The following is a 144,179-nucleotide window of genomic DNA, read 5'->3' on the forward strand; positions in this document are numbered from 1 at the left end:
TCAATGCAAATAGATTAACCTATTTCACATGTTCTCAGCTGGACGTAAGTTTATCCTTAGGATAGTACCTTGAGTCTCACCCCTATTTGACATAGATAAGGTATAAGTAGGATTTTATAGTTATGGTTGATCTAGAAGGGGTTAAGATTCTGGACATGTTGGGATGAAGTGTATGCATTGTAAATGTTTGAAGGCCATTGAGCATTTGCAGGCAAGTAGTGTTATGGGTTTAACACTGCCTGTCCTGGTCTTAGTCCATTTTTATGATGCTACCATGTATTACCCTGTAATGGGTATTTTATAAGGAAAGGAATTTATTTCTCATACTCCTGGGACCTGGGGATTCAAGATGAAAGGCACCATCAACTTGAGAGAGTCTTCTTGCTGTGTCACACCACAGCAGAAATTAGAAGGGCAAATAGGGGGACAGAGAAAGGACATGAAATCTGCATTTTAGAAAGACATACTTCCTCAGACTCACTTGCTAGCATTGTGGCATTAGGATTCAAGTTTTCAGCACATGACTGTTGAAGTACACATTCAAACAAAAGAACCTTTAAAATACAGAATTGATAACAAGTGTTTGGTGCAGCAGTTTGAAATGGCTGTTGGGATGACTATATCCCATATTGAAATGCCAAGCTTTGAGTACTGACTCTGCTCTTGATTCCAAGATTCTGACACTGAGTCTCCTCTTGTTCTCTTGATGCACACCTGCCGGTGTGCATCCTGAGAAGCAACAGGTGATGGCTCAAGTAGTTGGACTTCTGTCACTCACATGGGGGACCTGGGTTGAGTTCCTGGCTCTTGAGCGCTGAGGAATGAACCTATGTTAATATTTCTCTCTCTCTCTCTCTCTCTCTCTCTCTTGCTTTTGGTCTCTCAAATAAAATAAATAAAATGTTTTAAAATTCAACATTCATATGTTAAAGTCCTAAACCCATTCTTTAAAAATATAACCTTATTTAGAAATATTCATGTCATGCATAACTAGCTCTGTTACAATGAGGTTATTCGGGTCAGCATTAAACCATCATGATTCATATTGTAAAAAGGGGATATTTGGACACAGACCCACATAAACAGAGAAAAGACAAATTGAGTATACAGAGACAGCCATCTACAAAGATAAATGAAAGTCCAGGAAGAGACCCTTTCCTCACAGCTCTTCAAAGTATTCAACACTACTAACACCTTGGTTTTAAACTCCAAGGATCTAGAACTGTGAAAAAAACAACCTTACACTACTTAAGTTATTCACTTTGTGGTAAATTGTTATGACAGTCTTAGCAAGCTAATATGAGAATGGTAAGTAACAACTTTATTCTTATTATAGAAATTTAAAAATTCTGTTGTTTTTTTTCATATACTGTATCATTTTATCTGTACACTTTATTTAAAAATAAGTAAATATATCATAACAATTTTTAAAAGCTCACATTCTGGAGGAGTACAATAAACAATATTCTAAAATATTCTAGATATTTGTAGCTTTTTCATTATTGTGCAATGACAAATTATTAGAAACAAGAAAAATATTATTTTCCTGAATATATATCATCATGTTGTTTTCTAAAGAATTTTACTGATTAATTCTAGCAATATGACAATATCACTTTTCTTTTCTCATTTCATTTTAAATACATCTTTGTGGGTCAAGAAATCTTGTGCAATGATTTAAGCTGCTGCTTGAGTATTACTTTGATTATAGCTACTCTACTTCTTGTCCGGGTCTCTATTAATGTACCTAGCAAGGGTGGAATGTGGCTCAGGGACAGCGTCCTCTGCTATCCATGGAGAAGACCAGGATAGAATTTCTGGCTACGGTCTTCAGCCTGGCCCAGACTCGACTGTTGGGTACATTTGGGAAGTAACCGAGCTGATGTAAGATGTTTCTCTCCGTCTCTCCTATTGTCTGTGTCACTCTGTCTTCTAAATAAATAAATGAATATTCCTTTAAGTGTCCAAAGTATCATTATCTGAAGTAGCTTGCAGTTCATTACTAAAATCCAGAAAATGGTCAGGTCAATAGCATGTGATACATCATGACCAAGCTTAAACTCTACACAATGTTATTGGCAGCAATAAAGCATAATATATGACATTTTAGGCCACATGAATATGTGATGACAGTGTCTGATAAGGATTAAATAAAATTTCACTAAAGGAAAAAAATACACATAAAAGAAATAACTGAAAAGTGATTCATGCAAAATCAGGGGATCTGAGCATGTGTTTATTAACTTGTTAAAATTTTGTTGGCAAATTCAAAGCATTGATTGTGGACTAGAAGGGGAAACTTTGGTAGCAGCAGTTATTTTAAGCAAGACCACGATGTTTTGGATTCCTCTAAATCCACAGTGGTTCACGAAAGCATCATAATATTACATGAACCTTTTTAAGCATGGTCATTTGGAACACTCTGCAAATGTAAATTTAATGTCAGCCTTCCCTTCCTTCTGGCTCACTGCCTGTAATGGTTATCTTTCTACTCAAACTTGTAAAACACAGGAAATTCTGCTAGAGATTTTGTTTCTTAGAAATTTTTTAAAAGAGAAATTTCCATAGAAAGCTTATAAAATATAGATATATATGCACACATATATATTTGTAAAAAGTGTATGTTAAATTATATAAGTAAATAATTACAGCTATATACATAGTTTATAATTTACATATTGATGGAATTGGCTATTTGATTGAGGAATCTGGGAACTCCCATAATATACCTTCAGCAAGCTGGAGAACTGGCAATGCTGGTAGGATGACACTCAAGTCTAAAGGCCTCAGACCAAGGTAAGTTCAAGCCTGAAGGTCCAAGGTCCTAGCAGCCTGCTAACACGAGACCCAGAGTACAGAGGCTAGACAACCTGGGGCTCTGATGTCCAGAGGAAGGGGAACAACATAACCCTGACTCTGAAAGAGAAAAATGAGCTATTCTATATTTTTCTCATTTCCATCCAACCCTGAACCAATTGCATGAAGACTTTGTATGTTGAGGGCAGATCTTCTCTACCCAGTCTCCTTGGTAAACATCCTACAGACTCCCTCACAGGCAGCCTAATTATTCTAACCAGAAGCAAATCCACCTGTTTCCATTTCAATTAAAGAGGAATGAGCTTGGTGCCTACCAAAATAGTGAGAATAAAAAACATTTTATCAGCTCACTGTATATCCATTAATTCAGTCACTTTGACACCCAAAATCAACCATTCCAACTATGAAGAGTAATCTATGTAAACTTCCTATTAAATATTTCATATCTAAGCAACTCACATAAGAGGACTAAATCAAATCACATGCTGCAAAAATACACTCTCTAAATCATTGAATTCCGTATAGTTATAATCAAAATATATCTTATAATTCATGTTTTATTAAAAATTATTGACAAAACTAGTCTCTAGAGGAATTAAACTGTCAGAAGTATTTGCCACATTTTTAGAAGCAACACTCATATGCCATTTTTAGTACTTATCAAGTCGAGTTTGGGGACTATGAAATTTATCATCACATATAAATAATTCTGTTTCTGTTTGATTTTCTCACAATACTGCATACTGTCTGATGTCAATTAAATATTATTTATCTCTGCTATCCCATAATCAAATATAATATCTGTTACGTGGTAAAAACTTAAGCCATCTAATTTTTCATTAATTAAGGTTTTATAAGTTTTCAATGTACAATGAAATGCAAATATTGGTTTCTGGTTGTTTATATCACTGTAACATTTGTAGATTATTTCATTTAGAATAAAAGTTAGGAGGCCAGTGATATGTCACCCGAGGTTAAGCTATAGCCTGCATTATCAACATTCCATCTGAACACAGGTTTGATTTCTGTTCCTTGATAATGCGCCTGGGAAGCGAGTAGAAAATGGCCTGGATCCTTGGGCCTCTGATACCCATGTAGGATACCCAGATGGATATCCTGACTCCTTTTTTGATCTGGCCTAGTTCCTGCTTTTGAAGTTATGTTGGGAGTGAACTGGCAGATGGAAGATATCTCTCTCCCTCTCTCTCTCTCTCTCTCTCTCTCTGTCTCTCTCAAGTCTCAGTTTCAAATAAATAAATAAATCTTGAAAAAAATTCTTAAAAACTCTTGAAACTAAATGCCCTCTGGATTGTTCTAACTTTTGAGTAAAACAAAGATTTTCATTTGTTTAAATTATTGAATCCATAGGACTCCACAGACACCTATAATATACTCAATAGGTCTTTGCTATATTTATCATCAAATACATTCAAGATAGAGTAAAAGTATGTTCAAACACAGAAATGAAGAATATATTTCACCTTGAGGAATTCAACAATATAGTAGAAGAATCAATATATCAATATTTAAATAAAGCATATAACATGATGATAGAGGAAGAATGTTTTCTAAAACAGGTATGAAGAATAGGTCATTAATATTTTCTAATGAAGTGAAGGAGAATGTAAAGCAGAGACACTGAGATAGAAAACCAAGACTTTTCTGATGGAAGCAGAAAATAAAAAAGAGCCTTACCAAAAGAAAACCAAAAGATCAATGACTAAATATAAAGATATGTAACATAATGGCCGCCATGGCTGACCTGTGCGCTGTGCCGATCCGAAGGCAGGAGCCAGGTGCATCCTCCTGGTCTCCAACGTGGGTGCAGGGTCCAAGCACTTGGGCCATCCTCCACTGCCTTGCTGGGCCACAGCAGAGAGCTGGACTGGAAGAGGAGCAACTGGGACTAGAACCCCATATGGGATGCCGGCACCACAGGCTGGGTATTAACCAAGTGAGCCACGGCACTGGCCCCATAACATAATTCTTTATAACACAATACCGTGAACAAAATTCAGATCAATCAACGTAGAAAAGTTATGTTCTAAAATATTGCAGGTATTTGTAATTGGGAAAAATTATGCAAACTGTAATAGCACAGATATTTTTTAAATTAACCACACTATCAATTTAGATTCTGACATAGAATTTACCTTGATTCAAATCAAATAGTGGCTATATCCACTCAAATAGTATTTCTTGATGATTTTTGAAGGTACTGATTAATATAATAACACAATTTTTTAAAAAGTATATACATTTTAGAAAATAAAAATGATAAGATAAAGGCAAAAACCAAGAAACTTAGTTATAATAAAAGTATACCAAAAGTTTTAAATAGTTTTATGAGGAAGTTGAATTTAGAAAGTTCACATATGGATACATACATATAGGTATAATAACACAATTTTTGTCTATTGTATCATTAGATAGTAAAATGGAAATATAATATCATCCATCATGTTGTCAAAATTATAATGTCATATCTGTGCATCCTTAAATCTGATTCTGCAGTTGTAGTGCTCTTGGTGTTCAACAAGAATGAATACAAAATCCTTTGTCAGAAAGACAGATTCATACTTTCAAACTAGTTTTTGAGAAATTGCTAGGAGATACTGACATGACAATAAGTGGAACACAAAATATGTATGCATAAGGAAGAAAAGCCATCCAAACAAAACATGTAAATATATATACAAACAATAAAATAGATATCAAAATGGTGTTCAATATTTCCACTTATAAATCTTTCTGGTGTAGTCTTTGAACAACTATGTTCATTAGTCTAAAGAAATTTTCTTAAAACATTGAAGTTACCTGTAGATAGTATAGTATTCAAAAGGAGGTATAGCGGCCGGTTCCGCGGCTCAATAGGATAATCCTCCGCCTGCGGCGCCGGCACACATGGTTTTAATCCCAGTCGAGGTGCCGGATTCTGTCCCGGTTGCCCCTCTTCCAGGCCAGCTCTCTGCTGTGGCCCGGGAGTGCAGTGGAGGATGGCCCAAGTGCTTGGGCCCTGCACCCCATGGGAGACCAGGAGAAGCACCTGGCTCCTGCCTTTCGATCAGTGAGGTGCACAGGTTGCAGCGCGCCGGTCGCGGCGGCCATTGGAGGGTGAACCAACGGCAAAAGGAAGACCTTTCTCTCTGTCTCTCTCTCTCACTGTCCACTCTGCCTGTCAAATAAAAAAAATAATAAAAAAGGAGATATAGCAAACGTAAAAACCAAGAGTCAAGTAGAATTTATAAAATAAAGAAGTTAATGTTTTTATCAACGGTTTGAATACAATTGACATGGAAATTAAACCACCAACACGTAGATCATAAGAAATTATGCTGAACTCAGCAATGGGAAACAAATAATATTAAACATGTGAAAAAGAAATTTAGAGAGAATAGAGAAAGAGATGTAAGTTTTAATCAATGTATTCTGGAGTCTTGGGAGATTAAGAAGGATAGAGGTGCAGAAAGACAGGAAGACACAGCAGTAAGCAGAGACAGTGATACAGAACATAGAACATGCGATACCACAAAGTATACTGTTAATTCTCCTTCACCCTGTCCTACCCTGGGGTGCAGTAATGCATAGGTTCATGTGAGCAAACATTAGAATTTACAAAACTTACAGAGATTTTTGTGTGCTTACAATTACAGATGCATAGATATACACAAGTATTTGTGTATAGAATATAAATGAAATTACCTTTTCAAAAATGGATAAAAGTGCCTGATGTTATCTCTAAAGTAATTATTAAAAATAATAATAATAATAACATGGTCAGGCTAATCGGATATTGCTCTATCAGTTAGTGAGTTAAAATATTAATTAGTATTTTTTTGTATAATCTCTGTATATTAGCAATTGGAGTTGCACAATTAGGCCATCCTCAGATCTGTTCATGACACAACAATATAATGTCTGGCATTGGAGAGATATTGAAGGTTTCTATAGTCTCTTCTCTGGGATTTGTGACAAGGAGCAACAAAGGAATGAAGCATAGGAGGCTTTCAGGAATCTCCATCTAGTGTATATTCTTATGATCAGTCAATACCAAAGGTTTAGAGGAACCCAATGTTCAGGGCTTTTAAAGCATGTGTTCTGAGAGCAAACGCTTTGTACTTTATATCAACTTACATTTCTTCCAACATAGCCATGTGTTAAATAATTTCTCAGTGTAAGAATGCTGCAATATCTGAAGTTTTCCTGTGGTGGATCTTGGTTTTTAGTATGTTGAAATACTTAAAAAATGGAAATGGCATGGGATCTTTGCAATGTCTGAAAGGCCAAAATTAATGTGACTTTGTGACTATTAAGGTGACACCAGACCAAAAAATGTACTTGAAATGCACAGACATTTATAAGAATATTCCTCAGAACAAAGTTTTGCAAAAGCCTTAGCATAGACTCAATGCAATTATATGAGCATGGAAAATAAACTGGCATATTCTTTTTTTTTTTAATTTTATTTATTTATTTTTGACAGGCAGAGTGGACAGTGAGAGAGAATGACAGAAAGGTCTTCCTTTTGCCATTGGCTCACTCCCCAGTGGCTGCTGCGGCTGGCGCACTGCGCTTCCAAAGCCAGGAGCCAGGTGCTTCTCCTGGTCTCCCATGCGGGTGCAGGGCCCAAGGACCTGGGCCATCCTCCACGGCCTTCCCAGACCACAGCAGAGAGCTGGACTGGAAGAGGAGCAACTGGGACAGAATCCAGCGCCCCGACTGGGACTACAACCTGGTGTGCCAGCGCCACAGGTGGAGGATTAGCCTATTGAGCCGTGGTGCTGGCCAACTGGTGTATTCTTATAACGGAATGCAACACAATATTGAGAATGAATGCGTTACACATGCAACTACACAGATAACTATCCCCATATATGGCCTCACAACAGAAAGCAAATAACCAGAGTACAAAAGGGATAGTGAGTAACTCCAGTCCCATAAGGTAAGACACAGATTAAACATATTGTTTACTAATGCATATATTTGTTGTATTACAAAGGAAGGCAAAGACATCATTATCATTGCCAAGAATGTTGTCATCAGTTAGGAGTAGAGAGAGTTTTTAGTGATACATGATAAAATGGTTCTTTTTAAAATTTATTTTATTTTATTTATTTTTATTTTTATTAATATAAAGAAAACAGATTTTATGCATTCCGTAAGTAAATTTCCAAGAAAATAGCCACACTTCCCTCAATCCTCTGCCCCCTGCCCCCAACCCCCCTTTCTCCCTCCCCTCTCTGTAGCAATTTTTATAAAGCCATAATTTTAATAATCTATATCCACAGGCTTAATTTGCCACAAATCATAACATTCATGTAATATTAAAATAAAAAATGGATGGACCACCACAGTTCTATGAGAGTATAGACAAAAGCTAAAAATGAAAATCAAAATGACTACTTTGTTTCTACATATTACTGGGAAATAATTGTCTAAACATTAAGATTCTCCCAAATTAGACTTTAGGCTCCTTGTTGACTGACAAGGCATACTAAGCATTTGAATGTTAATTGTATTTCCTATAATATTTTAGTTAGCTCTGATGCTCCACATTTCAGAAAGTAACATGTAAATTTTGATGTTTAAAATTTTCAGCTCTTTTTAAATAATTTAGTTAGGTATTCCAACACACTTTGTTTTATCTCTGTAATGCACAAAGTGAAGGACTCTGCTACATAGCTTAACAGTTGATAATTTTGTATGCACATATAAGATGATACTAGCAGTTCATAGTAACAGCATACTATGAAAAACTATGCATGAATTTCAAATTTTGTTTGCAGCAAAATAAAATTATTTTTCAATTCCATTTCTGAGAAAGCTTTTGAAGCACCCTATATATGTATTGTGTTGATATGATTGGTAAGTGAAAAAATATTGTCACTAGTAAATATTTAAGCATTTTTCAACTTCAACAGTTTTGTTCTATGGTTTTCCATTAAAAAAAACCTCTTTCTCCTTCCCCCCAAAATATATTTTTATCTTTTTTGAATTCAGATCTTTTCTTGTGCCCCATATGATCCTCTTGTTTCTGTGCCAAATCACCACTCAACTATTTGTCTTTCATCCCAGATCCATGAATTTCAATTTTTATTTTATAAATATTTGTTTATTTATTTATTTGGAAGGCTGAAAGACAGAGAGATGGTTCACTGTGCAAATACACACAACAGGTGGAAGTCAAGCAGGCTGGAGCCTGGGACCTGGAAGTCAAATTAGGTCTCCAACTTTGGCATCATAGAGTAAACCACATTAACCATCATCTGCTGCCTCCCAGTGTGTCCATCAGCAGGCACCTGGAATCATAAACAGACTCAAACCCAGTCAATCTGATATGGTACACAGGTACCCCAAAAGTCATCTTTCTGTTGCACAAAATGATCAGCCCTTAAAAATTTCATTTATTATAGTATTTTTCAAAAATAGATTTGAGTTCCCCTTCTCCATGTACATATGTAGTACATTTTTTCTTATTTTGTTTTTACTTCATAATTCTTGCATAGTGGGGTTTATATTAGAGGGTTAAATAATCATATTGAAAAATAAAGAGATTTGTAAACTGTAGTCGTTAACATTAAAGGTTTGTAAAATCTGTGTCTAAAAGGCTTAAAGTACTTCATACTGTTCTCGGTTGTCCAGTACAGGCATGTTTTCCTATTAAAATATAATAGTATGAAAGTGTAAGTAAAGTGGTTCAATACAGCATTAGATGTTTAAATACTTTTTAATTGCTTGATAACTCATAGAGAATGTGATTAGGTATCATGGTACTATGGAGGCATTTTAAGTCACTGTAATACAGTCTCTTCAGTGGATTTGTTGAAAAATTTTGAATCAGAGTGTGGTTATGCATATATAGATGGGAACAAACAGATTAATTTTATTGGGAGAACCTCACTGTTATTTGATGGTCAATAAATACCATTTCCAATAGTCTTCATTCATCATTCATGTCCTTGACTTTTGGATTTCTTTTCATATTCTGAGGTACTTTTCCTCTAAACACATCTCTCTCTCTCTCTCTCTCTATCTCTCTCTCTGTACATATATGTGTATTTTAAATTGTTGAATTTTGTATCTCCATCCATTTTGTCTCTTCCACAATTTATTCCAACCTCAGATCAAGAAAAGAGCTAAGGTTCATAATTGATCTACATACATATAATTTCAAAAGCAACTGTAAGAAGACAGAATCAAAAGGAAGTGAGGAAACAGCCATCTTTATATTGCTTTAAATATTTTCAGAGGGGATATATCTCATTGTTACATAGGAAAGAAAATAGGAAAGGAAATTTTACAGGCTAAAGCTACATGAGACCGATTAGATTATGCAATGTGCCTGGGAACTTCCATAGAGACTTTGAGATTTGAGATTAAATCATGCATGGAGCCAATGGCTCTTTAGGAATAAGCCAATTACATTATTCACTGAGTGTGTTGATGACTTAAGAATTTTTTATGCTCTTACACTAATGAAGTTGCAGCACTATGTTATATTCTGAAAGGATATTAACTTCAATTAAAAATATCTATAATTTCATTTTAGAGGTGGAAAATAAATCAAATAAACTATTAAGTCATTTTAAAATAGATCTCATTTTATTTCTTAATATCAATTTAACTTTTATAAATTATTTGGGAATTATATGTACAGAAAATTTAAAAATGAGACTAACACTATTCATGGATTACAGAAACATTACCACAGTCTGTTCAATAATTAGAAAGCTAAATTACCCTAAACCAAAAAGGGCATTTACTTGCTAAAACTAAACAAAGAAGCATCTTGGTTAAAACTAAATAGCATCACTGAACAATGCTTGGCTGTTTAAGTAGAATTAATCAAGTGAACTGGTTTATTGAGTACAGAATATAAAATTTTTTGAAGTGGCTGATATATTTGTTGAAAGTTCAGTGACTAGCATCCACATTTTTATGACAATTAGGTAATGTCTTTCCTTTGAACTATAATTACTTTAATCACAACACCTAATGGTCCATACACTAATAAAAGTGATTATTTCAGGCATATTTCCTTTTGTTGTCATTTTTTTCATCCTTTACCTATTTTCTCTTCTAGAGTTATGAGCTCAATTTGAGGAATGAAACCAACATATATTTTCACATTTCCCCACATCTATCTGGTTTGTCTATAATAATAAGTATAATAATAATATAATAAGTATTGAAAATATATTTTACACTTATAGATGAATGAATGAGTGAATAATAGTTTGATAGCCAAAATACTATTAATATTTTTTCAGCACAAAATGAAAGAAAAATGTCATATCACACACAATTCACTTCAAAGTTTCTCACTTTCACATGTGTTTATCAAGGGCCACTATATTCTTCTAGATAAAACTATTGTAGTTTTATCAGTAACATTTAACACCATAAGACAGGTAAGGATATAATAACAAACATTTTTATGTAACATACATAGCAATAATATGAACTATTAGTGAAAGACTTTTGATATTATAACTCTCCAAATAATATATAGGAAAATTCTGAAGACATTATGGACAACTTTGTAAAATCTTATCACACAGTATAAGTTCTGCATCATATACCTAGTACTTTTTATCTAAGTTGATAGTTAATATATTATCTAAAATGACTTCTGAACCAAGAATTTAGGCTATTAAGGCAACACAATTCTGTAATCATATCTTTGTGTATATATTTTTTCTTTTCTTTTTTTTTTTTTTGACAGGCAGAGTGAACAGTGAGAGAGAGAGAGAGAGAGAGAAAGGTCTTCCTTTGCCATTGGTTCACCCTCCAATGGCCGGCACACCGCGCTGATCCGAAGCCAGGAACCAGGTGCTTCTCCTGATCTCCCATGCAAGTGCAGGGCCCAAGGACTTAGGCCATCCTCCAGTGCACTCCCAGGCCACAGCAGAGAGTTGGACTGGAAGAGGAGCAACAGGGACAGAATCCGGCGCCTCAACCGGGACTACAATCCTGTGTGCCAGCGCGGAGGATTAGCCTATTGAGCAGCGGTGCCGGCTTGTGTATATATTTTTTAAAAATATTTTATTTATTTGAGAGGTAGTTACAGAGAGAGGGAGAAACAGAGAGAGAGAGAGAGAGATCTTCCATCCACTGGTTCACTCCTCAAATGCTACAATGGCGAGAGATGATGGATCTGACCTCAGGAGCCAGGAGCTTCTTCTGGGTCTGCAATGGGGATGCAGGGGCCCATGCACTTAGGCCATCTTCTACTGCTTTCCCAGGCTATAACAGAGAACTGGATGGGAAGAGGAGCAGCCTGGACTCGAACTAGTGCCTAAACGGGATGCCAGTGCTGCAGGTGCCTATTGTGCCTATTATGCCACAGTGCTGATCCCTTTATGTATATTTTTCTTGAAATGTAACCATTGGTGCATTTTTCCCAGATCAGCAGTATCTATTTGCATTTGAAGTGAAAATTTAACAAATTATAGTCAATGAGGGATTTGACAAAGCACAATAACTGGAAATTGCCAATAATCTGTTACTAATTTGTATTAGAAAAGAAAAATGAGCTAAGTCATTGAATGTATTTAAAAATGAATTGCAGTCAGTATATATTGTAGTTAACAGAATTACAGGCAAGGAATCATAAAAAGGTTAATAATACAAAATTCAAAGCAGACAAAATTCTTCATGGAATTTATAAGAAGATTTTCAAATAGTTATAAGGAAGTTCATTGCTTTAGGAAATTTATTGTATTTATTGAATCTGGATTAAATTCAGATTATGTAAAGATTTTTTTTGTGAAAGTAAAGGATAAGGTCATTTACCTGAGTTTTCATATCCTATCTCAAACACTACTAAAGCATTCTTGTAATAATTGTAAAGGTATAGCAAGCCAATTTCTCATATTTTTATAAAACACCATATAAAAAAGGAAAAATTAAGCTTATAGAACAGAGGAAATATTTACCAATTGTTTCCTTCAACTGTTCAGTACTTAGGAATAGCTGATTTGTTCAATTATAGGTTGAATTGGCAAGTTTTGTTCAATCTATGCTTCATGACAAATAATAACTTTATAACATTTCTTCTCCCTAAGTGATATTAGAATCTCACTTTAAAAAATATTTACTTGAAAGGCTGAGTGAAAGAGATAAAAAAGGAAAGACAGAAAGAACAGAGAGGGTGGGGACAGAGGTAGAGATAGCTTCTATCTGCTGGTTTTCTACCCAGTTGCTAAAGTTGGGGAAAACTGAAGCCAGGAACCTGAAACTTCATTTGGGTCTCCCATTTGGATGGCAAAGGGCCCAAGCACTAACGTCATAATCCACAGTGTTTTCTGGCCCATAGTACAGAGCTAGCTCACAAATGACTCATCTGGAACTCAATTGGTGTTCCGTATTGGGATGCTGACATTATACGCAGTGGCTTAAACCACTGTAACACAGCGCCACCCCTAGAATACCACTTCATAGTCCCAGAAAACCACAATCAGCTCCCCAAATATAAACTGATACCAAACAGTTTCACAGGAATGATTTCTACCCTTCTCAATTACAGTGATACTTTTCTAAAGTGCAATTTTCTTCTCTGTAATATTTAATATTAAATTAGAAAGTCAAAAGTCAAATTTCAAAAAGATGTTGGAGGCATTTCACGAACATCCAAGTTGTATAAGCTTTCTGCAGATTCCCTATTCAATTTGAATTGTGAATTGACATTATGCAACAGCAGGGTAAGTCACTGCTGCAACACCAGCATCCCATACCTGAGTGCCAATTCTTGTCTGCGCTACTACCTGCTTTCAATCCAGCTTCCTGCTAATGAACCTGCAAAGCCAGAAGAAAATAGCTCAACTAGTGGGGGCCTTACCACGTAATTGATAGCACTGGATGGAGTTCTAGACTTTTGGCTTCAACATGTCCCAGCCCCAATTATTGAGGGCATTTGAAAAATGAACCAATGGATGAAAGATTCTCTCTCTCTCTCTCTCTCTCTCTCTCTCTCTCTTGCTCTTTCTTTCAAATAAATAAACCTTTTTTAAATACTTTAATGGTATTTGAGTAGTCACTCAGTGCAAAGTATATATTTACATAAATTATTAACTATTAGTATATTCAAGAAAAAGTCTTTTATAATTGAATAGCAAATTGTTTAGACAAACAGAAAGTGTTGACTACTTTCCACCTGGACAACAACCAGAGATCTTTATTTGTGACTATCAGAGTATTGTGATGGGGATATGAAGATGTATAGCATAATAAACCAGGAGTACCTTAAAGGAAATTGAAACAAGTGGAGGATTTATTAACAAAAAAGGAGCAATCCGCATAAGCTCCATGGACACAAGGGTAATTGATGTTAGAGACCAGAGGCAGGAGGTAGCATGGGCTCATTGGCAAAGGTACCATTTTGGGGCAAAGGTTCTGCCTAGGACATCACATCTTGTTTGAATTGTAATCTTAAGGAATGCTGAAGATCAGCTGATAGATCTCTGTGTGATTGGGAAGGCAAGCACAGCAGGGGGTGCTTGTAGAACGGAAAGGAACCTCTTGTGGTGTATTAGAGCGCACTTTTCCCAGACAGGCAGGCATGAGTTCTCAACATGCATAACTTCACACTTTCAGTAATTTTGTCAGAAAATGACAGGAATGATTTTATCTTGATATCATCAACATTCACAATATCAACTACACATAGCGATCCCTCATGGCTCCTAATTCCAAGCTCTGAATTTGAAGTACAGTTTAAACGAGCAACAACATTTTCACAGCTTTCAATTGCATCTAAATGCATTCATTCAGCACATGGGCATATGTATGCTTTGATTTTTTTTTTGTCAATGCAAAAAAAAAAAAAAACAGGCTCTGAAAAATAGTTAATGCAATTTTATTTAGGGAAAAAATGAGTGACCTAGATCCAAGAGACTCTTGTCTAAGAAAGTTTTACAAAATCCTTTATTTACTTTTTTATTTGTTTGAAAATGAGAGAGATACAGACACAGACAGAGAGAGGTAGGCAGATTTCCCATCAATTAGTTCACTCTTCAAATGCCCATAAAATGCAGGGCTGGGCCCAACTGAAGCCAGGAAGAGAGAACTCAATTTGGGTCTCCCACATGGATGGCAGGGGTCCAAATACAGGAGCATCATCTGCTTGCAACCAAGTATTGCCTGCTTGCAGAAAGCTGGAATCAGTCTCACAGTTGAGACTCCAACCCTGGCACTCTAATACTGTCCCAAGCGGTGAGTCCTAGGAAGTACTTCAGGGTGGTCAAATTTTAGGCAGAATGTCTATTTCCATGACAAGGAATTTTAATTATACAGCGAGCATATGTTGATTGGGACCAAAAAGGCAGGCGTTAGGTAAGCAGAGGTGAATTTCTCACAGGTTGGAAATAACTGTGTTCAGGACACGGTTGGTTACCAACATCTTCAGAGACAGGGTAAGCTGAAGTTAAGAATATTTCAGGGAATAGAGAAAAATATATACATGAAGACATAAGTTTGTTCCAGGTGTGAAGGATGAAGAAACTCCATGTGCGCATCACCAAAGTCAGTTTGATGTGATAAGATTTTTTTTGAGGTTTATTTATTTATTTGAAAGTCAGAGTTACATAGAGAGAGAGAAGGAGAGGAAGGGAGAGAAAGAGAGAGGGGGGAGAGAGAGAAAAATAGGTCTTCCATCCATGGGTTCACTCCCTAACTGACCGCAACAGGAGGAGCTGTGCAGATCCGAAGCTGGGAGCCAGGAGACAGGCGCTTCTTCCAGGTCTCCCACGCGGGTGCAGGGGCCCAAGGACTTGGGTCATCTTCTACTGCTATCCTAGCCACAGCAGAGAGCTGGATCTGAAGTGGAGCAGCCAGGACTGGAACCAGCACTCATATGGGATGCTCACACTGCAGGTGTCAGCTTTACCCCCTAAGCGCTGGGCCCTGAGGTGAAAAGATTAGCAGCTCTGATTGGACACTACTCAAACAGGACTCAACAGATGATTCTCCTGAAGATTTTGTAAGCTTTTTAGAGGAACTTTGTTCTCATTATGAATAATAAAATATTAATAAGATAATAACTAGCAAGGCAGGTTTCACTGAATGAGAAAAACTAACCTCAAATAAAAAAGAAAAAGTGAAATATAATCTTTATTTTTTTAATTTATTTATTTCTTTGAAAGACAGAATAAAAAAGAGAGAGAGAGAAAGAGAGAGATAGGGAGAGAGAAAGAATCTCCCATCTAGTAGTTCATTCCCCAAACAGCTGTAATAGCCTCAGTTGCGCCAGACTGAAGCTAAAGCTTGGAATTCCTTTTTTGTCTCCCATGTTGATGGTGGGATGCAAATACATGAACCATCTTCCACTGCCTTCCAGGAAACAGCAGCAGGGACTCAGAACACTGTAGTGATTTAGGATGTTGGTGTTACATGCAGTAGCTTAATTTGCTGTGCCATGACTCCAGACCCAATAATTCTGATTTCCATTTTACCAATGCGTATGTCACCAGGTTCACCCCACACTTCACTTACACTAACAGCTCTCTCTTCATATGCCTTCCCATTTTCACCCCTCTCTTCTCCAAATATACAATCACACACACAAATATATTTAATCTATACAGTCCCTTATCAATCTATATCAAAGAATATAAATCTCTCCACTATAGTCTCCGAATGTGAGAAATTTTCTTCCATCATTTTCTAGTTGCCCCTTCAATCAAATAATACATTTTAAGTTAAACAAGTTAAATAATATGGTTAAGCTAAATAAACTTTCATGTAAATAGTTGGATCTCTCAATCAGCATATATAGTTATGTGTTTTATGAATTTTAAACTAATAATATAAGTAATCTGTATGTTCATTTATTCAATAGTGATATATGTATGGTGATATTATGTGTGTGTGTGTGTGTGTGCTCTATATAACCAGCTCTAACCACCAATTCTAGCAGCAATTTTAATCACATTTGACTGCTTAGATTCATACCTTCATCAGAGAAGGTGCTCAGTAAATAACGACTGGATAAGTGGATGTGTGTATAAAGGCAAGTCAGCTCCTCTACCTACCAGCTGAACTACTTGGAAGTGGTTACTCACTTGTTTACTCATTGTAAAAAGAGAACATGGGAGTAACAACAGACGAGGTTTTTAGAAGTTTTATGTAAGATTACATAATTACACAAACCTAGAGGTGTTGTTCATACATATCAGTGAAAATGGCACCCCCTAAAATTATATTTTTTTATTTTATTTTTTTAACTTTTATTTAATGAATATAAATTTCCAAATACAGCTTATGGATTACAATGGCTGTCCCCCCATAACGTCCCTCCCACCCACAACTATCCCCTTTCCCACTCCCTCTCCCCTTCCATTCACATCAAGATTCATTTTCAATTCTCTTTATATACAGAACATCAGTTTAGCATACATTAAGTAAAGATTTCTACAGTTTGCTCCCACACAGAAACATAAAGTGAAAAACACTGTTTGAGTACTAGTTATAGCATTAAATCTCAATGTACAGCACACTAAGGACAGAGACCCTACATGAGGAGTAAGTGCACAGTGACTCCTGTTGTTGACTTAACAACTTGACACTCTTGTTTATGGCATCAGTAATCACCCTAGGCTCTTGTCATGAGCTGCCAAGGCTATGGAAGCCCCTGAGTTCATTGACTCTGATCATATTTAGACAAGGCCATGGTCAAAGTGGAAGTTCTCTCCTCCCTTCAGAGAAAGGTACCTCCTTCTTTGATGATCCGTTCTTTCCACTGGCATCTCACTCGTGGAGATCTTTCATTTAGGTTTTCTTTTTTTCCCCAGAGTGTCTTGGCTTTCCATGCCTGAAATACTCTCATGGGCTTTTCAGCCAGATCCGCATGCCTTAAGGGCTGATTCTGAGGCCAGAGTGCTGTTTGGGACATCTGGCATTCTATGGGTCTGCTGTGTATCTCCCTTCCCATGTTGGATCATTCTCTCCCTTTTTGATTCTATCAGCTAGTATTTGCAGACACTATTCTTGTTTATGTGATCCCTTTGGTTCTTAGTCCTATCATTATGATCAATTGTGAACAGAAATTGATCACTGGGACTGGTGAGATGGCATTGGTACATGCCACCTTGATGGGATTGAATTGGAATCCCCTGGTAGGTTTCTAACTCTACCGTTTGAGGTAAGTCAGCTTGAGCATGTCCCGAATTGCACCTCTCTTCCCTCTCTTATTCCCACTCTTATATTTAACAGTGATCACTTTTCAGTTAAGTTTCAGCACTTAAGAAGAATTGTGTATTGATTACAGTATTCAACCAAAAGTATTAAGTAGAATAAACAAAAAAAATACTAAGAGGGATAAAATATTAAGTTGTTCATCAACAGTCAGGGCGAGGGCTGATCAAGTCACCGTTTCTCCTAGTGTTCATTTCACTTTAACAGGTTTCCTTTTTGGTGCTCAGTTAGTTGTCACCTATCAGGGAGAACAAGTGGTATTTGTCCCTTTGGGATTGGCTTATTTCACTCAGCATAATGTTTTCCAAATTCCTAACAGGGATCACTTTTCAGCTAAAATTTAAACACCTAAGAATAATTGTGTGTTAATTAGAGTTCAACCAATGGTACTAGAACAAAAAAATATACTAAAACCCCCTATAATTTTAAAATATGTTTGTTAGATTAAATAAGTTGGAAGTAATATATTTAAAAGAACATTCAGTACACAATAGACTTGTTATTATTTACTTATTAAGCTGTTTCATTTTCATTGAAAGATACAGTGTCTTAATTTATGATTAATATAATGAACTATCATGTTATTTATTCTATTATTTTGCTTCCATTTTGTAATTTCAGTATAACTATTATCCAACATAATAATATTTGTTAGGAGAGTATCAGAATTGGGACATATATTAAGGATAGTATATTCCATCTCTAGCAACTACAGAGTTCTACATGAACCATGTTGTGCCTAAAGAATTTTGGCCTTGGGGCTGGCATTCTAGAGTAGTGCATTAAGCTGCCACCTGTGATGCTGTTATCCCACATGCGCACAGTTTGTGTTCCAGCTGTTCCATTTCCAATCCAGCTCCCTGATAATGTGCCAGGGAAAGCAGCTGAAGGTGGCCCAAGTGCTTGGGCCCCTGAACCCACGTGGGAGATTCAGAAATAGCCCCCGGCTTTGGTCTTGCCTAGCTCTGGCAGTTACAGCTTTGTAGGTGGGGGTGGGGTGAACCAGATGATGGAAGGTATCTTTCTCCCTCTTTCGCTCTCTTTATCTCTCTCTATCTCTTTCTCTCTCTCTCTCTCTCCCCATCTCCAGTCTCCTTCTTTGTAACTCTGCTTTTCAAATAAAAAAAAATCTTTTTTAAAGAATTTTGCTCTTATTCTTTTTTATTTTTATTTATTTGAAAGACAGAGTTACAGAGAGAGGTAGAGACAGAGAGCGAGAGAGAGAGAGGTCTGCCATTCACTGGTTCACTCCCCAGATGGCTGCAATGGCCTGAGCTGCATGGATCTGAGTCAGGAGCCAGGAACTTCTTCCAGGTCTCCCAGGTGGGTACAGAGGCCCAAGGACTTGGGCTGTCTTCTACTGCTTTCCCAGACCATAGCAGAGAGCTGGATCAGAAGAGGAGCAGCCAGAACTAGAACCGGTGCCCATATGGGATGTCAGTGCTTCAGGCCAGGGCTTTAACCCACTGAGCCACAGCGCTGGCCCCTTGCTCTTAATTTTTCAAGACTGTTGGAATTTACTGGAAATGATGCTGACTTGGATTATTTTTATTTTTTTCTCATCAGCTTGTTTTATTCTATCATGATTCATAAAGATGAAGAAAGAGGAAATAGCAAGTATAAAAGGTAAGTTTCTTTTTTCTGGGAGTTTATTTAAATGTAAATTTGTTGTCAGACAGACAACTCCTACTTCTGCACACCTGTTCTTAATATATGCTGTGTTGTTGTTAGATTTGGTAGCAAAATATGCCATTTCCAATAGCTGAGTTAATTACAAACATGATAAATACAGAATGGACAAGCATATCAGTTTTTTTATGAATATTTTGAGTTTATGCCTATTTTCAAATACAAAGTGCCAACAGCATTCCCAATTATTTTCACAAATGTATAATTTTGATGATAAGTTATACGGTTATCTTAATTACCAAAGGACTTTCATATTTTGTATAACCACTTAACTTAGAAGCATATTGGTTGAAAATCAAATAAACTCAATTTGAATTATCTTAGAAGATTTTTAACTCTTAAATCTGAATGACAGGAAACTTTGGAGTTCAGTTTTTGCCAAAACTGACTCATATTACACTATCATATATACATATATTAGGTATTCCAAGCAGAAACTTAAACTTTCTTTAATTGTCAGTTTTTTAGAACTTTTGTGATATCTTATGAATCATGATTATGGTATTTCTTTACTTAATGAATAATTTAGTCAAGTATTTTCTTTTTTAAAAGTTTGTATTTATTTACTTGATAGGTAGAGTTACAGACAGTGAGAGAGAGAGACAGAGAGAAAGGTTTTCCCTCCGTTTGTTCACTCCCCAAATGGCCGCAATGACTGGAGCTGCACCAATCTGAAGCCAGGAGCCAGGTGCTTCTTCCAGGTCTCTCATGCAGGTGCAGGAGCCCAAACACTTGGGCCATTTCTACTGATTTCCCAGGCCATAGTAGAGAGCTGGACTGGAAGAGGAGCAAATGGGATTAGAACCCGGTGCCCACATGGGATGCTGGTGCCACTGGAGGAGGATTAACCTAGTGTGCCACTGTGCCTGCCCCATTAGTCAAGTATTTTCAAAGAGCAGCTTGGCACTTTAATCCACTCGTTGACAAGAATTCTAACTTTGTTATCCACAAAGTAAATACTATTCAAGAAAGTAAGCATTCGCAAAAAAATTTTACTTGATTTTGGCTTATAATAACAATCTCTTCATCTACCTCTCTCTTTTTCTCTCCTTGTATATTTACTTGTGCATATATGTACACACCAGCGCAGAATGATTAGGCACACACAAAGCAATTATAAAATTTAGATACATCCTGATAAAAAGACAGTCTCAACCAATATAAGAGGACTGAAATACAGAGTGGAATTACAGTAGAAATTATGTATACATGTATGTATATAGCTAAATGTATTTCAGAAATACATACAACAGTTAATAACCATAGTCCCCCTGTTTTATAATAGATCACTGACTTTTTTCTTTCAAAGAAACTGAAGTTTTGTATCCTTTTACAAGCATCTTCTCCCTTATCCCAAAGTATAGTAACCACTATTCTACTCTTCACTTCCATCCTTTCATTCTTAATATTCCAGATATAAATTTAATTCAGCCATTCTACAGTGTATACATATGTCAAAATGTCATGTGGTACATGATGTGTATATATATATATCATATATATAATACATCATATATCATATATATGTATAGCATCTATTTGTGGACTAAAATGCATAAATGTGGAGGTTTTGTACATATTTTAAATAAGATAAAAATGTAAAATATATTTATAAATATAGACATGTACACCATATATATATTTTACAAATACACACACATATAATTGTCACACATAGTGATTTACAAAAACAAGAAAAGTAAAATTTTGAAGAGGAAATGTGCCACTTGTAAAAAGCATGATAATTACTTAACTAAAATCTTTGAGTGCAAATATGTTTCAGAATAAAATCATTTCCACCCATCAAAGATAAATTCAAAGATAGATTTCATACTGTATAACACTTCCAGTGGTTCTTTTGGTAGCATATTCTAATAAAATAATCAGTATGAATATTCACTGTGAGGGTGACAGACTAAATACCACAATGTCGCCCCATCATTCACATCAGAACTGACTGCCAGTAAAGCTGCAGCAAACTTGATGCTGTATGGATCAGGATTTTGGACCTGTAGTCCAGCAAGCACAGAATTGGAATCAATTCTCTTCTGACTGACCCTCTGCATGCAACAGGCTTTCTCTACAGTGTTGGGGAATTTATCAGTTGTCTTGACATCCCATTTGAACAAGAGACGGATTACAACTTTACAACATCAGAAGTATGGTCATCCATCATTCCATGCATCAGAGACTTTTGCATTTGAAAGGCTCTGTAGTATTATAGCGTCTAAAATGTGTAGCGTCCTTTGGTTTAGAAGACAATATTGGGTTAGAAATTTATTCCTTTCTTGTTCAATCACTATCTTTTTAAAATCTGCTTCCACATGTTCAAAAATTGAAAACCAATATGACCTAGAATATATTAAAAATATGTCTTTCAACAGTCATACACTAAGAAATTCATATAAAATATTTTCAATTAGGCTCAATTCTTTGCCTATAAATGCTCATTAATGGTAATAGGACCTGACAACTGATGGGCACATATTTTTGTGGTTGAAAGAATAAAACATTTTTCCAAATAATACTTTTTAAGGAATATAAATTTTTAATTTAACAAAAGTTTGTCAATTCATCTGTTACACAAGCACCTTATGTAAATACAGTTAGTTTATAGCAATGTCTAATGAATTTATACTAATTCAGGCAGTGTGTCGATAACTGTGTATAATTATATCAAATTGACAATAACAGAAACAGCAGATGTAGAGGTGACTTTAATATTCCTGTTTTACATATGAGAAATGGAGGTTTTAATAGGTGAAACAATTTGCACAAAAATCGCAGAGATGACACGAGGTAGAGGTAGGATTCTGACTCCAGCAACAGGTGTTCTCAACCACTGAAACAATAACCATGCTTGAAAAAAGTCTCCTTTAGGAATTTTTTCTGCTACTGTGGAGACACAAGGTGCCGATATGCTTGACACTCACCATAAGGGATTTGATTCCGATACAGCAAGACTTTCAAACAGAGAGTGCTGCGAGAGAACCCCTGCGGTCACATTTTCTGAGCTGTCTTGAGAAGATCCTCAGTAGCAAACAGGCACAGTGTCCTTTCACAGTTTTTTTATGTACTCTGGCAAAAGAAATCTTGAGAAAAAAGGATAGCAAAACACACTGAAATAGGTTATAATCACACAGAGTTTTACAAGATAATGCAGCTTTGTAAATCTTACTTTCTCTTTCCTAGCATTTACTAGAGCTACTGTTCTAGTCTCTAGAAATAAAAAAAAAAAAAACTTTTATTTTACATTTTGATTACTGTCACTAAAATAACATGGTTTCCTTCAACTTTTAATTATAAAATCCTCTATCTCTTTATATAAGAGACATAATTCACGATTGGAGTAATTTGAAATAAATCAAACTTTCGAGGATCAGATTTTAAAGGCAATTGTAAAGCACGTGAGGTAAAAAATGTTAAAAGCATGCCAAATAAAATGAGTGACTACAGTGATGTTAGAACAAACTGAAAAGGAAAACTTGATTTTGTCACTCAACCTACTGCTGCATTATGTAATACTTCATTCTATCTACAGCAATTCAAAAGTCAGAGAGATAACACTCATTTCAATTCATGCCCTAAAGGTGGACACATGTTTTCATTTTGCATATTATTAAAAAATACAACAAATCTGTCAGAGACTCCTGCATCACTTAGATTATTTGGTTATTATGAAGGAAAAAAAAGTTAACTCCTATTAACTGAAGCAAAAGGGAAATTTATTGAAAGCTGCTTGCTGTGCTGTTAGTAATGATGACGTTGATTCTAGGAAAGGCTCACGGGAGTAAATGGAAGACTGAAACCTAGATTTTATGAGACAGGAACCAGGCCATTCCATATATTCCAGAAAATTGAGTTGGATGCCAACTCTACAATGAATAATATCTAACCATTTTTCATGTGCCACTACTTCATTCTATTGACGATTGAAAGGAAAGAAACAGAACCACACACATACAAATAAATAAATCCACTCATGGTGGACAGGTGTTTAAAGGAATTAGTCTATAAATATAGAAGCCATACTGACCCCAAAATATCTATGTATATGCACGGTGCCATTTCAACATGTCAGTTCTTGAAAAACACAAAGTATGTGCCTATGATATTAAATATAACACTTTTATAAAAATATATATATTGAGATTTGACTTTTAAGTAGTTTTGGAATCTTACTTCTAAAAAAAAAAATACTCATTTAGTTATATTGTGCCAAATTCCTTTTCCCTCTATCCTGTCATTCTATGACAGAATTTACCCTAACATTCAAAGAAAAATGGCACAATGTATAATAACCTACTTCATCCTCCCTCTTTAAAAGCAAACTCTGTACTTTGCTCAGAAAACTTTGACCCATCAACTATGTAATTTCTAGGTATCAATTCTATGCAATGACTGAATAAATGAATTGGAATACAGTGGGCGGTTTTCCTTCAGGGCTATTAAGGATGGCCTGCAGACACATTATCCACTTTCAAACTCAAAAAAATATGTCTTATATGGAGAGCAGCTTTTATGGCTAAAATATCCAAACTGAAGAGATGTCTATCTACAACAGGGAAATTTTCAGGGGGAACTGGCTCATTGGTATTCTAATTACAGGCCAGCTAAATGACCCATCTCTAATAATTACCCCTGGAATTTAGGATCATGTAAATGAGATCTGCCTTCTCCAAAGCCCACATCAGTGTGTTAATTTTTTTTTCAGCCTAGTCAAAGTTAAAAAAAAAAAAACTAACATGTTATGGAACATGGCCATTTTTAAAAGTGTTATGAGTGCCTCTGTGACTTCTGATTTCTCTCCTTAGGATTATGGCTAAACTAAACATTCTAGGTGAAATGAAAGTTGTGATGTCAACTATGTATGTAACGAAAATGACAATACCCATATTAAAGGTGTTACAATATGACAGATATTTGATAACATCCATAAAGACATTATTATTAAGTCTGGTTTATGGAAGAATCATGTTCTGGTTTTTCATTTTAAACTTTACTATGTGTTAAATTTGCATATTAGAAAGAGTATGATGTGAACTTAAAAATCATAGTTTTCTTTCAATAGAGTAATAGTATTATTAGAAATAGAATATTATATACAATACTGTTGTATATATATCAAGGAATGATATTTTATAAAATGATATTTTATATAATTAGGCCAACGATGCATACAAGAAAACTGAACTGAAACCTGTAATTCATTGACTAAGACTACATACTTGATATGATTAAAAAAGATTTAACCCCAATGTTTTGATTCTTGTAAAATGGTTGGAACTGGAGGACATCGTGTTGACTGAAATGAGCCAGTGTAGAAAGCAAATATCATAAGTTTTCCCTTGTGTGCACAAGCAACAACAACAACAAAGCAATGCTCAGCTGTATCAGTTCTACTTACAAATGCAGAGTGCTGTTTAATTTTCTTTTAAAACTTTATCAAACAATTAATAGGAATTGTATGCTGCTGTAGTGGTAATGATTTTGAGACAATTTAAAATAATTATTTTACTTGAATGACATTGCATATCTCTTCAGCCAATTATTGTTTATAGCCTTTGCTTGTTTTCTTGCTGGACCGTTGACTTTTGATTTTTCATTTGGAGAACTCTTTATGTAGTAGTGCCAATAAGCCTTTGACTATAATTTAAATTAAAAATATAATATCTCAAAAAAGATAAATAAAACATTAAGTTATAAAGAGAATTTAGTGATTGGTAAAGTTAGGATTCAGATTTTTAATGTTACAAATGCTGTTACTTTATTTTTTGCTACATTTTCTTTAAACATGGATATATAGCATATTTTTCTTCCATATTAATATTGGATTTCATGTATTAACCAAAATATTACATATTTAAAAAATATATTACATGAGGCTGGCGTTGTGGTAGGTAAATCCACAGCCTGCATGCCAGCATCCCCTATGGGCACCAGTTTGAGTCCTGGCTGCTCTTCAGCTGATCCAACTCTCTGCTATGGCCTGGGAAAGCAGTAGAAGATGACCCAGTCCTTGGGCCCCTGAACCTACCTGGGAGACCCAGAAGAAGCTCCTGGCTCCTAGCTTCAGATCAGTGCAGCTCCGGGTGTTGCAGCCATCTGGGGAGTGAACCAGCAGATGGAAGACCTCCCTCTCTGCTTCTTCTTCTTTCGCTTTCAAATAAATAAATCTTTAAAAATATACATTACAGTTACCTACGTTTGTAACTCTAGTCACAGTCTTGCTCCCAGTCCACAACAGGGGCAACCTCAACTGTTTGGGAGTTTGTCCTCCCAGGCCACTATACCCTAAAGATAACACCAAGGGTTGGCTTTGTGGTTTAGGGGGGGAGGCTGCTGCCTGTCTGACATCTCATATCAGAGCAACAGCTCGGGTTCTGTTGCTTTGCTTCAGATCCAGCTCCCTGCTCATGTTCCTGAGAAGGTGGAAGAAAGAACAAGTACTTGGGCTCCTGCAAGCCATGTGGGAGATATGGAAGGCATTTCTGGCTGTGCTACAGCCCGGTCCAGTCCTGGCATTTGCAGCCATTTGAGGAGTGAACCAGTGGCTGGTAGATTGTTTTTTCTCTCTGTCTTTCCATCTCTCTTTCTCACTCTGCCTTTCAAGCAGATAATAAACTTCAAAAAGGTATACCAATTGGCTCCACAATATAACTTCATTCATTAATCCCGGACAAATCCTACACCTTCAATTACAAATTTTTACCTGTAAATACAGAAATTTGCCTCCAATTACAGATTTCTCAAAAAGACTAATAATTTCTTATTTCCTGTAGTCCATGACTTTGTATTTGTATATGTGAGGGTATCTAAAAGGATGATGGGAAATATGCACAGATTTAAAGAGCTTTTACACTAAAGATAATTAACTTTGAATTTCATTTCCACAGACATTTTGAAATACTTTCATGTTTTCCTCTCCTCCTATGATGTATAGGAACCACCCGCATTTCTTTGTAAAACTACGCTACTTATTTCTGCAGTGCACAGCATTGCCATTCACACACTCATAATAGAGATTGTGGTGTTGTGTTCCCCTTTACTCCATCTCCATTTTCCTCTCTTCTTCATAATGTGGTGTATCGCAGATTTCAACTGTGATTTGTCAGGTAAGTGTGATGCAGTTGGGGAGGTTAGGAGTTTCGATGATGGATGAGTATTTTGTGGAATGATGATAATCTAACCTATGTAAGGAAAAAGAAAAAAAAAACTGTATAGAGAGGAGATCAAAATGGAAAACATTAGTGTCAAGAAACTGGAGCCATGGGAGATCAAAAATTGTTTTAATCAGCAAAGAATAAAATAACAGCAGATTATCAGAACAGGACAATATAATTGCCAGTATGGAGAAAGCACAACACTTAATAATAGCAAAGTGTGAAGCTGAAAAACAATGAAGTGTAGGGATGAAGAATGTTAAATGGCAGAACATTGTGGTTGAACAGTAATGAGTAACTATGATATGAAGAAATGTTCTTCAAAAGTGAAAAATAAATGAAGATTTCTCAAACAACAATCAAGGAAATTCATGGACAGTGTTAAATAAATTTCTTCAGACAGAAACTGAAAGATTAAGTCGGGAAAATTACACCTACATAAAGAAAGGAAAAGCATTGCAGAAAGAATAAATCATATTAAAGTATCTTGTGTTTTTTTATTTGTAAATTGTATAAAATATTTTAGATTGGTGAGAGTAATAATATCAATGTTATATTGAGTAATGAAAATTAATAGTAGCACCACAAGGAATAGGACCGAGAAATTAGGAACACTCATTTATAAAAGGCTTTGCGCTGCAAATGAAAAGAAATGCTGTAATTTGGTGGCAGACTTATACTAGTTAAAATGTGTATTGCAAAATGTAGGGAAGCCTTCTCCAGATATTAAAAATAAATATAATTTTTTAAACTTTTATTTAATAAATATAAATTTCCAAAGTACAACTTATGGATTATAGTGGCTTCCTCCCCATAACTTCCCTCCCACCTGTAACCCTCCCCTCTCCCGCTCCCTCTTCTATCCCATTCACATCAAGATACATTTTCAATTATCTTTATATACAGAAGATCAATTTACTATATATTAAGTAAAGATTTCATCAGTTTGCACCCACACAGAAACACAAAGTATAAAGTAGTGTTTGAGTACTAGCTATACTGTTAATTCAAATAATACAACACATTAAGAACAGAGATCCTACATGGAGAGTAAGTGCACAGTGACTCCTGTTGTTGACTTAACAATTGACACTCTTATTTATGGTGTCAGTAATCACCCGAGGCTCTTGTCATGAGTTGCCAAGGCTATGGAAGCCTCTTGAGTTCGCCAACTCTGATCTTATTTAGACAAGGTCATACTCAAATTGGAAGTTCTCTCCTCACTTTAGAGAAAGGTACCTCCTTATTTGATGGCCCATTCTTTCCACTGAGATCTCACTCACAGAGATCTTGCATTTAGGTCATTTTTTTTTCCAGAATGTCTTGACTTTCCATGCCTGAAATTCTGTCATGGGCTTTTTAGCAGGAACCAAATTCCTTAATGGCTGATTCTGAGGCCAGAGTGCTGTTTAGGACATGAGACATGGAATCAACCTAAATGCCCATCAACAGAAGACTGGATAAAGAAATTATGAGATATGTACTCTATAGAGTACTATACAGCAGTAAAAAAACAATGAAATCTGGTCATTTGCAACAAAATGGAGGAATCTGGAACATATCATGCTGAGTGAAATAAGCCAGTCCCAAAGGGACAAATATCATATGTTCTCCCTGATTGGTGACAACTAACTGACCACCAAAAAGGAAACCTGTTGAAGTGAAATGGACACTATGAGAAACAATCACTTGATCAGCCCTTGTCCTGAGTGTTTAGGAACAACTCACTACTTTATTCCTTTTAGTATTTGTTTGTTCTACTTAATACCATTGGTTGAACTCTTTAATTAACACACAATTATTCTTAGGTGTTTAAGTTTAACTGAAAAGTGATCCCTGTTAAATATAAGAGTGGGAATAAGAGAGGGAGGAGATATACAGTTCGGCACATGCTCAATCAGACTTACCCCTAATGGTAAAGTTAGAAACGTGCCAGGGGATTCCAATTCAATCCCATCAAGGTGGCATGTACCAATGCCATCTCACTAGTCAAAGTGATCAGTTTCAGATCATAATTGATCATAATTATAGGACTATGAGTCAAAGGGTTCACATAAATAAGACTAGTGTCTGCTAATACTAACTGATATAATTAAAAAGGAGAGAATGATCCAACATGGGAAGCGGGAAACACAGAAAACTCACAGAAAAATAAATATAATTGATATTCTGAGAGGAGATAAAGTGAGATTACAAAATATTCACTTAAGCCAGTGAAGGAAGAAAATGTGGAAAAATGAAATATTCCATAAATAAAAATAGTTATAAAAGTGATAATTATTCAACTATAACAGTAGCCACCTTAAGTATTAATTGCCAGGGTGGAGAGAACAAGGCAAATTTTGCAATTATTTTAAGAAGAACTCTACCTCAGATATAAAGACCTAGGTGATTAACTGCTAAGCAATAGAGACAGACTTGGACAGCACCTTATTGAGAATTGGAGTTGTAATAGTTTCATAGAATACTTCAGAAAAAGTTGATCAGCATGGATAAAGGGACATTAAATAGTGATAGAAAAGTCAGTTTTCCAATATTTCATAATAATCTTAAACACAGATGCACATAACAACTAAGCAAAAAAATAAAATACACAATTAATAATAACTACGTGGATTGACAAGTATAATTGCATGCTTTATTCAACAATCTGCTCTCAATATGAAAAGTAAGAAAAATAGTTAATAAAAAGTAAATCACGTCTTCACATATGATATCATCGTCTATGTACACAGGACAAAGTTAGAAAATACACTCCGAAACTAAGAACTAATATAAGAATTGATATAGAAATGTGATAGAATATCAGATTTTGTGTAAATAATGAATAATTAAAAGAAGAAATTAATAAATTATTATCATTTACAATAGAATCAGATATGTAGGTCTAAATCTAACAAAATATGGATAAATTTCTATGAAACATATACAAAAACTAGTAATAGAAATATTAAAATAAGATCTCTACACGTATTTGAAGATATAGTCCATGTTGATGGATAAGAAAATTCAGTATGGTTAACATATCAGTTCTTCCCAACGCAATTCAATCCAATCCTAGGTAAATCAAACATATTTCTTCTGGCAAAAGGATAACCCTAGAATTTATATGGAAAGACAAAGGACAAGAATGCCCAGCATGATATAGAAGAAAACTGTACTGAATCATCTATAACATTGGTAGAAGAACGGCCACACAGGATATTGAAACAAAGCAGAACTCAAAATAGATTTCACAAATATGGCCAACTGGTTTTTTTCAATTGATCGTTTTTTCAGACAAATGTGCAAAGACAATTCATTTGAATGATCACAGTATTTTCAGCAATAGTCTTGAAAGATATGGCTGCATAAATTTAGAAAAATAAAAATATGTGGACACACGGATCTTACATATTTCAAAAATAATCAACAGTATTAAACATAACTATTCCACTGAAAACAGAGAAGGCATCTTTACAGCCTTCATTGTATTTCATGTAGTAGCCATGACACCAGAAAAGAAAACTGACCTGGGAAAAAACTGAATGATCAAACTCTATTAAAATTAAAACTTACCCTGTTAACAAGACACTAAGGCAATGGAAAGAGAAGAGAGACTTTGGGAAAAAATAGGTATGTGCTATAATACATATCTAACAAAGGAATTATATGCAAAATATATAAAGACCACTTAAAAATCAGTGATAAGAAAACAACCTAATGAAAAACTAAGCAAATTGTCTGAACAGACAGCTTATCAAAAGAGATACAGAGACGACAGTTAAGAAAAGCTGTAAAAAGATATTCCATGCCAACAGAAATGAAAAAAGAGCATGTGTAGCCATCTTAACATCAGACAAAATAAACTTGAACACAAAAACTGTTAAGAGAGACAAAGAGGGACACTACATAATGATTAAGGGATCAATTCAACAGGAAGATATAACGATTATCAACGTATATGTACCTAATTACAGGGTACTGGTTTATTTAAAAGATTTGTTAAGGGACTTAAAGGGAGACGTAGATTCCAAAACAATAGTACTGGGGGACTTCAATACTCCACTCTCAGACATAGACAGATCAACTGGACAGAAGATCAACAAAGAGACAGTAGATTTAAACAACACTATAGCCCAAAAGGATCTAACAGATATCTACAGAACTTTTCATCCTACACATGAAGAATTTACATTCTTCTCAACAGTACATGGAACCTTCTCTAAGACTGCCCACATACTAGGCCATAAAGCAAGTCTCAGCAAATTCAAAAGAATTAGAATCATACCATGCAGCTTCTCAGACCACAGTGGAATGAAGGTGGAAATTCGCAACTCAGGAATCCCTAGAGCATATGCAAACACCTAGAGATTGAACAACATGCTCCTGAATGAACACTGGGTCATAGAAGAAATTAAAAGAGAAGTCAAAAACTTTCTGGAAGTAAATGAAGACAACAACACAACTTATCAAAACTTCTGGGATACAGCAAAAGCAGTGTTAAGAGGAAAGTTTATATCAATAGGTGCCTACATCAAGAAATTGAAAAGGCACCAAATAAATGAGCTTTCAATTCATCTCAAGGATCTAGAAAAACCGCAGCAAACCAAACCCAAAACTAGTAGGAGAGGAGAAATAATTAAAATAAGAGAAGAAATCAACATGATTGAATCAAAAAATTGCAAAAAATCAGCCAAGCGAAGAGCTGGTTTTTTGAAAAAATAAACCAAATTGACACCCCATTGGCCCAACTAACTAAAAAAAGAAGAGAAAAGACCCAAATCAATAAAATCAGAGATGAAAAAGGAAACATAACAACAGACACCACAGAAATAAAAAGAATCTTTAGAAATTACTACAAGGACTTGTATGCCAGCAAACAAGGAAACCTATCAGAAATGAATAGATTCCTGGACACATGCAACCTACCTAAATTGAACCAGGAAGACATAGAAAACCTAAAGAGACCCATCACTGAGACAGAAATTGAAACAGTAATATAATGGCAAAAATTCTTATGCATTAAAACTATATCAAACATTCTTGATGAAAGGTGTGTGAGAAAAAATGTGGCATGATGAATAACATACCACATGCAATGCCAGCATCCAAAATTCATGCTGGTTCATGCCCTAGCTGTTCCACTTCCAGTCTAGATTCTTGTGAATGGCCTTGGAAAAAGAATGAAAGATGGACCAAGTCTCTAGGCCCCTGCCATACACATGGGAGATCTGAATGAAGCCTCTGGCTTCTGGCTTCAGCCTCTTTCTTAGATGGAAGATTTCTTTCTCTCTCTCTCTCCCTCTCTCTTTGCCATTCTCTCTCTCTGTAACTCTTTGAAATAAATACATCCTTTTTTAGAAAAAAAAAAAGCAAGAAAACTCTGGAATGAAACAAAAATGTCTTACAAAGCACTGTATTCTAGTTCATAAAGTGTGTCCTACAGGGTAAAGAGTCAGAATATTAAAGCCACTAAACCTGGATACTAGAATTCAGCAATTAAGTAAAGGAGCTATGGAAGCCTCGAACCAGTGGGACGAAAGCTACGGATAAGCAAGGGAAGCTGGCTACAGTGATCCACATCTTTAGCTTAACATAAATACAAATATTTTCATGTAGAAGTACTTTAAATATGTATGTGCAGGGATTAGTATGCATACATATATATTTTTTAAAAATTTTATTCAGAGCACTCCTATCCAATGGCTAACTACCAAATGCTTGCTTGCAATGCTTACGGTTTGGCTGAAGACAGAATTGGGAACTAGAGAAACCCTGGTCTTACACATGGGTGGCAGGAGCCCAATTACTTGAAAGATCACCATGCTTCACTGAGTCTACATTACAAGGTAGATAACTGGAGTCAGAACTCAGAGGCAGGTATCAAATCCAGGCACTTCAATATGAGACATGGGTGTCTTAACCCCTAGGACAAATGGCTATCCCAGTACGCACATACATCTCTATTTTCTGACCGCTTAGAATGCACAGGTTTCTTACGCTATTCTCCCATTAAATGAACAAGCTTCCCTTGGGGCAACAAATATACAGAGAAGCAATGAGCTTTTTATAGTGCCAGAATGTAAGGAAGTACTCAAAGAGAGAAGGGTGGTAGAGCAAAAAGATAAAGAAACAAAATAAAGTGACATTGCTTCCATGACGAAAAAAAAAAAAAAAAAAGAATGATTTGAGCAAAGAATAAAACAAATCTTTAAAGTAATATTGAATTTTAACCAAAAGCATACGATGAATATTCATAAATCCATATTATTAGATATAAATAAACCAACGCATAAATAAATGAGATAGAAAACTACATATACCATTACAAGAAACTTAGCTTCTCCCTCTTTGAAGGCATCAGTGCTAACCACTGTACCAACAATGCCTGTGGCTTCTTTGAATGTGTTTTATGCTTAGTGTCTTGTTTCTAAAATACAGTGTTTGAAATGAGGAAAAAGTAGAATAAGTGGGGAAAACTAATGGCTATTTTCTCATCTTGATCAAATTTAACAACAGGGACAGTGCTTGTAGATATGTACTTTTGATAAGATGTCATGAGAAAGACATTTTACCTCTGTGAATTTCTTCACAAAAGCAATCCTCATCTAACTCCGAAAACAATATAAGACAAATCCTAGTCAAGGGACGTTCTGTGAAATACCTGAACACTGCTCTTTAAAACTGGTAAAAATATCAAACCGACAATACCATGAAAAATTGTCACAGTCAAAAGAAATCTAAGGAGACAATAAAACTAAATGGAATTTTTCATCTTGTGTGGGATGTTAGAACAAAAACAATGGTAAGTAAGAACCAAGGAAACTTAAATAAAATAAACTTGTAACGATAGGAAAAATCTGTAATATCTGCATAAATACTTGTTGTATAAATTTATAAATGCGTGTGTGAGGAGTCCTCAAGGAACTATTACTTAATTTTTTTTCTGGTTTTCTGAGTTTTTGCACTGATACCTTTATTTTTTTAATTCCAATTTTGCACATGTTTATAGTTATAAAGATATATTCTTTGGCCTGAAGATAAGATAGTTGTCATTTCTGCTTGTTCACGTAATCTCTTATGAGTTCCAGATAGTAAGTAATGATGCAATATAATAAAGTTAGCACTTTTTTTTTCAAACACATATAGTACAGTTTTGTCATATATACAATATTACAATTAGAATGCTATTAGTTGTTAAAGTGTAAAAAATTGGATTCAGAAAAATATCATAATTTTCAAAACTAGAGAGACTGCATCAGTCCCATGAAACTCCCTCAAATCCCTACATACGTTACACTCTGGAAAACAGAATGACAAGCCTTCCATTTAATCCTAATTCTGCCTATAATGCATTATGTCTACCTAAAATATTAACTGAGTAAATTTAATAAATTAATTTTAAAGTGGAGATATCCAAAGTTTCTTATTTATAGGATGAAGTTAAGAATTTAAAATACAATTTGTGTACATTGAAAAATAATTGGAAACCTAAGCATTCTAACAAAACAGAATGATTCTTATTAATATTACTTGTAGGCTTGCGCTGCTGCTCAACAGGCTAATCCTCCACCTGTGACGCCGGCACCCCGGGTTCTAGTCCTGGTCGGGGCGCCGGATTCTATCCCAGTTGCTCCTCTTCCAGTCCAGCTCTCTGCTGTGGCCCAGGAGTGCAGTGGAGGATGGCCCAAGTGCTTGGGCCCTGCACCTGCATGGGAGACCAGGAGAAGCACCGGCTCCTGGCTTTGGATCAGTGCGGTGCGCCGGCCGCAGCAGCCATTGAGGGGTGAACCAATGGAAAAGGAAGAACTTTCTCTCTGTCTCTCTCTCACTGTCCACTCTGCCTGTCAAAAAATTTTTATTTGTATTTCATAATTCTTCTAATAGATGATCTCCTATGAAATGCTTTATTATCATGGATTATAAATGCCAAATATAGTATTACTCTATATTCATATCTTTAAATATATCAGTATAAATTTCAAACACTCTCTCAAGTAGCTTAAACAGAATTGTTTAATTAAATAGATTTTCCATTAAAGTGGTGGCTATTTGTTGTAACTGAGACAACTATCTTTTCTGTCTGTTACAAATTGAACGTGATTTGTTTGGCAAAATTTTTTGGGAATGTTTAAATTCCAAAGTTTTATTGTAAGAGTTGATGGATTAAGAGTAATGACCAAGGTATTATGACGTCTGAGAGGGGGCCTTGGTGGGAGGAGTTTAGGTCCATGGGAATTCGCCCTCATAGGGGTGATATCGTGAGAAGATTGGTTATTTAAGTCTAGTTGTGCCTAGCTTCTCTGCTTTCTGACTCTCTTGTGATCACTCCACCTGTTCCACCATTGATGGGATGCCACCCATCATGATGATGCCAAAGTAATGGGATCACTAGATGCTGAACTATTCACCTCCAATATGTAAGCAGAAATAAACCTTTCCTTTTTCAATATGTTTCTAAGATACATTATTATAGTTATAAAATTGTTGGCACAATCTCAGTTTTCATGTTAATAGTATATGTATATATTCATTCTCTATTTTTGAATGATATTTAATATAGTTTTTTTTATTTTTCTTCAAAAGTACAACTTTTGAATTATAGCAGCTTTTCCACCCATAACCTCCCTCCCACCTGCAACCATCCCATCTCCCACTCCCTTTCCCATCATATTCTTCATCAAGATTGATTTTCAATTATCTTTATATAAAGATCAATGTAGTATATACTACTGAAAGATTTCAACAGACTGCACCCACAAAGACACACAAAATATAGAGTACTGTTTGAGTAGAAGTTTTTATTTTGCATAGTACAACACATTAAGGACCCAGGTCCTACAGGGGAGCAGGTGCACAGTGACTCCCACTGCTGATTTCACAATTGACACTCTTATTATGATGTCAGTAATCACCCCAGGCTCTTGTCATGAGCTGCCAAGGCTATGGGAGTCTCTTAAGTTCACCAACTTCTATCTTATTTAGACAAGGCCATATTCAAAGTGGACGTTCTCTCCTCCCTTCAGAGAAAGGTACTGCCTTCTTTGATGGCCCATATTTTCTGCTGGGATCTCATTCACAGAGATTTTTTTTTTTTTTTTTTTTTTTTTTTTTTGCCACAGTGTCTTGGCTTTCCATGTCTGCGAAACTCTCATGGGTTTTTTAGCAGGAACCAAATTCCTTAATAGCTGATTCTGAGGCCAGAGTGCTGTTTATGGCATTTGCCATTCTATGAGTCTGCTGTGTATCCTGCTTCCCACATAGGATCATTCTCTGATTTTTAATTCTATCAATTATTATTTGCAGACACTAGTCTTATTTATGTAATGTAATCCCTTTGACACTTAATCCTATCTTTTAATCAATTATGAACTTAAACTTATCCCCTTGACTAGTGAGATGGCATTGGTACATGACACCTTGATAGGATTGGATTGGAATCTCCTGGCACGTTTCTAGCTCTACCATTAGAGGTAAGTCTGAGTGAGAATGTTCTGAACTGTACATCTCTTCCCTCTCTTATTCCCACTCATATTTAACAGGGATCACTTTTCGGTTCAATTTAAAAGACTAAGAATAACTGTGTGTTAAAGAGTTTAACCAATGGTATTAAGTCGATCAAATTAGTATAGTTTTTTAAGATAAAGACAAAATCTTGGACACATAAACCTTAACCAAATTGAATCAACATGAAATAGAACACCTATCAGTAAAGAACTACAAAGTTGAATCAGTAGTAATAATAATAAAACTCACATCAAACAAAAGTCCAGATTACTTCACTGAGCAATCATAGTAAAAAAGTTAAAGAAGAATCCAGAACAATCCTTCCTAAATTACTTCAAAAATCAAGAAAGGGATAATTTTTCCAAATTCATTCTGTTAGTCATGCATTATCTTGAGCCCAAAACCAGAGAAGGACACAATATAAAAGAAAGCTACCAGCCAATATCTTTTATGAACATAAATGTAAAAATCTTCAATAAAATGCTAGTACATTAAAAATATCATTCATCATGACAAAGTGGAACTCATCACAGGGATGCAAGGATGGTTCAAAATTTGTAAATCAATAATGTAACACTGTATCAACAGAATGAAAGGCAAAAATACTTTTGTCAATAGATGCAGAAATGGCATTTAGCAGATTTCAACATCGCTTCATAAAAACTCTGTCCAAATTGGGTATCAGAAGTATATATTTCACCATAATAAAGGCTATACATAACAAGACAAAGGCTAACATGATATTGAAACGGGAAAGGTGAGGCTTTGTTTCTGAATTGTAGTAGAAGACAAGGTAATCCACTTTCACTACTTTTATTCAACAAAGTTCAGACATCCCAACAAGAGCAAATACACACGAAAGAAATAAGGGACATTCAGATTAGAAAGGAGAAATTCAGCTGTCATTGTTTGAGGAAAACATGATCTTATATATGGAAAACCCCCAAAGTTGTACCAAAAGCTGTTTAAACTAATGAATTATGCAATTTTACAGAATTCAAAGGTCAATGTACAAAATCAGTAGCATTATTATACACCAATAGTAAATCATCTAAAAAAGAAATCAAGAAAGCAATCCCATTTTCTTTTTTCAATTTATTATTCAACTTTTATTTAATAAATATAAATTTCCAAAGTACAACGTGTGAATTATAGCAGCTTTTCCCCCCATAACCTCCCTCCCACCCACAACCATCCCATCTCCCACTTCCTCTGCCATCCCATTAACATCAAGATTCATTTTTCAATTATCTTTATATACAGAAGATCAACTTAGTATATATTAAGTAAAGATGTAAGCAATTTGCACCCACACAGACACACAAAGTATAGAGTACTGTTTGAGTAGTAGTTTTACCATTAATTCGCATAGTACAACACATTAAGGACAGAGATCCTACTAACTACCAAAATATCAATAAATAACATACTTGAGGTGAATGTCTCTACAATGAAAACTCTAAGAGTGATGAAAGAAATTGAAGATCATACAAAGAAATATCAAAATAATTTATTCAAAGATGGGGATAATCAATGTCATTAAAACGTGCATGTCCCTCAAAGCAATTTACAGATTCAATGCAATTTCTACCAAAATCTTCATAAAACTAGAAAGACAACTACTAAATTTGCATGTAACCACAAAAAACATTAAGTAGCCTAAGCAATCTTGAGCACAAAGATCAAAGCAGGAGGCATTGCACTGCCTGACTTTAAAATATATTACAGTTGGTGCTGGGGCCATGATGCGCTAGGTTAATCCTTCGCCAGCAGTGCCAGCATCACATATGGGAGCCCAGTTCTAATCCCAGTTGCTCCTCTTTCAGTCCAGCTCTCTGCTGTGGATCGGGGAAGTCAGTGGAGGATGGCCCAAGTGCTTGTGCCCCTGCACCTGCATGGGAGACCAGGAGGAGGCACCTGGCTCCTGGCTTTGGATCAGCACAGCTCCGGCCTTTGCAGCCATATGGGGGTGTGGGCCAAAGGAAGGAAGATCTCTCTCTTTGTCTCTCCCTCTCATGGTGTGTAACTCTACCTTTCAAGTAAATAAATAAATAAATCTTTTAAAATTTTATATATATATATATATATATATATATATATTACAGTTGAGGCTTTGTTCCATAGTGGATTAAGCCCCCATTTGCAATGATGCCGGCATCCAAAATAGGCATGCATTCAAGATTTGCCTACCCAATTTCTGATCCAGCTCCCTGCTAATGTGCTTGGGAAAGCAGCAGAAGATGGCCCAAGTACTCAGGTTTCTACAACCACATAGAAGACCTGGATAAAGCTCCTGCCTCCTGTCTTTGGTACTGCCCAGCCCTGACTGTTGTGGCCATTTGGGGAGTGAACAAGTGAATGAAAGGTCTCTCTCTCTCTCTCTCTCTCTCTCTCCCTGTCATCGTGTGTGTGTTTCTCCTCCTCCTATATCTATAACTCTGCCTTTCAAATTAATAAATCCTTAAAAAATAAATAACAACATTACAAAGAATACAGAAATTAAAACAGAAAATAGCATGATATTGGCATAAAAAACATATCTTTAAACCAAAGGAACAGAATGGCGATCCTAAAAGTATGTCCACATATTGTAACCTACTGATTTTTGATGAAGATACTAAGGCATGCATTGGAAAAAGAATAGTCTTTTTATATATGATGCTGAGAAATTCATATACATACATGCCAAAGGGTGAAACTAGACTCTTAACCCCTGACCATTTATAAAAATAAACTCAGAATGGATTAAAGAACTAAATGTTAAGCCTGAAATTTTAGACTATTAGTAGAAAACATAAGCAAAAAATTTAGGTTTTGGGGATAGACAAAGATTTTCTAGATAAGATCCCAAAAGCACAGAGAATAAAATCAAATATAGACAAATGCAATTTTATCAAATTAGATGTTAGCATAGCAATCAAAACAATCAGTAAGAGAAAGGGCATAATATATAGATTGGGAGAAAATATTTGCAGGCTATTCATCTAGCAAGAGGTTAATATCCAAAATATATAAATAACTCAAACAACTAAATAGCAAAAAGTCCAAACCATCTGGCTAAAAATGGACAATAGATCTAAATAGACATTTCTCAAAGGAAGATACACAAATGGTAAATAGGCACATGAAAATAAAAAGCTCAGTATCACTAATCATCAGAGAAATGCAAATCGAAACCACAATGAAATATCATCTCACTCTAATAAGATTGATTAGTATCAAAAAGAGAAAAGATAACTAGCATTGGAATAGGTAAGGAGAAGAGAGAACCCTTGCATCTTGCTATTGGGTATGAAAATTAGTACAACCATTGTGGGGGAAAAAATGGAGATTCCTCACAAATGGAACTACCAGATGATCCGGCAACTCCACTTCAACATATATATTCAAAGGAAATGAAGTTAACCTGTGTAAGAGCCATCCACACTCCCATGTTTATTTTATCACTAAACACAATAACCAGGTAATAGAAACAATTGATAAACGGACAAATAAAATGAGATACATACTCACAACAGGATATTATTCAACCATATAAAGTATAAAATCTTGCCATTTGAAGCAATGTGGATGGAACTGGAGGTCATTATGCTAAGAGAAATCAGCTAAGATAAATATTACATGATTGTATTGATATATAGAGTAGTAAAATAATAAATGTTCTCAGAGAAATTAAAAAAAAACATCAATTGGTGGTTATCAGAGCATGAAGAAAGAAGTTGGAAGGGAGAGATTGGGAAAATTTGGCTGAATAAAGAGTAAGAATGTCTTGGGTTCTATTACACAGTAGGGTAAATACAGATAATTTTAATTTGTTGTATTTTTATTTAAAAACATAGAATTTTTATATATTTTCACTATACATAATTGGGAAATGATCAAAAGGGTAAATAAATTTACCCTGATTGGACATTACACAATGTACACATGTAATGCCACATCACATAGTGCCCCCATTAACATGTATAATTTTATAAATGTTATTTTTAAATGAAAAAGAAAATAAAAATCAAAGTTCTGCAGGTTTTCCTCAGTATGCTATTTTCACACAGCTGTTCTAAATCTAGTTTTGTAATTTTTGACTCTGCAGGTTCTCAGAAATGCTGAATGACTATTTTTGACTACCTGGACATAGAGTAAAAAATAAAAGCACCAAATAGTCTTGAATGTAGTAGTTTGATCCACTACTTGTCTATTCTTTCAAAAGAACTTCCTATGGCTTCATATTGAACCATTGCAAACAAGGTCTTTTGTTCATTTGTTTTGTTTTGGTTTGTTTTCAGTGAATTCAATTTATTGCTAACCAGATGTAGTTTTGAAGCATTAAACCCACCTGTTCCTAGACATGCTATCAAGGCAAGCAGCCACTATCATGCCAGAGTTCCTGAATGAATACAAAAGTATTGACAAGCTTTCCACACCCACAGAGAAATTCAGAGTTTTATCTGATAATGTTGAATGATAATCCTTTCTTTTTCTCACATTTCTTTGATGCAATATTTTCAATTTTCTGACATTTGCTACTCACAATCTACTGAATTAAGCTATTTTACTATTAAGGAAAATACACAGAAGAGGTACAAAGACTCTTGGATATGCATTCAGAATACCTAGCCAGCAAATAATGCCTTAAATTAACATGAATGGTAATTGGCTCATAGATTTCGTATTACTTTGGCTATTTACAGTGGTTAAAAGAATACACAAGATAGATAATGCTAATTTTTATTTGTCTTGTGATGTTCTTATTATGAATAGCATCTTTCTATGTGCTTTATAAATATTAGTTAAATATAAACTAAAATACATAAACTAATGAGGTGTGTCGATTACTGTTATGCACATTTTACATATAAGGAAATTGGAGCATAGAGTAACTTGTCCATTGACCAACTGCTAATAATTTGTATAGCCATGTTTTAAAATCAGGTATTCTACCCCAGAGAACATCTTGTAACTAGTACATTACACTACTCTTCCACAATGAATAAGCCATTCATTGATTTCACAATGAAAAATAGATGAAGCTACTATTTGCATATTGATGTTGCGGTTAAGTAGTGTAAATTCTTTCTTGTAAATATTCCACTTAGAATATTACTCCAACCTGACATTTATATAAAGAAATCAACCAAAATTTATATGGATTTTGCAGCAGATGTCAATTTACTGTGAACATTTACTAGATTTTTTTATGTTAAGGTAGAATTAAAGAAGTTGAGATTGGACTACTGGCTTGGCATCAAAACCATGTGCAAATCAATTTATGACCTTGACAAAATTATAGCTTTTCTATCTTCACTTTGTTCTTAGGAATAAACCCATTAAAATCAAATAAAAAGCATTAAACCCAGCTGTCAACATTATTTGCATGGTTTTAATTATGAGGAGAGGGATTGTTGTAGTAGACATAACCCTTTTTTTATGATACAGATTGTAACCAAAAAATGTCATCCAATTCTACTGTAAAAAATACATGTGTATAATATAATTAAAATGCCTTGGAGTAGTGGACATAGTTGTAAAACATTTTAAAGTACTGAACACAATTTGACTAAGTGGAAACAAAGACATAGGTAATAATTCTAGGACACTAGATAATTTCTGCATCGTTAAATGACACAAACTCAATTATATTCCTCCTTCTTTTTGTGGTGCTTGTTTCAGCTTGGACACTCACTTAAGATAATGCTTTGTAATTCTTGGGCATAGGTAGATTTATAGTATCATGCATAAATTTTTACTAGTGAAACAGATTTGCATTTTCCTGTTTGAGTACTACTTCTTTTTATTCCTCATTCTTTTGTTTTAAATTGGTATGATGGATATGTAAGTACTAAGCATATTCTCTAAATCTGAACAAGCACAAATATCAGAAACATTATCTGATTTCAAGTAAGTGTATCTTAACAAACATTCCTGTGTAAATGTTTAGAAAAAGAATATTTCTGAAGGCAAAGGAAACCATGTGTAGTTACAATAAAATTCTGGTTTAATTATAAAGTGACCCACTGTAAAATACGATATTAATGTGTCAACTCAATTTCATGCTCCCCTCTTCTTGGGCTATCTAGCACAACAAATTTCATGCTAATCACTTCGAGCATTTTAAGTCAAAGATGTAAATTTGTCATTTATGCATATCATTAAATATGCATATTTAAATATGTATGTTTATAGTAAATATGGTAATATAATACAGGTTAAATTTGTACTGATAGTTTAGCATAATTTGATTTTGTTATAATTTATGTAAAAATAAAAATAGGAAATTATTATTTTAAATGATATGATAATCAAAACAAATGTGATCTAATCCATAGGAAAAAGCAGTAGGGAAAAGTTTTATATCTATTGTTAAAAAGTTTTAATGGCTCCCTTTTCCTTTCATTTATAGACATAATATGTTCTGTGAATGATTATTTTTATGAATACATTATTGGTTAATTTGTACATATTTATAACATGTGAGTGGACAAAATATAATAAAAGGAATAGGTTATGTTAAAAAGCAAAATAGTACTAATAATTCTTCCTGCAGAGGACAATTACTACTTCTATTACTCAAAAATAAATAGAGAAAACAACTGCCAAGGAGAGCAATGAAGTCAACAGATTGGGAAAGGTGCACAAACTGGCTTGAAGAAGACACCTGGAGCCATACAAAACAAATTCCTGACTTTCTGGCTTTATTCTCGGACCATGTACAGAGCTCTCATCATACATGGTTCCATATGAGCACATCTTTCAGTCAAAAGCTCAGAATTTTTCAATATGGGGAACTAGTGAAGAAAAAAAGAAAATGTAAAACTGTGTAGGTGAATTCTTTAAAAAAAGGAAAAAAAAAAGAAATTGAGACAAAAAGAAGCAAAAACAGAGCAGATCTAAAGCTCTCAAATCCCATTTATGAGGACTCATGAATCAGTTACGTTTCAAGCATATCCAAAGCAGTCCAAATAAAGACAAAAGTAGAAATGATAACGAATAAAAATTAAAGTACATAATTCAAAAACAGTCAACAAAATTATATGGTAAAATAATAAAAGTTCACTAGATATTATCAGTAAAATATCTAAAAAATCAGAAGAAGAACTGATGGTCACTGATGATGTTCAAGACGACATCCAGTGTTAATTAGTCTTGCTTTTGTTGCCTGTGCTTTGGTGGCTTTGTCTGAGTAGTCATCTGCCACACCAATGTCTTGGTGTGTTTCCCCTATGTCTTCTTCCAGCAAATTCAGTCTTAGGTCTTAAATTTAGGTGATGCACCTTTAGGTGATTTTTGTATATGGTGAGACATAGGAATCTAATTTCATTCTTCTACATACATATATTCAGTTTGCCAACACCATTTATTTAAGAGATTATCCTTGCTCCACTATATGTTCTAGGTACTTCTGAAAAAAATCAGTTGGCTCATTGTATGTGGGTTAATTTCAGCTCTCTATTCTGTTCTATTGATCCATGAATCAGTTTTTATGGCAGTGTCAAGCTGTTTTGTTTACTCTAGCTTTGTAGTATTCTTTGAAGTCAGGTATTATATGATGCTGCCAGCTTAACTTTTCTTGTTCAAGATGGCTTTAGCTATTCAGAGTCTTGTGATTTTATAGAAATTTTAAGATTACTTTTTCTAATTCTGTAAAGAATGTCATTGATATCCTGATAGAAATTGCTTTGAATCTAAAGGTTACTTTAGGTAAAATAGTCATTATAATGGCATTGATGCTTCTGATCCATGAGCAAGGATTGGAAGGTCCTTTCCATTTATTTGTGTGCCTGATGAATTCTTTCTGCAATGTTTAATAATTTTTATTGTAGCGATCTTTCACTTTTTGGCTAAATTTATTCCAACTCTTTTATATTTTTTTGTGGCTATTGTGAATGGCAATTCTTTCTTGATTTCTCTTTCTGAGTTCATCATTAGCATACAAAAAGCAACTAGTTTCTGTATGTTTATTTTGTAACCTACTACCTCACTGAATTGGTTTACCAATTCTAACTGCTTTTTGATGGGATGTTTAGGCTTTTCCATGTACAACATCTGCAAACATGGATAATTTGATTTCCTATTTCCAATTTTTATACCTTTTATTTCTTTCTCCTCCCTAATTCTTCTTGCTAAAACTTCCATACTATAATTGAATAAGAGTGATGCATTTGGCCATCTTTATCTTGTTCCAGATCTGAGGATAAATGTTTTCATTTTTTCCCCATTCAGTATGATATTGGCTGTTGGTTTGTGTTTTTGAAACTTTATAATTTAGGGGAAATACACTGCTCTTACTAAAACTTCCAGTACTATATTGAATAAGTGTGGTGATAATGGGCAACCTTGTCTTAATCCGGAAGTGAGGGGAAATTCTTTCAGTCCTTCTCCATTCAGCATAATATTGGCTGTTGATTTGTGATGTAGCCTTTATAATTTGAGGAATTTTCCTTCTATATCTACTTTGTGGAGGCTTTTTTTTTTTAATCATGACGGGGCACTGAATCTTACAAAATGCTTTCTCTGCATCTATCGAGATTTTTTATGGTTTTTGTTTTTCATTCTATTGATGTGATCCATGATGTTTATTGATTTGCAAATGTTGAACCATCCTTGGATTTCCAGGATAAATCCAAATTGATCATGATGTATTATTATTTTGATGTGGTTTTGGATTTGATTTGCCTCTATTTTGTTAAGAATCTATGCATATATGATCATTAGATATGTGGTTTTGCAGTTTCTTTTTGATGCATGCCTTTCTCTGGTTTTAGTATCAAAGCAATACTAGAGATTGGTGGAGCTCCATCCTTTTCAGTATTTTGGAATAGTATGAAGAGTATTTAAAGTTTCTTCCTCTCAATATTTTTTATCATTCAATAATAAAGCCAACAAGTTCAAGACTTTTCCTTTATGGAAGAATTTCAATTATTGCTTCAACTTCATTGTTTGCTATGATACTGTTTAGGCTGTCTATATCTTCTTAATTTAATCTTGTTAGGTTTTATGAGTCCAGAAATTTATCCATTTCTTTTAGGTTTTTCATATTATTTGCATTTATTTGTATTCTCTTGCATCTCATTGAGTTTCCTTACAATCATTATATATATATATGTATGTATACATATATATATATACATACATACATACATATCTTCACAGATTTATTTCAGTTTTGGATCTAAATATGGAGGGGTATTGTGTTCTTTTGGAAGTGTCATGCTACCCTACTTCGTCATGTCTCCTATGTCTCTACATTGATGTTTTAGTCACTTCCTTATGAAATATGCTTTACTTTAAAACTGTTTGTGGTTTAGCTGGAATACCAAATGTCACCTGGCTTATTGCTTTGGCTTTGGTGCTAAGTTAGCTCATGAATGTAGTCTCTGAATGATTTCTTTTATCTTAATCAATGTCAGCTGTGTCTATAAGTGCCACAGTGGAATGATCTGCTACAGTTTGTAGGGACATATCAAATTCAGAAATATTTGCACAGCAAAGGAAATGATCAATAGAATATAGAGACATCCAACAAAATGGGAAAAAAATATTTGCAAATCACCTACCTGACAAAGGATTAATATCTCAAATACATCAGCAATTTAAAACCTCAACAACAAAACCAACCAAACCAGTTGAGAAATTAATTGAGGACTTTAATAGTTAGTTCTCAAAAGAAGACATACAGAAGGCCAACAAAGATATGGAAAATGCTCAACATCACTAGCCATCAAAGAAATGTGAATCAAAATCATAATGAGATGACAATTCACCTCTGTCAGAATGACTAAAATCCAAAATGCGTAAGAGAACAAATGTTGGTGAGATTGCAAAGTGGAACACTTATACACTCTTGATGGGAATATAAATCAGTGCAACCAATGTCACAGCAATGTGGACATTTCTTAAAAAACTAGAAATAGACTTGCCAGATGATCCAGCAAAACCACTACTGGGTGTATACCTCCCAAAACTGAGCCCAGTATATCAAAAAGATATCTGCACCACCAAGTAAGTGTACAGCAGCACTGCTCACAATAGCCAAAATTTAGAACCAATGAAGGTGTCCATCATCAGATGAACAAACAATGAAAATGTGGTATGTACACACATTGGAAAATTATTCAGGTGTAAAAAAGAATAAAATTCTATCATTTGCAGAAAAACTGGAAGTAACTGCAAGACATCATCTTGAATGAAAAGAGCTGAACTTAGAAAGACAACTACCACATGTTCTCCCTTATATGTGAGAGCTAACATTTAAAAATCAAACAAAAAATAAGACAGAAAAAAGAGAGATATGTCTGTGTATATCACTATCGCTGCAAATATGATATTCTAAAACCTTGTTTTATACCTTTTTGAAACCAATGGTTAAGAATGTTTTGCTACTATAGATTTAATGATCTGTGATTACTTTAAAATTGTCTGTATATTGGTGTAATGATCATTTTTTCATTCAAGTATTGTTTATATCGTTGTACATATTCCCACTAAACCAAAGTCTTTTTTCCTTTTTACTTGTTAAATTTCTTATTTGGTAAAGTATCAAGACTTTCTACTGTAATGTAATTTTAAAATATTTTATCTCAAAAACTAAAAGAAGAGAAAGGGAGAAGGAAGGAGGGTCATAGGGAGAGAGAGTGAATTAGGGAGAGGGAGGAAGGGGATATCATTATGTTTTTAGATTCGCATCTATAAAGCACATTGTATCCATTAAAAACTAATTAAAACTTAAAATTAAATAAAATTTTAATTTATAAAGAACAAAGAATATGGACAACGTGTTAAGATAAAAATAAAAGCAATCAAGACTATAAATGAGAAGAACCAGCATTTAGAGTCAAGAGACAAAAGTTTCAGTAGATGATATAACTAATTTCAATTAATTGAAAAGTGTCTTTGTAGGACACAAACCTAAGCTGCTGCTTAGGACTGGCATCCCATATTCTAGTACCAGTTTAATTCTTGGCTTTTCTGCTTCCAATCTAGCATCCTGTTGATGTGTTTGAGAAAGTATTAGATAGCCCAAGTGCTTGGGCCTCTGACCAAGATGAGACCCAGATGGAGCTTCCGGTTTCTGTTTTGGGCCTGGCTCAATCCTGTCTGTTGTGACCATATGAAGAAGGGGCCAGCCTTTTCTCTGTGTGTGTGTGTTTCTCCCTCTGTCTTGGTCACACTGTCTTTCAAATACATAAATAAATATTTTAAAATATTTTAAGTGTGAAATCTCAGTTGTAAAGCATCCATCCTCAAAAAAATATAAAAACAAAAGAATTACTTCAAGTAGAAATTCTAAAACTTTAAATTGAAAAATATATTTACGGGACAGTTTAGTGAATTGGACACGACAAAGAAAAGCATAAATTTAACTCATTCAATAGATATAATCCAAGATAAAGAACACTGAAAAAATAATTTAGGACATAGCAGATATCATGATATCTAATAGGATCAGGTATAATTGTCATTGAAATAGCAAACACGAGAAGGCCACAATTGGGTAAAATATATTTAGAAAAAAGTAGTAATAATTTTTTTTAAAAGATTTTTTTTATTTGATTGAAAGAGAGTTACACAGAGAGAAGAGAGGCAAAGGGAGAGAGAGGTCTTTTATCTGATGGTTTACTCCCTAATTGGCCGCAACAGCCGGAGCTGAACTGATCCGAATCCAGGAGCCATGAGCTTCTTCCAAGTCTCCCACATGGGTGCAGGGGCCCAAGCTCTAGGGCCATCTTCTACTGCTATCCCAGGCCACAGCAGAGAGCTGGATTGGAAGAGGAGCAGCTGGGACTAGAACCGGTGCCCATATGGGATGCCGGCGTTTCAGGCCAGGGCTTTAACCCACAGCGCCACAGCACCCTACCCAAATTTTATAAATTAGTTAAAAAAAAATTGGGACACCAAAAGAACACTGAATAGATTCAGAATAGAATCAGAGCAGTCTAAGGCATACGCTATTCAAATTCTTTAAACCCAAATAATAAAGTTTGAAAAAAGCAAGAGAAAAATAGCATATCAATATAACAATGATTTATCAGACACAGTAAAGAATAGAAGATATTGAAATAAATACTTAAATAAAAACGACAAAAACAAACAGGAAATTCTTTTACCTGGTAGTCTACATTCAGAAAAAAAAATTGCTTTAAGAATGAATTTTTAATAAAGAAAACTAAGAAACTCTCTCAAGAGCAGACTTGAAGGGAAAGTAGTATAACAGGACTGATGTTGCTGTGAAGTTCATGACATTGGCATTCCATACACAAATGTGGCTTGTAATCCTGTCATCCTATATCCAAGTGTGGTCTTAGTCCTGGCTACTCCTCTCACTCTCCAAATCCCTGCCAATGCATTTGGGAAAGCAGTGTAAGATGACCTCAGTACATGGGACCCTATACTCATGTGAGAAACCAAAATGAAGTTCTACGATGGAACTGATATAGTATTTTGTTGAGATTTTTGCATCTGTGTTCATCAAGGATATAGGTCTGTACTTTTCTTTTCATGCTGTGTCTCTGTTCAGTTTTTGTATTTGAAAGACGCTGGTCTCATAAAAGATCTTGACAGAGTTCCGCCCATTTCAATATGTTTCAATATGTTTAGTAGAAAATCCATAAAGTCTTTGACATTTCCTTGATGAGAGACTGTTTTAAAAGAGTTTTTTTTTTCTTTTTTTTAAAACTTTTATTTAGTAAATATAAATTTCCAAAGTACAGTTTCTGGATTACAATGGCTTCTCCCCCATAATTTCCCTCCCACTTACACCCCTCCCATCTCCCACTCCCTCTCCCATTCCATTCACATCAAGATTTTTTTTTTAATTAGTAAACATAAATTTCCAAAGTACAGTTTATGGATTACAATGGCTTTCCCCCCATAATTTCCCTCCCACTTGCACCCCTCCCATCTCCCACTCCCTCTCCCATTCCATTCACATCAAGATTCATTTTCAATTAATTTATATACAGAAGATCGATTTAGTATATATTAAGTAAAGATTTCATCAGTTTGCACCCACACAGAAACACAAAGTGTAAAATACTGTTACAGTACTAGTTATAGCATTACTTCACATTGGACAACACATTAAGGACAGATCCCACATGAGAAGTAAGTACACAGTGACTCCTGTTGTTGACTTAACAATTTGACACTCTTGTTTATGGCGTCAGTAATCACCCTAGGCTGTAGTCATGAGTTGCCAAGGCTATGGAAGCCTTTTGAGTTCGCCGACTTCGATCTTATTTCAACAGGGTCATAGTCAAAGTGGAAGTTCTCTCCTCCCTTCAGAGAAAGGTACCTCCTTCTTTGATGGCCCCATTATTTCCACTGGGAACTCACTCTCAGAGATCTTTCATTTAGGGTTTTTTTTTTTTTTTTCCAGAGTGTCTTGGCTTTCCATGCCTAAAATACTCACATGGGCTCCCCAGCCAGATCCGAATGCCTTAAGGGCTGATTCTGAGGCCAGAGTGCTGTTTAGGGCATCTGCCATTCTATGAGTCTGCTGTGTATCCTGATTCCCATGATGGATCGTTCTTTCCCTTTTTGATTCTATCAGTTAGTATTAGCAGACACTAGTCTTGTTTGTGTGATCCCTTTGACTCTTAGACCTATCAGTGTGATCAATTGTGAACTGAAATTGATCACTTGCACTAGTGAGATGGCATTGGTACATGTCACCTTGATGGGATTGTACTGGAATCCCCTGGCACGATTCTAACTCCAACATTTGGGGAAAGTCCGATTGAGCATGTCACAAATTGTACATCTCCTCCCTCTCTTATTCCCATTCTTATATTTAATAGGGATCACTTAAAACCGGACAACATAAACTTTAACACAAAAACTGTTAAGAGAGACAAAGAGGAGCACTATATAATGATTAAAGGATCAATCCAACAGGAAATATAACGATTATCTATGTATATGCACCTAATTACAGGGCACCGGTTTATTTAAAAGATTTGTTAAGGGACTTAAATGGAGACTTAGACTCCAATACAACAGTACTGGAGGACTTCAATACCCCACTCTCAGAAATAGACAGATCAACTGGACAGAAGATCAACAAAGAGACAGTAGATTTAAACAACACTATAGCCCAAAAGGATCTAACAGATATCTACAAAACTTTTCATCCTACACATGAAGAATTTACATTCTTCTCAACAGTATATGGAACATTCTCTAGGACTGCCCACATCCTAGGCCATAAAGCAAGTCTCAGCAAATTCAAAAGAATTAGAATCATACCATGCAGCTTCTCATACCACAGTGGAAGGAAGTTGGAAATTCGCAACTCAGGAATCCCTAGAGCATATGCAAACACATTGAGACTGAACAACATGCTCCTGAATGAACACTGGGTCACAGAAGAAATCAAAAGAGAAATCAAAAACTTTCTAGAAGTGAATGAGGGTAACAGCACAACATACCAAAACTTATGGGACGCAGCAAAAGCAGTGTTAAGAGGAAAGTTTATATCAATAGGTGCCTACATCAAGAAATTGAAAAGGCACCAAATAAATGAGCTTTCAATTCATCTCAAGAATGCAGAAAAACTGCAGCAAATCAGACCCAAAACTAGTAGGAGAAGAGAAATAATTAAAATCAGAGAAGAAATCAACATGATTGAATCAAAAAAAAATTGCAGAAAATCAGCCAAACGAAGAGCTGGTTTTTGAAAAAATAAACCAAATTTACATCCCATTGGCCCAACTAACTAAAAAAAAGAAAAGACCCAAATCAATAAAATCAGAGATGAAAAAGGAAACATAACAACAGACACCACAGAAATAAAAAGATTCATCAGAACATAAAAGAGTTTTTATTAATTTGTTATGCAGACCAAGTTGCAGATAGAGAGGGAGAGGAAGAGCTAGATAATTTCTACCCACTTGGTCACATCACAGAATGGAGCAATGGTCAGGGCAGGGCGAGGCAGAAGCCGGGAGCCTGAAACTCCATCTGTGTCTCCCACATAGCTTCAGGGTCCCAAACACTTGGATCATTGTCTATTGCTTTCCTAGGCACATTAGCAGAGAGCTGGATCTGAAGTGGAGCAGCCAGAATTTGAACTGCTTCCCAGATGGGATACCTGCATTGTAGGCAGCCATTTAACTTGCTACAACAAAGTGTGGTTCCTGATAAGGGACTGGTTTTAATTAATTAATTTATTTTTTAGAACATTTTTTAAAAGAGAGAAGACAAATGTGCAGACATTCAGAAGCTCGCAGAACAATTTAGAAAGCAATATAACATTAAAATGTTTGCAGAAACTGAATTAATAAACAAATTCATGGAGTCGGTGGTGTGGCATAGTGGGTTAAGCTGCCACCTCTTCCAGTATCCCATATGGACTCTTGTTTGTGCCTCATCTGCTCCTCCTCTGATCAAGTCGCTAATGTGCCTGGAAAACCAGAGGAATAAGCCCAAAGTGCTTGGGGTTCTGCCATCCATGTGGGGAAATCCATTTGAAGCAACAGGCTCCTGGCTTCAGCCTGGCCTACCTCTAGACATCACCACCATTTGTGAGTAAACAAGTTGATGCAGGGTCTCTCTCTCTCTCTCTCTCTCTCTCTCTCTCTATATATATATATATATATACACACACACATATAACTCAAACACACTTTCCTTCCTTCCTTCCTCCTTCCTCCCTCCCTCCCTCCCTCCCTCCCTCCCTCCCTCCCTCCCTCTCTCTTTCTTTCACATAAAGTGAACAAATATTACTGCTTTGATGCCATTGCTTCATATGGGTTGTTTAGATATTCTATTTTTGATTTACTGATAGGCTACATTTATTTATCCATTTCTTAAATATTTTGCAATTTATTAGCCTATAATTGTTCATCATAGTTCCTTATAATAATTTGCATTTTAGTTGTATCAGTAGTAATTTCTCCTTTTTAGCTCTAATTTTGAGTTTTTCCCTTTGTTGTTTGTGATCCTGGATAAAAGCATGTTCTTTACATTTTTTTCTCAAAAAAGCAGCTTTTTTGTTTTGTTAATCTTTTGTGAGTTTTTGTTTCATTTTCACTTATTTATGATCTCAATTTTACTATTTTTTTGACAGGCAGAGTTAGTGAAAGAGAGACACAGAGAGAAAGGTCTTCCTTCCATTGGGTCACCCCCCAAATGGCCGCTATGGCCTGCCAGGAGCCAGCTGCTTCCTCCAGATCTCCCATGTGGGTGCAGGGTCCAAGCACTTGGGCCATCCTCCACTGCCTTCTCGGGCCACAGCAGAGAGCTGGACTGGAATAGGGGCAACCGGGACAGAATCCGGCACCTCACCAGGACTAGAACCCTGAGTGCTGGCACCGCAGGTGGGCGATTAGCCAAGTGAGCTACAGCGCCACCTCCTACAGGTTTTGATATGCTCAATTTTCATTTTCATTTGTTTTAAGAAAAAATTTATTTTCTATTTTGATTTCTTCAGTAACCTATTGATAATTCAACAACATGTATTTTAATTTCCATATATTTTTGTAAATGTTCTCATGTCTTAGTTTTTGATTATTAGCTTTAATCCTTTGTGGTCTGACATGTCACATGGTATTTCAATCTTTTAAAGTTACTGAGATATACGGATGCTGGTGCTGTGGCTCAGCAGGTTAACATCCTGGCCTGAAGTGCCAGTATCCCATATGGGTGCCGGTTTGAGACCTGGCTGCTCCACTTCCGATCCAGCTCTCTGCTATGGCCTGGGATAGCAATAGAAGATGGCCCACTTCTAAAGGATAGCATTGCTGGAAATAATATTCTTGGTTAGATGTTTTATTTTGTATTCTTTTAAGACCTGAATATATCATCCCACCCTCTTCTGGACTGCAGAATTGCTGTTGAGTGGTCTGCTGTTAGTTTAATTAGTTTTCTTTTATAAGTAGCTTGATGTTTCTCACTTGCTGTCTTTAAGATTTGTGTTTTGTCCTTAACTTTTGAGGATTTGACCACAATATCTTGGAAAAAGTCTTTTGATTGGGGGCTTGGGGTCCTATAACTCTCCTTTATCTGGATTCCCAGGTGTCTTTTAAGGCTTGGAAAAGTTTTAATTATTATTTCACTTAGTAGGTTCTTAATGCCTTTTTTGTTCTCTTATCCTTTAGTGACCCTGTAATTTGATTATTTGGTCATTTTATATATAGTATCCTGTATTTCATGGGTGATAGTTTCTTCAGTGTTTTTAATTATTTTCTCTATTTTTGTCTGACTTGGATATTTCAAAAATCTTGTCCACCAGATCAGAAATTCTTTTCTCCACTTCATCTTCTACTGTTCAAGTTCTCAACTGAATTTTTTATTCCACGAAATTTTCAGCTTCAAAATTTCTGTTTGTATCTTTTTAATGATTTGTTGATCTTTACTGAATGCATATCACCTATTATTTTCCACATTTCATTAAAATATCTGTACTGTCTTGCATTGCACTAAGTTTCCTTATAATTATTATTTTTGAATTCCATTTCTGGCAGTTCATAGATCTCATCAGATGTATTTCTGAAGAACTATTGTGATTTTTGGAGGTGTCATGCTACTTTGTCTCTTCATGTTTGCTGTGTGTTTACATTGGTATCTGCGCAACTGGTGTAACTAACCCTTCCTCTTAGGGAAGAGGGTCTATTGGAAAAGAATTTATTATTTATATGGAATTTCAGGTTATCACTTGGCTTGTTGCTATGTGATTCCAGAAGTACAGTCACTGAGTGATTTCTTTCACTTTAATCAATGTCTGAAGTTTCTGTAAGTAACATGGTGTTATAGAGTACAGTAGTTTGTGTGGGTAGAAGTGTGACTTCTCCACAGATGTGGGCTTCCTAAGGTGTATACCTTCAGTTGGTGCCAGTGAGTTGGGTGCCAGTCACACTAGGCTTTGTGATAGCCAGAGCCTTGCCTTGTTCTAGGGGCTGAACAGACATGTCTGTCTCACTGGCAAGCCTTAGTAGTGGTAGAGTTGCTTTTTTTTTTTTTTTTTTACAGGCAGAGTGGACAGTGAGAGAGAGAGAGAGAGAGAGAGAGAGAGAAAGGCCATTGGTTCACCCTCCAATGGCCGCCGTGGCCGGCACACTGCGGCTGGCGCACCGCGCTGATCCGATGGCAGGAGCCAGGTAGTTATCCTGGTCTCCCATGGGGTGCAGGGCCCAAGTACTTGGGCCATCCTCCACTGCACTCCCTGGCCACAGCAAAGAGCTGGCCTGGAAGAGGGGCAACCGGGACAGAATCCGGTGCCCCGACCGGGACTAGAACCCGGTGTGTCGGCACTGCAAGGCGGAGGATTAGCATAGTGAGCCATGGCGCCAGCCATGGTAGAGCTTTTGATACCAACAGCTATGTCTCTAAGGCTGTGAGATATGGGTCAGACTCTCCCAGTTCCTCCTGGGAGAGTGTGGCTGGTGCTGGGGCTTAGCACTAAAATCCCTAGTGTTAGAACTGGGGAATGTAGAGGTTACCCTGTTCTACAGAGGTATTGCACTGGCAGGTATGGGTAAGGAGAGGTGGGATGCTGGCCGATTCTTCCCTAGATCCCACCAAGTAGATCCTAGCAGATTCAACAAAATTAATAGTAACTGTCCCAATCCTGAGGGTATGGGGTGTCATTACCTAGGTCCCCCAGGGTGAGAGCCAGTTGTACTTGGGGGGGGGGTGTTAGCCTCCTACCTAAAATAGAATGATGAAGATAGAAGTCCCCAGATACCACAAGTGAGTATGAGTTACTCCAGGGATTTTAACACTAACACCAACAGTTCCAGCTCTGCAAGGCACAGATCAACCTTCCTCCATTCCCACACAGCACATAGGAGTCATGGAAGTGTTGTATCTGGGATTCCCAGCACTGAAAGCCAAGAAAGTAGAGAGGTAACTGCCCCAGTTTGGGTTCTCTTAGATTTTGTATGGGCTGTTGCTGGTGCTAGACCCAGGAAGTGAAGAGGGACACTCTCAAATCACACAGATTAAGTGAGCACAGTTCAGGGGCTTACACAGTAGCAAAGTGCAGGGCATCTGCTCTCAACCGTGAAAAGTGCCCTGCCTCTGGTAGCTTCTGGTTGTAGTGGGATTGCTTGCTGTACCTTGAGTCAGAACAGAGTTCAGCAATGACTCTACCACAGCAAACTGAGTCTGGTCTTTTGAGTGTGTGGTGGGGGAGGCAATGTGGTTTCCCTTTCTCAAAGCAAAGTAATTACTCACACCCAGTCAGCTCCCTAGGCTGGACTTGAAGTCTATAGGGACTGTGTAGTTCTCCTGGCATTAGGGCTGCCAGTGGTGGGAGCCATGACACCTATTTTCTTAACTTACCTGAATAAGATGGTGATATCTAGCCAGGAGTCAGAGTCAGTGGTGGAAACAGCTGGTGGCTGTCCTCTCTCCTCACTGCCCTGTGGAGTCTCTGTCCTGTTTCATCACTTCTCCACTGAGAATTTCTCTCAATCTGTCCCCTAGGAACATGGTCCTTTCTTTGTTTCTCTGGTATCTGTCTGACTGAGGTCACTGTAGCTTCTGACTGTTCATTCACCTTGGTTCTCAGAAGGGAAATGCTTAACCTGATTGAGACCTCTATTAAAAGCCTAAAGCTATAATCAGATCAGGGGTGAAAGCTCGATGCTTGCTATTTAGGGCCAAGATGCGGCAATGGGGGCGTGAATTGTGGTGCAGTAATTTAAGTTGTTGCTTGTGGAGCTGGCATCCCATATGCAGTGCTAGCTGGAATTCTGGACCTGGGAAGCAGTGGAGGATATCTCAGATACTTAATTAAGTACCTACTACCCATGGGGAGATCAGGGCCCTAGCTTTGTCCCAGTCCAGAACTGGCTATTATTGTGGTCATTTGGCAAATGAACCAACAGATTAAAATCTCTCTCTCTTTTTCTCCCAACTTTCTCCTTCCCCTCTCCTCTTCCTCTCCATTTGTCACTCAAACAAATAAATTACTATTTTTTTTTTTTTAAGATGAGATCACCATTGTGACTCAGCAGGTTAAGCCAATGCCTATGGCACCAGCATACCGTATTCGAGTTTGATTTAAGTCCTATTTGCTCTGCTTCTGATCAAGCTTTCTGCTAATGAATGTGGGAAAGCAGCAGCAGATGGCCCAAATACTTGAATCCTTGTTACCCATGCAAGACACAGTTGCAGTTTCGGACTTGTGGATTCAGCCTGGCCCATCCTTGGTAACTGTGGACACTTAGAGAGTAAACCAGCAGATAGAAGATCTCTCTCTCTCTCTCTCTTTCTCTCTCTGTCACTCTGCTTTTAAATAAATAAATAAAATAAAATAAATAAATAAAATAAATCTTTAAAAAAGAGTGAGGCAAAATTGTATTCTCATAATTTTAATTTGTCTTTCAGTGGAGGTCCTAGTCCGTGCAATAAAGCATGGAAAATAAATGAAATGTATACAGTTAAAATTGTTCATATTTCTGATATTGTACTGTAATTCAAAGAAAATCACAAAAATTAAAGATATAAATCTAATGTAAAAAATTAGCAATTTTATGAGTTTCAGTGGAAATATACAGAATGCTCAATTTAAATAATAAATAGGAAAATTAGAAAATAAAATTGAAGACAAATTTATGAGAGTACTATAAAAGTAAAACTTTTAGGATCAATTTAATGAAAGAAATGTATGGATCATTTATTGAAATTATGAAACATTACAAGATAAATTCAATGAAACAAAAATAAACTAAGAAGTGTATATTCATGAATTAGAAGACTTACTAACTTTTTTGAGAACCATACACATCATTTTCTTAATTGATAATCTGCTTCTGATCCAGGTTCCTGCTAATGTAAGGGAGACAGCAACAGTGGAGGGTAAGGTACCTCAGGCTCTGTCGCTAATGCGGGAGACCAACATGAATGTCCTTGTTCCTGACTTCAATCCTGTGGGTTTCAGGGACTCAATTATAGGAGTCATCACCTGCTGGCTCCCAGCAAAAAGCCAGAATTGGAAGCAGAAGTGTGATTTGAAGCCAGGCACTCCAACCCAGAGTGTATATTCCTGATGTCATCAGTGTCCACATTTATTTCTAGTGCATTTTATATAAAACAATAAAATGTCTTATGAGTTTTGCTTTTTGGTTTTATAAAATTATATACAGTGGCTTGAAGTGTGGGGAAAAAGAGTTACTAAGAATGGGATATGAAGCATTTGTGTGTGATAATTATTTAATTAAAAATGTAAAAAAAAATTATTGCCTGCAGGGGTCTCACAGATTTCTGCATGTTTATTCCTATTTTAGAGGAAAATGAAGTAGACATTTCTTTATTTTTCCTTAATTAAGCAAAAATGACTGGGTCAAGCTACAAATAGTGAATCTACATTCAAAAGAGTGTCCTTTCTCTGAAACTGAAAATGTGTCTAACAAATGTATACTTTTTAGACAAAAGTAAGCACTTAAGACATACATGTACTTTCTGTCCTGATTCTCTCTTCATTTGATTTTCATGTATGATTGTGAATTTTAAAATGAAATGTTATTTTGAGCAATTTACCAATCATGATGTATACTTATGGATAATCACTAACAAGAACAACAAAAGTTTTAATAGGCTATCAACAAATAGCTAGTTACTTAAAACCAAAATTCAGGATATCCATGCTTTATCAAAAGTATATTACTGGTCGGCTCCACGGCTCAGTAGGCTAATCCTTCACTTGTGGTGCCGGCACCCTGGGTTCTAGTCCTGGTCAGGGCACCGGATTCTGTCCCGGTTGCCCCTCTTCCAGGCCAGCTCTCTGCTGTGGCCCGGGAGTGCAGTGGAGGATGGCCCAGGTCCTTGGGCCCTGCACCTGCATGGGTGCCAGCCGCAGTGCGCCAGCCCAGACAGCCATTGTGGGGGTGAACCAACGGAAAAAAAAAAAAAAAAAAAAAAAAAAAAAAAGAAGAAGACCTTTCTCTCTGTCTCTCTCTCTCTCTCTCTCTCTCTCACTGTCCACTCTGCCCACTCTGCCTTTCAAAAAAAAAAAAAAAAAAGAAAGAAAAGAAAAGTACATTACCCCATGTACCATATATGCACCAGTTCGAGACCTGGCCGCTCCACTTCTGATCCTGCTCTCTGCTATGGCCTGGGAAAGCAGTAGAAGATAGCCCAAGTCCTGTGCCCCCACAACCACATGGGAGACCTGGAAGAAGCTTCTGGCTCCTGGCTTCAGATCAGCGCAGTTCCAGCCGTTGCAACCAATTGGGAATGAACCAGCGGATGGAAGACCTCTGTCTGTCTCTCTCTCTCTCTCTCTCTCTCTCTCTGCCTCTCCTTCTCTCCCTGTGTAACTCTGACTTTCAAATAAAAAAATAAAATAACTCTTTAAAGAGTACATTGCTCCAAAAAGTGTGGGATAAAGCTATTTGCCTTTGTAGTGTGCCTAGTAAAATTAATTGGAAATGAAAAGTTTATAAGCATTTCCACAATCCTGCTGATCCATGTGTCTTCTAAAAGTAGCTAATGGTTTCACTGAATTAACTCTATAATATCTTATAAGATTTTTAACAAATAAAGATTTCATAGGATATTATTAACTGTTGTAAATTTCACAGAACAAAATAAGGATGAATATGTTCAATATTGCTTTGAAAACCTTGTGGCCGGTGCCATGGCTCAATAGGCTAATCCTCCACCTGCGGCTCTGGCACCCCAGGTTCTAGTCCCTGTCAGGGTGCCGGATTCTGTCCTGGTTGCCCCTCTTCCAGGCCAGCTCTCTGCTGTGGCCCGGGAGTGCAGTGGAGGATGGCCCAGGTCCTTGGGCCCTGCACCTGCATGGGAGACCAGGATAAGCACCTGATTCCTGGCTTCGGATCAGCGTGGTGTGTCGGCCACAGCGGCCACTGGAGGGTGAACCAATGGAAAAAGGAAGACCTTTCTCTCTGTCTCTCTCTCTCTCACTGTCCACTCTGTCTGTCCAAAAAAAAAGTTTCTCAGATATTTGTGAAAGTCAGTAAACATTTTGGGAGTGGGTGTTTTATGCAGCATTTGCATAATAAAATATATTTTAAAAAATATTAAAATTCTTGCAGCCAAAGTAATTTTCCATTGCAAATGGAAAACAGAACCTTTGTAAATTAAACACACAGTATTTATTTCTTCCTACGTTTTTAAATGTAAAGGGCACCATTTCTACTTTGGTTAAATTTTTAAACTTCTAAATATTTTTTGAAAGGCAGAGTTACAGAAAGAAAGGGAGAAAGAGAGAGAGAGAGAGAGAGAGAGATGTTCCATCCACTGGTTCACTCCTCAGATGGCCACAATGACCAAAGTAGGGCCGAAAGGAAGCCAGGAGTCAGGAAATTTATCTGGGTGCCCCACCTAAGTGCAGGGGACCAAGCACTCGGGTCATCTTCCACTGCTTTCCCAGCCACATCAGCAGAGAGTTGAATCAGAAGTGGAGCAGCCAGGACTCAAACCAGTGTCCATATGGGATGTCAGCATTGCAGGTGGCAGCTTCACCCATTAAACCACAGTACCAGCCCCATGAGTATCGTTCTTCAAAAGTATCTGTTATACCAATGAGGATTAAAATAGTATTATATTCATTGTTACTAGTTCCAATAATTTTTTCAGTGTGTTCTAAAGAAATTTCTCATTGTTCTAGGTATCATGGAAGAAATTACTCTCTATACACTTACTAGAATTATGACAGTGAATATAAACTAGGGTAACAAATAACACTCTTTTATTTAATAATGGGAAAAATTGTACTTTAACATTGCAATTTCTAGCATGCATTACAATTTTGGTAAAAATAAATTACATATTAATCTATCAGTAAAAGCTCATTTTAACATTTTTGAAATACAAAGTTTTTCAGGTCTGGGCACTTCAAAATGCATGAATATATCTTAATCACTATATTACAGACCTAAAAGTTAAGAAATGTACACCACTTTATATATGGGAAATTGAATTAATTTGTAAGAATCAGCCTGAAAGTAAAAAGATGGTGGAGTCAGATCCCAAATTCTGCTTATTAAACTACATTAGAAAAGAACCTCCCTAAATGCAAATGGAAAATTAATTGAAGGTTCATTTCATTTATATTGTTGCTAAACATGAATAATGCTGTTGTGGTTAATAAGTATCTAGTTGTGCTGAATAGTTTTCACCAATAATCTGCTTAAAACAAATTTGACAGAGGCTGAGAAGGAGAGAGGAAAGGGAAGAAATGAGGGAGGGAGGAAGGAAGGAAGGAAAAAATATCATTATGTTCTCAGAATTGTATCTACAAATAACATTGAATCTGTAAAAACTAACTAAATTAAAAACTTATAAAAAGAAATGTAACAGACAAATAAAATCTTACGTATAGAGGACCCTGTCAAGTTTCAACATGAATACATTGTATAGCATTCGATCAGAGTACATGTATCAATCTTCTCTATGTATATACATTTTAATCATGACATAGTAAATGAAATTCCTATCCAGAATGTCCTTAAACACCACAGAAATTAATATGTAACCCAAAATTATTACCTAAAAATTTCAGGCAAGACAAATGCTGAAAACAACTAGTTCAGAGCTGTAAATTATTGCAGTTATATGACAATTTAGTCATTTCAGGGAGACTGTTAGAATACGCATCTAAAAGTCTTTGGAAAGAGAATATAGAGTCTACATTCAGGCTGTTTCCTAAAGCCCTTGCCCACGGGTGCCTTCATCTTTCATCACATTTACAATCCTACAAATATCCTCCCAAACCCAAAGGGAACCGCAGGCTAGACTTTCATATAAGCAGCTCTGTTAACATTTAAAAATTTCTTGATGAAAATAACATTATTACAAGTAGCCATGCTAGATTCATGCTAGATTCATGATTTTGACAAATTACTAAGACTTGTTGTTGTCATTACTTACCAAATTTATTGTAGACATCAATAAATAGTAAGCATGGGGCATATTCACAAGCTGTGACTTATACTTTAATTCTTTAATATACAATTAATGTCCCTCAGAATATAAAGGAAAGTATTTAAGGCACCAGAATCAATTCATTCGCATGTAGTTGCAGGGCAGGTAAAACCAAAGCACCTTCTAAGTCAAGTTATTGAACAACATGGGATACTCAGCATATAGGGAGCGATTTCAGAACTATTTGAAAGCACAATCTCATCACAGCTATTTCTTCTAAACTCTTACTGTGTTTGCTTAATGCATTTTTCCACTTAGCGACATTTTCTAAAAACACTTTCCATTTAGCAAGGAATTACTATGTACATAACAGGAACATTAACACACTGCTGTGTCATAAACTAAGCAGAAAGGTACCCTTCCCATTGAGATGTGTAGCAATAGAAGTAAAATTTATCTTTTGTATGCAAATATATTTATTTATTCATTTTCTTTATATAATATAACAAGTAGCCATTTTAGTAATGCCATAATTTTAATATGAGTAACATGTACTTCACTAAAAGCAATACATAAATGAGAAGGATTATAGAAGATATTTTCATGTCTAGAATTTTACCATTCAGACGTTAGTGTTTTATCATCAGAGAAACATTTCTGCCTTTTCATATATAGTTTCTTTTTATGGTTGAATGGATATACATCTGGAAGGATGGGTGAAAAAAGGAAGACATGTTCAGAAAACAGACATTCATAGATACGTGGATATAGATAGACAGATGACAGGACAAACATGATTCTATATCAAGGGAAATCATGCAAATAAGCATATACATACAAGCACATTCCCAGGTTACATAAAAATAAATGTATTTTAATTTAAATTGACAAAAATAAGTTACATTTGATTATTTTGAAGATTCAAAAATATTATTTCTCAAAATATTCAGAAATTATTTAACATTTGAAAGTAATTTTGAAAATATTGGTCCGCACCACGGCTCCATAGGCTAATCCTCCGCCTGTGGTGCCGGCACACCGGGTTCTAGTCCCGGTCAGGGTGCCGGATTCTGTCCCGGTTGCCCCTCTTCCAGGCCAGCTCTCTGCTGTGGCCCGGGAGTGCAGTGGAGGATGGCCCAAGTCGTTGGGCCCTGCACCTGCATGGGAGATCAGGGGAAGCACCTGGCTCCTGCCTTCGGATCAGCGCGGTGCGCCTGCCGCAGCGTGCCGGCTGTGGCGGCCATTGGAGGGTGAACCAACGGCAAAGGAAGACCTTTCTCTCTGTCTCTCTCTCTCTCACTGTCCACTCTGCCTGACAAAAAATAATAATAATAATAATAATAAATATTATAGAGTATTTCATATTATACTTTCAAAATGTAAACTACAAACTTAATGTATCAATCTCTATAACCAAAAATTACCACTTATGTGTGTATAGATAGATAGATAGATATTATTTCACTACTTGCTTTCCTCTAAATTCTATCTGCCAATGTTTGTTAATCATATATATTTATCACTGTTTTTCTCCTTTATTTAAAATTTAGTCATTTCTGGACTGCATTATTTCTTATAAGAAATCTGCTTTTAACCTTTCATTTCTTTCATATTATATGTACTCACCTTACTATTCTGTGTGGGTCAGTTTTTCTTTTTTTCCCATAATTTTATGATTTCAACTCTTGATTTCATTCTGATTATTTTAATTTTGCTTTAGCTTCATTGAGCTTCGGGGATCCGTGTATTCCTCATTTGTATGGGAGCCTAAAAACATTTTCCCCCATTCTCATTTTCAAACTTTTATTACATCCCATTTCTGACAATTACATGGATTTCTCAATGAGGTCATGGAAGTTCTATTTTTGTTTAATAAGTTTTTTTTTTCCTCTTTGCTTCAGTTTGCATAGTTCACTCATCTTTTTTTTTTTTTTTTTCAGTGTAATCTGCTCTTAGGCTTAATTACTTATGTAGTCAGACATATTTCCATTTCATGTATAGAATTATAATTTTAGTTTAATTATTTTTAAGATTTATTTTTATTTTTTGAAAGGCACAGTTAAAGATGGGGAGGGAGAGAGAGAGAGAGAGAAAGGGAGAGAGAGAGAAACAGGGAGAGAGATCAGAATGAAAGGGCCCTTACATTTGTGGGTTTACTACCGAAATGGCCACAATGGCTAGGGCTGGGACAGACCTAAGCCAGGAGCTAGGAGATTCTACTGATCTACCGTGTGAGTGCAGGGTCCCAAGGACTTGGACCATCTCCCACTGCTTTCCATGGTACATTAGAAGGGAGCTTAGTTATAGTGTTCTGTCAGTTAATTAAAATTATTTGATGGTGTTGCTCAGATTCTTTATAAAATTTCTTTAATTTGGTTTACTATTCAGAGTTCTCAGAGTTCTCAAAATCTGCAAATATAATTTAGCTTTGCTTGTTTTGTTTTATTATTTTTCTTGTGTATTTTGAAACACTATTTGTGTGGGTGCATAGCCCTGCTCACATATATTTAAACTCCCAATTTTATCATTCTTAAAAAATTTAATTTAATGTATGTCCTTTAATGGATATCAAAAAAGAAGAGAAATATTTGTTCTTTTTGTCTTCCTTCTTTGTTTCCATTTTACATATATTTGCTATTATTTTATATCTCCATTTTGGTTTGTAGATCAAATTGTCTTCAGGTAATATTTCTCTTCAGCTTCTGGACCGTATGTTAACATTGATGCTAGTACAGTTACATTAATGCTACATTCACTTATATTTTATCTGATATGTCTTAACTAAACTTGCATGTTACAATCCAATAGGTTTTTTAACACTTTAGGAATTTGTTAATTGCTGTTTCTTAATTTTTTTCCAACTTATTTTACTACTCAACTTTTATCATATTCTCTTCTATAAATCCAAATAAACAACATTAGAATATTACATATTTTCTCAAACGTAAATGAGTCTCTCTCTCTCTTTCTCTTTCTCTCTGTGTAAGGCTTTAAACATTCTTTCCTTTAGAGATCTGTCTTCATAATCAGTTAACATTTTTCAACCTTTTTAATCTGTTGTTAATATACTCATTTTATATTTAAGTGCTAAATATATTTTATTTTATTTTTCCCAAGCTGAAAGTCTATATTTCTTTGCTCATGAGACTTCATTTATACTAATCCCTTTATATATTTATAAAAATAAGTTTCTTATTGGCTAAATCTAATACTAATAACATTTTAAAGTCTAATTATATTGCCTGTTTTTTCCCTTGATCAATGGTCAGATTTCTTTCTTTCTCTTCATTTTTAGTTTTTTTTTTCATTAAATATGGGATATTTTGAATGATGATTAAAAATACTGTTTTCTATAACATTTATTTGAGGAAAATTGGTATTGGTTTCCACAGGGAGCTAAATTCACAGGGGCTAAGCATTCTGACTCTGTGATCATTTATAATTAGGAAGAAAAAATATCTAAAATCTATTTGTTTACAAAACTCATCTATCCTAAAAGGATTTAAATTCCTAAATTTCTCTCCTCCCATAAATTTTGCCATTAACTTTCCATTTCTTGTTAGTTAATATAAGTATTCTCTATTCTGTGTGATTCTTAATTTAAGATATATATACTTATAGTTTCTTCTTTTAAAAATTAATCTAGAGAGCAAATTTCACATATTTCATAGATTCAATTCTAAGGATATAACTGTATCTCCCTACCTCCCTCCTCCTTATGGTTTAAGTAATTGAGTTCCTGCCACCCACGCTGGAGACCTGAATTGGTTCCTAGCTCTTGACTTCAGCTGTAGCCCAGTCACTGCCTTTGTGGGCATTTGTGGAGTGAACCAGGAGATAGAAATTTTCTCTCTATCCTCTCTCTCTATCTTTCTTCCCTTTTTCCTTCCCTCTTTCTTCACCAAACATAAGAAAAAAAGAAAGAAAGAAAGAAAGAAAGAAAGAAAGAAAGAAAGAAAGAAAGAAAGAAGGGAGGGAGGGAGGGAGGAAGAGAGAAAGAGAGAGAGAAAGAGAGAAGGAAGAGAGAAGGAAGAAAAAGAAATGAAGAGAAAAAGAAAAAGAAAGAAGGAAAACATTTTTTTCAGAGTGGTACAGAAAACTAAGCAAACTAAATGTTTGAAGGTGTCTCATTGATTGCATTTAAACTAATTTTGAGGAATGATTAGAAGTCTTCCAGGGAAGTAGAGTAATAGTATTCCAGCAAATGTCTGGACTATGAGAAGTATTAGCATAATAGGAATAGATTCTGGGAGCCATGGACTATAATCCAACATCTGGAAGATGCTGCCTCATAGAATTTTTATAAGTGCTTATCCAGTAAAGGATCTAATTTTTTTCAGCATCCATTACTCAGTCTTGGACTGAATCAAAGGACATTTTTTTATTATGATGCAAGTTTAATAATTTTGCCAGGAGTTAATTGATCTTATTAAATGTTATAGCTGAAGTACATTTTCTTTTTTGTTTTGGAAACAATTTCTCCATGTTTAATAACTATTTTTGAGTTCCCTAATATAGTAAATTTTTTTCTTTTAATTAATTGAGAGTTTACTTTAGTATCTGCAACTTCTGTTCTTTTTTAATAATTGTCTTCTAAATTTTAAGGCAGGTTTAAGTATCGTTTCCAATGTATTAATTTAATTTCCAGTAACATTTTGATTTTTAAAAAATTTTTGAGATGACATATATTTAATTTACATTATACTCACAGGAATAATGCTCCCCTAAATTAAGAGATCAACAAATAAAAAGATCATAGTTCAGCAGGAATATAGGCAAGACCTATAAACACTAATCAAATGAAAAATTGTCAATTTCATTCATATGAAGTTAATTTTAAAATAGCTATGGTCATTAAAACTATACTTGTGTGTCATTCTTAACCAAAGTTATAAAACAAAGTTTAACAAAACTATGCTTGCACAAAGCTGCTACACATAGGCATTTCTTTCTAGTGTGCTCTTGGCTAATTGGATATACTTCAGAAGACTGAATTCATTATTCTATACCCTGCATTTAGAATAAATTCTTATTTTTATTAAAAGTATAGTAGTATATAATTCCTAACGATTTGTTTCACAGATTTATAACAAAGTTTGACAAAATACTACACTTGCATCAAAACTGATACACACAGGCATCTTTTTTTTTTAATTTTGTCTTCCACAAAGCAGAACAAGCTATGTCCAGCTTATTTCAATCAATATGATGTCTACCAGTTGCAACTATTTTGATGCAAATGATAAAATGTCATTCTTTTAATAGATGAATAATATTCCAGTGTGTGTGTGTATGTACAGTTTCTTTATCCATTCATAGGATGATGGAACCTCAAATTAAATCCGACATGTCGTCTATATACTACTTGAAAGTTTGAGTAATGACTCTCTTAGATGGAAGTATCATGGATCTACATCCAATAGCCTTGAATAGAGTCAAACATTTATTTATTTTTTCTAAAGCTTACTGTACCACAGTATGCCTTTTTAAAGATTTATTTATTTGAAAGTCAGATTTACACACAGATAGGGGAGAGGCAGAGAAAGGGAGAAAGGTCTTCCATCTGCTGGTTCACTCCCCAACTGGCCTCAATGGCTGGAGCTGTGCCGATCAGAAGCCAGGAGCCGGGAGCTTCTTCCAAGTCTCCCACAAGATGCAGGGGCCCAAGGACTTGGGCCATCTTCCACTGCTTTTCCAGGCCATAGCAGAGAGCTGGATCGGAAGTGGAGCAGACGGTACTTGAACCAGAGCCCATATGGGATGCCGGGACTGCAGGTGCCAGTTTTACCTGCTAGCCCACAGCACTGGTCCCGAGTGAAACGTTTATAAAAGTTTACACCAGGATTCAACTTAATAAAGAGGAAGAAATTCAGTTATGATGTGAATTAAAGTATATATAAATAGGTAAATTGGAATAAGGCAGCCTCTTCTGTTTCTTTCAGTTTTGATTATCTCTACAGAGGATTCTGTCAGCATCCAAATTTTCTGAACATTGGCTTTTGTGTTTTTATTATTTTTATTCTTTGTGTGCATATGGTTATAATAGTGTATGAGTCATCATGCCCTTCTGTTTAAACAGACTGAGTTTATTGTATCTTGTTTCCAATTACAGCCAGCCCTTTGTATCCCTGGGCACTGTATGAATTCACCCAAGTACTGACTAAAAAATACTTTCAAAAATTGACACTAAATTGACAATGCATGTACTTCTTCATATCATTTTCTAAGTAATGTACTATAACAAATATTTACATAGTACATGGACTGCAATGGGCATTATAAGTAATCTGGAGAGATTCAATGCTTTTGATAGTATGTGCATGGACTCTGTGCAATTACTGTGCCGTTTATATAAGGAACTTGAGCATCCATGGATTTTGATATCTGCAGAGATCCTGGAAACAATCTCCATCAGATGTGAAGGGAAATTATCACTCTGAAATTCACCGTTGTTGAGGATAATGTACTTCTATATTTTTTAGGATTTATTTATTATTTAAATGGCAGAGTAATAAAGATAGACAAAGACAGAAAGAGACACAAAGAGATCTTTCTCCCACAGATGCACCCCCAAAAAGGGCTACAATGCCTGGTCCTGAGCCAGTTTGAAGCCATCCAGGTCTCCCTTGAGGGTGGCAAGGTCCCAAAGACTTGGGCCATCCTTGGCTGCTTTCCCCAGCACATTAGCAGGAACCTAGATTGGAAGTAGAGTATCCAGGACTTGAATTGGCACTCATTTGAGATGATGTTGTCACAGTGGCAGTTTAACTCCCTGCACCACAATGCCATCCCCTTGTGTAGTGTGTTTAAGATGTCACTGCATGTATATTTGTTTCACCATACCAAATAGCTAATTCTTGATGTTTTTGTCACTTGCAAAGTTTGGTGTTGTATTTTTCAAAACAAAGACACAAATAAGTATGTAAGTACACATTGCCAAAATCACTCTTTCAAAGTTATTATTTGCTCCCCTGGTCTTTGGAATTAACCCTCACAGTAATCCCGAATACTTTTCTTACAGTCAGAATAACTTACTACATATAAATATAGACATTTTCATGACATTTTACCAATTAGCCTACTCTTTCTCTTCATGTATTTCATTGTGAATCTGGATTTAATTCCTAAATTAAATTTTATTCTTATTACTCCTCAGCAGAGGGGTCCTTATTAATTCTCCGGTAAGGACACTTCTTTAAAGAAACCTAATTTTCTCTTTACTAACTAAAAATCGTATACCATTTTTTCTTAAACACTGCTTTACTGTCCATCAAATTCTAGTTTAAACCAATTTTAACAAAATACAAGCATAATATATTTTAACTTATCTTAGGAAACTAATTTTTACATATTTGAGGGAAAACGAATAAGACTAAATGATAAATAATAATGGACATAGTGTATTATCACAATTTAAAAGCCAGAAGTAAATGTTAACATATCATACTCCTTGTTCCCCCTCAATCTTTCCATCTTTTTTTCAATATAATTCTCTATTTATGAAAATAAGACCTATATCCACACAGTAAAAGAATACCTTGGGGTTGGTGTTGTGGCATAGCAGGTAAAGCCACTGCCTACGATATTGGAATCCCATATGGGCTCCACTTCTGATCCAGCTCCCTGCTAATGGCCTGGGAAAAGCAGTAGTGCATTGCTCAATTGTATGGGCCCCTACCAATGTGGTAGACTGGGATGAAGCTCCTTATTTCTAGCTTTGGCTTCATCCATCCATGGCAACTGTGGCCATCTGGGGAGTGAACCAGAGAAAGTAAGATCTCTCTCTCTCTCTCTCTCTCTCTAACTCTGACTTTCAAATAAATAAAATATTTTAAAGATTTTATTTATTTATTTGAGAGGTAGAGTAACAGACAGAGAGAGGGGGTGGCAAAGAGAGAGGTCTTTCATCCTTCGGTTCACTCTCCAAATGGCCACAACATCCAGAGCTGGGCCGATCTGAAACCAGGAGCCAGGAACTTCTTCCAGGTCTCTCATGCATTTGCAGGGGCCCAAGCACTTGGGCCATCTTCCGCTGCCATCTTTCCCAGGCAGTAGCAGAGAGCTGGATTGGAAGGGAAGCAGCTGGAAAACAAACAAGCACTCATATTGGATGTTGCCACTGCAAGCAGAGGCTTAGCCTACTATGCCACAGCACTGTCCCCAGTAAATAAATTTTCAAGAAAATTAACATCTTTGCAATATTGCGGTGGTGGGCTATATATATATATATATGCACAAAAACATTGCTTTTATCTACCCTCCACAAGTTCACTCACCAAATAGCTGCAACAGCCACAACTTAGTGACTCTGAAGCTAGGAGCCAAGAACTCCATTCAGATCTCCCACATGAGTGACAGGCACAAAAAGCACTTGACACATCATGCATTCGCTTCCCAGGTGCATTATCAGAAAACTAGATCAGAAGTGGAGCCACTGAGACTCAAACCAGCTCTGATACAGGACGCAGTGGTCCCCAGCAGTGGCTTAACACACAGAGCCACAATACCAGCCCCTGAAAATGAGATTTTAGTTGTCGGTTGTCTGCTTTAGGTAGCATATTTTCATCATTATTTATCATTTAAAGTACTGTCAGTCTGTTGTGTGATAACTAGGAAGAAATAAATATCAGAACTAAAATCAAGCAGACTATTTTTATTTCTTTTCATTTTGTTAACCTGGCAGGCGGTAGATTTAGTCTGTCTCAGAAGGATTATTGGATATCTAAAAAATAATATCTAAAAAATCTGATTGATTCATTTTTGAATACAAGCTTTTCAAAATCAATGATTATAATTTAATTTTAGTCCTACAAGTTTATAATATTTTTTCATAGAGAGTAGATATATCCTCTTAGTATTTTTGTTGATTTTCTTTGAATGATTCACTCAAAGGTTTTTAAGCCAGCTACTCAAAACTTATAATATGACTTGTTGTTTATGGGGTTTTAATGATAGTAACTGAAATATTGTTCATATTCTAACCATATAACTTCTTAATTATGGTATTTCTATTTCATCTGTAATATCCCACAAGTTACAATGAGAATTAAGGGGAGAAAGTAACACTGGTGGTTTTTTTTTTTTTTTTTTTTTTTTTTACATTTTTAAAATATTTATTTATTTATTTGAAAGTCAGAGTTACACAGAGAGAGAACACTGGTGTTTATCAATTCCTAAAAATCGTTTGAACTGTTTTGAACTATTCAAAGAAAAACTTTCTAGACTGTTGGTGTGCAAATAAGTACATATTCTTTGACAGTGGTTGGAAGAATAAGAAAAGAGTTACTGCTTTGAGCCTCAGATGGCTCCTCAGAGGTACAACAGAAAAACAACACCAGATGGCTCTAGAGGAGATCATCCCAACGATACTGATATAGCCATCCCTTCATTGTTCATCAATATGGCAATGCCCATCTGCATTCTATAAACTCTATGACCTGAATTTGCCCTATAGCCTCATTTTTATTGATGGGAATCAGTTTTGTTTTGCCAAGGAAAGTCCAGAAGAGGACCAATTCATGTGAAAATCAGTACACACTTTAGCTATCTAAACTATTTCTACTGCCCTGATAATTACCCCCAATTCAATATATAATCTTGAGAATGGTCCTTGTTAACCATTGTACTTTGTTTAACTTCGAAAATTTTATTTGGCCAATTTCCTTCAATTGTCTTATTCAAACATCATTACTAATGTTCCATGATAGTCATTTGTCTTGATGAAGTTATATGATAATTTTCATTCCACATTGTAGTGTAGCTCAAGTAATATTTATACTGGTGAACATTATAATGAAGATGTTATATACCAATGAGGGTACCCTTTCATTATGTTGTCACTACAATGTCACCCATTAAATCAAAATATAAATATTTTCCAAAGATTGAAGTATCACTCCTAAACTAAAATAAAAATATATGTCATCATTACAGTACAAATGTTTCCTAATTCTAAATGCCATACAGAAAGTAGTTACTTGAACATCCCAATCAGTTTATTTGATATATTCATTTAGCAATACTTTATTCATATTTGTGCAGATTTATTTTCTCTTAGTAATAATCTTTCTTGCTTATTTGAAAATAGCTACTGTAGAAATCAGGTGGAGAAATTACCATAACAAGTCACACGTTCTAAGATTACTTTTGGGATCTAAAAGCTGTTGAATTTCATTCATTTAGTTCATTTTCTGGAAACATAAAATGTTTTAATATTTGGAACACTGTTAGAATTATGCACAAATCATCTCTTGTAATTTCGAAATGGTTCTAGGAAACACAACATTTAAAGTAAATAAAATCCATCTCTGGATTCTATTCTATTAGGATGATCTGTCCCTTATTCAATTTCTTATGGGCCAACTAACAATTCCATATTACACATGAAAATTACCCGATTTTCTTCATTAGTGAAAAATCTCGATATACTGAACTCTTGTATTACCTTTGCGTTGTCTATAACATATTAACAGTTGTTTGGATATTTTGCATTCATAAAGCATATAGCAACCAGTATACTCGAAATAATGTTTAATCGGTAAGTTATATGAAATGATATTTGAGGTTACAAAGAAGCAAAATGTGCAACTTCCTTCTTGTCATTGCAAAGGGTTTGAGTTTTATTCTATGATAAGTGAGATATCATTGAGGTAGTTAGAGTAGGCAGCGAAATAGTGACAGGTGACAGGCATTTGACATAACAGTGAAGATGCTGATTAGGATGCTAGAGTCTTTATCTGAGTTTCTAAACCCAACTTCAGCTTTAGCTCCTGATTCCAACTTTCTGCTAATACAGAATTTTGGAAACAGCAGTGACAATGCAAGAAGTTGTGCTATTACTACTCATTTGGGAGACTAGGAGAGAGTGCTCAGCTCCTGGCTTCAGCCCAGTACATGCCAAGACAATGCAGGTTTTCGAGGAGTAAATCAGCAAAATAGAGCGCTCTATTTTTCCTTTCCTTTCCCTTCTCCTTCCCATCTTTCGCCTCCCCCTTCTCATTCTTTTTCTCTCTCTCTTCCCCCTCATCCAAAATTGTTAGAAGAGTGGTATAACATGATTTATGCTTTAAAGGAATATTGTGTGTGGTTTGAGTAATATCCTGCAGTGTGGCAAAAGAACAAGCAGAAGTCTATTCAAAAGTTCTTATCATAGCCGATGTAAAAGTGCAAGTAATTTGAATGTGGTAGAAATTGTGTACTTACTAACAGTTAGAAATGGGTGTTCTGGGCAAAAATCATAAGATCATAACAACGGATGCAAAATATTTGACAAAAGTTGATAGTATTTCTTGATAAAAATACATTTAACCTACTAAGAACAAAGAGAACAACCTTAACCTGATTAACAGCATCTACAAAGAAGATGTAACAGCTAATATACACTTTATGGCATAAAACTGAAATCTTACTTCTAAGAATAAATCTATTTATTTTACAAATGAAAAATTACAATACTTTTCAGCAAGTACATAGTGATGGCAGATGCACAGCTTTGTGGATGTACACAAAAATCACAAAATTGTGAAGTTGAAATGAGGAATATTACGGTATATAAACATAACAAATTTAAAAATAAGTATATTTCAAAGTTTGTTTCCTGAACTTGCTGGCAGGAAATAATAGAAGCAAAAAATAAATTAACGGTTTATACCAGAAAATTTGTATTTTAAGAGTCATTATTTACTAAGTTCAAAAACACTCTTGTGCTTATTTTTGAGTGCAAGTAATTAGAAGTTAATTTGAGATATCAATTAAAGAAGTAGATTGACAAGTAAGTGAAATTGGTCATTTGCTTACTGATTTATTTTTAATTGATATATAATTCACAACCATAAACAAAAGCATTTTTATAAATTTATAATTCAGTGCAACCATAACCGCTATGTAATCTCAAAGCATGTTTATCTGCTAAATAAAAAGAAATAGCCCCCATTAGCAAAAATTATCCATTTCACTCTCCTTCCAATCTTTCTCCACCATTAATCAACTGTATTTCTCTCTGGACTTTCGTAGGCTGGACAGGTCTAGCTAATGAAAGCATACGATATGTGGTGGGTTTTATTTTTAATATTATTTATTTATTTGAGAGGTAAAGTTACAGACAGTGAGAGGGAGAGACAGAGATAAAGGTCTTCCATCCACTGGTGCACTCCCCAAATGGCCACAATGGCCAGAGCTGTGCCAATCTGAAGCCAGGGGCCAGGAGCTTCTTCCTGGTCTCCCACATGGGTGCAGGGGCCCAAGCACTCACTTGGGCCATCTTCTACTCCTTTTCCAGGCCATAGCAGAGAGCTGGATTGGAAGAGAAGCAGCTGGGAATAGAACCCATGCCCATATAGCATGCCAGTGCTGCAGGTGGAGGCTTAACCTACTGTGCCACAGTGCCAGCATCAAGTGTGTGTTGTTGTTGATCAGCTTATTTCACATAGCACAATGTTCTTATATTTATGCCTGTTATAGTAAGGATTTGCTCATTTTTATGACTGAATAATACTCCTTTATGTAAATACACCAAGTTCTTTATCTGATCATTAATTTATGGGAATTATTTTTCTTTTTGACTATTAGAGATAGTGTTGTTATAAACATTTGTGTACACATTTTTGCATCAGTTTATGTTATTCTATCTCTTTTGTATACCTAAGAGTAGAATTGTTGGTGCATTGTTTTAATTATGTTTGTCTTCTTGAGATACTGTTAGTTGATTTAGGAAACAACATAATTTTATAATCCTATTACTAATATATGAGGAACCTAATTATCATGTTCTCACTAACACTTGTTAGTTTTCATATTTTAATTATATTTTTCTTATGGGTATGAATTTGTATTTCATTGTGATATTAATTTTAATTTATCTAATGACTACTGATATTGGATAACATTTCATGACCTCATTGACCATTTATATATCTTTTTAAATAAATTTTGAAAAAAATTGCAAGATTTATTAATTTGAAAGGCAGAGCAACAGGGAAAAAGTGAGAGAGAGAGAGAGGGAGGGAGAGGGAGAGAGAGAGAGAAGAGAATGAGGGGTTAGAGTGAGATGTCTTCCATCTGCTGGTTCACTTTCCAAATGATTGCAATGACTGAACTTGGCCCAAACTGAAGACAAGAGCCTCGAACTCCATTCAGGTCTCCCAAATGAGAAATAAGGGCCAAAGTACTTGAACCATTTCCTGCTGCTTTCACAGGCACATTTGCAAGGAGCTGGAACAGAAGCAGAGCAACTCAGACATGAGCCAGTACTCTAATACAGGACTCAAGCATCGTAGGGTTGGAGTAACTCACTGAGCCACAATGTCAGACCAGATAAATCTTTTACAAAGGAAATGTTTTATTCAACCCTTTGCCCATTTTAATTCAGTTATTTGAAATCTTTCTATTGAGTTGTAAACATTCTTTATATATGTGAATGTTAAGACTTTATCAGACACAATTTTCAAACATTTTCTTCTGAGTTGTGAATTATTTTTTTCGTCCAAATCACAACATTTTGAAGAAGTACAATTTTCTTATATTTTATTTTCCTTAAATATATTTATACTATTTCATTAAAATATGCTTGTTGTAATGCACATGTAACAGACTTAATCATCCACTAAGGAAAGAAGAGTATTTTGAAAAAAGTGTTATATTAAAATTTTAAAACCTTGGTATTCATTAAGACCTGGAAGAAAGTGAGTGCCCCTCGAAATAATACAGAGGACTAAGTCCTTAAAACTCCATCACTTTCTTGGCTGAAAATTAACTGGAGCTGGAATTTTGACTTTTTCCAGAAAGTATGATCAAAGAGTGAGACAGTGCCAAAGATGGCAGAAGTAGCCCCTTTTATTACCTATCTCATAAATGATATCCCATCATTTCTGCTGCATTTTGTTCTTAAAAGTAAATAACTAGTCTTGTTTACAAAGGGATCACAAAACAAGACTAGTGTCTGCTAATATTAACTGATAGAATAAAAAAGGGAGAAAACGATCCAACATGGGAAGCAGGATACACAGCAGACTCATAGAATGGCAGATGTCCTAAATAGCACTCAGGCCTCAGAATCAGCCCTTAAGGCATTCAGATCTGGCTGAAAAGTCCATGAGAGTATTTCAGGCATGGAAAGCCAAGACACTCTGGAAAAGAAAAAAAGAGGACCTAAATGAAAGATCTCTGCAAGTGAGATCCCAGTAGAAAGAACGGGCCATCAAAGAAGGATGTACCTTTCTATGAAGGGAGGAGAGAACTTCCACTTTGACTATGAACTCGTCTAAATAAGATCGAAGTCAGCGAACTCAAAAGGCTTCCATAGCCTTGGCAACTTACGACAAGAACCTAGGGAGATTACTGACGCCATAAACAAGAGTGTCAAATTGTTAAGTCAACAGCAGGCATCACTGTGCACTTATTCCTCATGTAGAATCTCTGTCCTTAATGTGTTGTTCAATGTGAATTCGTGCTCAAACAGTATTTTACACTTTATGTTCTGTGTGGGTGCAACTGTTGAAAGCTTTACTAATATATACTAAATTGATCTTCTGTTTATAAAGATAATTGAAAATGAATCTTGATGTGAATAGAATGGGAGAGGGAGCAGGAGTTGGAAGTGTTGTGGGTGGGAGGGAAGTTATGGGGGGAAAAGCTATTGTAATCCATAAACTGTACTTTGGAAATTAATATGCATTAAATAAAAGTTAAAAAAAGTAAATAACTAAGTCTAGTCCACTCACAAGTCTGCTCTGGAGGGAAGAAGTATCAAATAATTGATAAACATCTCTTTAAAATCACCATAGGGATTGAGAATATTTTGTAAATCTAATCTTAATTTGTTTAATCTTCATTGCGTGATGGGGACTATTGATTATCATGTATTCAAACTGTGGACCTAAACAGTGACTGCTGAGGCTTAGTTGGGTCTGGATGCTGTTCATGGTATGAAAAATGCCCTGAAGCTAATTCCCATGTAAGATGACCTTTCAACAAATCCTATTTTTGACCAAGAAAATATCAGTTATATGCGAGAAACATCTACTCTACCTTAAGAATGAGTGAGCTTTACATGTTAGCATCATGGTAGGAAGACTATTCAATTACCTCATATGTACCTCTCCCTGAATGTGGAAAATATTTTTTGTGGGAATTAGTGTGGATGAATATACCTCCTTAATAATAATTAAGTCTGTACTACAATGTTTCTCTAATTTTCTTTTTTTTTTAAAGATTTATATTTAGTTGAAAGATAGAATTATAGAGAGAGGTAGAGACAGAGAGAGAGGTCTTCCATCTGCTGGTTCACTCCCCAAATGGCTGCAAAGGCAGGAGCTGAGCCAATCTGAAGTCGGGAGCCAGGAGCTTCTTCTGGGTCTCCCACATGAGTGCAGGGGCCCAAAGACTTGGGCCATCTTCTACTGCTTTCCCAGACCATAGCAGAGAGCTGGATCAAAGTGGAGCAGACAAAACTAGAACTGGCATCCATAGGGGATGCTGGCACTTCAGGCCAGGGCTTTAACCTGCTGCGCGGGTTAATAATTGAACATATTTATACATTATATATATGATTACTAAAACCAAATTAACACCTCTATCACCACCCTTGCTTTTCACTAGGTCCCCAGGTTTTATTCCTTTTAGTACTCAAAGTTTACACCTTTTGATTAGTGTCTCCCATTTTCCTTACCATCCAGTCTCTCTATAGCACTCTTCTACTCTCCATTTGTTGAATTCAACTTTTCAAATTCTACATGTAGATGAGATAAATGGTATTTGTTTTTGTGTCTGGCTTGTTTTTATTGAAATGGTATCCTCTAAGTTTGTCCATGTTGTAACAGATAGCACAACTTTCTTCTTTTTATAACTAAAGAATAACCTGCTCTAGGTGAGTATCATAGCTTTTTGACTATAATCTATTGATAGACAGTTGCGTTGAATCAGGATCTTGGCTGCAGTGAACAGCATTACAGAGAAGAGGGGAGTTTAGACATCTCTGTGGGATGATGTCTTCGTTTCTGTTTGATGCATATCAAGAAATGGGGTTGCTATTTTGTATGGTGCTTTCATTTTTTAATTTCTTTAGACACCTCTATACTGTTATCCAGACTGGACACCAAAAGTGTCAACTTTTTTAATTTTCACCATGTCCATGTCAAAAACTGTCATCTCCTATCTTTTTGATAACAGATGTAAAATGTTGTCTTATACTGTTTGGTTTTCATTTTTGATGATTAATTATGTTGAGCACCTTGTTATATACTTGATGGCCATTTGCTTGCATTCTTCAAAGAATGCCTATTCAAGTTGTTTGTCCATCTTTAAATTATTTTCCTTGACTTTTTGTTGTAATTGTTATATTTTGCTATTGACTTGTGGGTGTTTCATGGATATTTTAAATATTAATCCTTTGTGAAATATAAATTGCAGATAGTGTTGCAATTATTAATGAACAAAAAAGAAAATAGCTCTCAAATTTAATGGTCCCTCTGGATGTGGTGAAAATATGGGGAACCTGATGTATCATAAAGACTTACATTATTGATCATTATGAAAATGTATTTCCCTGGGTGATCAGAAATTAATGGAATTAAAATAAAAATGAAGCATCAACTGTGTCAAAATTTAATTTAAATAGAAGAGAATATTTAAATAATCATCTCGCTTGTACAAATCTCCATGGTCGTCAAAATTAGTATTATTTACTTAATGGAAAGCAGGCAGGATGAAAAGAAAATATTCTTCATAGACACAGATTTCTCGTTCTACAGCTTCACATAATATATTGTAACTATTTTACCATATACTAACCACACAGTTTCTTTGCTTAAATATGTTAAGCTGATGTTTCTTTCCCTTTTCTTTTTGTTGCATATGACAAAAGGTTTCATTTTTGTGCATATTTTTCATTGCATATATTTTAGGAGGTCCATGACTGACAACTTGCTTTGATGTTTCTTGTAATTAAAAATGGTGACAAAAACATAAATTTGTCAAAATTCAATTCTTTGTAACTATTTGTTCTTCATTGATTCAATTGCCATCATACATAAAACTCATGAATTGAACCTAGTAATAAGTAGGTCTTTTTTTACTTAAATATTTTATAGGAAGAAGAGTTGTGTTAGCCAGGTAATAATTATAAAACAAAACAATAAAGCAGAACAAATATGATTGGTATTCCTGGGTCATATTGCTGTCTGTGGCACTGATCTATGTTTCTCTGCAGTGGCTCTCACTCTGGAAGTCAGACACTCGACAGAAATATTGGACTGTAAAAATAATAAATGGCTAGTGAAATTCCTTTCCTATCTTCTGTATACAGTCCTGTGACAAGTAGAACACTGAAGGGGTCGAAGTCCACCAAACTTCTGAGTAAAGTTAAAAGATGGCTAAGAATTTTCAATTTGTTTCTTAATTATGACTCTGCGTATTAAGTTGCTTTAAAAATAGAACTGACAAATTGCAAACTAATTCCTCTATCTTTTATTTTTGAACACCAAGATATATCTTATACTGCTTATGTTATTGAAATAAAATACTTTTATTTACTTTATGGCAAAATGAGAGCAAAACACATTTAAGGGTTACTGACATAGGTTTCTGTGTCAATATTACTTCTAAAATTAGGCTGTTTGCACAAGTGCTCAAAACAACTATAGTTATTAAATAAAAGTGGGAAAAAAAAACAACTACAAACCAGAATAAGAATGAAGAAGCTTGAGTGAAGGGAGGTGAATATTTTTCAAGTTATTTGAACCAATATTATATTGAAAGCAATATGTGGAGGCAGGATCAGTATGACTGAAGTACTGTAGGTTAGCCCTACCTGACAGATAGATAGAGCACAGCTGTAAGTGTAGGATAAAATTTCATGGCAAGCACAAATAAAAGAGGTCAGCTAGTTGAGAGAAATCCATCAATAATTACTATAAGCTCTTCATCGACATCTTGGCACCATTTTTCTTTAATGAAAACATGGCGTATTTAGAGAGCATGTTGTAACATAAAATCAACAACAAATCAGAAGAAAAAATTTCACATTCTTTTCTTAGTCTTTTTACACAGTGATAAACTAGATCTCTTCAGGCTAAAGATCTTGAGAACTATACAAATGAATGTATCAGCCTGAAGCCATAATCCAGGAACCCCATCTGGGATTCCCACATGGGTTGCAGGTGCCCAATTTCTGAGTCTTGTTCTACTGCCTTTCCAGGCACATTTGTAGGGATCTGGATCAGAAGTAGAGCAGCTGAGTCTTTTTTTTTTTTTTCTTTTAAAGAATTATTTTATTTATTTGAAAGACAGAGTTAAAACAGAGAGAAGTAGAACCAGAAAAAGAGAGAGAGGCCTTCCATTCTGCTGGTTCACTCCCCAAGTGACCACAACAGCCAGAGCTGAGCTGATCTGAAGCCTGGAGCCAGGAACTTCTTCCAGGTCTCCACATGGGTGCAGGGGCCCAAGGACTTGGGCCATCTTGTACTGCTTTTCCAGGCCATAGCAGAGAGCTGGGTCGGAAGAGAAGCAGCTGAAACTCGAACTGGTGCCCATATGGGATGCAGGTGCTGCAGGCTGAGGCTTTAACCCACAGCACCACAGCACTGGCCCAGCAGCTGGGTCATGAACCAGTGCTCATATGGGACGCTCGAGTTGCAGGTAAGGGCTTAACCTGCTGTGCCACAACAGCAGCCCATATTCTTTCTGCACTTTTAAATTGGTTTTTGAAATAAGAAAATATTTAAAAATTTCCTTCTCAAATATTTACTTGTGAAATGAGGAAAGTATTTTTATTTAATACATGCTGGAACTGGGGATTTAGAGGTTGAGATGCTTCATACAATGGCAGGAAGAATGATCTTCGTTATAGAGGATATTATCATATCAGACACATCCATTTCCTAGAGTTTTGGTGAAGTAGAAATTTCAAGGCATCTGTGTGTCTGTAATACTACAAGAGATAGCAATCAGGGGAGAAGTATCAAGTTTCTGTATTTTTCAAGAGATTACAGTTATTGAAATTGTAGAAGTAAAATTGGAATGAGCAAATAAACTGACTGATTTTTACCACTTTATGAAAGAATCTCATTTAGTATGAATAGACCCTGTGGACTGAAGAATGATGGAAGAGAAATATTTGGGAGACTTTTTATCTGCTAAAGCAGGTTGGAACAAGAGTGTGTTAACCAAGGTCAAAGGAAAAAAATTGTCAGTCTTACCAACTTGGTAGACAGGTCTGTGTTCCCTGTGAGATCAGCCATCAGGTGAGGAGACTCATCTTGTCATGTTAGCCTGCTCTCATTTAGTACTTGGAACAAAGTATAAAGTTGCCACAAACACTATAATTAATAATAATCTAAATGCTTACAAAGATTCAGACACTGACAGCCTAAGGCAAATATGTTTATTTATGATTAGGTAAAGGAAGGAAATTATTATTTACCTCCACAGGCATGAGGTGTGTGTGTATGTGCATGTCAGTGTGTAAAGCATTGCTAGTTTAAATTTCTGTTATTTCAGTTACAAATCTAAGACTGCAAGATATTAAGGAAGTTGTTCATAGCCAGGAATAGAAAACTCCAGGGCTGAACTAAAATTCTGAATTTACTGACCTTCTCAGAAATCATTCATCAAATTCTAAATCTAAAGGTTGGTAATGTGGTGTAGCATGTTAAGCCACTGCTTGCCATGCAAGCATCCCATATTGGAACACCAGTAGAAATACTGCATGCTCTGATTCTCATTCAGCTCCCCGATAATGTGCCTGCAAAGGCAGTATATAATGACCCAAGTGTTTGGGCCTCTGTCCCACATGTGGAGGCCAGGATGGAGATCCAGACTCCTAAATCCAGCTTGGCCAAGCCCTGGTATTTGGTGACATTTGGGGAGTGAATCTGTAGATAGAAGATATCTTCCTCTGTATCTTTCCTTCTATGTCAGTCTGAATCTTAAAGAATGAAATTTTGAGTCTAAGTTAATCACAATTTGATAAACATAACTAAGGTAAAAAAGTTATGCTACATTAGATTGGTTAAAGTTCATGAAGAAGTGATTTTTCTCTTTGCTTTCCTTTTTAAGGCATGATTTATGCATAGCAGACTGTACTGGAATACATAGGGGATTTAGTGTAATAGGGATTCAAGCTAGAACCCCTGAAAATTAGTCATTAGTCTAAGTGTGTCTTCTAATCACTAAAACAGAGGATGTAAAAATGAGCTCCCTGCATTACAGTAAGGATTAAATGAAATGTGTATGTCAATCTCCATACAAATTATATTTGACAAAAATGGCAGAAATAAAAAAATACAGAGATATTTATGTTTTAGTTGACTTTTCTTCAAGATATTCTTGACCCCTGAACCTGCTTAATATTCCTTTTTTTGTTGATTTTTAAAGGATATTAGGCCTGGTTTGATGTCTGAGCCTTCACACTAACCTAATTTTATATGAAAAATCTAAGACATTTTAAACATAGCTACAGGCCTAAAATCAATGGGGTGAGAAGGTCTAGGGCACAGAGAATCCAGGATTAGCAGGATTATGCTCTCAAATAAACTTGTGCATTAATACTCAACCTCACTTTCACTATTTAATTAGAATTTTATAAACTTGTTCACTGATACAGTAGGAATCAGAAAAATACACTTTGTTGCTTCTTATACCACTAATTTACTATATGGGCATGAGTTAGTAAATTATCCTTTTACAATGTTTCTTTTGCTGTCTAATAAAAAAAACAACTAATTAAACAAAAACTTGTATATTTTTCCTGTCTCTGTAGATTTATATATTTTTAAGTTTTATTTTTTGAAGATTTATTTTATTTATTTGAAAGGAAGAGTTAGAGAGAGAGAGAGAGAGAGAGAGAGAGAGAGAGAGAGACTGAAAATTCTTCCATTTGCTTATTCACTCCCCAAATGACTCTAGCAACAAGGGCTGGTCCAGGCATGAGCCAGGAGCCAGGAGCTTCTTCAAGGTCTCCCACACGGGTTCAAGAGCCCAAGGACTTTTCCAGGTGCATTAGCAAAGATCTGGATCGGAAGTGGAGCAGCTAGGACTTGATAAGGCACCCATATGTGATGCTGGCATTTCAGGTGGCAGCTTTATGTGCTGTGTCACAATGCCAGCTCCTGGATTTATATTTTTCAATAAAAGCACAGATTTGCAAATTTCTTACTCTTGAGATCAAAAGTCATTTAAAGTTTTAAAAATGTTATTCACTCATCAATTATTTTTTACTATTTATAATTTCCTTTCAGGAAATGATATTCAGGATAAATTAATTTAGTAATTATATTGACTGTCCCAATATGGAAGAAACATCACCTAAAAGATAAAAAAAAAAAAAAAGACTTCAAGGTATTTCCATGAGTTTTCATCTAAATGGTCTTATCTCTTATTTCAAGAAAGTGTATGTCTTGGTCCTGAGATAGAATGATAAAAGAGATCGTGGGAGTCTTAAAGTCAAGCACACAGAAGCTGAGCAGCACTGACCGAGTGGCATGAGCCATAATGAGACAGAGTAGCTGGGCCACTTGGGCAGTTTCTTCATAAAGCATAATTCTTCTATATCCTGCTGGTAGCCAGGTAGATGAATCACATAAGATTGAATTCTACGTGATTTAACCAGAGGCAGAATAATGACCACAGAATGAATGAAAGCCAGGAAAGTTCAGTAATCAAACTTAGATTAGAGGTTAAAAGCAGATTCAGCATGGGAAAACACAACAAGACAATACAAAAGAAAACAACAATTTAAATATTGAGTTAGAAGCAGTCATAAGTGAGCCTATGAATCTGGGTGTTGGATAACAACTTGCCTAGAGGTATTATGATACTATACTTTGGATGTGGATTGTTCTCCCTGAAGCTTGGTCCCCAAAGTGTGGAGATTGTAGAAGCCTCAAGAGGTGGAGAGATTTATTTTATTTATTTGAAAGACAGAATTACAGAGAGGTAGAGACACAGAGAGAGGACTTTCATCTGCTGGTTCGCTCCCCAGATGGCCACAACAGCCAGAGCTGTGCCCATCAGAAGCCAGGAGCCAGGAGCTTCTTCTGGGTCTCCCACATGGGTGCAGGGGCCCAAGGACTTGGACATCTTCTACTGCCATCCCAGGCCATAGCAGAGAGCTGGTTTGGAAGAAGAGAAGCCAGGACTAGAACCGCTGCCCATATGGGATGCCGTGCTTCAGACCAGGGCTTAAACCTGCTGCACCACAGCACTGGCACCACATGTCATTATTTTTAACATCTATACAATCTCTAGTAATGCTACATTTTAATTACTGATACTAGAAACTGTGTCTACTTGTGAATTTGTGCTTGTTTATTTTCTTTCCTTTCTTTCTCTTTCTAATTAGAAATTGATTAATTTTATTAAGATCAAAGAGTATGACTTTGTCTCATTGATTTTATCTAATTTTTATTTGCTTTAAATGTTATTGATTTCTGCTGTTAGATTTGTTATTTCTTTTATACTGCTTGTATTGTATATCTATTATTTCTCTTCATTTTTTAACATCTTAAAGTGGGAACTGAATTTATTGATTTAAGACTTTCTTCTTTATAATAAGCATTTATTATCACAATTTTTCTTTTCTTTTTTTTAAAATTTATTTATTTATTTATTTGATAGAGTTACACAGAGAGAGAAGGAGAGGCAGAGAGAGAGAGAGAGAGAGAGCTCTTCCATCCGATGGTTCACTCCCAATTGGCGGGCAAAGGCCGGAGCTCTGCAGATTTGAAACCAGGAGCCAGGTCCCCAATGCGGGTGCAGGGGCCCAAGGACTGGGGCCATCTTCTACTGCTTTCCCTGGCCATAGCAGAGAGCTGGATCAGAATAGAGCAGCCGGGACACGATCCAGCGCCCATATGGGATGCCAGCACTGCAAGCGGCGACTTTACCTGCTACGCCACAATGCAGGCCCCTCTTTTCTTTTTCGGTACTGCTTTAGTTGTAGCGTACAAATTTTATGTGCAGAATTTTTATTGTTGTGAATTCTTTCTAATTTCTCATTTATTTTCTTTTACTCAAAGATTATTTAGAAGTAGGATACTTGATTTCCAAACGCTAGGGAACTTTTGTTTTCGTTCAGATGTGGATTTCTAATGTATTTCCATTATAATCAACAGAATTATTTTGTATTACTTGACTTAAAAATTGATTGCAGTTAAGTTTTATGGAACAAATGTGGTCTTATTTGATAACTATTCCATGTGCATCTGAAAAAAAATGTTGCTGTTTTGAAAAAATATAAATGTCACTTATGGGGAGTTGATTCAGAATGTTGTTAAAATATTTTATTCTTACTTTTTGTATTCATATAAATTATCTAATGAAAACCTTCATTTTAAAGAAAGTGGTATGCAAGGATTTTAAATATTCTAGGTAACTCTGGAGACCCAGAGAACAATTTACCTCCTCAAAATAAAAATAACATTAATTCTAGTGAAAGTTCAAGAAAATCAAAAGAAAACTGAAATTGTGCTAATAGAATAGTTTGAAGAATCTCTGAGAGGCAGGAAGTTTAAATTTTTCTTCCACAAGCATAATCCTATTACTCAGTTTCTATGAACTAAAGCTGGGGCAACATACATAGAATATTTATCAATAGAAAGCCCTTTGAAATAATTTCATATTGAAAGCAATCAATAAGGTACTTCTGAACATCTCTTTAAGTTTTAACTTTTTTAAAACTTTACGTCACATAGCACTTTTGATTTGCCTCCACAATAAGAACAAGTAAACTGTTTTATTTGCTTTAAAATACATAAAAAAGAGCATTGTTGGTATTTCACTGATAAATTTTCTTATTTTTATGAAGGCAAAGAAAATGGTGGGTTGTTTTCTGTTTATGGATTATTTTTCATGATTTACCATAACACTTGGCCCACAACATTATATTTCACATCAAACAACAAAATATTGATGCTGTGTTCCCACTAAAATTGGGAGTTATTGAGTTATTGGAAAAGTATTAGCCTTGGCCAAGAATGCTTTATCAGACTTTGTATATATCAGCCCTAGAAGATCAATATCTTTATCTCAATTTGCTGATCTTTCCAAACTTGAAATTTCCTTCTCTTATCTCTTCTTTTTCAAGAACTTTATTTTATTCTAATTAATTTTTTATGTATTTATTTTTCATCTTTTTGAAAGACAGAGTACCAGAGAGACAATGATAGTGACACAGAGAGAAAGAAAAAGAGTAAGTTCAGTTTTCCATTCATTGGTTTATTCCACCATGTCCACAACAGCTAGGTTTCAGCCAGGCTGAAGCCAGAACTCAGTCTGTGCCTTCCCCATGGGTGACAGGGACTCAACTACTTGAGTTATCACGTGCTGCCTCCCAGGATACACCTTAGCAGGAATCTGGATCAGAAGCACATCTCAGACTGGAAGCAGACACTCTGATAGAGGATGAGGGATTGTAAGTGGCATCTTAACCATTGAACCAAACGCTCATCTTGTTGTCATTTATTGTAGACTATACGTGGGAATTTTCTGCCATGTTTTAAAGAATATTGCATTTTTCTCTCATTCTCATCTTATTTGAATGGTCTCAGTATCTTCATTTTGTAGTAGTTATAATAAATCATAAAATTTTATGCAAATATGTTTTACTGGAACTCAATTGAGACATTTGATCATATAGGGACTGATTAGAACTGACAGCTATGGTTTCAATTTTTCAAGTTGAAAGTTATGCAAATCAATTTGACTTAACTATGATCACCTACTTTGGAGTCTAGATGTCTCCAAATATACTTTTTTTTTTTTTTTTTACAGGCAGACTGGACAGTGAGAGAGAGAGACAGAGAGAAAGGTCTTCCTTTGCCGTTGGTTCACCCTCCAATGGCCGCCGTGGCTGGCGCGCTGTGGCCGGTGCACCATGCTGATCCGAAGGCAGGAGCCAGGTGCTTCTCCTGGTCTCCCATGGGGTGCAGGGCCCAAGCACTTGGGCCATCCTCCACTGCACTCCCGGGCCACAGCAGAGAGCTGGCCTGGAAGAGGGGCTACTGGGACAGAATCCCCCGCCCCAACCGGGACTAGAACCCTGTGTGCTGGTGCCACTAGGTGGAGGATTAGCCTATTGAGCCCAGGCGCCAGCCCAAATATACTTTTACGAACATTCTTTGCGTCTAGAAACTAAATAAATGAAGGTTTCATAAAACTCCTTTATATTTCACTTAGTACCATGAGTTTTAATTTGCTAAATCTTACTGGACTCAATTAATGTCTTTCATGACTGTGAAATTCATGATGCCTAGGGTCTGCAGCATGAGAAAATTGCATGAAAAGTGGCAGCCAAGAAGTAAAGAACTTTAACTGATTGCTTATCTAGCACCATGCTCAGCGAGAATCATTTAAATTCAGGACTTCTTGTCTCGTAATGTACAGCTGGAGGTTTAGCCTGTCATGAACTTGCCAGCAGGTGCCCTTAAAGGGCCAGGATTTCAACCTGTAGTTAACATTTTTGTCTACTTTTTCATCTCCTTTATCTTTATTTGCAAAAAAAAAAAAAAAAAAAAAAAAAAAAAATTCTGGCTAATTCTAAGCCATCTGTTCCTTTAGCAGAAGCCGAGAGGCTAAAGGAGATTATCTTGCTGAATGACAGCCCCCAAATGGTATGATATTGCACTATTTTGAGAGTGCTGCACATATTAGAAGGTTGATCTGGTCTGGGCATTTGGAACACCAAATAAGATGCCACTTGATATTCTCATAGCCCTTAGAGAAAAGCCTGTGTTTGAGTCCTGCTTTCCTTTTCTTAATACAACTGCTGATGTGCACCATGGGAGGCGCAGATATGCCATGTCCTTGAATCCCTGCCACCCACATGGAGACCCAGACTGAATTCTGTTTCCCTGGCTTTCCAATCCTGCCTATTTGGTATTTGGGGAGAGAACCAGTGGATGGAAGAACTCTTTACTTCTGCTTGTTTCTCGTCTTTCGAATAATAATTAGTAATAATAATAATAATAATAAAGTTGTGATCCAAGTGAACAGTGAAATAACTAGAAATCATAGAGAAGCTTTTGAAATAATACAGGAAAAAAAATTCTGTCTTAGATTAAGAAGCTAGGCATGAACCAGTGTTGTCATAACGTGAATATCCTGGTTATTCACTAAGAGTGACAGTGAGACGCCTCCCATATAGGAAAGTGCAACCTCTGCTTTCAAGTCAGTAATCTGTTCAATGTAAACTGAAAGCAATAGCTAGCCACCTCTTAACACGTATAATGTATTTTTACCAGATTTTCAAGCTACAAAGAACCATCTGCTTGCATGGGAAAGAGGTAGCATGAATGTAAGACAACATAGAATTCTGTTTAAGACTCTGTTTTTGACTTCTATCAAGCAAAGGCACATATGACTTATTACTGGGCCCGGGCCAACAAGGTAGCAGGCTTGGCTCAGAGTAAAGATTGATGCCTGCCACACAGCAGCTTTCATGGGAAAATGCTCTTCCAGCAGAACAGATGGCATGCTGCAGCTCAACTTGTGTGCCTCTGTTTATAGATACTTGTTAAGCTGACTGGATGTGTGTACATTTACTTCTTTAGTGTGCAAGGATATCATGTAACCATCTGTGCAGTTCTGTGATGGTCTACTTGTGTACCAGTGACAGGAAAAGCTTACTTAGATCGGATTTTGGTCATTCTAGGTTTATTGATTTTTAATGTGAGTCAAATCGTACTATTTTTCCCAAATGACTTCAACTTCTCACCGAAAGAATTTTAGTGGTTGCATTTTGTGTACTAACCTATTATATATTGATTATATTTGCATTTCCTTAGCAATCAATTCATTATTTTGCTGGAACACATAAAATATTATTTTGTTTCAAAAGTTACTAACCCTACAATCTTTCAAAATTTATGACAATTTCACAGAATATTAGAATTTTTATATGAATTCTGAACATGAGTCATTTCTCAGAGGATTTACCAAACCAGTTTTCAATGTAAAAATAATGCAATAAAAATAAAATTTTCTTCAAGTTATATGGTTTTGATAATGACACATTATCAATGTATGCATGTAGTAATGTGAAGGTTTTTAGCTGAAAGAATGAATTCTTCCAGGTCATTTGTATGCAAAAATAAATCTGAGAGATTTAGTAGATTACCTCTAAAACTTCTGTACTATGTCTTTTCAGCATAATCATAGGATTATGTAAGATAGATACCATATCTTATTTTTTTTAAATATTTATTTATTTATTTGAAAGGCAGAGACAGAGAGAGAGTAAGGTCTTCCATTGCTAGTTCATTCCTCAGATGGCCGCAACAGGTGGAGCTGAGCTGATTCAAAGGCAGGAGCCAGGAACTTTTCCTAGGTCTCCCATGTGTTCAAGGGCCCAAGGACTTATACCATCTTCTATTGCTTTCCCAGGCACTAGCAGAGAGCTGAATCAGAAGTGGAGTGGCCAGGACTCAAACCAGCACCCATATGAGATGCCAGCATTGCAGGTGGTGACTTTACCCACTACACCACAGTGCCAGCCCCACCATATTTTATTTAAGAATGCAGTTTCTAAATAGATATCTTGTTTTCTCATATGTGTGATACTGTCCTCTGCTCAAATAAGTGTAGTCATAATAGTGAAATGATCTCATTTTAAGGCTATAAAATTGTAATTTGTTAATAAAATTTTAATTTTAGTTGGTTTGTGGCAGCGAACTATTTTAGATTTATTGGTATTTTCTATCCTCAAAAATATAGCTAATTTCGATAGCTATTTTTGAGAAGTTTTTTTGTAATCATTGTATCATTCTTCTGTAGGACATGGGCCACTCTGCTTTTGAAATAGTAGTTTGACAGACTTATTATTCCAAGAAATAATTTATTGAGCATCAGAGAACATAGTTTCTCAACCTCAAAAATACATATGAATCAGGTTTTTTTCAAAAGCACCCAATTAGCATGACATTGTTATTGCTATGGGTAATTGTTTCTTTCACTGTCTTAAAGATACCAATTTGTCCTCCTTACCTTGTCCTGCCATCCATTTTCTTGAAAATTTTGCAATAAGCATATACACTCTACTTGTAATTAAAGCTAGATAAATAATTCTTCATTACTATCATTAGAAAATCAGATTTAAAAAGGAATGGCGCTTACCCACCATCTGCAAGTACACTCAAGCTGTCAAAAAATCTGTCAATGACTCCACTATACAGTTTTTCAATAACTGATAGAAATAAGATTTGGTCAAGTGGGATTTGTATATTCAGGCTCAGGAATTTCAAATTAACTTAAAACGTATATAATCTTTTTATAAAACAACAGAGAAAAAATTCAACATGAGTGCAAATTTTATTTTAAGCTACATTAGTATCATGAAAATTAATTGAATACAACATTTGAATTAATATGGTAGTGGGAATGGTAGAATTGCTTATTAAATGCCTAACAGGGCAATAAAATGCATAATGTAGTCGTGAAGATGAAGTGCAAACAAGCAAAACCTGCATAGATGGGAATAGATAAAAACTTGTAGCAATTAAAGAGGAGGAGAGTTCTACAGAACACTACTACGTGTGATCTGTGCCTGTTACAGTATCCTTGGCTCTGTGTTTCCTGGCAACAAGGTCTTTTGAGACCCCTACTGGGGACAAAACTGGTACTAAGCAATCTTCCATGTCTAACACCCTGGCTGTGTTTCTGGCGGATGAGCTAAAAAACACAATTAAACACACTTACTAGCCCACAAAGCTAGGAAAAGGAAAATATAGCTATTTTTCAAGCTGTTACTGTTTGTTATATGCAATAAATATTGCTGAAAGTTGAAAAATACATTTTGTTTGTGTGTCTAAAACAAAGTAAATCTTAATTCACACATTATGAATGTATGTCTTTGACAAATGGTCAGTGTACTTAACATGAGAGCCTGCTCTGTGGCATAGTGAGTAAAGCCGCCTCCTACAGCATCCCATATGAGTCTGGTTGAGTCTCAGCTTCTCTATTTTTGATCCAGCTCTCTCCTGTGGCCTGGGAAAGCGGTGGAAGGCGGCACAAGCCCTGAGGCCCCTGTACCCACAAGGGAGACCCTGAAGAAGCTCCTGGTTCCTGGCTCTTGGTTTTGGATCAGCTCAGCTCCAGCCGTTACATCCATCTGGGGAGTGAACCAGCAGATGGAAGACCTCTCTTTCTCTGCCTTTGCCTCTATGTAACTCTCTACCTTTCAAATAAATAAAACAAATCTTTAAAAATGTGAAAAACAGCACTTAGCATTTAAAATTACGGAACTTCTATGTTCTGAATGTTTAAGTCCCTCTAAAATTCCTATGTTGAAATTCTTACCCTTAGGCAATTGTATTAAGAGATGGTGCTTTAGACAAGGTGATTAGGTCACAAGGGCAAAGATTTCATGAGTGCTATTTGTGCTGTTATAAAAGATCACCAAGATAGCTGTTTTTTCTCTTTCACAATATGAGAATACAGAAAGCTGGTCCATCTCTTAATTAGGAACAGGATCTCACCACACATCTAGTTCATTGGTTCCTAGATCTCAGACCACTCAGCTTTCAGAACTGTGAGAAATCTGGCCGGCGCCGCGGCTCACTAGGCTAATCCTCCACCTTGCGGCGCCGGCACACCGGGTTCTAGTCCCGGTCGGGGCGCTGGATTCTGTCCCGGTTGCCCCTCTTCCAGGCCAGCTCTCTGCTGTGGCCAGGGAGTGCAGTGGAGGATGGCCCAAGTACTTGGACCCTGCACCCCATGGGAGACCAGGAGAAGTACCTGGCTCCTGCCATCGGATCAGTGCGGTGCGCTGGCCACAGTGCGCTGCCCGCGGGGGCCATTGGAGGGTGAACCAATGGCAAAGGAAGACCTTTCTCTCTGTCTCTCTCTCTCACTGTCCACTCTGCCTGTCAAATAAATAAAAATAAAAAAATAAAAAAGAACTGTGAGAAATCTTTGTATTGTCTTTAGTTATGCACTCAGTTGTAATTTCTTATAAAAAGATCTAATAGACTATGGGTGTAACTAAACATACACTTTGACACCATATTGGCAACACATTGAAAGACTAGTATTTGTTTTCAGTGATTTTGCTACTACGTTTTTTTATATATGTGTTGAATAAGTCATCAGAACACATGTTTCTCTCACCTACATTTTGCACTAAAAATTTAGCACTGAATTTATTTTATGTTTACAAAATATCAATGAAATTATAATTATCAAAAATAATGCTGATGGGTAGCTGCCTAAAATACATAAAATCCTTCCATTCTGTATTTTATAAGAGAATGTATCTAGAAATCAAGACTTCCCATATTTAAGTCAATTATTATTTTTCAGAATCAAGTATATTAACTGATACTTTTGAATCATGTCTTGAATTTGTATCAAGATTTATTTACAGCATTAAGCTATGGAAAGTCACTTTCATATTTTAGTGAGGATAAATGTGGGATCATTGCTTACATTAGTGCAGGATAACTTGCTTATAAAGACACACAGAAGATTTTCATGACTTTACTAGAAAATTAGTATTCTTACCAAGTTAAGAGATGGATATTATGAATTCTTCTGTCAATTATGTAACTTTCCATAAGATTATCTTCACTTGATCTAAAAAGAAACTCAAAGGCAAATTTGTGGCTTCTCTCAATGATGCAGTATTTAAGGTGTCCCTACTAACAAACTGACTGTCAGGTTTAATTAATTTGTTTTCACTTGTTTTCTATTTCATTTTTCTTATATTTAGTTTTTAATGTATTTAATATGTGCATCTGTGAAAGCTGTTACAGATCTTCCCACAGAACAGCATATGATATAAATAATAAATAAACACATTAATAAAGCTAATCTATACATGATACTTTAAGCTTGGCAATATCTCAACAATTGAAGGGAAAAAGGTACATATATTAAATGTTACTTATGATTTATTAAAAGGTGAACTTTACTCATTGAGGACGTCTCCAATGAATAGGGGTATTGTAATACAACACAATTGGAACAAACCGCTCACAGCCATTTTTCCTCATCCAGCCACATAACATTATTTACAAATAAATATATATTTATATTTAAAATATATTACATAATAAATAAAATTATTTAAGAATCATCTATAGATGAAGTATATATGTCACATGTTTGGAGGAATGATAAATGTGCTCTATAAAACACAACTACTAGCTCCAAATTTGGGTTATTTGATGTAATGAAATTTAGAAAGTATTTCATTTTCCTATTAATAGCATATTATTTTAATTAAGAAAATTTGCTTGAACAATTAATATAATAAAGAAAAATTAAAAAGCATTGACTGGGCTCCATGTACTAAATTCATTCTATATATTTGTATCAGTTAATCATTTTCTCAGTATGACCATTTAGTTACCCATCTGAAAACTCATTCATTTAAAAAACAAAAAGGAAAGATGGTTCAAGTTGGCCAGCCCGTCAGCTCACTAGGCTAATCCTCCGCCTTGCAGCGCCGGCACACTGGGTTCTAGTCCCAGTTGGGGCGCCGGATTCTGTCCTGGTTGCGCCTCTTCCAGGCCAGCTCTCTGCTGTGGCCCGGGAGTGCAGTGGAGGATGGCCCAAGTGCTTGGGCCCTGCACCCCATGGGAGACCAGGATAGGTACCTGGCTCCTGCCTTCGGATCAGCGCGGTGTGCCAGCCACAGTGCGCCGGCCGTGGCGGCCACTGGATGGTGAACCAACGGCAAAAGGAAGACCTTTCTCTCTCTTCTCTCTCTCTCACTGTTCACTCTGCCTGTCAAAAAAAAAAAAAAAAAAAAAAAAAAAAGATGGTTCAAGTCATGAGTGTGTAGTCTATGGAGCTTAATACCTGTTGGGTTTGCTTGGCTTAGTGAGGACAAGCTACACATTGGCTCTAAGCCTTGCTTGCCTGTTATACTCTTTGGACTATAACCCGGCTAGGGCAACATTCTTCATTCTTTTCATGGTATTAAAAATAATGCAAGGTGGCTGGCACCGTGGCTTACTTGGCTAATCCTCTGCCTGCGGCGCTGGCACTCCAGGTTCTAGTCCTGGTTGGGGCGCCAGATTCTGTCCTGGTTGCCCCTCTTCCAGTCCAGCTCTCTGCTGTGGCCCGGGAAGGCAGTGGAGGATGGCCCAAGTGCTTAGACCCTGTACCCACATGGGAGACCAGGAGGAATCACCTGGCTCCTGGCTTCGGATCAGCACAGCAGCCATTTGGGGGGTGAACCAACGGAAAGGAAGACCTTTCTCTCTGTCTCTCTCTCTCTCACTGTCTAACTCTGCCTGTCAAAAAAAAAAAAAAAAACAAATAATGCAAGGTGATGAGTCCAGAAATACATGTATGTGTCAAGCAAACCTCTGTTTAAAATGTCTGTTATATAGTATATCAATGCTATTTACACATACTATGTAAATGTGTACCTTGTGTGATCAGTTAGGTGAGAATAACTCTTGAGTGCATTCTGTTCTCAATGTTTTGGAACTTTTCTTACTTCAAAAATCCCTATTCACTAGCAAGCAGGATTGCTTACACAATTGCCAAATAAAGTCAAATGACCAACCCTGAAATCAAGGATAGGGAAGCACTGTGCCTTCAGTGACAGATATCATAAACTCTTGTGGTAAAGAGTATAGATAAAAAAGAAATGAAGTTTTGATATCAATAACTTAATTTTCCACTGCCTTCATTGTCACTTTTCTTTACATCTATACCACATACAAAACGCAGTTATTCAACAACCGTTGAAGCTATCATCCAATAATCATACCAGTCTCAAAGTCCAAGATGCTGTGATCAATATCAAGATCTGAATATAATATGTTTTGTAATATAGAGAATAACATGTTGTACTGGATTTTAATTGTCTATATGCTATTTCTTGCAACCTCAAATGAAAGCAAGTAGCAAGTTTTATTTGACTTTGAATATACAAAAAGAAGCAAAATAAAATATTAAGAATGATGACTGTAAAAATTGTGCTTTAGAATATGCATTTCCCAAAGTGTCTTGGATGATGTATTAAATACGTGCCAATATATACTTGTTGATTTCAAGCCAATTTATTGAATGCATTGAAACATAGTCGGAGGATAAGGAAAATTAATTCTGTCAGAATCAATATAACTCAAATAGCTATATTTGAAAGGCAGGTGACAGGGAAAACAGAAAGATATGTCTGTCAGGGAAATTCTATATGGCATATTTTCCTTTTTTTCATTACAAAAGAAAAATGCCAAGTGGAAATCTATAGGAATTGAGCATATTTAAATTCAAAATATGCATTAAATCTGAGGTAACTTTGTCCTCAATAACATGATCTGTCTCAGGAGAATGAGTCTGATTGAACAAACTTTGCTTACTAAGTAAGATAAAGAAATTGAGCACTGGTAATTAGACTCTCAGATGGGGCATAGGAAGAAAATAAATCAGCACTATATTTTGAGGGTAAATGTTCGCCAGGGTGGTGTTATTGGGTGATGGTGGGATGCTTAGAAGGTACATCCTATTGAGAAGGTCTTAAGAAATAAGGGTATGCCCTCAGAAGTTAGTCCTGAGTCGTCTCTCTGCTCCCACTTAAGATGTCACCATTAGCTTGTACATGTGCTCCTGCCATGACATGCTGTCATCCACCACTCTCAGCAGTGGCGGAACCAGTGTGACCCCTCATCTTGGACTTGAAACTCCAAAACTGTGAGCTAAATAAATCTCTCTTTTCTACATAAGTGGTTTGTCTCAGGTAGTCCATTGCAGTGACAACAACAAGAAAAAGTATTGATAAGATCAATGTTAAAAACATAGTCTTTTTGTTTTTTTTTTTTAAAGAAAAACATGTCAGTAAGAAACTTGTAATGTCTTAATAGAATTGGGAGTATATTCTTGGCAGTCAGTAAATATTTCCATAGAGGGTCTGAGAGCTATAAAATAATGCAACTTTTGTCTTCCTATTTATCCTCTCTGGAAAACATTCTGAGAATGCATTTCACTTCTCTGAATTTCCTCTACTAGTGCAGGCTTATCTTTGCCCAAAAAATGTCATTCACATTACAAGCTATCATTAGTGCATACTTCTTGATTTTCTTATTATATGTGTCCATAAGCGAATACTACATTCTAAGAACAGATTTATTTGTTTATTTATTTGAAAATTAGAGTGACAGAGACACAAGGAGAGACGGAGATCTTCTATCCTCTAGTTCGCTCCTCAATTGCCTTCAGCAGCCAGGGCTATCTTAGACAAAAGCCAGGAACCTGGAACTCCATCTGAGTCTCCCACATGAATGGTAGGAACCCACAAAAGTGGCCATTGCCTGCTGTCTCCCAGGAGCATTGGCTGGAAGCAGAGGTGTGACTAGATACCATGTACTTTACTATGTGATGCTGGAGTCCCAAGTAACAGCAAACACACTGCTGCAAAAGGCCTGCTCCAATACTATGTTTTTATTTAAACCAAGAAAATACTTTCCAGGCAGTGAAATACAAAAGTGGAAAATTATGTGTTTTTTTTTTTTTTGTCACTTTTTGTGTGAGAAGCTGTTTGCCCAGACATCTGTGTGTCTCTTCTTTCTGACTCCTGCTTCCCTCTCACTAAGAAAGAGCCTCTCCTTGTTATAAGAAAGGACAATCTCTCCTCCTGCTAACTCTCTCTTCCTTTATTCTTATGGGTTTTCCTCATGGCAGTTATCCTGCTTGACAAACAGCATATTTCCTGTTTATGGGCTCTGCCCCCACTTGGGCTTAAGCTTCATAAAAATGAAGCGCTTGTCTGTTTTGATTCATGGTTGTTCCTCAATGCCAGCAGAGTGGCTGGCCTGTGTGGAGCAAATAAAAGAATTTTGTCCTTTCTTCTGTACCTACGCTATATTTTGAAAAGTATGCTGATAGAGTCTCTGTATTAAGTTTGAGGTATTGCATGTTTCTGTATATTTATCCAATATTATTTATTCTTTGTTAATATTTATAAATGATTATCCAAAACAATAAATGTCTTAAATATAGAGTTCAATGATGAAATTGCAAGATATAGAGAAAACGCATTTTGAATATTTTCCTGTCAACTGAAAATCTCTCCTTATTTAGCCAACATAGGCAGTGATAGCATGAGTAACTATGTGAAGAGATGGATAAATGCATTAACTTAAGTATAATAATTGGCATATCATCGGCTAAATATAGATCTGAATACTTATTCTTCATAAGATTAAATTACTAGTAGTACAAGACAAGGAATGTGAGCTCTCTAACACTTAAATTAACACTTTATACATTAGAATACTTTTTAAATCAGTGTGTGGCTTTTCTTTTTAACATTATCATGTAAGCTAAGTTAGATTAGCTTAGATAAAAAATTTACATATATGATTTAAAATTTAAAGCAAATTGATGCTTTGCATAGACTGAAATCTGAGAACACATTAAATTATTAGTTGACATTTATTGTTTATGAAACAAGAATGTGAAACTGATAAATAATTAAAAATATACATATATGGTCTTATAACAGTATGCAAGTCTGCATTTTAGTTCAACTAACTTTAAGTTGCAACAATTACTTTTAATTTGGATATCAAGTCATACAACACACAACAAATGATTTTTGGTCAGTGACCAATCACATATACCACTGCAATACTGCAGTAGTATAATAGAGTTGAGCAGTCATTAGTGCCTAGTGACATAGAAGTCACCTTAATGTTACAGTGCAATGCGTTATCTGCATGTCTGTAGTGCTGCTTGTGTAAACTAACTTACTGTGCTCCCAGTCACACAATAGTATATCACATACTATTCTCGTACTACACAACACTTGAAAATGGCAATGAATGATGGTGTCAGTATTTTGTGCTTTTACTGTATTATATATTGTTTCATTATTTGAGAGGTTACTCCTACTTACAAAGACAAAATATTGTAAACTAGCATGTCATATTGTTCTGGCAGCAACCTCGTACATCTCATGTTTACAGCATCTCTCGATTGTATAAATTACTCTTCTGCCTGATTCAATCTTGTTCATCATGACCTCTGAACATTCCAAATCTAATGCTAATGTCACCAGTAAGAGAACACCTGGAGTAACTGAACTGGAAACAAAATTAAAAGTCATTAAATATTATGAAGTTGCAAAATGAGTGATGATTATTGCAAACTAGCCAGGCATGCCCTATTCTACCATCTTTTTACATCAAGAGCAGAGTCGCAGAAGCTGTTGAAAGATCTGCTTCATTGAAAGCAAGAAGTCACATATTTGAGAAGGGCCAGTGTCAGACATGGAGAGATGTCCACTAACCTGGACTGAAGACACACATTTGTGTAATCCTCCCAGAATCATGACAATCATGGCCAAAGCCAAAATGTATCTGTGATATTGAAAGAAAAGACAGGATTCAACTACAATGCTGTACTTACTGGTAGCTCTGGGTATTTTAATCAAATCAAGAATTACTATTCAGGGGTTAAATGTTTGACCTAGTGACTAAGATGCTCCTATTCCACATCAGAGTGCCAGGATTCCTACCCTGGCTCCAGCTTCTGACTCCAGCTTCCTGCTAATGCAAACTCTGGGAGGCAGCAGTGATGGCTCAAGTAATCAGATTCCAGCCACCAGCCGGGGAGACCTTGGCTGAGTTCCTGACTCCTGGCTTAGATTCAGCTACTGTGGCCATTTGGGAAGTGAACCAACACATAAGATGTCTCTCTGTCCGTCTCTCTCTGCCTGTTGAAAAATAATAAAAGATAATGGTTATTCATTATATAATGTGAAATTAGAATAATGAGTCTTTAAGTACTGTTCTGAAGTCAGCTACATAGCTTGAATAACTTTGGAAATTCAACATAAAATGATTGTGGGAAGAAACTATTAAGAAAAACAAACTAAGGCAATCTGGTAGAGCAAATTGGGCAGAGAAATGGGCGATATCGCAGAGCCTGGACGTAGCAGATCAAGACAGGTGGGTTTGAAATCCATTAAAAGACAGTTATAATATGCATTTTCGTGAACTTTTAAAGATACTTCATATCTTGGATTTTAAAAGTGTTTTACACTAAAATTTATCTTTTAATTCTATTTTTAATAAACTTTTTGAAGCATCCTTACATAGTCTGTGATATTCGCACAGCTACAAAATTGTCTAATAGACACATTTCTCAGAGCACATCCCATTATTGACATGTGAGTATACAGAAATACTTGAATAAGTCAAATGATTCTCATCCAATCTCTGTTTATATGGTTTGAATTAATTATGCATACTAAAAAGAGGTCAGGGATTAAACCTGTAACTAAGGATTCAAATTCCATTCTCAAGAAACTCATAGTCTTTTATAGAAAAAAAAGGAAACTCTATTCTGGTCTCCCAGTTGGGTTTCAGGGGACCAAGCACCTGGGGCACTTTCTGCTTTCCCAAGCACATTAGCAGGGAATTGAGAGGGAAGCAGAGCAGCTGAGACTTTAACTGGTGTTTCAATTTGTAATGCAGTGGCTTAACCTACTGTCAGAACACCAGTCCCAACAGGCAATTTTTAAAAAAATGTACATTGTATCTGAGCAGATACCTTTGTAAAGTGCAATTGAAATTACTCAAAACACAAATTTAAAATAAACACAAAGGACCTACAAAATGCAAATGCAATGTTTTAATATTAGAGTCAACACATTAAGTTTGTTTTAATAAATATAAACATAATAACCATAACATATGAAGAAGGAAAAGAAGTAATAAAACATATTTCATTCATGAAAATTCATGCAGATGAAATCTCTGCTTATTGAACAGCCTTGAGCCACAAACTCTACATGAATTTTTCTTACATCTGTGGACCCTTTAAAGACCTAGGCTTTTTCTGTGATACTTGATACTGCTGTAAGGTTTTTAACAGAATAGTGACGCCTCTCAGTTTATATTTCATAAGTGTTATTTTGAAAGTAGGCCAGCCATTTAGGAAATTATTGAGATAATCCAAATAATGGGTAAAGGTAACCTTACCCCAAGAAGTAGTCACAGGTAATAAATGTCAAAATTCTGGGCATGTAATGAAGATAGAGTTGTTAGAATTATTTAAGTTTTTAAAATTCATTTTGAAAGTCAGAATTACAGAGGCAGCAGGAAAGACAGACAGAGAGAGAGAGAGAGAGAGAGAGAGAAAGAAAGGGAATCTTCCATTTTCTGGTTAATTTGACAGATGGCCACAGTGGCTAGCACTGGCCAAGGGACAAGCCAGTAGCTTCATCCTGGTCTCCCATGTGGATGACAGAGCCTAATCACTTAAGACATCTTCCACTGCTTTTCCCAGGCCATGACCAGGGAACTGGATCAGATGGAACAATGGGGATGCATGTGAAGTTGGCCCCAGAGCTGATAAGATTTACAGATAAATTCTGTAAGATACAGATTATGTATTAAAAGCAATAAATGAGGTAACTATTTCCAGAGGAAAATTGTGGATGAAGCAGATTTAGAGGTGGAGAATTGGGGGTTAATTTTCAAAATGTTAACTGTTATTATTATTGCATTTTTAGTAGTCTGCAAATAATTACAGGCAATAGAAGCTTTGTAGACCAGTGGTTCATTGCCTCTCAGTTTCTCTAGATCAGAAATCTGGCTTCCACTTAGGAGTATTCCTGCTCAGAGTCACAAAAAAACAAAGGTCTGTGCCATGCTAGAGTTCTTACATTATCTATAGTTTACTCTGGTTTTAGGCAAAATTCTGTTCCTTCGAACTGTAGGACTGAGGCTATATATATATTTCTTGCAGACTGTTCTTGCAGATTGTACTGAGCTAATGAAAGCCACAAGCTGTTCCAACCCAAGTAGTTCTTTCCATAACACAGAAGTTTTTTGTTCAAGGGCAACAGCAGAATCTTCCTAGTTCATTAGCAAGGAACCAGAAGTAAAGTAACAATCATCTACTTTGTTGTTTAACTTAATATCATCAGGGTAATGATAATCCTGTTGTATTCCCAGATCCTTGTACATCAAGGGAAAGGAATTATTTAGAGTATAAATACTGAGGATAGGCAATCTTTGGGACCACCTTAGAATTCTGCACACCAAAGTTGCTTATTTGATATCTAAGAAGAAACATCAAATAAAGAAGAACAGAAGTTGTAGATTCAGAGGAGAATCTGTGTGGCAGATACATGAGCCCCTGTTGTTTATTCTGGAATTTGGATATCTCCCTCTATCCAAATTCTAATATTCGATTTTCTGATCCATGTCACTGGAGATACACATTCATAGGGAACATCTCCTGCACAACTTTATAGTTGCCAAGCTTCTCCCACCAATGAAATGCGCCAGGTTTCAGAATACAGAGAGCCTGGGCACCTGTCTGGAAGTTGACTTCCAGCCTCTACTTCCTGAGCTCCTGTTGATGTGCTCCTCTCCATCGCCCCTTCAAGATAGAGCTGTTTACAACTTTCTCTGCATGCTTTTTTATTCCCTTATCTCTTGTTTAATTCAGTTCACACTTTGATAAATAGCCCTTTTGCTAACCTCTTTCCTATTCCTTTGAATCTTCTTTCTTCCCTGCTAAGATCTTTGTTGCATAATATCTCCAAAAATTGGAAAAGACACTAATTATATGAGATGATTCAGTTCATCAAATTTTAAGTGAAAGAAAACATAGGCCACAAATAAACATGTTCTCATGTTTCATGAACTGGCATGGTAAAAAAGAAATTAGTTTATTTCTACAGCCCTTACAATAGTTTAGTTAAAAACTGCATTATATCTGTGACACAAAATAAATACACCCAGAAACCAACTGAAGGGCAGAGAGAGGTCGCTCTTTCAAAGATTTTAAAATTCTTCAGATCAACAAACCATCTAAATATTTAGCACAAGCATGAACTAAAGGGTGGTAGACAAGGCTGTCTCATAGGTATGATTTCATAGAGCCAAGCAAAGACTCACTCAAGAAAGAAAATTAAAAGAGGAAGGGACAGTAGCACTGCAAATAGGGCATGTTTTTCTTGACCAATCCTTGTAATGCAATCATTCAAGAATGCTTTCATATTTAGAGACTGCCCTCAAGAAAGCCAAAGTAACTTACATAAAATTATTTGAATTTGTTACCTTTAGCATACATGTGGCAATATTTAGGCCCACTTGATAAAACATGATTAATAAACTGATTTTTACTTCAACCAAGACTAGTCTTCCAGAGATGCTACAAGGACAAACTCAGCCACATGATAGAAGAAGGGGTGAATACATCATTTTGCATGGACTAGGTATATGCCTGTCTTAGTTTGAAACAGTGATTACAGCAGACTAGGGTTGATGTGAAATCCAAGGCCCACATCTAACCTCTATGCAAATTAATTCAGAGATGTTCTTTGATTTATAATGTGGTTATGTCCCAATAAACTCACGAAATTGAAAAAAAATATCAAAGATATAACTGGGCTGGAGTTAGTCTTAGTGCTTAAAATTCAGGAGTCACTGTGCACTTATTCCTCATGTAGGATCTCTGTCCTTAATGTGCTGTACATTGTGATTTAATGCTATAACGAGTACTCAAACAGTATTTTTTCACTTTATGTTTCTGTGTGGGTGCAAACTATTGAAATCTTTACTTAATATATGCTAAACTGATCTTCTGTATGTAAAGAGAATTGAAAATGAATCTTGAAGTGAATGGAAGGGGAGAGGGAGCGGGAAAGGGGAGGGTTGCCGGTGGGAGGGAAGTTATGGGGGGGGGGAAGCCATTGTAATCCATAAGCTGTACTTTGGAAATTTATATTCATTAAATAGAAGTTAAAAAAATAAAGTTTAAAAAAATTCCGCTATGGTCTCCAGGGGATGCATTTGTTCAAGCCCTGGCTCTACTTCTGATTCCAGCTCCCTGCTAACACACACCCTGGGAGACAGCAGACATTGTCTCAAGTACTTGGATTCTTGGCACTCATGTGAGACACATTGGTTCAGTTCCATTTTCCTAGTTTCATCTTTGTCAAGCTCCAGCCGTCATCGGCGTTTTGGGTATGAACCAACAGATGGAAGGCACTCCCTTTCTCTCTGTTCCACTCTCCCTACCCCTCTCTCTGAATTTTCAACTTAATAAAATGATTTTATAGGAATGCATTTAATATATCTAACTTACAGAACCTCATGATATTGGTTGTTTATCCTCATGATCATGTGGCTGAGTGGACACTGCATCTGCTGCCACTGCCCAGCATCATCATCTACCACTAGCCCAGGAAAAGATCAAAATTCAAAGTAAAGAGTATAGTTTTTACTGATTGCATGCTGCTTTTTCACCATCCATAGCTGAAAAATTATGTCAAATTATTATAAATCAAGAACTTCCAGTATTGTTTAATATCTGTGAGTCTCTGTTTTCTGATATGCAAAATAATAATATTACCTCAATATTTCATGTAAAGATTATATCAGATGGTATACTCCATGTGGACATTCAACAAATCCCTCTGCCCTTAATTTTGTGACTTAAGAACATAACATTAACAACTAACTTTGATACCAAAAAGAAATATTCTTAGATATCTGTGCTAATTACTGCTGGCAATAAATTCTATAAAAATAAAATTTTTATAAGACAATAAGCAAAATCTTTTTCAGACACATATTGCTCTATTCTAAAAGGGTATTAGAAGCATATGCTGGCCGGCGCTGCGGCTCACTAGACTAATCCTCCACCTTGTGGCGCTGGCACACTGGGTTCTAGTCCTGGTTGGGGCAGGGGATTCTGTCCAGGTTGCCCCTCTTCCATGCCAGCTCTCTGCTGTGGCCCCGGAGTGCAGTGTAGGATGGGCCAAGTGCTTGGGCCCTGCACCCCATGGGAGACCAGGAGAAGTACCTGGCTCCTGCCATCGGATCAGCGCTGTGCGCCGGCCGCAGGGCGCTGGCCGCGGCGGCCATTGGAGGGTGAACCAACGGCAAAGGAAGACCTTTCTCTCTGTTTCTCGCTCTCACTGTCCACTCTGCCTGTCAAAAAAAAAAAAAAAAAAAAAAAAAGAAGAAGCATATGCTATAGTTTGGCAGTATGATGTTAAATATATTTGTAAAATAGTTTACATACATTTAAGTGGAACAGAATTTTCTTTGTCTACTGAAAGTTCAGGCTTTAGGAATGACTGAAATGGATTTACGTTTCCTCAATTTGTGAACAGCATTGATAGGCTCACAGATCACAATGAAAAGTACATCAAACTCATGGCACACATGCCATTAAAGCCTTTCCACTCCCAAAATACAGACTTCAAGCCCTTTTTTCAGACCAAAATAGCAAGAATAAATACATAAGAGAATTTATTAGTGACATTTTATAATATAGAATTTAAACCATCTGTAAATTCTGGAGTTGTTTCCTTTCCACACACTGAAGACTGGTGTGAACATTCTAGTGCAGAAAAATCCATGTCACTGACGGTAACCCTGATCATAAAATGTGTAAATAAGTCTGCTTTTGCTATTAACTCTTACATCCTATTGAAGAGCCAAAGTGACTCTATTTTGAAACAATAAAAAGCAGCCTCTGTTTCCCACAGCAGACCCGAGTCCTTGTAAAAGCAGGCATTCAGGCATTCTGGAGATATCCAAGCTTACCAAGGACAGCTAGCTCAGCAGACCAAGGGCAGCTCAGTAGAGATTACCAAATGAGGTAACTCCCTGAACCCAAGCCAAACAGAGACACCCCCCACTCCGCCCTGCCCAATCACAAAAGGCCCTGCACCCTAAACCCTTGCTGATGTATCTTCCCTTTAAAAGCATCCCTGTACAAAGACCTGGGCCTTTCCTCCTTCCTCCACTGCGCTGGTTGGTTGGATGAGGTCCCTGTCGTGGCTTGTACTTTTTTAATAAAAAATTTGCTTTTGCATTTGGGTGTAATCGGGTTGCTGATAGCTTCTCAGGGATCCACTTATCTGGGCATAACACTATATAACTGTTTAAACCAAAATAATGTAAAGAGGTAAACCTGTGTTCATGACTTCTAAGTCCTGTAAGTTAAAATACTAATGATCATCAAACATGTCTTAAAGCAATTTTGTCATAGAAAATACTATAATTATATATAAATTATTTTTAATTAAATATGTCTAATTTTTCTTTATTGTCAAATATGAGCAGAGCAAAATTCCACTGGACTTTTGAAAATCACTCTTAACTTCTCCTAGTGATTTGCCTCTGTATTGTGAATTGTTTTTTTAGGCAATGATAGAAATGTGTCTTCCCCTCAGAATTGGAAGAAACAGTCAGAATTTTTCAGTTGGTGCAAAAGACCTGAGCAGAACTGAGCCAAATTTGGAAAATAATACTAAGAAGTAGGGACCTTAATGAAGTAGAGAAACTTCTGGCTGCCTCTTGCCTGAGGCTGGGTTCCCACAAGCCTGAATTAATATATCGGACAATGCAAAAGCAATATACAGGAACCAACAGGAATTGGACAGATAATGAGCTTATAAACAAATTCTCTTGTGTGTTTTCAAATGCATCACCTTGTTGACTCATACCTGTATAGCATTCAATAAATCAGTTATAAGTGTTTGTTTTATGTGTATTATCTGGCCTTAAATCTGTGCAATTTGGGACATGCTCAAGCTGACTTACCTCAAAAGGTAGAGGTAGAAACATACCAGGGGATTCCAATTCAATCCCATCAAGGTGGCATGTACCAATGCCATCTCACTAGTCCCAGTGATCAATTTCTGTTCACAATTGATCATAATGATAGGACTAAGAGCCAAAGGGAGCACATAAACAAGAATAGTGTCTGCAAATACTAGCTGATAGAATCAAAAAGGGAGAGAACGATCCAACATGGGAAGTGAGATACATAGCAGACCCACAGAATGGCAAATGTCCTAAACAGCACTCTGACATCAGAATCAGCCCTTAAGTCATGCAGATCCAGCTGAAAAGCCCATGAGAGTATTTCAGGCATGGAAAGCCAAGACACTCTGGCAAAAAAAAAAAAAAAAAAAAAAAAAAAAAACTAAATGAAAGATCTCCACGAGTGAGATCCCAGTGGAAAGAACAGGTCATCAAAGAAGGAGGTGCCTTTCTCTGAAGGGAAGAGAGAACTTCCACTTCGACCATGGCTTTGTCTAAATATGATCAGAGTCGGTGAACTCAGGGGCCTTCCATAGCCTTGGCAGCTCATGACAAGAGCCTAGGGTGATTACTGATGCCATAAACAAGAGTGTCAATTTGTTAAGTCAACAACAGGAGTCACTGTGCACTTACTCCTCATGTAGGATCTTTGTCCTTAGTGTGCTGTACATTGAGATTTAATGCTAGAACTAGTACTCAAACAGTATTTTTCACTTAATGTTTCTGTGTGGGAGCAAACTGTTGAAATTTTTACTTAATGTATGCTAAACTGATCTTCTGCATATAAAGAGAATCGAAAATGAATCTAGATGTGAATGGAAGGGGAGAGGGAGTGGGAAAGGGGAGGGTTGCGGGTGGGAGGGACGTTATGGGAGGGAAGCCATTGTAATCCATATTCTGTACTTTGGAAATTTATATTCATCAAATAAAAGTTAAAAAAAATCTGAAACAATGTAAAACATATATATGCAGAGCTACATAGAAATGTTTTCTTATATATTTATAAATACCTTATTCTGGGGTAAGATAAAGAACATCCAAGCAGTGATCTGTTTTCTTCAGTATATGATAGTTGCTTCATTACTTGATCCTAAATATATTTGAAAGTGGCATCATTTTTTAACTAATTCAGATTTCTGCATGGTAAATTTGCACCTTTAAGAACTATGTAAACTAAGTTGAAACTACTCTGAAATGCTATACTAAATGAAAGGCAAAAACAGAAGCTTTTCTACTATGAATTATCTGATCCCCTCCAGTAATACATAGTTAATTAAATCGTACGTTTTTTGTGTTTATCAAAATTTTATTGTCAAGGCAAATTTTGAACATCTGTTCTCCATACACTTTCTTTTGTGACTTTATTTTTATTTCTATGTACAAAAGGTGAACAAAGTCCTTGTTATTTTTACTTATTCAAAAGGCAGAATTATAGAGACAGAGGGAGAGAACAAAGAGAGAAATCTTCCTCCATCAGCTGGATCACTCCCCAGATGGCCGAAAAGGCCTGGTTGGACCAGATTGAAGCCAGGAACCAGGAGGTTTTTCCTAGTATGCCATGTGAATGCAAGGGCTCAAGAGCTTATATTATCCTCTGCTGCTTTCCCACACACACTAGCAGGAAGCTGGATCTGAAGTTGGGCAGCCAGAACTCAAACCAGCATACATATAGGACGCTGGCATCAAAGGCTTTACCCACTATGCAACAATGCCATCCCCTAAAAATAATGAAATCTTGAGTTACCTTCACCTACAAGCTCAAATAAGATATTTTTCTTAATTGTTTAATCTTCTCTTGCTTACAAAATCATTGCTAACTAGGGGAGCTATTTTGCAGATGAAATAAAGATGTTATAAATGGTATTTGTGTTAGAAACTGAAATGGTTTTGGAGCAACTATGAAGATTCTGGGTAACATAACTGGTAACATGAATGTCCTCTGTGTTACTGTTGAGAACTACTGGGAAGAAAAGCTCTATGCAATTAATTGATTATGTTTGCTTGGAATACTTTCCCTTGAAGGCACAAGATAGGGGCTCAAGGTTTGAACTCAAAGATGTGTATCTGTCCTCATAGCCTCTCCTTCCTCCACATACCTACACTTTATAGCTTCCCACCCTGCTCACAAGCACTGTGGATATAGAGAACATGGAATATATGCTCCAGGCAAGATAGACTCATACCTGTCTTTAGTAATCCTGACCTAAGGAGAGAGTTACCATAGCCAATTTTTTAATGACTATCAATGCTTGACTACCCTGACATCAAGTTCCCTGAAATTATTCAAACCTTAGATCGTATTCCCCATTGGCATCTGGGTGATATTTAATTATGCATACATTTTACTTTCCCTAAACTTTTCTTAGAAACTGTGTCATCAACCTGAGTACTTAAATGGCTCTTCTTTGTCTCACATTTTAAAGTCTCTGAGAACAGATAAGAATCCGAGTATTCACTAAAATTTTCATCTTTCGTGTTCAAAAATGTTTGCCTTGAAGTAAGGCAAACACGGAGTTTCTTTTTTACCCTTACATTGGATTTTTATATCCTAACAAAGACACGCTCTCACCTGTCAGTTTTTCACTTGAAGTGCCCTAAGTGAGGAATGAGAGTGCCCTAAGTGTAACATAAGTTCAATTTCTGTCACTTTACACAGGCCTTTCCTGGGTACACTCTATTTGTACTTTTTCCCATAAAAACTCACCAGAAAGGGGTAGCTTACAGTCGTTGTTCTTTCCTAAGGGAAACTAAACGAATCCATGGCAAATATGTGACTTTATCTCTCTTCTGGGCTTGAGAACTTGCTTTTCTCTTGTTCCCAGCGGCTGTAGCAAACTATATCTTGATCTTTTCTTTCTGATGAAGCTGTCATTCAGAATTGTTTTCAGGGCTGCTGGATTTGAAACCTGATTCATTGCCAAGGTTGGATTCTAGCTATAAAACTATAGATCCTAGAGCTTAATGTTGAAATGACCTGAGAACAAAGACAGAGACAGGATTCTTAAGAATCCATATCTGGAAAATTTTACTTCCTTATTTTATAAATATTTTACAAGAGATAAACCTGCTATCTTATATATAGTGTATTTTACATTTAAGTGACATTAATGAGCAATATACCATAAGAATGTCATACAGATTATTTAGATAAAGCATATTTTATTTGATCATTTGTAAAATATAAAGCTACTCTTTCATTCCAAATGGTTTATGTCTTATTAAAAAGAACAATGATAATGAGGACAAAAAAGTTCTTTCTCAGCAGTGGTATCTTCAGCATCTGGGCTTGATGGGTAAATGGCAATGCTTCATTTGATGGGAGGAGGGGGTGTTAAAGTACATTAAATCGTGCTTTTTAGCAAAAAAAAAGCATTAGTAGAGTTATTAAAATTATAACTTTATTAAATGTTTTAGTGACAAATCAAACAATATTTACTCATCAATTTAATTCCGAGTAAACACACAGTGCTGGGCATTTGGTGCAGCAATTAAAAAGCCTCTCAAACACCATCAAGCCCTATCAGAGGGCCTGGACTCAATTCCTGCTCTACTCTCCATTCCAGCTTTCTGATAATGAGCCCTCTGGGAGGCCGCGCGTGATCGTTCCAGCAGATGGGCCCCTACCATCCACCCTGGAGAACCAGACTGAGTTCCTATCTTCCAGGCTTGGGCTGGCTGAGCCCTGGCTATTGCAAGCATTTAGAGATCAAACCAGTAAATGGGAGATTCTCTCTCCCTCTCTCTCTCTCTCTGTCATTTTGTCTTTCTTCCCTCTGTATATTTATGCCTTTCCAACAAATAAAAAAGTGAAAAATTTTCAATCCCCCCTCAAAAGCAAACAAAAAAAAGTGAAGGCACACTTTTTTCACAGAGTTAAAATGACTCTACTTGTTTGTAATATGCATCATTATAACTTAGAACTACAATTTCTGCTGTGAACAATGGTGTGGATATTAAATTTTAAAATGAAGATATAAACTCATTGAATTTCATGTTAACAAAAAGCCTCTGTTTTTAGAGAAAAATGTTTTTAAGCAAAGAAATCATATGTAAATAGATGCATCTAGAGTTTTAGATATCTCATTGGCAAAGAGCATAAAAGCTCAAAAAGTTACATACAATGTAATTATACAATAAACATCTTAAACATTATTAATATGTAGTCATATTCACTAAAATAGCATTAATGCTTCAAAATTCCCATAAATTGTTTCTGATGTTTCTAATTTTAGACTTTTCCAGTGATATGCACAATGGAAAGGACAGTGCTAGGGAAAGGAGAGGAGACAGAGAGGGAGGGAGAGAGGGAAGCAATATCATTATATTCTTTTTTTTTTTTTTGGATAGGCAGAGTGGACAGTGAGAGAGAGACAGACAGACAGAAAGGTCTTCCTTTTCCGTTGGTTCACTTTCCAATGGCCGCTGCAGCCAGCCTGCTGCGGCCAGCACACCGCGCTGATCCGAAGCCAGGAGCCAGGAGCCAGGTGCTTCTCCTGGTCTCCCATGGGGTGCAGGGCCCAAGCACTTGGGCCATCCTCCACTACACTCCGGGGCCACAGCAGAGAGCTGGCCTGAAAGATGGGCAACCGGGACAGAATCTGGTGCCCCGACAGGGACTAGAACCCGGTGTTCTGGAGCCGCAGGCCAAGGATTAGCCTATTGAGCCGCAGTGCCTGCCAATCATTATATTCTTATAATTGTTATCTACAAACCACATTGACTCAATTAAAACCTAATTAAATATTAGAATAAAACATTTTTACAAAGAGCATGTGAAAAAGAAGTGTCAAACTACTTGAATGAACATTTGGGATAGCGGTTATGGTTTCATTTGAAATGTCTGCATCCCCTATGGAAGTGCCTAGTTTGAGTTCTGACTGTTCTTCCTATTCCAGCTTCCTACTAATGTGTACCCTGAGGGGAGCAGATGGGGGTACAAGTAGCTGTGTACCTACTACCCATGTAGGAGACCTGCATGAGATCCCTGTTCCTGGCTTTGGCCTACCTAGCCAGTGCTGGCTGTTGTGTGCATTTAAGGAATGAACCAGTAGATAGGAAATTCTCTCTCACTCTTGCTCTCTCTCTGACTTTCAAAAGTGTTAGAAATCCTGGTTTATTTTCTCAAATTAAAAACTTATTGGTCCACTTGCCAACTTCTTCATAAATACATAGAATTGATCACAACTATCATTCTTATTTTTCAATCTGCACTAAATCAGTAATATATGGGTAATATTTTTGTAAATACACAAGAACAAAAGAAGACCATAATGCCAACAAAAAAACATTTCAGAAAGCAATGCTGAAAGGTAGTGATTGACTGGAAGAGCAAAGGAGATAACAAAGAGGAGGTTATAAAAACTTTCTAACTATGTGCATGAATTCATCTCAGAGTGATCTATGGAGGCTGTGGTCATCCATGGGGATAAAACAAGGGGTCTGGGTAGAAAACTAAGTCTAAAATAATCTAATGCTTTGTCTTCAGCCACAAAAGTGAAGCTACCCTCCTGCTCAAGACAATGTGAAGGAAGTTTCCTGAAAGCTAGATTCAGAGAGGTCCTTGAAGAGAGGACCTGGATACATGAAGATGGAAGACCTGAAAGAGTAAATTAAAAAGTAAAACAAACAGATTAAAAAAAATCCTCCATGCTGAAAAGTGGAACTTAAAAATTCCTTTCCTTTACACTGTTTGTAATTTATTGTCATCAAGGCATATACAGCCCAAACAAATGAAGGATGCTTTAATCTAAAAACTGAAAGTCACCCCTGGAAAGATTCTGCATAGTAGGGTCCCTTTATAAAGAGCTAAATCCTCAATCTAATTTAGAAGCCGAAGACCACCATCATAAAATCTTGCACTGTAGATAGAAAAACCAGAAACTACAGCCAACATAGACAGATATGATGAGCATGAGATGGAGATAGTATAATGGCCTTTATTAAATGAGGATAAATCAATAGCTAGCAGAATAAAAAAGAGAGATGGGTATACTAAAAATGGGTAAATGCTCATCTGCACAAGGGTAATTGAAACAGCATTAAAAGAAGATCTGAAAATGTCAATGGGAAGTCCCTGGGAAAATCACTTGAGTATATAAAATCACAAGTCACAAGGAGTATATAAAAATAAGCAGCCTCTACCCAAGAAAGCTATTAAAGAATTTATACCTACAGGAATCAGCCATATCTCAAGAGGATTTATTTCTGAACAACATTGCAAATTCACTGAAAAATTACAAATTCCCACCATGCTTTTAATTTGGGGAAAATAAATGCAATGAGAAATTTAAAACATACCAACATAACAAAAGTAGAACAATTTGGGTAAGGAATAAAGAAAATAATAAATATATATATATGCCTTTTGTATTATGTATTTTTTTAACTTTTATTGAGTAAATATAAATTTTCAAAGTACAGTTTATGGATTACAACTGCTTTCCCCCCACATAACTTCCCTCCCCTCGCACCCCTCCCATCTCCTGCTCCCTCTCCCATTCTATTCACATCAAGATTCATTTTCAATTAATTTATATACAGAAGATCGATCTAGTATATATTAAGTAAAGATTTCATCAGTTTGCACCCACACAGAAACACATAGTGTAAAATACTGTTTCAGTACTAGTTACAGCATTATTCCACATTGGACAACACATTAAGGACAGATTCCACATGAGGAGTAAGTACACAGTGACTCCTGTTGTTGACTTAACAATTTGACACTCTTGTTTATGGTGTCAGTAATCACCCGAGGCTCTAGTCATGAGTTGCCAAGGCTATGGAAGCCTTTTGAGTTCACCGACTTCGATTTATTCAGACGGTCATAGCCAAAGTAGAAGTTCGCTCCTCCCTTCAGAGAAAGGTACCTCCTTCTTTGATGGCCCATTCTTTCCACTGGGATCTCACTCACAGAGATCTTTCATTTAGGTTTTTTTTTTTTTTTTTTTTCCAGAGCGTCTTGGCTTTCCATGACTAAAATGGGCTCCTCAGCCATATCCGGATGCCTTAAGTGCTGATTCTGAGGCCAGAGTGCTATTTAGGACATCTGCCATTCCATGGGTCTGCTGTGTATCCCGCTTCCCATGTTGGATTGTTCTCTCCCTTTTTTATTCTATCAGTTAGTATTAGCAGACACTAGACTTCTTTGTGTGATCCCTTTGACTCTTAGACCTATCAGTGTGATCAATTGTGAACTGAAATTGTTCACTTGGACTAGTGAGACGGCATTGGTACATGCCACCTTGATGGGATTGAATTGGAATCCCCTGGCACATTTCTAACTCCACCATTTTGGGCAAGTCCGATTGAGCATGTCCCAAATTGTACATCTCCTCCCTCTCTTATTCCCACTTTTATATTTAACAGGGATTACTTTTCAGTTAAATTTAAACATCTAAGAATAATTGTGTGTTAATTACAGAGTTCAACCAATAGTACTAGAACAAAAAAAATACTAAAACGGACAAAGTATTAAACTGTACATCAACAGTCAGGACAAGAGCTGATCAAGTCACTGTTGGAGGAATCTGGAAAACATTATGCTGAGTGAATTAAGCAAGTCCCAAAGGGACAAATATCATATGTTCTCCCTGATCGGCGACCACTACCTGAGCACCAAATGGGAAACCTGTTGAAGTGAAATGGACACTATGAGAAACTATGAAAAACAGTGACTTTTGTATTATATTTCTATTTACCATTTACCAATGATTTAATTTCCAAACCAATTTTTTTCTTTTCCTTTTATTATTATTTTACTTATTTGAGAGATAAAGTTACTGAGAGAGGGAGAGACAGAAAGGTCTTGTATCTGCTGGTTCACTCCCCAAATGACTGCTACAGCTGGAGCTGAGCAGAGCCAAAACCAGGAGCTAGGAGCTTCTTCCAGGTCTCCCAAGTAGGTACAGAAGCTCAAGACCTTGGTCTGTCTTCCACTGCTTTCCCATGCCATAATCAGAGACCTGGATCAGAGGATGAGCAGCTATGAGATGGTGGTGCCACAGCTGGAGGCTTAGCCTACTATGCCACAGTGCTGGTCCCTTCTTCCTTTTTTTTCCAATTTAAATTATTCTCTTATATACAATTGCCATAGGTTTGAGATTGCAACCAGACTTGTGAAGGTGTATAGGATAGTGTTTCCCACACTTAAGCCTTTTAAAGTTAATAGTGTGAAGATGGCACCTAATGAGACAGATGTTGACTAATGATTGAAAATACCTGGGAATGGGCGCTATGATTTTTAGAAGACATCAAGTTATTTGCTTAACTAATTGAAGCACCAAGAAGGTTTGTAATTTGTGAGAATGTTTTTCCTTAAGGCATTCTAAAAACAAATAATTGTCCATGATATGTTACCAGATGTCTCATTAAATCATCAGTTAAGTTGAAATAAAATTCTACCTATGATAAAATACATTTCACAGTATTTTAGACTTCTTGATCTTTTCTTCTAAAAATTACAAAAGTACGATTACTATCCTATAAGTTTAATACTGGCATATTCTTCCTTAAGAACATATTGCCAGGGAAGCTGTTTTGTTTGATTGTGTGTTTTATGCTTTTCCTAAGTGTCTGACACAAACATTTATTTTGTCGCTGATTATATGGGATATAGGAATGCAATGCTATTATAGCATTATGCTTATTTTTTTTTTTTTATTTAAGGACATATGTTGAGGCCAATGCTGTGGCACAGCAGGTTAATGCCCTTGCCTGAATCGCCGGCATCCCATATGGGCTCCAGGTCTAGTCCCGATTGCTCCACTTCCGATCCAGCTCTCTGCTATGGCCTGGGAAAGAAGTAGAAGCTGGCACAAGTCCTTGGGCCCCTGCACCCACGTGGGAGACCTGGAAGCTCTGGGGAGTGAACCAGTGGATGGAAGACCTCTCTCTCTCTCTCTGCATCTCCTCTCTCTCTGTAGATTTAAGTGACACTATAGCCCTAATTGATCTAACAGATATCTACAGAACTTTTCATCCTACATATAAAGCATTTACATTCTTCTCAGGAGTACATGGAACCTTCTCTAGGATTGTCCACATACTAGGCCATAAAGGAAGTCTCAGCAAATTCAAAAGAATTAGAATCATACCATGCAGCTTCTCAGACCATAAAGGAATGAAGTTGGAAATTAGCAACTCAGGAATCTCTAATTTATTTGTAAAACCGGATATATTTAATTGCTATTAATCAATAGCAATCTCAAAAAATGTATCTCTGCTCTGCTCAGATAGATAAAAAAATATAAGTTGTAGAATAATTTATGCTTCATTTTATTCCTTAAATCATCCAAGGCTATAAAATGTTTTGAACAAAAACTTCACTTGTTAGTTTTTAAGATTTTAAAGCTACATTTTAAAAATGTTATTAGAGAAGCATTAGCCGTAATGAATGCAAGTATTTCGCAATGCAGTCTTAGTTCCACCTTACTTTCTGGTGTTGGTATATAGTTAGTTTTGTGTTTAAAATAGTGAATCAAAGCTGATCTGATCTACTTAAAAATGTATTAAAGATAATTTTATAATATTACATCAAGATAAATATATAGGTTGGGCAGAATAAAAAGGCCGTGGTAACTTAGCCTACATTTCTATTTGAATTTCTTAAGAAAATTCATTCAAGCAAAAATTAACAATATGATGCTTAGATCAAAGGAATAGGTTAAGGAAGTTGTCAAAATGTTCCTGTACTTTCCTAAGGGATGCAGAGAAGTTAAGAGGAATGCTGGCAGGATACTTTACTAAAAGGTCAGTGTAGCAGTGACCTTGTAGTAGACATCTCTGTGGGGATTTTCCATCCTTGCCTGAGCCACCAGCAATAGATCACTATTCCACCAGTGACAGACTTAGATACCAGCACATCTCCTGTAAACTAAGCCTACATTTTAGAGTTCAGCTGAAGATAGCACAAAAATATCAGAGGCGCACTCAAAGCCTTTCTCCCCTGCTGCTAGCAGAATTACTTCAGCTGTTCTGTACCCTGTCAACATCTGGAAAGTGGGGAGGAACGCAGCAAAATACAAGAGACTATATGAACTCCAAAAAGAAAGTATTCTGTAAAGAGACCATTTAACCAAAGTATTGAGTTGGTGTGAATTTACCCGACTGACTTAAACACTCCTTCCTCTCTCTTACCCTCATTTGCCTGAGGTTTCTTGAGGCAGGTCTTATCACCCTGCAGAAACTGCACACATCTTAATACAGTGTATAATTCTGCTGCAGTATAAACATTCCTCCAGAAGAGGAACTTGTCAGCTTAGCTGACCTAATAAAAACATAAAACATGTGTTCCTTCAAAAAATATTATTTTCTGTCAAATGAATCATGCTTTTTTGCATGTAAAATCCTTGATTATTTCTATTAAAAGAAAGGCGACTAGTAATTGATGGTAATCAACTCTATTAAAGTTGAATTTTAGGGGCTGGCATTATGGCAAAACACACCAGGAAAAGCATCAGGAGATGGCCCAAGTGTTTCAGCTCCTGACACACATGTGGGAGCCATGGAAGAACTTCCTGGATGTTGGCTTCGTCCTAGCCAAGCCTTAGCCCTGCTGCCATTTTGGGAGTGAACCAGTGAATGGAAGATAGGTCTCTCTCTCTCTATCTCTCTGTCTCTCTGTCTCACCGTCTCTCTCTCTTTCTCTCTTCTCTGTAACTCTTTCAGGTAAATAATTAAATATTATAAAAAATTCAAATAAAAAAATAGAAGTGCTTCAGATTTGAAACATATACGCCCAAAACATATGGGGAAAGGAGTGCTACACATTTCGCAAAGAGATTTTTTTTTATTTCTCAAATTTAGTTCAAAAATCAACAGAATGTCCACTGAATTATGAGTGGATCAACAAAATGAGATACACACACAGTGAATTATCATTCAGGCTTAGAAGGGAATGCAATTTTGACATAAAATTGTACTTTAAAATTTAGTGGGAAAATAAGATTTAAAAAGTTAATTTTGTTTCAAAAAATTTTGAATTTCATTCATCATTTCTTCATAATATGTATTTTCATAACTCTTCTAATTATAAATCAATTTAATTTATTCTATAAGGAGATCAGACTTCATGCATTTTATAGATATGATTCCAATAATGCAATGATGCTTCCCACCTCCCCATTCCCCCTTCCTTCTTTTCTTTTTTACTTTCAATTTTCTGTGATAACATACTTTCAATTTACTTTATAATCACAAGCTCAAAGTTCCTGTAAGCAAATACCCATGTATGCAATTTACAAAAAGTTTTGGCACAAAAATAAACTTATTTTAATTCCATTTTCCGTGAACTTTTTAAGTACTTTCACATAATAGAGCACGAATGAATAAATGATACTGTGCTAAGTGACATTAGACATTCACAAAAAGAGAACAAGAAAATAGTGTATGGTCACTTAAATGAAGAACCTACAGAATAGTGGTTTTGAGAAACTAGGTGGAGGAACATTTAAAACTTGGTTTTAAATCAATAGAGTTTCATTTTTAGAAGAATAAAAATTTCTGGAGATGGATAGTGGTGACAGATGTATTATAATGTAATTAGTTAATGCCATAGAACTATATGTGTAAAAAAGTTAAATGGAAAATTATATATAATGTAGCCCATTTAAAATGAAGGAGTTTTAAAAACGATTTTGAAAATCTTGAGATGCACATTTTGCTCCTCTCTGTGCTCGAGTCTTTGCAGCGCACCATGACCTGGGGTCAGACCCTGGGCAAGGCACACTTTGATCCTGAGGTTAAGCTCTGACAGTATTCTCTCCTGAATGATTTCCCTGTGAGAACAGAGCTAAGCTATCTCAGTAATTTGAGAAAACTGAAGACTTTCAACCTGAGCAAAAGTTACAGTATTAGTTTAAAAATCTCTTAAACTCCTTTAGGTTTTCCTTCTTACTTTTGCCCGTGGCAATAACAGCATACTCAGACAAGCAGCTTTTCGAGAAAGTTATTTGCATATTTTAGAAAGGATCAGTAATGGGTAAAACCCAAGAAATGGGGATTAGGCCTGTGATATTTACTGAAAGAAGAGAAATATGATTTTATGAGGAAGCCTTTCCTTGACCATCATATATTTTAGATGGTAAAGTGCTCTAAGATAAATGATCACGAAAGAGCATGAGAAGAACTGAATCTATGCAAAACTCTGAAAACTACATGAACAGCCATATTTTTAAAGCATTCTCTCTTTTATTCATTAAAATTAGACAGGATTTGATCAAGGTGTCCAATTTCTTCGTGTGGTTATATTTGTGTATTTGTATCTCTCTCTCTCTCTCTCTCTCTCTCTCTGTGTGTGTGTGTGTGTGTGTGTGTGTCTGTATGTGGGGGGAAAGAGTGAGTGAGAGAGAGAGAGAGAGAGAGAGAGAGATTTTTTTAAAGGGAAAAAGTGTACATTAAAATATTCTCCCAAAACATGTCTGTGACAGACTTTGCATAGACAAGTACAGATTTTAGACAACTGGATGTGACAAAGAAAACATATCATGCATATGACTTGGATGAATAAGAGATCATTATGGCTTTTCTCTCTTCCTTTCCTTGCATAATTTTTCCCTCATGGAATCTAAGTTTGCCTCATATGTAGGACCTATCCTTACTGCTTGGTTTCCAAAGGAGAAATCTCAAGTACACTATGCATATGTACCTTTAAAACTGTCCTAAAGTTTACTAGACGTAGAGTGGAAATAATTGCTGCAGAAATCTGTCTGCTCACTTCTGTTCTGCACAGTAGTTCCCTTCCAGTGATTGAGAGGCTGAGGTGCTCTTGCTACAAGTTACAATCCCTTCTTTCTCTAATGGAACAGTTGATCTGCCAAAAGCATCTTCTGTGTCTTAAACATATTCATACTGTGAAAAAGATTCATATAACAAAAGATATATGGACAAATGGATATGTAATTGGTTACAAGCCTGGGACTGCTCACAAGGTTTAGTTTTGTTCAAAAAGCAAAATCTCTCACTCTGCTCTGCTCAATAATATTCCTGACAGCAACAGTTTTAAAACCTATTCTGCTTTTTAAATACTTTGCATGAAAGATGATCATATAGAGCAAGGAGAGGGAGACAGGAAAAAAAAGAACAAAAATAAACATAAAACAAAATTTGAAAATTCTCCTGTGTTTTTAAAAATATTTAAACTTTGTGTAACTAACTTTACTTCAGTCTCCTTTTCTTTTCTCAAACGTAACAGGGTGTGCTGACACTGTGTGATACATTCAGATTACCTAAGCAGTTTGTCAAAATGCGTTATGTTTCCCAATCAGTTTATGTGAAATTTTCTTTTTTAGAGAAGACTTTGAAATGCACCATAAGTGAATCCTACTGAATCTTGGGCCCTGCTGCTCATTCAGTCCCTGAACACAGAAAAACGGTCCATTTTTCTACTTGGAGCACAACATATAATTGTTTTGCTTCAATCTCCTTTGTGGTTTATAAAATAGTGTTCTGTTGAGTATAACACATTGTTTTCATAATTTACATAAGCAATTTATAAAGTCAACAAAATTTTTGAAACCGATTTAAAGAATAGCTGTTCTTAGAGATTCTCTTCTAATTAACATTTTTCTGTATTAATGTATTTGGTCTCTGAGGGTCCTTTTGCCTAGCATATTTTATTGTAATATATGATATTTATGATTATAAAATTATTTGTTGAAAGCTGATACTACCTACCAATTAAGCTCTGAGGCAGAAGTTATTATCCCAGAACTTGCACTAAGAGAAGTGATGACCAGAGCAGAGTTTCTTATTCAAACAAATGCAACTAGTAATGTGAAATCAAACTCAAGGGACGATGTATCTGATTCCAAATCCTATCAGCTTCCCATGAGACTGGAACAAGAAATCTATGTTTTCTAAGTTACACTATTCCTGAAATTTTTATGCTGAGACCAGCAGATACAGTAGATGAGCAATAAACTGTAGAGAAAGAACAAACGGTCTTTCCCCTTTTAAACAATAAATCTCTTGGGAATTTGCTTCAAATGGAAAGATACAAACAAATAACCAACAGTCTTACTTCTTACAGGGCAGACATGCTGCGTGACTCCTAGACATGCCATATCCTTCCTCTTACCTAACAACAATAAACATTTTAGGAATGTTTTCAAGTCCATTAGCCTTCAGATAGTAGGAACTGGTTCCGATGCATTGCTTCATCCAAGCACTTGTAATTGTATGAGCAGTGGTCTAATACTTACTCATCACTTGCTTATCCTTCTTTCCAGAGCTGGGAAGCCTGGGGGAGGAAGTAGATTCAGAGAAAACAATTTATCAGAGCACTCACTTTTGAATATGCAAAGATGGGAAGTCTGCAAAGTTTATGCATAGAGACATAGGAGGAAATAGGACCCATGTTATCCCAAACTGAAAGGATGGACCAGAGATTACAATTTGAGAAGGATGATAATATGGATGGAAAACGAATCCATGAAGTGAATGGGAGCAACTGAACTGGAATATAGGTGATGGGGAAGTGGAGGCCCAAGTCTGGAGAACCTAAAATAGTTACAGGGGAAGCGGAAAAAGAGCTTGCAAGGGAGGACAACAGAGGTGAGAGAAACAACAGGAATAGTATATCAAGTGATGTTATAAATGGCATTTTTGTGCCGATTTTTCATAAGTTAATTATAGAGGTAGATCTTGATTTGTGTTTTTGATGATTAACTCTGACAGTGTGTTAATTGATGATTTTAGAACAAAACACTTCTAATACTTTAACCATATCCTCACATGTTCATTTTATGGAGCTCTTCAGCATAATATTTTGAAAAATTACATTAAATTATAGAGAAATCAGTGACTTTTTCAATAATCACTATTATTTCATGCAGGTATGTATGACCACACAGGTAAATATGCGACAAATGTTACTTAAATATACAGTATTAAATGTGTCTTCTATAATTAAATAGTGATTAGTGAAATCCCATGTACTCCACAATTATAATTTCAAAAGGACTTACTAGATAATAGCTGGGCAATTTCTTTGAAATTACAAGTAGCTTTACACATCACATAACATCATTGTATCCAGGATACAAGGTGGCATTTTTTTTTTTTCATTCTTAGACTGTCAATTCAGTTAGAGGGATAAACAAAATATACCTGCCTAGAAGATTTTATCCATTTTCATTTCAGCAGTTTCTGTTATAGTTTGAAGTTTTGTTTAACAAAATCAAGAGGAGAGACAGATGCGTTGAGAAGAAAAATTATAAAGGGCTAAATAGAGATAAAGATAAATGTTTTAATGAAAAGCCAAAATAGAACAGAAAATATATAAACAAAAAAATTCACTTTATAACAGACAATTTCAAGATATCTTTATTTTTAATGAGGTGAAGACATTCATTTCATTTGAAAATTATTTCTTTTTTTAAAGATTTATTTTATTTATTTGAAAGAGATACAGAGAGACGTAGAGACAGAGAGACGTCTCCCATCCGCTAGTTCACTCCTCAGGTGGCCACAATGGCCAGAGCTGCGCTGATCTGAACCCAGGAGCCAGGAGCTTTTTCCAGGTCTCTCATGTGGGTGCCGGGGTCCAAGGACTTGGACCATGCTCCACTGCTTTCCCAGGCCATAGCAGACAGCTGGATTGGAAGAGGAGCAGCCGGGACTAGAACTGACACCCACATGGGATGCTGACGCTTCAGGCAGGGCTTTAACCCACTGTGCCACAGGGCCAGCCTCGAAAATTATTACATAGCAATTTAAGAGTCAACTTTATCCAAAAATTTGGATATATATATATATATATATATATATTTGGAGTGCACTAGATGCTAAGATAGCAGGGACAGCTGCAATTTGAGATATCTTCATCCCATATTGGAGTGCCTGGTTTGAGCCCCAGTTACCTTGCATTTCCCAATGCAGCTTCCTGCTAATGAGCCTCAGAGGCAGCCGATGGCCCAAATACTTATGCTCCAATCAGTCATATGGGAGACCTGCATGAAATTTGTGGCTCCTGGCTTTGGTGTAACCAAGCCCTCGTATTGCAGTCATTTGGGGAGTGAACCAGTGGATGAAATATTTTTCTTCCTCTCCTTCTCTCTGTTGCTGTGTCTTTCAAACAAATAAATAAATCTTTTTAAATATATATTCCTTAATTTTTAATTTTTACAAATTTGTTTATTTATTTGAAAGGTAGAGTGACAGAGAAAGAGAGAGATTTTCCAGCTGCTGATTGATGTATTAAGTCACCACAATAGCAGGGACTGAGCCAGGCCAAAGCTAAAAGCCTGGAACTTCATTCTGGTCTTTTTTGTGAATGGCAGGGGCCCAAGGACTTAGAACATCTTCCACTGCCTTACCAAGCACATTAGCAGGGACTTGGATTGGAAATGGAGCATCTGGGACATGAACAATTTCTCATATGGTATGGCAGCATCACAGGTTGTAACTTAACATGTTGTGTCAAAATAATAATTTTATTATTATTGCTAATTGCAAGGTAGAGAGACAGAGTGAAAGAGACAGACAGAAAGCAATCTCCATGATTTCCGTCTATTCTTTCGTCATTGTTACAACGCCTGCCACTGGGTCAAGTCTAAATCAGGAGCAAAAAACGCAATCTGGGTCTTCCACGTAGATGGAACCCAAGAACTTGAGCCACTATCTGCTGCTTCCTAGGGTAAGCATTAGTAGGAAACTGGAATGGGAAAGGGAACTGGAGACTTCAACACACGGAAACTGAAGTGATATGGAATATTGGCATCCCAAGTGGCGTCTTATCTCCTGCAATAAAAACTTCCCAGGAGATGTATTCTTTTAAACTAAAAATGATTCCAAGGCACAATTAGATAACTTTTGCTTGAATTAGGATAACAAGGGTTAAACTCCTGCTGGAGTCATCTCAGAGAACAATTTAAAACTTTGTATTACTTTAAGTCACTGTATCTATCTCTGCTGTATCTCTTAAAATTTTCTTTCTCTTAAATTATATTTGTGGGTCTGGATTTGTTTTTGTTGTATAACATTGGTTATACAACATATTTGTGTCTCTTGTTTTTTCATACGAGTTGTAGCTTCGTTCTTCCTAGATCTGAAAAGAATGTCATTGTTACTTTGATTGGGATCATAATGAATCTGTAAATTGCTCTCTGAGGTGTGGATATTTTGATTATATTAATTCTTCAAATCATTGAACATGGAAGATTTTTTTGTTGTTGTTTCTTCTTTTACTTCTGTTTTTAATGTTTTGTAATTTTCACTGTAGATATATTTAACATCCTTGTAGCAATTGTGAATGTAATTGATCTTCAAAGTTCTTTCTCAGCCATGGCATTGTCTGTGTATACAAAGGCTATTGATTTTTATGTGTTAATTTTATATCCCACCATGCTACCAAACTCTTTTATGGATTCCAATAGTTTTTTAATGGGTCTTTTTGTCCCCCTATATATAGAAAAAAGTCATCTGCAAATAGGGATAGTTTGACTTCCTCCTTTCCAATTTTGTATCTTTTTCTTTTTCTTGCCTTATGACTCTGGCTAAAATTTTCAGGACTATTTTGAATGGCAATGGTGAGAGTGAGTATCCTTGTCTGGTTCTGGACCTTGATGAGAATGCTTCCAACTTTTCCCCATTCAATAAGATGCTGGCTTTGGGTTTGTCATAAGTTGCCTTGATTGTGTTGAGAAATGCTCCTTCTATACCCATATTGCTTAGGATTTTCTTCATGCAAGGATGTTATATTTTATCGAACACTTTCTTTGCATTTATTGAGATAATCATATGGTTTTTGTTATTCAGTTTCTTAATGTGATGTATCATATTAATTGATTTGTGAATGTTGAACCATCCTTGCGTGCAAGGGATAAACAGCTGATTTATCTGATGTTTCTGATGTTTTCTCTAATATGTGGTAGTTAATATGAAATACAAAGAAATTATAGAAATGAAATGGACATCTTTTGATTTGGTTATTTTTAGCACTTTTTATACTCCTGTGGAACTGTGGTCATTCTCCTTTTTTATTTGTTGAAGATTATGGTTATTGGTGCTTTAAGCCTGTGATTATTGAGTGGACTAAAATTATGTTTTTACAAACATTAAAGAAAAATACAGAAAGGAAGAAGGAGAGGGATTAAGGTAGGAAGTAAGGGAGGAGGGCAATATAGTTATCTTAGAATTGTACCCAGGAAATACATGAAATTTATTCTCTTTATATTAGTATAATTAAAACAAATGTTGAAAAAGAAAAATGTCTCTGAAATTTTCCTGAAAATACCTTGCAAATTTTGTGAAGCATAGTTTCTGAAGCTTCAGATCAAAGCTAGTCAATCAGAGTGAGCTCATAATACTGGAGCTCATAATAATCAGTGAGCTATAATAATGTCTTTGTGTTTAAAACTATCCTACTAGGAATCTTCTGCAAAATACTGTGTTTCTTTCACTTTTATTGTTTCCTTATGTTACTTATCCTTCTGACATCCTTTGCTATGTTCTTTTGGCTCACTACCACCACCACATAATTCTATATTATAGTCTACTTCCCTATAGATTAACACACACACGTGTGTGTGTGTGTGTGTGTGTGTGAGAGAGAGAGAGAGAGAGAGAGATTCTTCTTATTTTTTCTTTGAATTCTAAATTTCTGGAGAGAACAATCAGGTTAGGTCCTAAAAATTTTTTAAAAACATTTATTCATTTCAAAAGCAGATTTAGCCGGCGCCGCGGCTCACTAGGCTAATCCTCCGCCTTGTGGCGCCAGCACACCGGGTTCTAGTCCCGGTCGGGACGCCGAATTCTGTCCCGGTTGCCCCTCTTCCAGGCCAGCTCTCTGCTGTGGCCAGGGAGTGCAGTGGAGGATGGCCCAAGTACTTGAGCCCTGCACCCCATGGGAGACCAGGATACCTACCTGGCTCCTGCCATCAGATCAGCGCGGTGCGCCGGCCGCAGCCCACCAGCCGCGGCGGCCATTGGCGGGTGAACCAACGGCAAAGGAATACCTTTCTCTCTGTCTCTCTCTCTCTCACTATCCACTCTGCCTGTCAAAAAAAAAAAAAATTAAAAAAAAAGCAGAATTACAGAGAGGGAAAAGCAGAGGCAGAGAAAGATAAATCTTCTATCCACTGATTTACTCAAATGGCTGCAACATGAAGGAATGGGCCATGCTGAAGCCAAGAGCCAGAAGCTTCATCCAGGTCTGCATGTGAATGCGGAGACCCAGGCATTTGCGCCATCTTCTATTGCTTTCCTAGGCACATTAGCAGGGCACTGGATTGGAACTGGAGCAGCTAGGACTCAAATGGACATGTATATGGGATGCAGGTGCTGTGGGCAGTCACTTTATGTACTACACCAGAGTAACGCCCACTAACTATTCCTTGTGTGACCTCATCTAACCTGTGGTTTGTATAACCAATTCACTCCTAACTGCTGTCCTATCTCTTTTTGTAAGTCCATTTGCATCTATTACTTGGTTCTTGAAATTGTCCCCTGGCTGAAAAATAAACAACTTTTTATCTTTATTTTACTTTTTAAGCTCAACATATTATTTTTCCTCTAATTATTATTTTTTTAGAATTTGTTAAAGATTTTATTTATTTATTTGAGAGGTAGAGTTACACACAGTGAGAGGGCGAAACAGAAAGAAAGGTCTTCCTTCCATTGGTTCACTCCCCAAATGGCCGCAAGGGCCAGAGCTACGCTGATCTGAAGCCAGGAGCCAGGTGCTTCCTCCTGGTCTCCCATGCGGATGCCGGAACACAAGGACTTTGGCCATCTTCTACCGCATTCCCAGGCCATAGAAGAAAGCTGGATCAGAAGAGGGGCAGCCAAGACTAGAACCGGTGCCCATATGGGAGGGCAGTGCCACAGGCAGAGGATTAACCTACTGTGCCACGGTGCCGGCCCCCCTCAAGTTATTTTTTTATTTTATTTTTTGACAGGCAGAGTGGACAGTGAGAGAGAGAGACAGAGAGAAAGGTCTTCCTTTGCCATTGGTTCACCCTCCAATAGCCACCACAGCCGGCACGCTGCAGCAGGCGCGCTGCGCTGATCCGAAGGCAGGAGCCAGGTGCTTATCCTGGTCTCCCATGCAGGTGCAGGGCCCAAGCACTTGGGCCATCCTCCACTGCACTCCCTGGCCACAGCAGAGAGCTGGCCTGGTAGAGGGGCAACCGGGACAGAATTCGGTGCCCCGACCGGGACTAGAACCCGGTGTGCTGGAGCCACAAGGCAGAGGATTAGCCTAGTGAGCCACGGCACTGGCCAAATTATCTTTTGAAAAGGCAGATACTTATAACAAAAAGTGAAAATAGTGAAATACATCGTAATAGATTCAACAATTCATTGTTTCTTTTACCTCCATTTTCCAATTTTTTTTAAAGTAAGTTAGGAAATATAACGGTGTTCCTCCTTACATTTTTCAGTGTGCACTAAAAAAAGGATATTTTCCTAAATACTGAAAATGTCATATCCCTGCCTTATAAAATTTAAAATAATCATGAAATATTAGAAAACACAAATTTTATATATAGCAACTAGTCTGCCAATAGGGTTCTTACCATTTTCATTTCTTCTGAAACATTATCTAGTCAGAGTTTGTGAGCTACACTTTTGTATCGACTCTATAGTCTCTTTCATTCTAGAACATTGCATTTTTAATCTAGAACATTATGTATTTTATTACATTGACAGTTTACAAGTCCAGGTCACTGGTTTTGCAGACCATTTTACCTATTAAATTTATCTGAATTCATTATCATTTAACTGAGATTTAGAGAGGATATTTTGTACCTGATGTGCCAAGCTTCACATAAAGCAGAAATTGCATAATGGCAGAGTTCCCCACTATGGACAATTCTAACCTTGATCATTTGATTAAATGGTAACTATCAACATTTCAATATAAAAGTAGATTGTCTCACTGTACATTTTGTCTTGCAATAGTATTTTACTCATGTAAGCACTCATTGAACCGGTTCTCAGGTTGGAAATCTCAAAATAACAACTTTATAATAATAGCAAAAAAAAAAAAAAAACAGTAAATAATACCAAATACCGTGGGTCCTTTGCACCTTCATGTAGAATCAACATCTGTGTTTTCATTCAGCTCCCATTACTCATCACTTTATAATCTAATCTTCTCACACTTCAACATACTGTAGACTGCATTTGAACACAGCTTCATCCACAGTATTTCCATAAGCAAATCTTGTGATGAATTCCAAACTACAGTAAGTTCAACGACCTCACATTTATGATACATTTGCAAGCTCATGCCTTAAGTTGGTTTTCAAGGCAATATAGCGAAACTTGCTGAATTTGTTTTATGTAAGCATGTTTCTGTAATCCTGTCTCTTTTTTTTTATTATTATTTGAAATGTAGACACATGCAGGTAGAGCAAAAAATACAGAAAAGGAGTAAGAAATCCCATCCACTGTCTCACTCTCCAAATGGCAGGCCAAATGTAGGAGATACAAATGCAATGCAAGTCTCCCAGATGGGTAAAGGAATTCACCGACTTCAGCCTTCACCAGCTGCTTTCAAGGGTGTGCGTTAGCAGGATCCTCTTCAATCAAAAGCAGAGCTGAGTCTTGAACTCAAACACTCTAATATGGGGTATGGAAATCTCAACTGTTAAACCAAACGCTGTTCCTATTCCCCTATAACTTCATCATGTCTTAGAGAAGTGAACATGAATTAGAATCTACAAAGAGCTAATATTTTCTCTATTGTGTCTTATTCTCATTCATACACAGAAATACTGTATATACATCCTAATTTAAATTCACCAAAATTCTTCATAGCTACTGCATTCTTATTTGCAAGTAAAAAATAAAATGTCAGTATTTCTTCTATGAAATCCTCTTCAGGAAGAGTCATCTATTTGGCTGTTTACGCAATCTATATAATGAGGGTTCTACTACCCAAATTTAATTTTGGGACTACGAAATGCAAAACTCTCTTGTTCTTTGTCTCTGGTTTCAGAGTGATGAGTATATTATTCATGACGGACTCTTGGAATTACCACACAACTGATAGATTATACTGAGACAATTCATGTTGAAACCTTGATTCTGGAAAGAGGAAAGAATTTGCCAGAATGATCATCCATTTATAAAATGGGGCTAAGGTATTATTGAATATATCAGTTCAACCTCTGGTACACAAAGGGATTGGAGGTTAAAATCAGTCTTGTGAGGGAAGATTCAATCAATCATTGCTATACTATGAAATTTCATTAAAATTCTGCTGCCTGAAGTATAGATGAACTTCAATGTTTAGGAAAACTGTATATTATCACACGTTCTTGTTCTGGGAGAGTAACACCTTTCTCAGGGCAGTGAAAATCTCACATTTAAAACCCTCCTAGATCTCACCTATATGTCTCATACATTGATTGATTCTAATTTGTGATAATAAAACCATAGTCATAATTATAGCCACTTCCTGAGTTTTTTGAGTTATGAGTCATTCTAGTGAATTATTGAACCTGAGGACATATGTAAGGAACCGTAAATTTGCAGCCATTTGATTGGAGATGAGAGTGACCGAAAGGTCACCAAACCTTTTGGTGATTTTTGAAGTAAATATTCTTTAGCATTAAGTTTGACACAATCATTCAGGGAACCAATTAGCTTAGATTTTTTTTATTGCTGATTCTTGACTCCATAATAAATATGCAAAAATAGTATTTCTTGGATATAGGCCAGAAGTCTTTAATATGTCCATAATTTGCCTCTGATTTGAGGAGCACCCCAGTTAATTATCAAGTACTTATAACCCCCTGTTGAAGGTATTTTATTAAAATGATATTACCCATAATTTCAGCTATAATCTCTAAATCAGGCAAATTATGTGATGCATAATCTATTCTTTAAATGTAGTTATATGTATACATATGTCAGTTATCTAGTAGAATCATGAAACACATTGTCAAGGCTTCAAGAATATGTGTGTATGTGACGGGTATTTTTAAGTATATGTCATCTATCTATAATTTATCATTATGCCATTTGAATGAATGCATTATCTCATACTTACACTCCATCCAAATACCTACTTTTTATGTTAAGTAATTAATTATTACTGTGTGTCTTACTATTATACAACTTTGCATTTATTATAGCAGTATTTCATTTAAAAGATATATATTGATAAAACAGATACAGAATTTTGGTTTGTTTCCATCCAAATATAAATGATTCTTCAACTTGGAATAGAGTTCCTTACCTTCAAATAAATACTTTTAGAACTCTGACATTTCATCTTGTGTAAACATTTCACAAATCCTTGACCTGATCCTATAGATCGTTCTGTAGCAATTGTTCTTAGTGACAGTTTCTCTGCAGTCTCCTGCGCTCCCATAACTTTGATTGCATGTCAAGAATTTCAATCTGCAGAAAAGTTTTGTTTCAAGATGATGTCCTAGAGTCTAAGACAATAAAATCCATCAGCAATCACTTCCATCATAACTGACAGAATTGATCGTCTATCAACACCATCATGGTACTCATCAGAAGTAGAATCTATAGTTGGGCCAGCATCTGTCATTGCAGGGATTTCAATGGATGCTTTCTTTTACCTATTATTTGAACTCTCATCAACCTTCTCATCACTCTGTAGTTTCCCTAATGGATTTTTAGAAATGATTTGCTGTTCATTTTCACTAAATATACTTCAAACTAGATAGGCAAAGGCAAGTATGTATGGTGGTGGATTAAACAACGAGGCCCATATATTAATGCCTATTTGTCTGTTACATACAAAGGACTTTGAATATTTAGTGGTTGTGAAAAAAGTGATTTTTATAAATACAATAAAAGCTTTTTGTAGTTATTCATTTTGTTGATCAATAATATTGCAATTTAGTGCAATTATATTCATACAAATAAATGAGTGAAGCTAAATTTTTAAAGTTCCAAATCCCTTCTTTTCAAGTTTTCAATAATTTCCATGGTTATATAATTGATTTGAGCACTGTACTCTTGGAAATACCTTACTTTTAAAGTTTTTAATTTATTATATATCAAGAGAGTAGTGGTCTGAACTTGACATTCCTCTTGCATTTCACTTTGTGGACAAAGGTACTGTAGACTATGCTCAAAAAACAGTTCTTGTGTAATCATCTTGTTTTTGCAGGATTCTGTTATGTTAGTTTCAAGGTAGTAATCAAAATATATTCATTTGTAGTTACTTTCTTTCTTATGAAGGAGGCATTGATTCTGATGATTTTGCATTCATGAGTCAGTACACTGTCAATGTTAAGAAGCCAATCTGTCCATTGTTGATGGGGTTTAAAAATACAGCAATTAATTTTTCCATAGGAGATGGATGAAAATCAATTTCAAACATATTCTTATATGTTGCCCTATGGAAATATTTTAAATTTGTATGTCTACATATTTTTACAGTGTGTGAGAGCAAATTTTCAAAATGACATCACTGTTAGCCAACTTATTAAGGAATTCAAACCTATGGAGGCATAATAGAGTTTTTTGTTTTAGAATAATGCTTCCTGTGGTAATATTAACTAATCTGGTAATACCTGGTTAGACTATAAAATTAAAGCAATCAGGGACAATTTATGGCACCTAAGATGACCCAAAATTAGCAGACTAACAGCTAATGTCAAATTGAGATGTTCATTTTTGCATTGTATGTCTTTTGTCTCTTACTAAAGAAACAATACTAATGTCAATTTGAGGGTTTTTACTGCCATAGGCAATTTGAAAAATGTCTCCTCTTTCTATCAAGTAATCATTCACATAATAAACAGCCACACAAAACACTTTGCTCCTCTAATATTTTGCTGCCCTAGGCAACCAGCTGTTCTACCTATATGGTACAGCCAGTGTTAACTATTATGCATGTGCAGTTGGAGTGGATTAATGTAATAGTAATAAAGATACATAATATATTCTGACTCACAGCCTTGAAGAATTGCCAAGTACAGGCCAAGATTCTCATTATTTGAATTTTGACTTTGTACTATTAAAAATGCCTTCATAAGGGAAATAAATGGTAGTATTCAGAGTAGTTACTTGAAGAATGTTGCAACATGCTTTCAAATATTTCTGATAGTTTGTTGGGGAAAGGATAATTAAAAAATACGTTTTTTACACAAAAATAGTTACCTTTTGTTGTCTAACATAATTATTTGTTTATTCTGAATCTGAGGCAATAATTACTGACAAATATTAGATAATTTGTAATATGTCACTGACTTAGGAATGCTGTGTTTTTGAACTATCTGAAATGAGAGGGGCCAGTATTGGATGCAGTGGTTGAAATGCTCACATGCACATTAGAGAACCTGGGTTCAATATCCAAGCCAGGTTTCCAACTCTAGCTTCTTTTTGGTATAGATCCTGCAAGTCAGCAGTGATGGCTCAAGTAATTGGGTTCTTGACACACATTTTAGAGACTTGCATTGAGTACCTGCCTTGTAACTTAAGTTTGGCCCAGTCCTGTCCTCTGTAGGATTTTTGGGAGTGAACCAACAGATGGGGACTCTTTCTCTATTTGCCTGTCTCTGTCTCTCTCTCTGTCTCTTGGCACCTTAAATAAATGAATAAAAAAAAAACAAATAAATAAATACATAAAATGGAAGGAAAAAAGGAAAAAAGAAATATGAAATGCCAATCCATGAATAGAATGGATCTAAAAATATATTCTGATCTCTGTTTTATATCTTAATAATATTTTCTGACCAATTTGCTATAATTTATTTATTTCATGATTCACTTCTTACATTGAAACTTAAATTTCAAGTTGGGAAGCACCTTTACATCACTTGTACCTAAGTTCCCCAAAATATGCAATCATTTGTTGATGTTGGTAATGATACTGTTGGTAGATTGCTCAATTTAGAAGTATATTCTAAAATACAATATATTACACATTATAGTAATATTACTCAAATTACCTATGTGGCAACAGGCTTTACTCTTGATAAAAATTAAGTTTTCTCAGGGAAAAACACCTTACTTGCAGCATATTAGTTAAAATCCCATTTAGGAAGCTGTATCCAATAAGGAGTCCCTGGATTTAGATCTCCACTCTGTACCCTATTTCAGTTTCCTGTGAATGCACACTTTGGAATCAGGTGTTGGTTCAAGAAATGGAATCCCTGCCACCCACGGGGGAATCCCATTGAGCTCCTGTGTCCTGAGTTTGGTCAGATGGGAATCTGAGAAGTGAACTAGTGGATGGGAGATCTCTGCATGTATGTCTGCCCCTGTTTTTTCTCTTTGATTGTGAAACAATCAAAAAGCTGATTTTATTTATTTTTATTTTATACTTTTATATGTTCTGAAAATTTCTATTTTTTAAAGATTTTTTTATTTGAAAAGCAGAGTTACAGAGAGAGAGAGAGAGAGAGACAGAGAGAGATCTTCCATCCTCTGCTTCACTGCCAAAATGGTCTCAATGGCCAGACCTGGGCCAGACTGAAGCCTGCAGCCAGGAGCTTCCTCTAGGTCTCTCACATGGGTGCATGGGCCCAAGTACTTGGGCTGTTTTCTGCAGCCTTTCCCAGGCACAGTAGCAGGGAACTGGTTTGGAAGTGGAGTAGCCAAGAACCAAACAGGCGCCCATATGGGAGGTTTGCACTCGAGGAAGCAGGTTAAACTGCTAAGCTACGGTCCTGACCCCTGAAAATTTCTCAACTAAATGTGTGTATAATAGTCCAATGTATATAATTCATTTTATTTTAATGATTAAATAACTAATTTTTCCACATGGGCGTTTGTGCATCTAAATATCAGGCCTTGGATATAAATGTTTCCAGTTCCTTTTTTATATTTATCAAAAAGACAGAGATACAGACATGCAGAACCAGAGATATAGACAGAGAAGGAGAGACAGAAAGTGTTCCTATTTTCAGTTTACTTCTTCAATGCCTCAATAGCCAGGTCTGGGCTGAATTGAAGCCAGGAGTTGTGAACCCAATCTCCCAACAGGTGGCAGGAACCCAGGACTTGCATACTCATCTGCTGCCTCATAAGGCCTTAACTTACCATCAGCTAGATTTGAGAGCTCGATCTGAGAATTTTATAATTTTACCTAGGTACTACAATACTGATTGTCAACTAACTTGGCCAAATACCTACTCTGTTAGTATGATATATATATATATATATATATATATATATATATATATACACACACACACACATGCATATATATATATAATTTTGTTTGTTTATTTAAAGGCAGGGAGATGGGGGGAGAGGGGGGAGAGAGGAGAAGGGGAGGAGGAGAGAGAGAGAGAAAGCAAGAGAGATCAAGCAAAATTAACCTCTATGAAGAGCTCATTGCCCCCCTCAAATGCCCACAGTGTCTAGTGCTGGGTAAGGCCAAGCTGATCACCAAGAACTCAATAATGACCTCACTCATGGGTGGTAATGACACACAGCTAATTGAGAAATCTCCTGCTTCTTCTCAGAGTGTACACTTGGAGGAAGCTAAAACTAGAAGTGAAGCCAGTGTTCAAACCCAGGTACTTCAATACAGGTTACAGATGTTTCAACTACCAGCTGAACTGCTAGACTGAACACCTAATGCTAGTATAGGTCTAAACAGATGAAACACATGTTCAAATGCATGAAAAAAAATTTATTGTATTGATAGAATACAGATAATCCAAAACCTAAGCAGGGTTTTACTTAATTTTTTTTTCAAATTTACAAAGGGTTTGTTGGTATATTAAATACATTTTCAGTTTACAATATTTCTACTTATTATGTATTATTTTAAGTCACTGTGTGCCTGATATTTAAGATATCCCTTCTATATTTAATTGAATCTTTACAGTTATTAATTTGTATAATTTTCATCACAGCTCTATGAGATGAGTAAAATTATGCTACCTCTTTATGAGAGAATGAAGAATTGGTTAAGTTAATGAGATAATATGTAGCAAAACTGGGATATGAAGTCAAGTGTAAATGTCTAGACTATCTTAACTACTATGTTCTATTGTCGAATTATAGGCCATGGAAAATATATCTGCAAAGATATTACTCTATAGGTGATAACTGGTGCATGTGGAGTACAGAAGACGTCAAAGGAAAAGCAGCAAATCATATAAAGTGGAAATGGGATTCAATGTGTATGTAAAAATGATACACATTTTTTTAACTTTTATTTAATGAATATAAATTTCCAAAGTACAGCTTATGGATTACAATGGCTTCCCCCCCCCCCATAAGAGTCTAAGAGTTTTCTACCACAACTCAGTACCCTTCCACCTCTCAGAACTTGATGCAGAAATCATTACTTACATGCCTCTAGTACAGAATTTGTGTCCCTGTATTATATTTAGGAAAAACACTGTCTACTTTGTTATCAATCAAAAATAAAAAAAAATATGTTTTTAATGTTCTTATGGTTAAAATATGCAAAATACTTGGCACTTAGTAGGTCATCAATAAATGATATATCCCTCTCTGACTACACTGTCATCATTTCTTTTTTTTTTTTTTTTGCTTTCAAACTTTTCTTTAATGAATATAAATTTCCAAAGTACAACTTATGTATTACAATGGCTTCCCCCACATAACGTCCCTCCCACCCGCAACCATTTAAAAAACATAAAGGACATACTTTTCCCTGAAGAACAGGATAAAATAAGAAATAAAGGAATAAAAGTTCAGAAAGAATTTTAGGTAGAAAACAGGTTTCCTTTTTGGTGTTCAGTCAGTTGTCACCAATCAGGGAGAACATATGGTATTTGTCCCTTTGGGACTGGCTTATTTCACTCAGCATGATGTGTTCCAGATTCCTCCATTTTGTTGCAAATGACTGGATTTCGTTGTTTCTTACTGCGGTATAGTATTCTAAAGAGTACATATCCCATAATTTCTTTATCCAGTCTACCGTTGATGGGCATTTAGGTTGGTTCCAGGTCTTAGCTATTGTGAATTGAGCTGCAATAAACATTAGGCTGCAGACCGCTTTTTTGTTTGCCAATTTAAATTCCTTTGGGTAAATTCCAAGGAGTGGGATGGCTGGGTCGAACGGTAGGGTTATCTTCAGGTTTCTGAGGAATCTCCAGACTGACTTCCATAGTGGCTTGACCAGTTTGCATTCCCACCAACAGTGGGTTACTGTCCCTTTTTCCCCACATCCTCGCCAGCATCTGTTGTTGGTAGATTTCTGAATGTGAGCCATTCTAACTGGGGTGAGGTGGAACCTCATTGTGGTTTTGATTTGCATTTCTCTGATTGCTAATGACCTTGAACATTTTTTCATGTGCCTGTTGGCCATTTGGATTTCCTCTTTTGAAAAATGTCTATTGAGGTCCTTGGCCCATCTCTTAATTGGGTTGTTGGTTTTGTTTTTGTGGAGTTTCTTGATCTCTTTGTAGATTCTGGTTATTAACCCTTTATCTGTTGCATAGTTTGCAAATATTTTTTCCCATTCTGACGGTTGTCTCTTCACTCTCCTGACTGTTTCTTTTGCAGTACAGAAACATCTCAATTTGATGCAATCCCAATAGTTAATTTTGGCTTTGACTGCCTGTGCCTCCCGGGTCTTTTCCAGAAACTCTTTGCCTGTGCCAATATCTTGAAGGGTTTCTCCAATGTTCTCTAGTAACTTGATGGTGTCAGGTCGTAGATTTAGGTCTTTAATCCATGTTGAGTGGATTTTTGTGTAAGGTGTAAGGTAGGGGTCTTGCTTCATGATTCTGCACGTGGAAATCCAATTTTCCCAGCACCATTTATTGAATAGACTGTCCTTGCTCCAGGAATTAGTTTTAGATCCTTGATCAAATATAAGTTGGCTGTAGATGTTTGGGTTGATTTGTGGTATTTCAATTCTGTTCCATTGGTCTATCCATCTGTTTCTGTACCAGTACCATGCTGTTTTGATTACAACTGCCCTGTAGTATGTCCTGAAATCTGGTATTGTGATGCCTCTGGCTTTGTTTTTGTTGTACAAGATTGCTTTAGCTATTCGAGGTCTCTTGTGCCTCCATATAAATTTCAGCACCAATTTTTCCAGATCTGAGAAGGAGGTCTTCGGTATCTTGATTGGTATTGCATTGAATCTATAAATTGCTTTTGGGAGAATGGACATTTTGATGATATTGATTCTTCCAATCCATGAGCATGGAAGATTTTTCCATTTCTTGGTATCCTCTTCTATTTCTTTCTTTAAGGTTTTGTAATTTTCCTCGTAGAGATCTTTAACGTCCTTGGTTAAGTTTATTCCAAGGTATTTGATTGTTTTTGTAGCTATTGTGAATGGGATTGATCTTAGAAGTTCTTCCTCAGCCATGGCATTGTCTGTGTATAAAAAGGCTGTTGATTTTTGTGCATTGATTTTATACCCTGCTATTTTGCCAAACTCTTCTATGAGTTCCAATAGTCTCTTGGTAGAGTTCTTTGGGTCCCCTAAATAAAGAATCATGTCATCTGCAAAGAGGGATAGTTTGAGTTCTTCCTTCCCAATTTGTATCCCTTTAATTTCTTTTTCTTGCCTAATAGCTCTGGCTAGAACCTCCAGAACTATATTGAATAGCAGTGGTGAGAGTGGACATCCCTGTCTGGTCCCAGATCTCAGTGGAAATGCTTCCAACTTTTCCCCATTCAATAGGTGGACACTATGGGAAACGGTGACTTGATCAGCATAGCCCTGACTGTTGATGAACAGCTTAATACATTATCCCTCTTAGTAGTTTTTTTTTCTGTTCTACTTAATATGACTGGTTTAATTCTGTAATTAATACACAGTTATTCTTAAGTGTTGAAATTTAACTGAAATGTGATCCCTGTTGAACATAAGAGTAGGAATAAGAGAGGGAAGAGATGTATAATTTGGGACATGCTCAAGCTGACTTGCCCCAAATGGTAGAGTTTGAAATATACCAGGGGACTCCAATTTAATCCCATCAAGGTGGCATGTACCAATGCCATCTCACTAGTCCAAGTGATCAATTTCAGTTCGCAATTGATCATAATGAAAGGACTAAGAGTCAAAGGGAGCACATAAGCAAGTCTAGTACCTGCTAACACTAACCGATAGAATAAATAAGGGGGAGAGTGATCCAACATGGGAAGTGAGATACTCAGCAGACTCATAGAATGGCAGATGCCCTAAATAGCACTCTGGCCTCAGAATCAGCCCTAAAGGCATTCAGATCTGGCTGAAAAGCCCATGAGAGTATTTCAGGCATGGAAAGCCAAGACACTCTGGCAAAAGATCTCTGTGAGTGAGATCTCAGTGGAAAGAACAGGTCTTCAAAGAAGGAGGTACCTTTCTCTGAAGGGAGGAGAGAACCTCCACTTTGACTATGACCTTGTCTAAACAAAATAAGAGTCGGAGAACTCAAGGGGCTTCCATAGCCTTGGAAACTCATGACTGGAGCATAGGGAGATTACTGATGCCATAGACAGGAGTGTCAATTGGTAAAGTCAACAACAGGAGTCACTGTGCACTTACTCCTCATGTAGGATCTCTGTCCTTAATGTGCTGTGCATTGAGATTTAATGCTATAACGAGTACTCAAATAATATATTTCACTTTGTGTTTCTATGGGGGTGCAAACTGTTGAAATCTTTACTTAATGCATACTAAACTGATCCTCTGTAAAAAAAAAAAAAAAAAAAAAAAAAAAAAAAAAAAAAAAAAGAAAAGAAACTATCAACTCCCAACTTGACTCTCACTGGAATTAAACATGACAATAGGTCTGATCTGATTTCATCATCATTAAAAAAAAATCATCTATTATTTTTCACTTTATGTTTCTGTGTGGGAGCAAACTGTTGAAATCCTTACTTAAGGTATACTAAGCTGATCTTCTGTATATTAAGATAATCGAAAATGAATCTTGATGTGAATGGAAGGGGAGAGGGAGTGGGAAAGGGGAGGGTTGTGGGTGGGAGGGACGGTATGGGGGGAAGCCATAGTAATCCATTATTCGTACTTTGGAAACGTATATTCATTAAATGAAAGTTAAAAAAAAAAAGAAAGAATTTTAGGTAGAAAACAAGTATGTGAACACATCTTCTGAGAATAAATACAGTTGGGGAAGATGTGCCCTCAACATCTCAACATAGCATTTTAAAGAAATGCTCTTTAAAAAGAGCCACACAATAAAACAGAATAAATAACACAATTTAAAAAAGGGCATAAGACTTGAACATGAATGTTTCCAAAAATGATACACAGATGATCAAGGAGTGTATTAAAGGATGTTCAACATTAAGGAAATGTAAATCAAAACACAACAAAATGAGATGTCACTTCATTCTTACTCACATGGCTGTTATAAAGCATTAACAAACAATCAGAAATTAATAAGTATTGGTAAAGATGTGGAGAAACTGGAATTCTTGTGTGTTGTTGCTTGAAATGAATGATGGTGAAAGTGATACAGAAAAAAAAAACCATGGTGATGTTTCAAAAATTAAATAAAGAATTAGTAAATGATGATGAAATTTTGTTACTGAGTATGTCTTATTTGGTACTGCTATAACAAATCAGCCTAGTTTGGTTGACTTATTAAAAAGATACATTTATACTGTAAGGGAAGTTTGAAGTTCAAGATTTAAATTCCAGCATGTTTAGGTTCTGGTAAGAGCTCTCTGCTAGTGGCAGAAGGCTTACTTTCCCTTGCTTCACATGATTGGAAGATTATGACAGTATAACAGAGAGCAATTTGCAAGGGTTCTAATCCCACTCATCATGTTCTACTCCATGTTCCAAGCCTCTACTTTCTAATACCATCATATTGGGGGGGTTTGCATTTCAATATATGAATTTGGGGAGGACATTCAGTATATTTCAGAGTATATACTCAATACAATTGCAAGCTAGGTCTCAAAGTAATATTTGTTCACCCATGTTCACAATAACATGATTCTTAGTACCTAAAGGAGACTGTTACTCAGCTTTAAAAAAGAAATAAATTATGATACAACCTGGATGAATCTTAAGGATATTATGTTAAGTGAAATATGCAAGACACAAAAGACCAAATACTGTATGATCCACTTACATGAAGTACTCAACATAGTCAAAATAATAAAGGCATAAAATAGGTTGGTGGCTGATGTGACGTGGGAGGAGGGGGAATATGGAAGTGTTCATTGAGTATAGAATTTCTGATTTGCAAGACAAAAATATTCCAGATATGGGTCATAAAACAATGCCTATTTAACAGTTATACCTTGCAATACACATCTGCATACTAAAAATTAGTACTGATGGTAAATTTTGCTCTAAATGTTTTTTTACAGCAATCTAAAAAAGTCTCAATAAATTGAACAGGAAATAGTGTAAAGAGAACCATATCAATACTGTTTACCAATGGAAAGATGGTGAAAATGTTATAGTTAGGATAAATAAGTTTGTCCTGTTGCATAGTAGAGTGACTAGCAATAATGGTAATATACAATATACCATGTATTTCAAATGTTGAAGAAAATATTTTACCTATTCACCTCATAAAAATGATAAATGTTTGAGGAAATAAAAATACTTATTCTTATTTGAATTCTACACAATGTATATAGATATTGAAACATTAGGTGGTAGCCTATAAATAAGTAAAAGTTTTATGTGTCAATTACTAGAGAAATACATTCTAAAACAATTACACAAAATAAAATAAACTTTAGGTAGAATGTTTCATTTCTTATTGGAACGGCTAGCCAAAGCATTTTTCAGCACAATGGACTAGCACATGTTGAGTCAGAATATATGGACATATTTGTGTTAGTTTTCATTTTTTAAAAGCCTTATTTATTTATTTTATAGAGTAACAGAGAGACAGCAAGAGAGAGAGAGAGAGAGAGAGAGAGAGAGAGAGAGGCGGAGAGATCCTCCATCTGTTTTATTTTTCAGATAGCTAAAACATCCAGGACTATGCCAAGCCAAATACAAGAGTCTGGAACTTCATCCTGTCTCCCATGTGGGTAGCAAGGGCCCAAACACTTGGGGTACTGTCTGCTGCTTTTTCCAAGCCATCAGCAGGGAGCTGAATTGGAAGTTGAGCAGACTGAACACAAACTGGCATCCATATGGGATGCTGGCGTCTCAGGAAGCTTTACCCACTAAGGCACAGCACTGGCCCCACATTAGTTCTCAAATGTTGGTGTAAAGCAGATTATCCCATCTTAGCAACGAGAAATAACAGCCACTTATCTCAGAGCTCTATAAGCCAATAGACTGGAGGCTTTAACTGAGTCCATTACTGAGGGACTCCACATGTTGAAGACTTTGGAGAAGCATTCATTTCCAGGGTCATCAGATGGCTGGTAGAATTCATTACTGTTCTGCTATAAGACTATTTATTCTGGCTTTCTCCTATACGCTTTATGTTTTTGCCACAGATCTCGTTGAATTCTCCTTCTAATGTCAGAGAAAACTGTTTTGCATAAAATGTTCATGATATTGGGTTAGGACCATTCTTAAAATCTTTGGACCTTAAGGTAACTGATTAGTAGTAGCCTTTAATCCATCCTCAAAAATCAATTTTGACATGTAGTGTAGCATATCCAAGTTATAATTATAAAATATCACAATTAAGGAGAGTAAGTCATAAAGTCAGAGTGGAGGTTTAAATTCTGACTATCAGCATGTTTAGTCAAGAGAAAAAACAAAGAAGGCGTCAGGTAATGTTCAGACATGAGTAAGTAATGTATACATATTGCCCAAGTTCATCCTCACTAGTTACTTATACCTGCCTTTTGTGGACCTGGAACAAGAACATCAGTGGAAGCCCACATTGAATGCGTGCAAATCCTAAAGGTAATATAGCACACCCACACATTCTAGAATACAAAATTCTATATCCTTAACCAAACCTGAAATAAACAAATAGATACTCCTTATAACAACGTGAAAGGCTGAGTGGAAATGCCAATTCAGAACATCCATGGAAGTCTGCACTTCAGTGTAATAACTCACAGAGAACTTGGTAACATTGCCCATTTCTCCTTTCTTTCAATGGGAGTTTTGCTTTATCACCCACAACACACGTGCAATTGGCCAAGACTCTCTGAAAATTTCCATCTCTTGGCTTCACTAATGTTCTGGTTGTGATACTGAAGGCGTGGTTTACCTTTCTTGAAGACAGGTTCACATTGTTCTCTAGGGGAATTTGGAGATTGTATCTACTCAAACATGGACTACAAGCACAGGCACGTGGTGCCAAGTGAAAGCATCAATCTTCTCTTCAGCCTCTTCAGACCCCCACCCCTCAAAACAAGTTCCCGTCTTGGTCAGATATAAGGGTAATACCATGTCACAGGTCTTGTGAGGAATCAATATCCCTGTTGAACAGACTGTTAGAATTCTGAATGGATAAGAAGATTGCTCCACATCATACAAATAATAAATACCCAAGTCACAGTTTCAATCCTCCTGTGATTTAATTCAAAGTACTTTAAGTATATTATGCAGTAGAAACAAGATTAGGTGCATTTAAACTATCTCAAATAAAACGAATGACATAAATGTGAAGAATGTAAAATTGTTCTCTGTGAGTTGCTCTCACATCCAACAAGGGAATTTCATCTAATATTAACAAAAAGTATTATATGGCCTGAGTAAAAACAAACAGTCTTCCTTGAAGTAGTGAAAAACACAAATTGCAAAAAGACAACACAGAGAAATATTAGCAATATATTTGTCTTGCCCATCACATCACTACTCATGAGGAAAAGGAAAGCTGTCATCATCAGTAGAGTCATCTACAATTAAAAAAAAAAAAAAGATTTGACATTTTTCAACAAGTTGTTAGATTTCACCAAGTTTTCTCTTAAAGGAATAAGTGTACAAGTTATCATTTTTAACTCAAATTTTGTTTGAAATAATTAGGGCACAAGAAAAAAAAAGAAGACAGACATAATTAAAAGAGAATTTGAGGGTAGTGTATTTGGCCATGATTCTTTTTGTGTGTTATTCATCAAAAGTAATTTTCACACATTAGAATTTAAAATTAAACTCATGAAACTAATATTCTTTATTATGGACTGATTTTCGCCACCTTTCAGTCATATGTTGAAGCCTAAATTCCAAAGCGACTGTATTAGAGACAAATTTGAAAGAATTTGTTAAGGTTAAACGGAATCACAAAGGTGATACTATAATATGACAGGACTGATGTTCTCAGAAAGGAAAGAGACACAGAGTCCCTCTCTTTTTGTAGTCAGGTAGAGGAAAGGGCACTTAAGGATGCTTCAAGAATGTGCTGTCTGTAAGAGTTAAAAATCCAACCTGATATCACCTTCATCTGAGATTTTCACCCTTCATAATATAAAAAAGCAAATTCCTATTGTTTGTACTATCCAGTCTACAGTACTTTACTATGATCAAATGGAATAACACATACATATCTTTTTTTAAAGATTTATTTATTTATTTGATAGGCAGTTACAGATAGAGAGAGGGAGACAGAGAGAAAGGACTTCTATATGCCTGTTCACTCCTAAAATGACAGCAATGGCCAGAACTGGGCCAATCTGAAGCCAGGAGCCAGGAGCCAGGAGCTTCTTCTCCCCAATGGGTACAGGTACCCAAGCACTTGGTTCATCCTCCACTGCTTTCCCAGGCCATCAGCAGGGAGCTGGATTGGAAGTGGGGCAGCCGGGTCTTGAACTTGTGCCCATAAGGAATACTGGTGCCACAGGTGGAGGCTTAACCTAGTATTCCACAGCACTAGCACCGACACATGCATCTTAATAATTGAAAGGTAAGAAAATATGATAAAAATATAGACACAATGAAAATTATTCTTTTTTTTACATAAAAGAAGAAATTCAGTGATAAGTAGAAAGGAATTTATGATGTGAATAAATTTGCAGACCTTTAAACACAGGTTTAGGAATTAGTATTTAACAGCTTTTGTTCTTAAGTGTCAGGGCATTATATTCATACTATATTCAAGAGTATAGTCTCATCAGAAATAGCTACAATTTAATAAATTAATTTTATATAATTTTCCAGTTTTTAAAGTGATAATATATTTGCAAGCTCCTGTAATTAGACACACTGCATCTCAAAAAAAAAAAAAATTAAAGAGAACCTAGGGATAATCACTGCTGCCCATGATTTATTTTTGTAACGTGTTAACTTCTGCATGTCAACTACGCTTGGAGACATTTATTTTTACAATGATGTTCAAAGGTTAAAAAAGAAGTTTCACTAAATACGTGTGCCTCACAGAACCATGACAAATCAGAGACATTATCCGTTTGATTGGTGAGTATTTGTTTTATTTTTTTCCGAAGCTCCATTTGTGTATGTGCTTGAATCTCAGTCCAGAAAATTAGGTGTGAATGAAAGATCTTGTCTTTATTTATTGTGAATTTATTCTACAACATTTCACTCTGTTATTTTTGTAATAGGATCTTTACCACTTAGAGTTTAATATTTTTGGAATTCTTTCTTTTATGTGCAATTTGGTATTGATATTAATCTTCATATAATAAGCTAGCTTTTCTAACAATATATATTATAAAACTATCTTTCATTCATTAATTTGTGAAGCTTCTTTATTGTAAATTAAGATTCTACAGTTTGATGTTCTCAGCTCTGAAATATCAAAAGCACAAAGCATTCAGCAAAAACACTTGTTTAATCAGATTATGTGGACTTAAGATGGTATACTCTTAATAGAGTCAGTAAAATTAACACATATATAAAAGAAAGGGAAAAGAGACCTCAAGCAGGGAAATTGAAGCTAGAATTCCTAAAAATCTACAAGTTAGCCCCAAAAGAAAAAATGGCAAAGCGTGTGTCAAAAATTTTACAGTAAAATAAATAGAAAAGCTTAGGAAATGTATAAGAAAATTCTCACAATCATTAGCAAATAGAGGATTAAAAACTTAACGGCAATGAGATATGTTACACATGTTCAATTTAAAAAAAAATTGGAAAACTGATTTGTACAAAGAGTTGGCATCAATTAAGCTCTGTGTGCTGCTATTGAGAACATAGATTGTAATATCCTTTATGAGAAAATGCTTTCATTTAGTAAAATAAAACTATGACTACTTTACAGTCTAGAAAAAAAAAAAAGAAAGATCTTGTCTTTATTTCTTACAAATAAATCTAAGGTAATTTTGGTTTTGAATTCCTTTCATATCATTTTTTCTGGGAAATTGTGTCTTAAACTGTATATACAGGGTTCCTTGCAAGTACCTTAGTTGTTGGCTTTGTTAAGTCCACAGGGTCCTCTGATCAGCACCACAGTTCAGTCAGTATGGAGGCTTTGCATTACATGCCATTCTTGGGCCGTGGGAATATTTCATGGCTAGTTCCAACCTTCCCGAAGCAGAATGATTCTGCATCTCTCCATCTCATCATGGCACTGCCTGAGAATACAGTGCAGAGTCCCCATCTGTAGGGCATGTGGATCGCATGGCTTACTCCAAGATCAGAGGAATCACTTGAATTTGAGGAAAAAATTCTCATGCAAATTGAACACACATTTACCATTCGATTTAGACTCTTTTCTCCTTAGCATTTGTAATTATTACTGTTTAACAGTTGTAAAACGAGAACTTGGTAGGCCTACTTTCACAGATGTCAGATTGTTATGGGCTAAACATAAGGCAAAATTTAATATTTCAGGTTCTTGCAGTTTACTTAGATACGAATTCTGAACACTGGCTCAAACAAGACATGCAACATGGTAAGGTTTACACAGGAATGTGAGGGCTTTATTAAGGGAGAGTGGGTTGGAAAGAGCAACTGGGGATCTTCATACCAGTCTTTTAGGAATCCACCCAGGAGCCAGCCAGGGAAGAGTGCAGGCAAGCAGAGGCAAAACTGGGTGGGCTCAGTGCTCTCCAGGTCTCTTACTCACTTCCAAAAGGGAAGTGGTGACACAGTCTGATTGACAGGTGGAAACAGGTGAGATCACAGGAGGGCAAAGGAGTGTGGCCTCCAGCTCAAGAATCTAATCCTATCTTGCTGACTAGTCCCATGTCAACATGAGGAAACATATATGCATGTTTTATTCTTGAGTGTTCAGAATTTCAGTGGAAAACTTATATCTACAAATATAATTTTATCAGTTTATAATCACAGTTCAAAATAATTATTCTTGTTATCTATTATAATTACTTTCATTTCTTTCAAAGTTAAGTTAGTATATTTTTATATATAATTTGTTAATAATTTCTGTCACTATTGTGACATTTTATTACTTTTGGTTCTTTGTATAGGAAGGAAGATTTGAAAAAATTTATTCAGAACGATTGTTGTAGCCTGCTCAAACTGGGACAAGTCTGTGAAACTGTGGTTGCCATACGTTAAATAACAAATGATGTATGTTGCTTTGCAGGTATAAAGCTCTCAGTCTTAAGTATATGGGTTTAATATGATGCTATATTATTGGAACAATAGCAACTTTGTCGTTTTATAAGTTGTACACATAAACATAAATTTTACAATATTTCATTCACATGAAATACCCGCTTTGATACATGCTTGCTCTTAATAGAGTTTTCTCAAACATTGCTACTACACCTTCCTGCAGTTCATGTGTCTACAGTAGAGTTC

The 144,179-nt window shown here is 36.0% G+C and overlaps 1 long non-coding RNA gene across 1 annotated transcript; it reads left to right on the top strand.

Annotated features, from left to right (window-relative positions):
- The first annotated feature begins 35,771 nt into the window (after positions 1 to 35,771).
- LOC138849482 (uncharacterized) lies at positions 35,772 to 89,880 on the top strand. The gene is made up of 3 exons (XR_011388342.1): positions 35,772 to 35,875; positions 36,239 to 36,316; positions 88,554 to 89,880. It is a non-coding gene; the product is annotated as an uncharacterized lncRNA (long non-coding RNA).
- The last annotated feature ends 54,299 nt before the right edge of the window (positions 89,881 to 144,179 follow it).

Source organism: Oryctolagus cuniculus, chromosome 4 (assembly GCF_964237555.1).
Source record: "Oryctolagus cuniculus chromosome 4, mOryCun1.1, whole genome shotgun sequence".
In the NCBI taxonomy this organism is placed as follows: Eukaryota; Metazoa; Chordata; class Mammalia; order Lagomorpha; family Leporidae; genus Oryctolagus; species Oryctolagus cuniculus.